Source organism: Oncorhynchus tshawytscha, linkage group LG21, assembly GCF_018296145.1.
Source record: "Oncorhynchus tshawytscha isolate Ot180627B linkage group LG21, Otsh_v2.0, whole genome shotgun sequence".
Lineage (NCBI taxonomy): Eukaryota > Metazoa > Chordata > Actinopteri > Salmoniformes > Salmonidae > Oncorhynchus > Oncorhynchus tshawytscha.
This window is the reverse complement of record NC_056449.1, coordinates 37,418,388-37,555,800: the sequence shown is the minus strand read 5'-3', so window position 1 is coordinate 37,555,800 and position 137,413 is coordinate 37,418,388. Positions and strand designations below refer to the sequence as shown.

Sequence of the window (137,413 nt, the reverse complement as noted above, 5' to 3'; positions counted from 1 at the left end):
AGTCCCAAATGCAATGCCATCCCTCAAATTAGTCCCAAATGCAATGCCATCCCTCAAATTAGTCCCAAATGCAATGCCATCCCTCATCTGAGACATGAAGACCAGCATCAGCTCCTCAAGCTAATGCCTGGGTCAGGCATTAGATACATGGATATTTCACCTTCTGAGGACATCCACTGTAGAGTATCATCACCAGGACATCTAGCTTTCTGAGGACATCCACTGTAGAGTATCACCACCAGGACATCTAGCCTTCTGGGGACATCCACTGTAGAGAGTATCATCACCAGGACATCTAGCCTTCTGAGGACATCCACTGTAGAGAGTATCACCACCAGGACATCTAGCCTTCTGGGGACATCCACTGTAGAGAGTATCATCACCAGGACATCTAGCCTTCTGAGGACATCCACTGTAGAGAGTATCATCACCAGGACATCTAGCCTTCTGAGGATATCCACTGTAGAGAGTATCATCACCAGGACATCTAGCTTTCTGAGGACATCCACTGTAGAGAGAATCATCACCAGGACATCTAGCCTTCTGAGGACATCCACTGTAGAGAGTATCATCACCAGGACATCTAGCTTTCTGAGGACATCCACTGTAGAGAGAATCATCACCAGGACATCTAGCTTTCTGAGGACATCCACTGTAGAGAGAATCATTACCAGGACATCTAGCTTTCTGAGGACATCCAGTGTAGAAAGTATCATCGCCACGTCATCTAGCCTTCTGAGGATATCCACTGTAGAAAGTATCAAAGCCAGGACATCTATTTTACCACAGAAATTCTCAGTTTGACCTGAACAAAGTTTCTCAGCCAATAGTTTCAGTCATTGGCTTGGACTGGGAACCCTGGACTGGGAACTCTGACAAAACTGCTTTTTGTTAATACATCTGTCTCACCCACACCCAGAGTGTTTCAGCAGGGATGAGTTCATTGCTAACTTGTATTGTCTTCCTCTGACCCTATTGCGTGGGCTGAGTCACTGGCTTACTGGTGCTCTTCCACGCCGTCCCTAGGAGGGGGGGCGTCACGTCGTGCCAGGCTTTTTTCACTATTCACGACTTTGAGTGGGTTGAGTCACTGACGTGATCTTCCTGTCCGGTTTTGCGCTCCCCCCAGGGCTCGTGCGGTGGGGGAGATCTTCGTGGTCTATACTCAGCCTTGTCTCGGGGTAGTACGTTGGTGGTCTGTTGATATCCCTCTAGTGGTGTGGGGGCTGTGCTTTGGCAAAGTGGGTGGGGTTATATCCTGCCTGGTTGGCCCGGTCCAGGGGTGTCGTCAGACAGGGCCACAGTGTTCCCCGACCCCTCCCGTCTCAGGCTCCAGTATCTAGGCTGCAGTAGTCTATGTGCCGGGGGGATAGGGTCAGTCTGTTATATATGGTGAAATTCTACACTTGAAGGCAATAAAATCACAGATTAATGATTTCTAGTAATATTATGCACATTTATGAAAAATGCATCAAACTATTCAAGAGTGAATCCAAATATGTTTTAGTAAAAGGATAATGATGACACAAGCTAACAGTGATAGGGAACATACTAGATTACACTGCCAGGGTTAGTTACACTGCCAGGGTTAGTTACACTGCCAGGGTTAGTTACACTGCCAGGGTTAGTTAGACTGCCAGGGTTAGTTAGACTGCCAGGGTTAGTTAGACTGCCAGGGTTAGTTAGACTGCCAGGGTTAGTTACACTGCCAGGGTTAGTTAGACTGCCAGGGTTAGTTACACTGCCAGGGTTAGAGTTAGTTACACTGCCAGGGTTAGTTAGACTGCCAGGGTTAGTTAGACTGCCAGGGTTAGTTACACTGCCAGGGTTAGAGTTAGTTACACTGCCAGGTTAGTTAGACTGCCAGGGTTATTTAGACTGCCAGGGTTAGTTACACTGCCAGGGTTAGAGTTAGTTACACTGCCAGGGTTAGTTAGACTGCCAGGGTTAGTTAGACTGCCAGGGTTAGTTACACTGCCAGGGTTAGTTACACTGACAGGGTTAGTTACACTGCCAGGGTTAGTTAGACTGCCAGGGTTAGAGTTAGTTACACTGCCAGGGTTAGTTACACTGCCAGGGTTAGTTAGACTGCCAGGGTTAGTTACACTGCCAGGGTTAGTTACACTGACAGGGTTAGTTACACTGCCAGGGTTAGTTAGACTGCCAGGGTTAGTTACACTGCCTGGGTTAGTTACACTGCCAGAGTTAGTTAGACTGCCAGGGTTAGAGTTAGTTACACTGCCAGGGTTAGTTACACTGCAAGGGTTAGTTAGACTGCCAGGGTTAGAGTTAGTTACACTGCCAGGGTTAGTTACACTGACAGGGTTAGTTAGACTGCCAGAGTTAGTTAGACTGACAGGGTTAGTTAGACTGCCAGGGTTAGTTAGACTGCCAGGGTTAGTTACACTGCCAGGGTTAGTTACACTGACAGGGTTAGTTAGACTGCCAGGGTTAGTTAGACTGCCAGGGTTAGTTAGACTGCCGGGGTTAGTTACACTGCCAGGGTTAGTTACACTGCCAGGGTTAGTTACACTGCAAGGGTTAGTTACACTGCCAGGGTTAGTTAGACTGCCAGGGTTAGTTAGACTGCCAGGGTTAGTTACACTGCCAGGGTTAGTTAGACTGCCAGGGTTAGTTACACTGCCAGGGTTAGTTACACTGCCAGGGTTAGTTACACTGCCAGGGTTAGAGTTAGTTACACTGCCAGGGTTAGTTAGACTGCACGGGTTAGTTACACTGCCTGGGTTAGTTAGACTGCCAGGGTTAGTTAGACTGCCAGGGTTAGTTACACTGCCAGGGTTAGTTAGACTGCCAGGGTTAGTTAGACTGCCAGGGTTAGTTACACTGCCAGGGTTAGTTAGACTGCCAGGGTTAGAGTTAGTTACACTGCCAGGGTTAGTTAGACTGCCAGGGTTAGTTACACTGCCTGGGTTAGTTACACTGCCAGAGTTAGTTAGACTGCCAGGGTTAGAGTTAGTTACACTGCCAGGGTTAGTTACACTGCGAGGGTTAGTTAGACTGCCAGGGTTAGAGTTAGTTACACTGCCAGGGATAGTTACACTGACAGGGTTAGTTAGACTGCCAGAGTTAGTTAGACTGACAGGGTTAGTTAGACTGCCAGGGTTAGAGTTAGTTACACTGCCAGGGTTAGTTACACTGACAGGGTTAGTTAGACTGCCAGGGTTAGTTAGACTGCCAGGGTTAGTTAGACTGCCAGGGTGAGTTAGACTGCCGGGGTTAGTTACACTGCAAGGGTTAGTTACACTGCCAGGGTTAGTTAGACTGCCAGGGTTAGTTAGACTGCCAGGGTTAGAGTTAGTTACACTGTCAGGGTTAGTTAGACTGCCAGGGTTAGTTACACTGCCAGGGTTAGTTAGACTGACAGGGTTAGTTACACTGCCAGGGTTAGTTAGACTGCCAGGGTTAGAGTTAGTTACACTGCCAGGGTTAGGTAAACTGACAGGGTTAGTTACACTGCCAGGGTTAGTTAGACTGCCAGGGTTAGTTAGACTGCCGGGGTTAGTTACACTGCAAGGGTTAGTTACACTGCCAGGGTTAGTTACACTGCAAGGGTTAGTTACACTGCCAGGGTTAGTTAGACTGCCAGGGTTAGTTAGACTGCCAGGGTTAGTTACACTGCCAGGGTTAGTTAGACTGCCAGGGTTAGTTACACTGCCAGGGTTAGTTACACTGCCAGGGTTAGTTACACTGCCAGGGTTAGTTAGACTGCCAGGGTTAGTTAGACTGCCAGGGTTAGAGTTAGTTACACTGCCAGGGTTAGTTAGACTGCAAGGGTTAGTTACACTGCCTGGGTTAGTTAGACTGCCAGGGTTAGTTAGACTGCCAGGGTTAGTTACACTGCCAGGGTTAGTTAGACTGGCAGGGTTAGTTAGACTGCCAGGGTTAGTTACACTGCCAGGGTTAGTTAGACTGCCAGGGTTAGAGTTAGTTACACTGCCAGGGTTAGTTAGACTGCCAGGGTTAGTTACACTGCCTGGGTTAGTTACACTGCCAGAGTTAGTTAGACTGCCAGGGTTAGAGTTAGTTACACTGCCAGGGTTAGTTACACTGCGAGGGTTAGTTAGACTGCCAGGGTTAGAGTTAGTTACACTGCCAGGGATAGTTACACTGACAGGGTTAGTTAGACTGCCAGAGTTAGTTAGACTGACAGGGTTAGTTAGACTGCCAGGGTTAGTTAGACTGCCAGGGTTAGAGTTAGTTACACTGCCAGGGTTAGTTAGACTGCCAGGGTTAGTTAGACTGCCAGGGTTAGTTAGACTGCCAGGGTTAGTTAGACTGCCAGGGTTAGAGTTAGTTACACTGTCAGGGTTAGTTAGACTGCCAGGGTTAGTTACACTGCCAGGGTTAGTTAGACTGACAGGGTTAGTTACACTGCCAGGGTTAGTTAGACTGCCAGGGTTAGAGTTAGTTACACTGCCAGGGTTAGGTAGACTGACAGGGTTAGTTAGACTGACAGGGTTAGTTACACTGCCAGGGTTAGTTAGACTGACAGGGTTAGTTACACTGCCAGGGTTAGTTACACTGCCAGAGTTAGTTAGACTGCCAGGGTTAGAGTTAGTTACACTGCCAGGGTTAGGTACACTGCCAGAGTTAGTCACACTGCCAGGGTTAGTTAGACTGCCAGGGTTAGTTACACTGCCAGGGTTAGTTACACTGCCAGAGTTAGTTAGACTGCCAGGGTTAGAGTTAGTTACACTGCCAGGGTTAGGTAGACTGCCAGGGTTAGTTACACTGCCAGGGTTAGTTACACTGCCAGGGTTAGTTAGACTGTCAGGGTTAGTTAGACTGACAGGGTTAGTTAGACTGACAGGGTTAGTTACACTGTCAGGGTTAGTTAGACTGACAGGGTTAGTTATACTGCCAGAGTTAGTTAGACTGACAGGGTTAGGGTTAGTTACACTGCCAGGGTTAGAGTTAGTTACACTGCCAGGGTTAGTTAGACTGCCAGGGTTAGTTAGACTGCCAGGGTTAGTTAGACTGCCAGGGTTAGTTAGACTGACAGGGTTAGTTATACTGCCAGAGTTAGTTAGACTGACAGGGTTAGGGTTAGTTACACTGCCAGGGTGCCAGCTACAGGATCTAGACCACATTTCAACTAACTGCACAGAGCTCTGCTGTCTGCCCTGTCTGTCCGGTCTGCCCTTGATGGGTAGAATTTGGGCAAATGGAACAAGACACATTCCAAGGTGTTTCCCTCAGACACGGCTTCAGCTTTTATGCCAAACAGAAAACTTTTAAAGCCCTCAAGATCCAGCGAGGGAGACTGGGAGTGGCTGCAGCTTTGATGTCAACCCTGAAGTTGACTTAGGTTGCTGTAAAGTAATACCTCTCTACCGCTACAGCCTTGGTTCTTCCTCACACTGGAGCTAATAATTAAATTAATGTTGATTTAGGTCTACCACACAAATATTTGACTGAACACACAGGAGGTCTTGCCAAATCGACCAAGGTGACCATGAAGCATTTGGTTTCTAGAGGGTCCAGCAAACAAGGTAGACTAAAGCTTAAAGTCCAGTCAGTCAGAGAAACTTTAGGAATCATTTCTACCCAGCTGTAGGATCCTGTAGATTCCAGTGTGTGTCAGGTATGAAGGACGCAATAAATCCACAACACCAGTCTCTAAAAGACCTCTCTTGTTCCCCTCCATACCATTATAATGCTTCATTGACCAAAAGGTATTTTATACTAGCTCACTTTCACACAGAGAGAGGGGGAGCAGGGAGGTTGGAGGGTCAGAGGTCAGGGGTTAGTTCCTCAGAGAGAGAGAGAGGGGGAGCAGGGAGGTTGGGGGTTCAGGGGTTAGTTCCTTGGAGATAGAGGGAGGTTGGAGGGTCAAGAGTTAGTTCGGGGAGGTTAGAGGTTTGGGGGTTAGATCAGGATGGTTGGAGGGTCAGAGGTTAGTTCAGGGAGGTTTGAGGGTCAGGGGTTAGGGGTTCTGATCAATATTAGTAGACTACAGTGCATTCGGAAAGTATTCAGACCTCTTGACTTTTTCCACATTTTGTTACATTTCAGCCTTATTCTAAAATTGATTAAACAGTTTTTTTTCCATCATCAATCTACACACAATACCCCATAATGGCAAACCAAAAACAGGTTTATAATTTTTTTCTCACACATTTATACAAATTTAAAAATGGAAATATCAGATTTACATAAGTATTCAGACCCTTTACTCAGTACTTTATTGAAGCACCTTTGGCAGCGATTACAGCCTCGAGTCTTCTTGGGTATGACGCTACAAGCTTGGCACACCTGTATTTGGGGAGTTTCTCCCATTCTTCTCTGCAGATCCTCTCAATCTCTGTCAGGTTGGATGGGGAGCAACTCTGCACAGTTATTTTCAGGTCTCTCCAGAGATGTTCGATCGAGTTCAAGTCCGGGCTCTGGCTGGGCCACTCAAGGGCATTCAGAGTCTTAGCGTGCATTGTCTTGGCTGTATGCTTAGCGTAATTGCCCTGTTGGAAGGTGAACCGTCGCCCCCAGTCTGAGGTGCTGTGTGCTTTCGATCAGATTTTCATCTCTTGGTACTTTTCTCTGTTCATCTTCCCTCGATCCTGACTAGTCTCCCAGTCCCCGCCACTGAAAAACATCCCCACAGCATGATGCTGCCACCACCATGCTTCACAGTAGAGATGGTGCCAGGTTTCCTCCAGGCGTGACGCTTGGAATTCAGGACAAATAGCTCAATCTTGGTTTCATAAGACCAGAGAATCTTGTTTCTCATGGTCTGAGAGTCCTTTAGGTGCCTTTTGGCAAACTCCAAGCGGGCTGTCATGTGCCTTTTACTGAGGAGTGGCTTCCGTCTGGCCACTTGACCATATTTGCCTGATTGGTGGAATGCTGCAGAGATGCTTGTCCTTCTGAAAGTTTCTCCCATCTCCACAGAGGAACACTGGAGCTCTGTTAGAGTGACCATTGGGTTCTTGGTCACCTCCAAGGCCCTCCAAGGCCTTTCTCCTACGATTGCTCAGTTTGGCCAGGCGGCCAACTCTAGGAAGAGTCTTGGTGGTTCCAAACTTCTTCCATTTAAGAATTATGGAGGCCACTGCATTCTTGGGGACCTTCAATGCTGCAAAAATGTTTTGGTCTCATAGCAAAGGAACTGAAGACTTATGTAAATAAGGCATTTCTGTTTTTCATTTTCAATACCTTTTGCAAACATTTAAAAAAAACTGTTTTTGCTTTGTCATTATGGGGTATTGTGTGTAGATTAATGAGGGGAAAAATGCATTTAATACATTCTAGAATAAGTCTGTAAGACCTCTTCCTTCCTATGTGTTCTAGAGTGACCTTTACACATAGGAGTCATTAGACAAAGGGGTCTTCTGTACTGGTAAGTTTAGTTAACTCCTTAAGGAACCCTCAAGGAGCCTACCATTAGTCCTTAAGGAGCCTACCATTAGTCCTTAAGGAGCCTACCATTAGTCCTTAAGGAGCCTACCATTAGTCCTTAAGGAGCCTACCATTGTCACGCCCTGGTCTTAGTATTTTGTGTTTATATAATTATTTGGTCAGGTCAGGGTGTGACATGGGGTTATTTTGTGTTGTGTTGTGGTATTGGGGGTTTTAGTAGGTATTGGGATTGTGGCTGAGTAGGGGTGTCTAGCATAGTCTATGGCTGCCTGAGGTTCTCAATCAGAGTCAGGTGATTCTCGTTGTCTCTGATTGGGAACCATATTTAGGTAGCCTGGGTTTCATTGTGTGTTTGTGGGTGATTGTTCCTGTCTCAGTGTGTTTGTATTCACCAGACAGGCTGTATTAGGTTTTCACATTTCCGTTTGTTGTTTTTGTATTTGTTCGTATTTTCATTCATTAAACATGTATCGAACTAACCACGCTGCATTTTGGTCCGACTCTCCTTCGACGGAAGAAAGCCGTAACAACCATTAGTCCTTAAGGTCCATGGATCTTCTGTGATATCTCAGAGGTACACCGGCTCTGGCAGCCAAAGCAGTCAAATACTCCATCTAAACGTGAATCAATTCTCAATTGCGGTACGGTTATAGAAACATAAATCCCTCTACCTTCATATTACATAAAAATTATTTCACAAATGCAAAATCTACACTTACTGTTTTAACCGGATTTAACCGGATATATCACAGTTGCAGATGACAGTATTTTTTCAGTGCCAACATATTTCTGGAGGTCCTTCTTCCACTACACACAGGAGCATGCTAGATAGCTAAGTAGCACAAGTGGCCCCTCTGTCTTCTGCCTGTCTTCCACAAACAAGCCCTGTAACATGGAGATATGGCCGTGAGGGAACACTAACCCCTTAATTAAAAAGGTGTGTATCAATTTAACCTTTTGGTTTTTTGAAAATGATTTCTTACCGATATGAAGGGTAAGATCCTTATGCTCTCAAAAAAGTTCAGACCGAGCGTCCTTAAGGGCTCCTTATTAAGAAGTAATGGTAAGATCCTTAAGGAGTAATGGTAGGCTCCTTAAGGAGTAATGGTAGGCTCCTTAAGGAGTAATGGTAGGATCCTCAAGGAGTCATGGTAGGATGCTTAAGGGCTCCTTAACGAGTAATGGTGGAATCTTTAAGGAGTAACGGTAGGATCCTTAAGGAGTAACGGTTGGATCCTTAAGGAGTAACGGTAGGATCCTTAAGGAGTAACGGTAGGATCCTTAAGGAGTAATGGTAGTATCCTTAAGGAGTAATGGTAGTATCCTTAAGGAGTAATGGTAGGCTCCTTAAGGAGTAATGGTAGGATCCTTAAGGAGTAATGGTAGGATCCTTAAGGAGTAATGGTAGGGTCCTTATGGAGTAAGGGTAGGATCCTTAAGGAGTAATGGTAGGGTCCTTATGGAGTAATGGTAGGATCCTTATGGAGTAATGGTAGGGTCCTTATGGAGTAATGGTAGGATCCTTAAGGAGTAATGGTAGGATTCTTAACAGTACATCTTGGGTTAGTGTGCTATATGTTTGTGGGTCTCTTTACTGGCTGGAACAGTCTAATTCTTTTATGGGCATTTCTCAGGGAGGGGTGGGTTAGCATAGAGCTGGACAGAGGAAGACCCCTCTACATCATCAGGGAAGGTTGTGATGCCCCTGAGACCTGTTTAGGTACTCTGTTACCCTCCTCAAACAAACAGAGAAACACTACATGTGCGCGTGTCATAGTATTTGCTGTGCGTACAGTTATTTACTTAATCATGTTTTAAATAATGGTCAGGAAGGGAGGAACGTATTTGAGATGTAATTTGTCACATTTTCAAAGTAACACATACCAATGGATAGATATACCATTTTATCTGAGAGAGTGGTTGTTGGGGCTGAATCTCTTCTATTGTTATTGAAAGAAGACAGAGATGAAATATGACAGGTTAACTTGTGGACAGTCATCTGTTTCTTCTATCAGGGTTTTATGGCCATGTCCAACTGGAGTGAGTTACCATGGGGCCTAGAGCTGAACAGTTAACTATACTGCTGCCATGGTAACTATACTGCTGCCATGGGGCCTAGAGCTGAACAGTTAACTATACTGCTGCCATGGTAACTATACTGCTGCCATGGGACCTAGAGCTGAACGGTTAACTATACTGCTGCCATGGGGCCTAGAGCTGAACAGTTAACTATACTGCTGCCATGGTAACTATACTGCTGCCATGGGGCCTAGAGCTGAACAGTTAACTATACTGCTGCCATGGGGCCTAGAGCTGAACGGTTAACTATACTGCTGCCATGGGGCCTAGAGCTGAACGGTTAACTATACTGCTGTCATGGGGCCTAGAGCTGAACAGTTAACTATACTGCTGCCATGGGGCCTAGAGCTGAACGGTTAACTATACTGCTGCCATGGGGCCTAGAGCTGAACGGTTAACTATACTGCTGTCATGGGGCCTAGAGCTGAACGGTTAACTATACTGCTGCCATGGGGCCTAGAGCTGAACAGTTAACTATACTGCTGCCATGGTAACTATACTGCTGCCATGGGGCCTAGAGCTGAACAGTTAACTATACTGCTGCCATGGGGCCTAGAGCTGAACAGTTAACTGTTCTTTACACTTTCCTTATTTTGCACACAGAGAGAACCAAAAAGAGCAATGGAATGATAACGCACAGATTTATTTTAATTTATTTATATTGTTTGTTTGCGTAGGGAGTATACAATTCAAAGATTTTAGAAAGGTAGATTGGATGATATCATCACATTTTATCTGGGTTTTCTACTGAACACCTGGGTGAAAACACTATTTGAAATCTTTCAAATAATTTAAGAATTTTCTTTAGCCTGCCTGCAGTTTCAGATGCCTGCCTGGGGGTTCGCAGTTTTGGGACTACTCTGTTGGTTCCATTAAGCCAGACAAAGTCGATCAAGCACAGATTAAGTATTTGGAACGATGTTTCATAGTGTTTGAACCCATGAGGCTGTTTTCCTCCCTAAACCAGAATGCTATTTGAACCCATGCAGCTGTGTTTCCCTCCCTAAACCAGAATACTATTTGAACCCATGCAGCTCTGTTTCCCTCCCTAAACCAGAATACTATTTGAACCCATGCAGCTCTGTTTTCCTCCCTAAACCAGAATACTATTTGAACCCATGCAGCTCTGTTTTCCTCCCTAAACCAGAATACTATTTGAACCCATGCAGCTCTGTTTCCCTCCCTAAACCAGAATACTATTTGAACCCATGCAGCTCTGTTTTCCTCCCTAAACCAGAATACTATTTGAACCCATGCAGCTCTGTTTCCCACTCTAAACCAGCAGCTGTAGAAAGAATAGTATTTTTTTCTATTTCCTCTACTCAGGGGTAGGACGGATCTACTTCCTGTCTGCCTCCATACCATACATGCTAAGGGTCAATTCAACTACAAAATGTCATGGGTACGGCATTATCTGTAGACAAAATCAAACCGGGACACCAGCACCCCTCACTTCACTGTAGCACGTCCACTACGCATTCTGCAACTACACCGACATGCAATGTACCCCCAAAGCTAATAACCAAACAAGGAGAAAGAAGATCATGTGTCTTATAGGCAAAATATGAAGAAGAGTTGGTCAATGGAAACAACTCCACAATGTAGGTATTTCATCCAGTAAATTCTCAAAAGGTTACAAAAGGAGAGTTACTGTAAGAGTGCATGTGTTGTGGTATAGTGAAGGTCGTGAGTGGAAGCAATAGCTAGCGACTCAGCAAAGAGACCATTCAGAACAAAAAAACTAGGGTTACCTTAAAAGCATAGAGAGATCCTCAGTTCAGACAAACAGGTGTCTTTGTGTATAAAGACAAAGCTGATGTAATGGTTGAGTAAGTTCTCCAGAATCTCTCCTGTAAACATTCTGAGAGCATAAATCTGAGTCATAAGAGCCTTTTCAACACTTATCCTCTCCAAACCTTTCGAAACAAAGTAGCCGGGACCAAATATTTGTCAAATGGTCACTCCAACATCTCTAGGAATGGAATAAATAGTATACATTTTTATTTTTAAGCATTTCACTTTTTTTGTCTAGTGTTTATTAGTTGCCCACTGTATCTCACTGACAAATGTAGTAGACCTTCCGTCAATCAAAGTCTCAAATGATGCAGCAGGGCTTTATCAAATCTAATTTTATTGGTCAGTTATACATACTTAGTACATGTTATTGGTCAGTTATACATACTTAGTACATGTTATTGGTCAGTTATACATACTTAGTACATGTTATTGGTCAGTTATACATACTTAGTACATGTTATTGGTCAGTTATACATACTTAGTACATGTTATTGGTCAGTTATACATACTTAGTACATGTTATTGGTCAGTTATACATACTTAGCACATGTTATTGTGGGTGTAGCAAAATGCTTGTGTTCCTAGCTCCAACAGTGCAGAAGTATCAAACAATTAACAACAATACACACAAATCTAAAAGTAAAAGAATGGAATTAAGAAATATATAAATATTAGGACGAGCAATGTTGGAGTGGCATTGACTAAAATACAGTAGAATAGAATACAGTATATACATATGAGATGAGTAAAGCAGTATGTAAAGAACATTAAAGTGGCTAGTGTTCCATTATTAAAGTGACTAGTGTTCCATTATTAAAGTGACTAGTGTTCCATTATTAAAGTGGCTAGTGTTCCATTATTAAAGTGACTAGTGTTCCATTATTAAAGTAACTAGTGTTCCATTATTAAAGTGACTAGTGTTCCATTATTAAAGTGACGAGTGTTCCATTATTAAAGTGACTAGTGTTCAATTAATAAAGTGACTAGTGTTCCATTATTAAAGTGGCTAGTGTTCCATTATTAAAGTGACTAGTGTTCCATTATTAAAGTAACTAGTGTTCCATTATTAAAGTGACTAGTCTTCCATTATTAAAGTGACTAGTGTTCCATTATTAAAGTGACTAGTGTTCCATTATTAAAGTGACCAGTGATTCCATTATTAAAGTGACTAGTGTTCCATTATTAAAGTGACTAGTGTTCCATTATTAAAGTGGCTAGTGTTCCATTATTAAAGTGACTAGTGTTCCATTATTAAAGTAACTAGTGTTCCATTATTAAAGTGACTAGTGTTCCATTATTAAAGTGACTAGTGTTCCATTATTAAAGTGACGAGTGTTCCATTATTAAAGTGACTAGTGTTCAATTAATAAAGTGACTAGTGTTCCATTATTAAAGTGGCTAGTGTTCCATTATTAAAGTGACTAGTGTTCCATTATTAAAGTGACTAGTGTTCCATTATTAAAGTGACTAGTGATTCCATGTCTATGTATATAGAGCAGCAGCCTCTAAGGTGCAGGGTTGTGTAACCAGCTAGCGATGGCTTTTTAAGAGTCTGATGGCCTTGTGATAAAAGCTGTTTTTCAGTCTCTCTGTCCCAGCTTTGATGCACTTGTACTGACCTCACCTTCTGGATGATAGCGGGGTGATCAGGCCGTGGCTTGGGTGTGTGATGTCCTTGATGATCTTTTTTGGCCTCCCTATAACATCGGGTGCTGTAGGTGTCCTGGAGAGCAGGTCGTTTGTCCCCGGTGATACGTTGGGCAAACGTACAACCCTCTGGTGGTTGTAAAAGTTTGTGAGGGTTTTAGGTGCCAAGCTACATTTCTTCAGCCTCCTGAGGTTGGAGAGGTGCCTTCTTCGCCACATTGTCTGTGTGGGTGGACCATTTCTGATCATCAGTGATGTGTATGCCGAGGAACTTGAAGCTTCCCACCTTCTCCACTGCGGTCCCGTCGATGTGGATAGGGGCGTGCTCCCTCTGCTGTTTCCTGAAGTCCACGTTCAGCTCCTTCATTTTGTTGACGTTGAGGGAGAGGTTATTTTCCTGGCACCACTCTCCCAGGGCCCTCACCTCCTCCCTGTAGGCTGTATCGTCATTGTTGGTTATCAGGCCTACTACTGTTGTGTGGTCTGCAAACTTGAAGATTGAGTTGGTGGCATGCTTGGCCACGCAGCCATGGGTGAACAGGGAGTACAGAAGGGGGCTGAGCATGCACCCTTGTGGGGCCCCTGTGTTCAGGATCAGCGAAGTGGAGGAGTTGTTTCCTACCTTCATCACATACTGGTGTAGCTTTGTGCTTGTAGTTGGGTCAGGTTACCAGGGCAGATGTCTTGAAGTGACAAGGGTCAGTGGCTCACAAAAGTGCTCTGAGCCATGTTTACTGCAAGCTCCCACTGAACTCCAATGAATTGTGTTGGTGGGATCAACTCCCTGCCTACCTGTAGACACACAAAGCCTGTGGCCTCACGTAAACTGTGTTAAAGTTGAACAGCCTTCCCTTGAAAGGGAAACCCATCTGTATAGTTTCATTGATAACGTCTGTCCCCTGGATCCAATATCATCAACCATTGAGGTAGTCAATTGTGGTCAGGTTTCATTGTTAGAAAGGCAATGAATCGGGTCCTATTATCATGGATGAATAGCAAGCTAAGATAAATGTCACACACATCATCATGACTGCTTTTCAGGTGGATGAGTGGTAGAATGTATTCTCAAAACCACTGTTTATATTTTTTAACATTTATTTCAGGTGGCAACTAGAGTGGTTGTGGCAATGCGAAACTGAAAAAAAACAACTTAAAACACATCTAAAATAATATGCCTAATCTGTAGGAGCCCACATCGTTGTCCTTATATACAGTGACTCATTAGTGGACAGAGTGACGTTTTCAAATATGCAGAATTAATACAAATGTGATTATAAAGTGATTATCCAAATCAAATCAAATTTTATTTGTCACATACACATGGTTAGCAGATGTTAATGCGAGTGTAGCGAAATGCTTGTGCTTCTAGTTCCGACAATGCAGTAATAACCAACAAGTAATCTAACTAACAATTCCAAAACTACTGTCTTATACACAGTGTAAGGGGATAAAGAATATGTACATAAAGATATATGAATGAGTGATGGTACAGAGCGGCATAGGCAAGATACAGTAGATGGTATTGAGTGCAGTATATACATATGAGATGAGCATGTAAACAAAGTGGCATAGTTAAAGTGGCTAGTGATACATGTATTACATAAAGATGCAGTAGATGATAGAGTACAGTATATACGTATACATATGAGATGAATAATGTAGGGTATGTAAACATTATATTAGGTAGCATTGTTTAAAGTGGCTAGTGATATATTTTACATCATTTCCCATCAATTCCCATTATTAAAGTGGCTGGAGTTGAGTCATTGTCAGTGTCAGTGTGTTGGCAGCAGCCACTCAATGTTAGTGGTGGCTGTTTAACAGTCTGATGGCCTTGAGATAGAAGCTGTTTTTCAGTCTCTCAGTCCCAGCTTTGATGCACCTGTACTGACCTCGCCTTCTGGATGATAGCGGGGTGAACAGGCAGTGGCTCGGGTGGTTGTTGTCCTTGATGATCTTTATGGCCTTCCTGTAACATCGGGTGGTGTAGGTGTCCTGGAGGGCAGGTAGTTTGCCCCCGGTGATGCGTTGTGCAGACCTCACTACCCTCTGGAGAGCCTTACGGTTGTGGGCGGAGCAGTTGCCGTACCAGGCGGTGATTGCAGCCCGCCAGGATGCTCTCGATTGTGCATCTGTAGAAGTTTGTGAGTGCTTTTGGTGACAAGCCAAATTTCTTCAGCCTCCTGAGGTTGAAGAGGCGCTGCTGCACCTTCTTCACGATGCTGTCTGTGTGGGTGGACCAATTTAGTTTGTCTGTGATGTGTATGCCAAGGAACTTAAAACTTGCTACCCTATCCACTACTGTTCCATCGATGTGGATAGCGGGGTGTTCCCTCTGCTGTTTCCTGAAGTCCACAATCATCTCCTTAGTTTTGTTGACGTTGAGTGTGAGGTTATTTTTCTGACACCACACTCCGAGGGCCCTCCCCTCCTCCCTGTAGGCTGTCTCGTCGTTGTTGGTAATCAAGCCTACCACTGTTGTGTCATCCGCAAACTTGATGATTGAGTTGGAGGCGTGCGTGGCCACGCAGTCGTGGGTGAACAGGGAGTACAGGAGAGGGCTCAGAACGCACCCTTGTGGGGCCCCAGTGTTGAGGATCAGCGGGGTGGAGATGTTGTTGCCTACCCTCACCACCTGGGGGTGGCCCGTCAGGAAGTCCAGTACCCAGTTGCACAGGGCGGGGTCGAGACCCAGGGTCTCGAGCTTGATGACGAGCTTGGAGGGTACTATGGTGTTGAATGCCGAGCTGTAGTCGATGAACAGAATTCTCACATAGGTATTCCTCTTGTCCAGATGGGTTAGGGCAGTGTGCAGTGTGGTTGAGATTGCATCGTCTGTGGACCTATTTGGGCGGTAAGCAAATTGGAGTGGGTCTAGGGTGTCAGGTAGGGTGGAGGTGATATGGTCCTTGACTAGTCTCTCAAAGCACTTCATGATGACGGAAGTGATTGCTACGGGGCGGTAGTCGTTTAGCTCAGTTACCTTAGCTTTCTTGGGAACAGGAACAATGGTAGCCCTCTTGAAGCATGTGGGAACAGCAGACTGGTATAGGGATTGATTGAATATGTCCGTAAACACACCGGCCAGCTGGTCTGCGCATGCTCTGAGGGCGCGGCTGGGGATGCCGTCTGGGCCTGCAGCCTTGCGAGGGTTAACACGTTTAAATGTCTTACTCACCTCGGCTGCAGTGAAGGAGAGTCCGCATGTTTTCGTTGCAGGCCGTGTCAGTGGCACTGTATTGTCCTCAAAGCGGGCAAAAAGTTATTTAGTCTGCCTGGGAGCAAGACATCCTGGTCCGTGACTGGGCTGGTTTTCTTCTTGTAGTCCGTGATTGACTGTAGACCCTGCCACATGCCTCTTGTGTCTGAGCCGTTGAATTGAGATTCTACTTTGTCTCTGTACTGACGCTTAGCTTGTTTGATAGCCTTGCGGAGGGAATAGCTGCACTGTTTGTATTCGGTCATGTTACCAGTCACCTTGCCCTGATTAAAAGCAGTGGTTCGCGCTTTCAGTTTCACGCGAATGCTGCCATCAATCCACGGTTTCTGGTTAGGGAATATTTTAATCGTTGCTATGGGAACGACATCTTCAACGCAGGTTCTAATGAACTCGCACACCGAATCAGCGTATTCGTCAATGTTGTTATCTGACGCAATACGAAACATATCCCAGTCCACGTGATGGAAGCAGTCTTGGAGTGTGGAATCAGATTGGTCGGACCAGCGTTGAACAGACCTCAGCGTGGGAGCTTCTTTTTTTAGTTTCTGTCTGTAGGCAGGGATCAACAAAATGGAGTCGTGGTCAGCTTTTCCGAAAGGAGGGCGGGGCAGGGCCTTATATGCGTGCGGAAGTTAGAGTAACAATGATCCAAGGTTTTTCCACCCCTGGTTGCGCAATCGATATGCTGATAAAATTTAGGGAGTCTTGTTTTCAGATTAGCCTTGTTAAAATCCCCAGCTACAATGAATGCAGCCTCCGGATAAATGGATTCCAGTTTGCAGAGAGTCAAATAAACGTTCACAGCCATAGATGTGTATAAACGTTATTACATGTTTCTGGATAAAAAGCTACGCTTTTTCACCTACCCTCACCAGCAGACAATTAGACAAACCAAACACATCATAAACATGACACCTGATCATGTTGTTCCTCTGTCAGTCTGACTAACTCGGCCATGTTGTCTAGGACTGCCGCACCGCACCTGAAAGTAGGATATTGGTAACCTGACGCCTCTACCTGTTTACCGCCTCCACCACAGTGACTAGTGATGGACTGTGAGAGCTTCAGAGGCAGGGGACATTAGTACGACGTAGGTGGCAGTATCAATAGGACTCCGGACAAAAGTCCACGTAAATAGTCTTACCTCTACCTTCACATGAGTTTCTACTTGTTATTGGGACTTTAATTGTTACAGAATTTCCCCCGGAAAGCACTTTGTGCTGACATCTATCATAACCATCGAACTCAGCATTGCAGTGGGAGCTAACAAAGCCAAATGAAGATCTAATGCAAAAGGAGAACCACTTTCTGTCTGTCGTTAGTCTCCAACTGTTACATGTGTACCACATCACAAGGAGGGAACAAGAAGATGCCCGTTCAGATACCAGACGATACAGACTTTACCTCTTTCAAGGAACAATGTGAAAACCAGGAAGGATGGACAGCGCGCTACAACAAGGGAAACGTGACGGTGTGGTGCAGGGATGAAGAGTGTAAAACGATCCAGAAACTAAAGGCAAGTGTGTCGCTACGACAGATTCATTCCGGTACGTCTGGTGCTGTGCTTTAAGCACCGCGGAGAGGAGAGAAGACTGGACGTGTAGAACTTGAGGTTTCCAAGAGAAACCGAACTACTGTAGCGCTTCTCAAGATTAGTATACTTTTTTTTTCTACAGAACAGGTTTGAATCTAACGTGTGGAATCATAATGATACTTTTCCTAATGTTAAAATGAATACGATCATCAATACATCCTGTATAAAGCCGTGTTCATGATACTGTGTCTGGAGTAGACTTGAGCAGTTAGACTTGAGATGTAGGTTTATCTTTGTGAATAACATGGCATAACATGGCATTGAGTAATTCCCCAGTTCATACAAAGTTTATATTTTCTGATTAGATAGGTGATTAAGTACACCAGGGTTTAGGCTTCATAATACACGGGTGACTGTTAACATAGTAATGATGCATAATGATGCATGCTTGTCTCTTAACCATATTAGTGGCACATAATGACAAATACTGTCAGTGGCTCTCCATCACTTGGGATGCATCTCAATAGTCTACAGTTGACTTAGAGACCCCTGGAAAATTATATTACCCATACTGCTGTGGCTCTCTTCTGTCCCCCCCTTAGAGACCCCTGGAGCATTCTATTACCCATACTGCTGTGCTTCTCCTCTGTCCTCCCCCCTTAGAGACCCCTGGAGCATTCTATTACCCATACTGCTGTGTTTCTCTTCTGTCCTCCCCCTTAGAGACCCCTGGAGCATTCTATTACCCATACTGCTGTGTTTCTCTTCTGTCCCCCCTTAGAGACCCCTGGAGCATTACATTACCCATACTGCTGTGTTTCTCCTCTGTCCCCCCTCCTTAGAGATCCCTGGAGCATTACATTACCCATACTGCTGTGTTTCTCCTCTGTCCCCCCCTCCTTAGAGACTCCTGGAGCATTACATTACCCATACTGCTGTGTCTGCTCTAATACACTCTCTCCTATACTGTAACACTCACTAGATAAATAACTGCTGAGGTTTCTCATCTTCTCATCTTGCAGCAAATGCTTGTTGATACAGCAGTAGTTTATTCAGTCTCAGAGCATCATGTCTTGTGAATAAGACTGGCATAATGATAAGCTAGGGAGGAGGAGGAGGAGGAGAGAAAGAGATAGAGAGAGGAGAAGGGGCTTATCAAGGATGATGAAGAATGATGAAAGTCCTAAATGATTAAAAGGAGAGCTTCCTCTCATTTATGATAATTTAGGACAGCAACGTTAAGCAGTACAATGTACCAAGAATTTTGCGGTTTCCAAAAACATTGCCTACAAAATGGTTCCAAAAGAGTTCTTCGGTTGTCCCCAAATGAGAACCCTTTTTGGTTCCTTGTATAATCGTTTTTCAGTTCCAGGTAGAACCCTGTTGGTTCCATATAGAACCCTCTGTGGAAAGGGCCTTACATGGAACCCAAAAGGGTTCTACCTGGAACCAAACAGGGTTCTACCCTTCTTCAAAGGGTTCTCTATGTGGACAGCAAAATAACCCTTGTAGGTTCTAGATAGCTCCTTTTTGTCTAATTCTGTACTCATGTCCTAAAATACTCATCAGTTCCAGAGGATTCATTCATTTTTCATGGAAGGTTTGTTATTGCACCATTGGATAGGAATTCAGGTGGATCTCAATTCTGCACTACAGTATAGCAGTATAGCAGTAAAGTAGAATAGCAGGATAGCAGTATAGCAGTAAAGTAGAATAGCAGGATAGCAGTATAGCAGTAAAGTAGAATAGCAGGATAGCAGTATAGCAGTAAAGTAGAATAGCAGGATAGCAGTATAGCAGTAAAGTAGAATAGCAGGATAGCAGTATAGCAGTAAAGTAGAATAGCAGTATAGCAGTACAGCAGTAAAGTAGAATAGCAGTATAGCAGTACAGCAGTAAAGTAGAATAGCAGGATAGCAGTATAGCAGTATAGTATATCAGTATAGTAGTATAGCAGGACAGTAGTATAGCAGTATAGTTGTATATTAGTATAGTTGTATAGTAGTATAGCAGGATAATAGTATAGCAGTATACCGGTATAGTAGTATAGCAATATATTAATATAGCAGAATAGTAGCATCGTAGTATAGCGGTATAGTAGTATACTGGTATAGTATTACTGTAGTATAACAGTGCAGTAGTATAGCACTATACTAATATAGCAATATAGTAGTATAGTGGTATAGCAGAATATTAATATAGCAGTATAGTAATATAGCAGTATACCAGCATAGTAGTATACTAGAATAGCAGTATATTAGTATGGCAGTACATTAACATTGTGGTATAGCAGTATAGCAGTACAGGACTATAGTAGTATAGTTGTATAGTATTATAGTAGTGTAGCAGTATATCAATATAGCAGAATAGTAGTATGGTAGTATAGTAGCATAGTAGGATAGTTGTATAGCAGCATAGTAGTATAGTAGTATTGTAGTGTAGTAGTATAGTGGTATAGTAGTGTAGTAGTATATTAGTATAGAGGCATAGTAGTATATTAGTATAGTGGTATAGTAGTGTAGTAGTATATTAGTATAGCGGTATAGTAGTGTAGTGGTATAGTAGTGTAGTCGTATATTAGTATAGTGGCATAGTAGTGTAGTAGTATATTAGTATAGTGGTATAGCAGTATATTAATTTAGCAGCATATTAATATAGCAGTATATTAGTATAGTAGTATCGTTGTATAGCAGCAATGGAGTATATTAGTATAGCGGTATAGTAGTGTAGTAGTATATTAGTATAGTGGTGTAGTAGTATATGAGTATAGTGGTATAGTAGTATATTAGTATAGTGGTATAGTAGTATAGCAGTATAGTAGTATATCGGTATAGAAGCATAGTAACATAGTAGCATGGGAGTATAGTATCATGGTAGAATATTAGTATAGTAGTATGGTTGTATAGCAGTATATCGGTATATAAGTATAGTAGTCTAGTAGCATAGTAGCGAATTAGTATATTGGTATAGTAGTATAGCAGAATAGCCTATGTATACCTAATGTTGACGCATACTGTAACAAAGCAGGGCCCAAACAATTCATTCAGAAACAGAACCCTCAACACACTAGACGACATTACACAATATGTATTCTATACTTCTATATTATATAGAAGTCCTACAGTAGGTAAGACTCGATCATCTGACCATACGTCTGTAGCAGCCAGCTATACTGTAGTCCTAGGTAAGACTAGGTCATCTGACCATACGTCTGTAGCAGCCAGCTATACTGTAGTCCTAGGTAAGACTAGGTCATCTGACCATACGTCTGTAGCAGCCAGCTATACTGTAGTCCTAGGTAAGACTAGGTCATCTGACCATACGTCTGTAGCAGCCAGCTATACTGTAGTCCTAGGTAAGACTAGGTCATCTGACCATACGTCTGTAGCAGCCAGCTATACTGTAGTCCTAGGTAAGACTAGGTCATCTGACCATACGTCTGTAGCAGCCAGCTATACTGTAGTCCTAGGTAAGACTAGGTCATCTGACCATACGTCTGTAGCAGCCAGCTATACTGTAGTCCTAGGTAAGACTAGGTCATCTGACCATACGTCTGTAGCAGCCAGCTATACTGTAGTCCTAGGTAAGACTAGGTCATCTGACCATACGTCTGTAGCAGCCAGCTATACTGTAGTCCTAGGTAAGACTAGGTCATCTGACCATACGTCTGTAGCAGCCAGCTATACTGTAGTCCTAGGTAAGACTAGGTCATCTGACCATACGTCTGTAGCAGCCAGCTATACTGTAGTCCTAGGTAAGACTAGGTCATCTGACCATACGTCTGTAGCAGCCAGCTATACTGTAGTCCTAGGTAAGACTAGGTCATCTGACCATACGTCTGTAGCAGCCAGCTATACTGTAGTCCTAGGTAAGACTAGGTCATCTGACCATACGTCTGTAGCAGCCAGCTATACTGTAGTCCTAGGTAAGACTAGGTCATCTGACCATACGTCTGTAGCAGCCAGCTATACTGTAGTCCTAGGTAAGACTAGGTCATCTGACCATACGTCTGTAGCAGCCAGCTATACTGTAGTCCTAGGTAAGACTAGGTCATCTGACCATACGTCTGTAGCAGCCAGCTATACTGTAGTCCTAGGTAAGACTAGGTCATCTGACCATAGCACGTCTGTAGCAGCCAGCTATACTGTAGCAGCCAGTCCTAGGTAAGACTAGGTCATCTGACCATACGTCTGTAGCAGCCAGCTATACTGTAGTCCTAGGTAAGACTAGGTCATCTGACCATACGTCTGTAGCAGCCAGCTATACTGTAGTACCTAGGTAAGACTAGGTCATCTGACCATACGTCTGTAGCAGCCAGCTATACTGTAGTCCTAGGTAAGACTAGGTCATCTGACCATACGTCTGTAGCAGCCAGCTATACTGTAGTCCTAGGTAAGACTAGGTCATCTGACCATACGTCTGTAGCAGCCAGCTATACTGTAGTCCTAGGTAAGACTAGGTCATCTGACCATACGTCTGTAGCAGCCAGCTATACTGTAGTCCTAGGTAAGACTAGGTCATCTGACCATACGTCTGTAGCAGCCAGCTATACTGTAGTCCTAGGTAAGACTAGGTCATCTGACCATACGTCTGTAGCAGCCAGCTATACTGTAGTCCTAGGTAAGACTAGGTCATCTGACCATACGTCTGTAGCAGCCAGCTATACTGTAGTCCTAGGTAAGACTAGGTCATCTGACCATACGTCTGTAGCAGCCAGCTATACTGTAGTCCTAGGTAAGACTAGGTCATCTGACCATACGTCTGTAGCAGCCAGCTATACTGTAGTCCTAGGTAAGACTAGGTCATCTGACCATACGTCTGTAGCAGCCAGCTATACTGTAGTCCTAGGTAAGACTAGGTCATCTGACCATACGTCTGTAGCAGCCAGCTATACTGTAGTCCTAGGTAAGACTAGGTCATCAGACAATTTCTGTCTGTCAGAAAGGAAAGGCAGGCTGGGTCTCTGATGTGACGTCCACCCAGGAGAGGTCCTGAAAAATGAAGAGTGGAAAACTGTGGTAATGGCTAGAAGCTAGTAACGAGGAAACCGGATTCCCCCCTGCTGCCAGGCCAAGAGGGTAACGGCCCTTACTGAAGAACCTCCAGCTGACCCCGTCTGGAACCCAGATGGGGTAAATAAAGAGGAAACACAGGAAACAGGGTATGAATGATGGATTGTTTAGAAGGATGAATGAGAAAACAAATGTTGACACCCGGAACAAACGTCAACAAAACAGGAGATGATGGCTAGATAGACCTCTCTTTATACTGCATGAATCTTTCCGGGGCAGTGATGCAATTCTTTGCTGATGAATAACAGAACGTAAAGGTAGGTATTGACGACATTCCATTCAGAGGGACCTAACCTAAGGATGTAACCCAGTCAGAGGAGCGACTAAGCCTTCTGTTAGAAGCCAGGCCTGGACGGGGGTTGGACAGGAGGGGGATGTGATGGTGAATTATTAACTCAACCTAAGCGATCAACTGATTGAGTTACATGGAACCGTTTGCTACGTTGACCCGACACATAATATGTGATTGTGTCACACCAGGCATGATAAACAGCACTGTAGTCCCTGCCCACTGATTAACTAAAGTTATCCTGTAACATTTAGAATGGAAGGAAGTGGAATGCTTATTCCGGGCTAGGCCTAATGGAAGGAAGTGGAATGCTTATTCCGGGCTAGACCTAATGGAAGGAAATGGAATGCTTATTCCGGGCTAGACCTAATGGAAAGAAGTGGAATGCTTATTCCGGGCTAGGCCTAATGGAAGGAAGTGGAATGCTTATTCCGGGCTAGACCTAATGGAAGGAAGTGGAATGCTTATTCCGGGCTAGACCTAATGGAAGGAAGTGGAATGCTTATTCCGGGCTAGACCTAATGGAAGGAAGTGGAATGCTTATTCCGGGCTAGACCTAATGGAAGGAAGTGGAATGCTTATTCCGGGCTAGACCTAATGGAAGGAAGTGGAATCCTTATTCCGGAATAGAGCTAATGGAAGGAAGTTGAATGCTTATTCCGGGCTAGACCTAATGGAAGGAAGTGGAATCTTTATTCCGGAATAGACCTAATGGAAGGAAGTGGAATCCTTATTCTGGGCTAGACCTAATGGAAGGAAGTGGAATGCTTATTCCGGGCTAGACCTAATGGAAGGAAGTGGAATGCATATTCCGGGCTAGACCTAATGGAAGGAAGTGGAATGCATATTCCGGGCTAGACCTAATGGAAGGAAGTGGAATGCTTATTCCGGGCTAGACCTAATGGAAGGAAGTGGAATGCATATTCCGGGCTAGACCTAATGGAAGGAAGTGGAATGCATATTCCGGGCTAGACCTAATGGAAGGAAGTGGAATGCTTATTCCGGGCTAGACCTAATGGAAGGAAGTGGAATGCATATTCCGGGCTAGACCTAATGGAAGGAAGTGGAATGCATATTCCGGGCTAGACCTAATGGAAGGAAGTGGAATGCTTATTCCGGGCTAGACCTAATGGAAGGAAGTGGAATGCTTATTCCGGGCTAGACCTAATGGAAGGAAGTGGAATGCATATTCCGGGCTAGACCTAATGGAAGGAAGTGGAATGCATATTCCGGGCTAGACCTACCTAACCCTTCTTTATAATATTCCTATCCTGTACTTTACAGACAATGACAATGGGTCAAATTGAATTGAATGAATCAACTCTTTGTCCTGTAGTTTCCCCTTGAATCTTGAATCTTGTCTCTTCTTGTAACAGTATTTTCATTGGAATTTCACAATTTTCACCCATATTAAGAGATACAACAACAGAGACAAAGCACACAGAACAAAAACAAGAAAAACAGCACCCACTTACACATATCTACGTGCATATATATACACATACATACATACATACACACACATACATATACCCATGCATATACACACACATACGCATACATACACGCACGCACACACACACACATATACACACCCATACATACGTACACCATTTTCCTCTTCCCGCTCTGTGCTTCTCTCACCCCATCACCATCATTGCGTCTCTCAATACATACATTTTAAACAAACTTACAAACAGAAATTAAACAAAAAAGCTCAGTTTAAACCAAGAGGTTAGGTTCCACACATGGAACGTACAGTGTAGTTCTGAAATACATAGATCCCCGCCATTCTAAGAGAATCCTTGCAGCATAATAGCTGATACCTCAGGTTCTAGGTAATTTAGATAAGGTTCCCATACTTTGTAGAACTGGTCTGTTTTAGAATGCAATGTACATGTCAGATATTCCAGAGGCACCCATTCAAAGAGTATCTTATGCCAATCTTTAATAGAAGGAACCTTATCACTAATCCACTGTAAAAGGATGTTTTTCCTCGCTGCGAAGGTAAGGATGTTGTAAAGCCTCCTTTTACCGACAGAAGTAACATGCCTACTAGGGAGACCTAACAGTAAAGAAACTGGGTCCAATTCTAGATCAACCCCTAGGATCTTTTCAATTTCTTGCAGAACACCAGACCAGTATCTTTGTATTTTGGTACATGACCATAAACAATGTGTTAGGGTGCCTGTATCAGTTTTGCATTTAAGACACTGAGGGGAAGAGGAAGTGGGGCTAAAAGCATGTCTGCGATTTGGGGATATATGCAATCTGTGTATAATTCTTAATTGGATTGCTCTAGTACGGTTACATATAGATATTGTTTTTGCATATCTCCAAATGTCCTCCCACATCTCTTCGTCAATAGTAACAGACAATTCTTTCTCCCACACTTGTTTCACCCTCCGTGTGTTGACAGCAGAAAAGGACCTTAAAGTATCATAAAACAGACTTACAGACATTTTCATTTGTGGGAAAAAAAGCATTCTTTCAATGACAGACACATCAGGGTTACCAATTAAGGTGGTGCTCTTCAGAATATAATGTCTTACTTGTAGGAAGCGGAAAAAGTCCTGCTTTGGGAGTCGATATTTCTCAACCATCTGCTCAAATGACAACAAAATCTTATCAGCAAATAAGTCATTTAGCCTGCGTATGCCCTTATTAAGCCATAAGTTAAAGCCAGCATCCAGCAATCCTGGACTGAAATCTGGGTTGTTAAGAATTGGGGTAAGAGCAGAGGTTAGTTTGGACCTTCCCAGGAAGCGTTGAACTGACCTCCATACTTTGAGTGTGTTAAGTGTAACGGGATTATTGCAGTGGTCTTCTACAGACTTGAAACTTCTGAAAAATAAAAGATCCTGTAAGGGGTATTTTGAAAGAGAAGTCTCAATGTCTAACCAAATAGAGGAGTCATCATTTGTGATCCAGTCAGAAATATAACAAAGGTGGGCACACCATTGATAGAACCTGATATTGGGCAGGTCCAAGCCGCCCATAGAACTTGGCAGCTGCAATATTGCCATCTTAAGTCTTGGCTTGCGTTTACTCCATATAAAGGAACTTAGCCATCCATTTACATCCTTTATTACCTTATTGGAGAGTAATACTGGGATCATTTGGATTGGGTAAAGTAGTCTAGGTAAAATGTTCATTTTCAAGAGGGATATTCTACCCAACCAAGAAATCGGGAGAGAGTTCCAGCGATCCAGATCCTGTCTTATTGTATCAAACAAGGGAACAAAATTGGCTTTGTACATTAGCTGGAATTTAGGAGTTACAAATATACCCAGATACATGAAACCTGAGGGAGACCATTTAAAAGGGAAGGGGGAGAAGTATTAGGTACAGAGTGTAGGCTACCAAGTGGCATAGCCTCTGACTTAGTAAGGTTAATCTTGTAGCCTGAGAATTCGCTGAATAATTCAATAATATTAATAAGAGATGTAATTGAAGTCTCGGGACTAGAGATGAATATCAGGACATCATCAGCATACAAGCTTATTTTATGGTGAACCATGAGCAGCCCCTGTATAGCAGGCGTTACCCTGATGGCCTCGGCTAGTGGTTCCATAACGAGTGCAAAGAGGAGGGGGATAAAGGACAGCCCTGTCTGGTACCTCTGTGTATAGAGAAGCTATTTGACCGTAGCCCATTTGTAAGGACAGCAGCCTGAGGATCATCATATAAAACTTTCACCCATTTTATAAAGTTGTCCCCCAGACCAAATTTATTTAGAGCAAATAATAGGTAAGACCACTCCACACGATCAAATGCTTTCTCAGCATCTAGGGAGAGCACAAGACCATCCACAGCACTTTGTTGGTAGGCTTGAATTACATTAAGAAGCCGCCTGACGTTGTTGCATGACTTACGGCCCCTAATGACGCCAGTTTGGTCTCCTTTCACAATTAGTGGCAGTGAGTCCTCTAATCTTGTGGCTAGAATTTTAGAAAGCAATTTTCTATCCACATTCAGAAGGGAAATTGGTCTGTATGAGGAACAAGACTCTGGACATTTTCCCTTTTTGAGAATAAGTGAAATGTTGGCTTCTCTCGGCGTTTGAGGGAGTTGGTCATTTGAAAATGAGTGGTTAAACATATCACGCAATGGCTCAAGGATCAGGCCATGGAACTCTTTATAGAACTCACTACAAAACCCGTCTGGTCCTGGGGCCTTACCATTTTGCAGATTCTTAATTGCGAACATTATCTCTTCCTTGGTAATAGGGGCATTAAGGAGGGACCTCTGCTCTTCTGAGATAGTAGGGAGCTCAATCTTACAAAAGAAGTTCTCCATTAATTTGGGTGCATCCTTTGGCAGTTCTGAGGCATAAAGGTTTGTATAAAATTTCTTAAATGAGTCACTTATCAATTTATTTTCATATAAATGATTACCATCAGAATCAGTAATAGTAGCAATTGACTGAGAGTCAGCCCTCTTTTTAGATAGGTATGCCAAGTACTTTCCTGGCTTATCGCCATGTTCATATAGCTTTTGCCTGACAAATCTCATTTTCTTTTCAGCGTCCTGTGTTAGGAGAGAGTCTAACGTTGATCTAATGACTGATATTTCCTTTAATAGGGCAGGAGTGGGCGTTTTAATGTAGTCCTTCTCTTTAGTTCCTAATTCACCCTCTAACATTTTTGCTTTTCCCGCTTTTTCCGTCTCTTAGTAGCTGTGTATGACATAATCAGACCCCTGGCATACGCTTTACAGGTCTCCCAAAGGAGCGAGGGGTTATCTGTTGATTGAGAGTTAATAGAGAAAAATGCTTTAAACTCTGTTATAAAATATGATGTGAATGTATGGTCTTTAAGAATGGTTGTGTTCAACCTCCAATGTCTTGACCGATTGAATGCCCCGTTGAGTTTTATGTCCAGGATCACCTCAGCATGATCAGATATGACTATGCTTCCTATCCTAGCGGATAAAATAGACTGCAAAGACATCTTGGGCATAAAAATAATCTATTCTAGTCTGACATCCATGAGGTGCAGAGAAAAAAGTGAACTCTCTGTTGGAGGGATGGAAAGCTCTCCAGACATCCGCATACCCCAGATCATCACAAATAACTTTAAGTGACTTAGCTTGAGGAGAGAGTGAAGCTGTACCACTGGGAAACCCATCAATAAGGGGGTTCAACAAGCAGTTAAAATCTCCTCCAACCACTGCAGTGTCTGAGTTTAATTCTGAAAAGTCTAGAAATGCCTTAGTGAGGAAATCAGGGGGTGAGCAGGGGGAAGTAAATATTCATTATGGAAATGTTCTGCCCTTGTAAAGTACCATTAATTATAATAAAGCAACCAAATTTATCTTTCACACAATTCAAGACCTTAAGTGGTAAGTTATTTTTCACCAGAATTGCTACACCTCTACTTCTGGATGTAAATGATGAGAAAAACACTTGACCAAACCCTCCTTGCTGTAATTTCAGGTGCTCCTTATCATCCAAATGAGTTTCTTGCAACAGGGCAATATCAATATTTTCTTTTTCAAAAAAGACAGTATTTTCTTCCTTTTAATGGGGTTATGGCTCCCTCTAATGTTCCACGTACATACACGCAGTCTGTTATCTGCCATTGTATCTTGACCATTCAATATCCAGACTGGATCCTACTGTAAAAGTGGGGTGGTACCTTTTTCCATGTGTTGAACTCTCCTCTATCTCACTGAGCATAAACAAAAAATATGAACCCTGAACTCGAACTATACTAAACCCAAAAATTAAACATGTAAAAATCCAAAAGGGGGTTTTCCCACTAGCTAACATGCAGGGGATTTCAACTCTCCAATGTAGACTCTTAAGTCCGCATTGCCGCTCAATAGCCTCATCCTTTATATATATGGAAAAGAAAATCAATAGAAGAAGATTGAGGCTCTTCCACCTAAAACCAAGCCTGGGCACCAATATGGATTCACACATATCTCAGCCTGAGCTATAGCGGCTATTACTTTAGCAAGAAAAATAATAAAGATACGAATATTACTGAGCCGGAGTACGTGAGGACTCACACCACTGTTTCATGATCAGATTCAACCAAAAATAAACAAAGTTATTCAATGCTGTTGAGGTGCAGCTTAAAGTTATTTACCTGAGAGAGTCAATAAACGCAGCAGCCTCTTCAGGTGTGTAGAGCTTTTAGGTGATCCGTTGACCATAATCTTCAATGTGGCCGAGTACAACAGTGCGTAGTCCAGCTTCATTCTCCTGAGTCGAGCCTTCGCCTCATCAAACGCTTTGCGTCTTCGTACAACCGCTGTGGAATAATCATTGAAGAATGAGACCTTTGGACCTTTATGTTGACTACCATCAGAGCCGATGTTTCTAGCCGCATCCATGACGCGCTGCTTGTCGGTGAAGTTGTGGAACTTTATAACCACCGGCCGTGGGCGCTGATTGGGACCGGGTATCGGTGCTTGAGAGCGATGGGCTCTGTCCAGCTTCACACGACCAGCCTTAAGTGTCCATTTGTAGGTAGCCAGGGATCCATTCCTCAAAGAATTTTACTGAACGTGTCCCTTCAGAATTTTCCGGGAGTCCCACAACACGAATATTGCATCTGCGTCCTCGATTATCCAAGTCGTCAATGTGCTCCGCCATTTCGCGCACCTGTTTCTCAAGTGCTTTTATCTTAGCGTCCATAGATGTAGTTGAAGTTTCCACTGCAGCAATTCTTCCTTCCGCCTCAACAACACGTTTCACAACGCTCTGTATTTCAGCTGAATGGCCTGCTATTGCTTCCAAGACCGTTCTTATCTTAGCATCGATCACTTTAGTAATGTTATCAGTCATCTTTTGAATCATCAGGTCCATTGTGCCTGGATCCGCAATGGTGTTAGCTTCGCTAACGTTAGCTAGCTCCTCATGCACATCCACAGGGGTGGTGGTTTTGGTCGACTTCTTAGTAGTTCTATTGGGCATGTTGTCGGAGATTTTTGCGAAATAGTCGTCAAGACTCATTATATGGTAACTTATTTAGCCAATTCTACCACTTTTTCAAGCTAGGAGATTAATGTAAGAATATAAATTTACGAATGCCACGAGAGCTCGCTGAAACACCGTGTTCTCTCTACGGTGCCATTTTGTCCCCCATCTTGTCTCTTCTTAATTCTTTACTCACAAAGAGTTCAACATTTGATGAGCCATTTGATCAGCCAAATAACCAGTGGTCCCCACTGAAGATGACTTTCATAGAATTAAGCTCATTGATCACAGAAGAGACAAAATAAACATATTTACTTCAGCTATGAAGAGCACCAGGAAAATAAACTAAGTTCTGCATTATAATGCATGTTGTGTGTTAGAAATGCGCCTATAATGCTTAATGAAGAGGGTATCCATACGAAGTGTTATGGAAAATCCTGTTGCAGCCTCATGGTTAAATGCAAACACTAAACTTCTGACCACTGGCTCCTCTCTCTCTGTCCTTCCTTCCTCTCCCCAACACGAGGAAAGGCCTGGGGCCACCATCACTGGCTCCTCTCTCTCAGTCCTTCCTGCCTCTCCCCAACATGGGGACTACAGACCCGGGTTCGATCCCAGGCTGTGTCGCAACCGGCCACGACTGGGAGAACCATGAGGCGGTGCACAATTGGTCCAGCATCGTCCGGGTTAGGGGAGGGTTTGGCCCAGCGTCGTCCGGGTAAGGGGAGGGTTTGGACCAGCGTCGTCCGGGTAAGGGGAGGGTTTGGACCAGCGTCGTCCGGGTAAGGGGAGGGTTTGGACCAGCGTCGTCCGGGTAAGGGGAGGGTTTGGACCAGCGTCGTCCGGGTAAGGGGAGGGTTTGGACCAGCGTCGTCCGGGTTAGGGGAGGGTTTGGCCCAGCGTCGTCTGGGTTACAGGAGGGTTTGGCCCAGCGTCGTTTTGGAATGCTTAGCAGGACAGAAAAATGGTCTAATTCACACAGTTATCAAGAGAACATCCCTGGTCATCCTTACTGTCTCTGATCTGGCGGACTCATTAAACACATGCTCTGTTTGTAAATAATGTCTGAGGGTTGTTGGAGTGTGCCCCTGGCTATCCGTAAATTAATCAAACAATCAATTATGCCGTCTGGTTTGCTTTATATATAGATTTTGAAATTATTTATACTTTTACTTTTGATATTTAAGTATATTTTAGCAATTACTTTTACTTTTGAAAGTAAATATATTTAAAAACTACTTAAATATATTTAAAAACTAATACTTTTAGACTTTTACTCAAGTAGTATTTTACTGGGTGTCACGCCCTGACCTTAGTTATCTCTGTTTTCTTCATGATGTTGGTTAGGTCAGGGTGTGGCAAGGGTGGTTTGTTTACTTTTTGTATGTCTAGGGGTTTTTCTAGTCTTGGGGTTTATATGTCTATGGTTGCCTAGAGTGGTTCTCAATCAGAGGCAGCTGTTTATCGTTGTCTCTGATTGGGGACCATATTTAGGCAGCCATATTCCTTGGGTATTTTGTGGGTTGTTATTCTATGTTTAGTTGCCTGTCTGCACTAGCCATATTAGCTTTATGGTTCGTTTTGTTGTTTTGTATAGTTTGTTCAGTGTTTATTCTTCATTAAAAGAAGTATGTATTCATATCACGCTGCGCCTTGGTCTCCTCGTTATGACGAACGTGACACTGGGTGACTTAAACTTTACACTGTATATATATATATATATATATATACTGTATATACATTTGTTTTGGACATAAAAACACTCAAACTCAAACACAAGGAAAGGCTTGAAGACCCCCAGCTATCCCACACCCCCATCCCACTCTGCTGCTGTGGCCCCCAGCTATCCCACACCCCCATCCCACTCTGCTGCTGTGGCCCCCAGCTATCCCACACCCCCATCCCACTCTGCTGCTGTGGCCCCCAGCTATCCCACACCCCATCCCACTCTGCTGCTGTGGCCCCCAGCTATCCCACACCCTCATCCCACTCTGCTGCTGTGGCCCCCAGCTATCCCACACCCCCATCCCACTCTGCTGCTGTGGCCCCCAGCTATCCCACACCCTCATCCCACTGCTGCTGCTGTGGCCCCCAGCTATCCCACACCCCCATCCCACTCTGCTGCTGTGGCCCCCAGCTATCCCACACCCCCATCCCACTCTGCTGCTGTGGCCCCCAGCCATCCCACACCCCCATCCCACTCTGCTGCTGTGGCCCCCAGCTATCCCACACCCTCATCCCACTCTGCTGCTGTGGCCCCCAGCTATCCCACACCCTCATCCCACTCTGCTGCTGTGGCCCCCAGCTATCCCACACCCCCATCCCACTCTGCTGCTGTGGCCCCCAGCTATCCCACACCCCCATCCCACTCTGCTGCTGTGGCCCCCAGCTATCCCACACCCTCATCCCACTCTGCTGCTGTGGCCCCCAGCTATCCCACACCCCCATCCCACTCTGCTGCTGTGGCCCCCAGCTATCCCACACCCCCATCCCACTCTGCTGCTGTGGCCCCCAGCTATCCCACACCCCCATCCCACTCTGCTGCTGTGGCCCCCAGCTATCCCACACCCCCATCCCACTCTGCTGCTGTGGCCCCCAGCTATCCCACACCCCAATCCCACTCTGCTGCTGTGGCCCCCAGCTATCCCACACCCCCATTCCACTCTGCTGCTGTGGCCCCCAGCTATCCCACACCCCCATCCCACTCTGCTGCTGTGGCCCCCAGCTATCCCACACCCCCATCCCACTCTGCTGCTGTGGCCCCCAGCTATCCCACACCCCCATCCCACTCTGCTGCTGTGGCCCCCAGCTATCCCACACCCCCATCCCACTCTGCTGCTGTGGCCCCCAGCTATCCCACACCCCCATCCCACTCTGCTGCTGTGGCCCCCAGCTATCCCACACCCCCATCCCACTCTGCTGCTGTGGCCCCCAGCTATCCCACACCCCCATCCCACTCTGCTGCTGTGGCCCCCAGCTATCCCACACCCCCATCCCACTCTGCTGCTGTGGCCCCCAGCTATCCCACACCCCCATCCCACTCTGCTGCTGTGGCCCCCAGCTATCCCACATCCCCATCCCACTCTGCTGCTGTGGCCCCCAGCTATCCCACACCCCCATCCCACTCTGCTGCTGTGGCCCCCAGCTATCCACACACCCCCATCCCACTCTGCTGCTGTGGCCCCCAGCTATCCCACTCTGCTGCTGTGGCCCCCAGCTATCCCACACCCTCATCCCACTCTGCTGCTGTGGCCCCCAGCTATCCCACACCCCCATCCCACTCTGCTGCTGTGGCCCCCAGCTATCCCATACCCCCATCCCACTCTGCTGCTGTGGCCCCCAGCTATCCCACACCCCCATCCCACTCTGCTGCTGTGGCCCCCAGCTATCCCACACCCCCATCCCACTCTGCTGCTGTGGCCCCCAGCTATCCCACACCCTCATCCCACTCTGCTGCTGTGGCCCCCAGCTATCCCACACCCCCATCCCACTCTGCTGCTGTGGCCCCCAGCTATCCCACTCTGCTGCTGTGGCGCAGGCAGAACTGTATATTTATCAGTCACTCACTGATGCGTCAGAGATATGGGGGAAATCCACTTATTTGCTTGTTTACGTTGTAATATGATACACTGTGCTTGGCTTTTAGCTAGGTCTACCGTATCAAATCAAATGTATTTATAAAGCCCTTCGTACATCAGCTGATGTCTCAAAGTGCTGTACAGAAACCCAGCCTAAAACCCCAAACAGCAAGCAATGCAGGTGTAGAAGCACGGTGGCTAGGAAAAACTCCCTAGAAATGCCGGAACCTAGGAAGAAACCTAGAGAGGAACCAGGCTATGAGGGGTGGCCAGTCCTCTTCTGGCTGTGCCAAGTGGAGATTATAACAGAACATGGCCATGGTATCCAGTTTAATATGATGTACACTATACTGTATAGGGTTTAATATGATGTACACTATACTGTATAGAGTTTAATATAATGTACACTATACTGTATAGAGTTTAATATAATGTACACTATACTGTATAGGGTTTAATATGATGTACACTATACTGTATAGGGTTTAATATGATGTACACTATACTGTATAGGGTTTAATATGATGTACACTATACTGTATAGGGTTTAATATGATGTACACTATACTGTATAGAGTTTAATATAATGTACACTATACTGTATAGGGTTTAATATGATGTACACTGTACTCTATAGGGTTTAATATGATGTACACTATACTGTATAGGGATTAATATGATGTACACTATACTGTATAGGGTTTAATATGATGTACACTATACTGTATAGGGTTTAATATGATGTACACTATATTGTATAGGGATTAATATGATGTACACTATACTGTATAGGGATTAATATGATGTACACTATACTGTATAGGGTTTAATATGATGTACACTATACTGTATAGGGTTTAATATGATGTACACTATACTGTATAGGGTTTAATATGATGTACACTATACTGTATAACGAGCATTAAGATGGATGTAATGTAAACAGAGAGCATTAAGATGGATGTAATCTTATGTAATATCTCCAAGGCAACACTTCCTATAGTGTATTATTAATTCAACTATAATTCAACTAATATATATAACCTATGGTAAATTAATGTAGTTAGGTCCTGGTATATTCCGTTGGTTCCATGTGGTCACGCAGGTGTATAATATAACAGTACAACAATAACAGTAATATAATATATTCAACTTCAAATGTTGCTGTTATGGTGGTGTACTGTACTGTGTTCCCACCTGGAGATCTTTTGAAATCCATTTGATGAATGTTTTCTGCACAGTGTAATCTTTACTATAAAACACAGACGTATCTATTGGGAACACTCCAAATAACAATGTGTTAATAACTGTAACATAAATCCTTCTGGAAGAGAGTCTGTAGCAGATTTTTGTGTCGGATCTGTTTTTATGGCACGCACTACCACTACATCATTCTGAACTTCATTGATACTAAAGACAGTTCCAGCTTCAGAGGCCCCAGTTCAGGGAAGTTGACTCAGTCACTGTTCTACCTTGTTATTCATAGCTAACCTAGTCCTATGTAATTACACAGTAAATAGCAGTAGCAGAAAAGTAGTGACATCGTCATTTCTAGGTAATAACACGGTGACAGGGTTTAAGGTTATTACACAGATATATTTCTCAATACGTTTAAAAAAAATATAATGTGTTGTTTTACTTATTGTTTCAGATGAGGATAGTGTGTAAGGACGTGACTGCCGAGACCCTTTACGACGTCCTTCATGACACCAGCTACCGGAAGAACTGGGACAGCAACATGATCGACACCCACGACATCGGCAGGCTCACTGTCAACGCAGATGTTGGATATTACTCCTGTGAGTTAGTGTCAGAAATAGGATATTACTCCTGTGAGTTTGTGTCAGAAATAGGATATTACTCCTGAGAGTCAGTGTCAGAAATAGGATATGACTCCTGTGAGTTAGTGTCAGATGTAGGATATTACTCCTGTGAGTTAGTGTCAGAAATAGGATATTACTCCTGTGAGTTAGTGTCAGATGGGGGATATTACTCCTGTGAGTTAGTGTCAGAAATAGGATGTTATTTCTGAAAGTTAGTGTCAGAAATAGGATATTACTCCTGTGAGTTAGTGTCAGTTGTAGGATATTACTCCTGTGAGTTAGTGTCAGATGTAGGATATTACTCCTGTGAGTTAGTGTCAGAAATAGGATATTACTCCTGTGAGTTAGTGTCAGATGGGGGATATTACTCCTGTGAGTTAGTGTCAGAAATAGGATATTACTCCTGTGAGTTAGTGTCAGATGGGGGATATTACTCCTGTGAGTTAGTGTCAGATGGGGGATATTACTCCTGTGAGTTAGTGTCAGAAATAGGATGTTACTCCTGTGAGTTAGTGTCAGAAATAGGATGTTACTCCTGTGAGTTAGTGTCAGAAATAGGATGTTACTCCTGTGAGTTAGTGTCAGATGGGGGATATTACTCCTGTGAGTTAGTGTCAGATGGGGATATTACTCCTGTGAGTTAGTGTCTGAAATAGGATGTTACTCCTGTGAGTTAGTGTCAGATGGGGGATGTTACTCCTGTGAGTTAGTGTCAGATGGGGGATATTACTCCTGTGAGTTAGTGTCAGATGGGGGATGTTACTCCTGTGAGTTAGTGTCAGATGGGGGATGTTACTCCTGTGAGTTAGTGTCAGATGGGGGATGTTACTCCTGTGTGTTAGTGTCAGATGGGGGATATTACTCCTGTGAGTTAGTGTCAGATGGGGGATATTACTCCTGTGAGTTAGTGACAGAAATAGTATATTACTCCTGTGAGTTAGTGTCAGAAATAGGATGTTACTCCTGTGAGTTAGTGTCAGATGGGGGATATTACTCCTGTGAGTTAGTGTCAGATGGGGGATGTTACTCCTGTGTGTTAGTGTCAGATGGGGGATATTACTCCTGTGAGTTAGTGTCAGATGGGGGATATTACTCCTGTGAGTTAGTGACAGAAATAGTATATTACTCCTGTGAGTTAGTGTCAGAAATAGGATGTTACTCCTGTGAGTTAGTGTCAGATGGGGGATATTACTCCTGTGAGTTAGTGTCAGATGGGGGATGTTACTCCTGTGAGTTAGTGTCAGATGGGGGATGTTACTCCTGTGAGTTAGTGTCAGATGGGGGATGTTACTCCTGTGAGTTAGTGTCAGATGGGGGATGTTACTCCTGTGAGTTAGTGACAGAAATAGGATATTACTCCTGTGAGTTAGTGTCAGATGGGGGATGTTACTCCTGTGAGTTAGTGTCAGATGGGGGATATTACTCCTGTGAGTTAGTGTCAGATGGGGGATGTTACTCCTGTGAGTTAGTGTCAGATGGGGGATGTTACTCCTGTGAGTTAGTGTCAGATGGGGATGTTACTCCTGTGAGTTAGTGTCAGATGGGGGATGTTACTCCTGTGAGTTAGTGTCAGATGGGGGATATTACTCCTGTGAGTTAGTGTCAGATGGGGGATGTTACTCCTGTGAGTTAGTGTCAGATGGGGGATATTACTCCTGTGAGTTAGTGTCAGATGGGGGATATTACTCCTGTGAGTTAGTGTCAGAAATAGGATATTACTCCTGTGAGTTAGTGTCAGATGGGGGATGTTACTCCTGTGAGTTAGTGACAGAAATAGGATATTACTCCTGTGAGTTAGTGTCAGAAATAGGATATTACTCCTGTGAGTTAGTGTCAGAAACAGGATGTTACTCCTGTGAGTTAGTGTCAGAAATAGGATATTACTCCTGTGAGTTAGTGTCAGATGGGGGATATTACTCCTGTGAGTTAGTGTCAGAAATAGGATATTACTCCTGTGAGTTAGTGTCAGAAATAGGATGTTACTCCTGTGAGTTAGTGTCAGATGGGGGATGTTACTCCTGTGAGTTAGTGTCAGAAATAGGATGTTACTCCTGTGAGTTAGTGTCAGATGGGGGATGTTACTCCTGTGAGTTAGTGTCAGATGGGGGATATTACTCCTGTGAGTTAGTGTCAGATGGGGGATATTACTCCTGTGAGTTAGTGTCAGAAATAGGATGTTACTCCTGTGAGTTAGTGTCAGAAATAGGATGTTACTCCTGTGAGTTAGTGTCAGAAATAGGATGTTACTCCTGTGAGTTAGTGTCAGATGGGGGATATTACTCCTGTGAGTTAGTGTCAGAAATAGGATGTTACACCTGTGAGTTAGTGTCAGAAATAGGATGTTACACCTGTGAGTTAGTGTCAGAAATAGGATATTAGGAGGAGGAAGAGGAAGAAGAGGGGGAGGAGAAGGAGGAGGAGGATGAAGATGAGGAGGGGGAATAGGAGGAGAAAGAGGGGGGAAGAGGGGGAGGAGGAGGAAGAGGGGGAGTAGGAGGAGCAGGGGAAGAGGAAGAGGGGGAGGAAGAGGAGGAAGATGAGGAGGGGGAATAGGAGGAGAAAGAGGGGGAGGAGGAGGAGGAGGAGGAAGGGGGAGTAGGAGGAGCAGGGGAAGAGGATGAGGGGGAGGAAGAGAGGAAAGAAGAGGAGGAGGGGGAGTAGGAGGAGGAAGATGGGGAGGGGGAGTGGGAGGAGGAGAAAGAATGAGGGGGAGAAGGAGGTGGAAGAGGATTCTAAACTGCGGTACGTAAACACCAGTCAGTATGAGTCAATATGCAACAGATGTAGTAGACTAAACCAGAACTTTACAGAATTAGACAATAGAATACTACAGTATGTGGACATTTGGACTCAATGGAACATCTTCCACGAAAGTCATGTTGTCATTGTGTTTTGTAGGGAAGTGTCCGAGTCCCCTGAAGAACAGGGACTTTATCACTATGAGATCGTGGCTTCCTCTGGGCAACGACTACCTGATCATCAACTATTCTGTCAAACACCCGGTATGTACCTTTATCTACACACGGTGTTGGTTTGCTCTGAATATTATCAACCATGGGGCTCCCAAGCGGCGCAGTGGTCTAAAGCACTGCATCTCAGTGCAAGAGGTGTCACTACAGACAGTTCAAATCCAGGCTGCATCACATCTGGACGTGAATGGGAGTCTCATAGGGGTAGGCCTTCATCGTAAATAAGAATGTGTTCTTAACTGACTTGCCTAGTTAAATAAACAAAAACGGCACAATGGACGAGTGGCTGGATCTCTTTTTCATACGAGTAGGATTACAAAGATAATTTGACTTATCTAAAGTTGTACATGTCGTCTAGTGAATTTTGTACAATAGATAGATTCCATTAGTGCTGTTTGGCAGACTCAGTAAGAAAGCTCTGCCAGAGGCCCATTCTACTGCAGGAGTCCAGTCAACATCTCCACATGTCTCGGTTTGTTAAACAGAAGAAGTCTAAACATAATGTGAACAGTAATCCATGTATGAATAATACTTTCATTTGATTGGTCCAGCAATATCCACCCAGAAAGGACTGCGTGAGAGCAGTGTCTCTGCTGACAGGATACCTGATTCAGTCCAACAAAGAAAACTCCTCCACTCTCTATTACCTGACGCAGGTCGATCCCAAAGGTAAACCTTCTGGTTATTTACAGGACCTCTACATCTAAATGATTTACATAACATGTTTTTGGTGTTGACAGTACAGCTCTATGCTGGTCCACAGCAGTTCTGGATACAGTGCATCACTGTCATAGGGTGCTATGAGAAGACTGCTCTGTCTGTTTGTGTACGTAACACCAGTTAGCTGAAAGACCCCTAGCTTCACTCCACACTGAGAGAGTCCTGTTGAAACACCACTGTGTACACAGACACAGGTCTTATGGAGGAATCAGGCAAAGATCAAACGCAGCAAGATTATGTTTCATCAGTAACTTTTTGAAACCTATTAGGTGGATGATACGACCTGTGGCATATCCTTCCTATCCAAGATATTTAAGGTGCTTTTAACGGCCGTGTTTTAAAGAAGGCCATTACTGACAGAGAGTTTAACCATTTAAATGCTGACATTGCATCTGATTAAAGTGTGGAGAGACCGTTTCAGTATAGTATACAGTATGACTGTCACACCCTGGCCATAGAGAGGAGCGTTTTATTCTCTATTTTGGTTAGGCCAGGGTGTGACTAGGGTGGGCGTTCTATGTTCCTTTTTTCTATGTTTTTGTATTTCTATGTTTTTGGCCTGGTATGGTTCCCAATCAGAGGCAGCTGTCTGTCGCTGTCTCTGATTGAGAACCATACTTAGGTAGCTTTTCCCAAATGGGTTTTGTGGGTAGTTGTTTTCTGTTTTGTGTGAGTACCTGACAGAACTGTTGCGTTTTGTTCCACTTTTGTTTCAGTGTTCAGGTTACAATAAACATCATGAACACGTACCACGCTCGCTAGCCACTTTAAACAATGCTACCTTATATAATCTACATTATTCTTCCTCAGACCAACATCCTTACAATGTCTTCTCTGCACCTTTGTAAACATGTATCACTAGATATCAGGGTGCAGCAGATCACTTATCTGTCTGAAAGGACCCTGTGTGCTCCATTGTAATTTAACATCAGCTTTCATCATCGTACATATTCTTTATCCCAGCTTACACTGATGACTAGATTACTTGCTCGTTATTTGCATTGAGTTAGAAGCACAGCATTTTACACTGCATTAACATCTTAACCATGTGTATGTGACAAATAAAATTTGATTTGATTTGTTTGAGTGTTACAATAAACATCATGGTGTGTGCTTTGTGTGTCCTCTTCCTCAGACCAACATCCTTACAATGTCTTCTCTTGCACCTTTTGTAAACCCGATATCAGGGTGCAGCAGATCACTACGCTGTCTGAAAGGACCCTGTGTGCTCCATTGTAATTTAACAACAGCTTTCATCATCGGACCTAGTTTACATTACAGCTTAACTCCAGCCTAATGTCTGTCCTTGAGGGAGAAGAGACTCGGTGTGTGCGTGTGTGTCCTTGAGTTTGAAGAGACTCGGTGTGTGTGTTTCCTTGAGTGTGAAGAGACTCGGTGTGTGTGTGTGTGTCCTTGAGTGTGAAGAGACTCGGTGTGTGTGTGTGTGTGTCCTTGAGTGTGAAGAGACTCGGTGTGTGTGTGTGTCCTTGAGTGTGAAGTGTGTGTGTGTGTGTGTGTGTGTGTGTGTGTGTGTGTGTGTGTGTGTGTCCTTGAGTGTGAAGCATCAGGAAGCCTTTGATGCTCCTTGCACCAGTGTAATACCACTGCTACTGAAGACATGTTTTCTGAATCTGCTGATTTCATCTGTTTTCTGTGCTGCTCCAAGCTACCCCGTTGATAATAAATGCCTTCTATTCCATTGGTGTGTGTGTGTGTGCGCGTTGCTGTTAAAGCTCATATTCATGGCATGGAATCCCCAGAAGCTATGAACAGCTGGAACAGTATCGTCACACTTCTGTACTGTCTACTGTCCTTACTGTAAACCAGGGGTCCTGTAAGAACTATATCTACTGTCCTTACTGTACATCAGTGGTCCTATAGGAACTATATCTACTGTCTACTGTCCTTACTGTAAACCAGGGGTCCTGTAGGAACTATATCTACTGTCTACTGTCCTTACTGTAAACCAGGGGTCCTGTAAGAACTATATCTACTGTCCTTACTGTACATCAGTGGTCCTATAGGAACTATATCTACTGTCTACTGTCCTTACTGTAAACCAGGGGTCCTGTAGGAACTATATCTACTGTCTACTGTCCTTACTGTAAACCAGGGGTCCTGTAAGAACTATATCTACTGTCCTTACTGTAAATCAGTGGTCCTATAGGAACTATATCTACTGTCTACTGTCCTTACTGTAAACCAGGGGTCCTGTAGGAACTATATCTACTGTCCTTACTGTAAACCAGGGGTCCTGTAGGAACTATATCTACTGTCCTTATTGTAAACCATAGGTCCTGTAGGAAATATATCTACTGTCCTTACTGTAAACCATAGGTCCTGTAGGAAATATATCTACTGTCTACTGTCCTTACTGTAAACCAGGGGTCCTGTAGGAACTATATCTACTGTCCTTATGGTAAACCATGCGTCCTGTAGGAACTATATCTACTGTCGAATGTCCTTACTGTAAACCAGGGGTCCCGTAGGAACTATATCTACTGTCTAATGTCCTTACTGTAAACCAGGGGTCCTGTAGGAACTATATCTACTGTCTAATGTCCTTACTGTAAACCAGGGGCCCTATAGGAGCTATATCTACAGTCTACTGTCCTTACTGTAAACCATGGGTCCTGTAGGAACTATATCTACTGTCTACTGCCTTACTGTAAACCAGGGGTCCTATAGGAACTATATCTACTGTCTACTGTCTTTACTGTAAACCAGGGGTCCTGTAGGAACTATATCTACTGTCTTTACTGTAAACCATGGGTCCTGCAGAAACTAAACCTACTGTATACTGTCCTTACTGTAAACCAGGGGTCCTGTAGGAACTATTTCTACTGTCCTTACTGTAAACCAGGGGTCTTGTAGGAACTATATCTACTGTCTACTGTCCTTACTGTAAACCAGGGGCCCTATAAGAGCTATATCTACTGTATATTGTCCTTACTGTAAACCAGGGTCCTGTAGGAACTATTTCTACTGTCAATTGTCCTTACTGTAAACCAGAGGTCTTATTGGAACTATATCTACTGTCCTTACTGTAAACCAGGGGTCCTATAGGAACTATATCTACTGTCTTTACTGTAAACCATGGGTCCTGCAGAAACTAAACCTACTGTATACTGTCCTTACTTTAAACCAGGGGTCCTGTAGGAACTATTTCTACTGTCCTTACTGTAAACCAGGGGTCTTGTAGGAACTATATCTACTGTCTTTACTGTAAACCATGGGTCCTGCAGAAACTAAACCTACTGTCTACTGCCTTACTGTAAACCAGGGGTCCTATAGGAACTATATCTACTGTCTACTGTCTTTACTGTAAACCAGGGGTCCTGTAGGAACTATATCTACTGTCTTTACTGTAAACCATGGGTCCTGCAGAAACTAAACCTACTGTATACTGTCCTTACTGTAAACCAGGGGTCCTGTAGGAACTATTTCTACTGTCCTTACTGTAAACCAGGGGTCTTGTAGGAACTATATCTACTGTCTACTGTCCTTACTGTAAACCAGGGGCCCTATAAGAGCTATATCTACTGTATACTGTCCTTACTGTAAACCAGGGGTCCTGTAGGAACTATTTCTACTGTCAATTGTCCTTACTGTAAACCAGAGGTCTTATTGGAACTATATCTACTGTCCTTACTGTAAACCAGGGGTCCTATAGGAACTATATCTACTGTCTTTACTGTAAACCATGGGTCCTGCAGAAACTAAACCTACTGTATACTGTCCTTACTTTAAACCAGGGGTCCTGTAGGAACTATTTCTACTGTCCTTACTGTAAACCAGGGTCCTATAGGAACTATATCTACTGTCTACTGTCCTTACTGTAAACCAGGGGTCCTATAGGAACTATATCTACTGTCAATTGTCCTTACTGTAAACCAGAGGTCTTATTGGAACTATATATACTGTCCTTACTGTAAACCAGGGGTCCCGCAGGAACTATATCAACAGGAAGCAGTGTGTTTTTTTAAGGAGGGAAAAACACATTTTTGCTAGTATTGTATTTGCTATCATAGGCCTGCCTACTAGAAATACTTGAGCAGTATTGTATTTGTGTTGTACCTTCATGTTTTTGGTTTGGACTGCAGGTTCCCTTCCCAAGTGGGTGGTGAATAGAGCGTCTCAGTTCGTAGCACCGAAGGTAATATTGTCATATGAATATGATAATCAATCTGATCCATCTGTCAGTGTATTATGGCTGTTTGTAACAGTGTGTTATATGTGAAAATGTGATCATATTATTTAAATGTTTCAGGAAAATGAGTTCAAATGAGGACGAAAAGAGATCCTAATAAAATCAAATCAAATCGGTCTTATAAATGTAGTATCTCGAAAGCGAGAACTAGAGAGACTGTTCCTAACATATCACAGAGGTAGCCTATATTATCCCATCTCTGATTAGGGAAAGAAATGATTGTATACCTCTTCCTCCATCTATTGGTTTCAGGAAGTACATGCATTTCCCAAAGATGTTTTGATTCCAAAATCACTAATCATGGACACCATTAAAAGTAATACTGTGGAGTTATAACTCATTATTACACATTTAACAACTATTTATAAAACACATCATTTTTCAAAACATGTCTATATGACTTATCTAAGAGGCTCTTAATTAACCCATTCATTTAGAATCTGAATATTTGTGCTCCTTCCCCCTAGGCCATGAAGAAGATCTACAAGGCCTGTCAGAAGTATCCAGAGTGGAAGAGGAAGCACAACCCTAACCTGAAGCCCTGGATTTATCCCGAGCAGAACACCTTACCGTGTATTAACGTGTCTGACCTTGTACTACAGAGAGCCGACTCACTGGAGAACATTGATGAGAGCCGCCTGACGGAGGAGAAACAAGCACGTCACAGCGATGACGAAGAGACCTAGTCTGAGTGAAGAAACTGTTTGTATGTAATTGTGTGGCTGTGTTTAAAATGGCACCCTATTCCCTATATAGTGTATTACTTTTGTGCAGGGCCCATTAGACTACTACCTATAGGGCTCTGGTCAAAAGTAGTGCACTACTACCTATTGGGCTCTGGTCAAAAGTAGTGCACTACTACCTATTGGGCTCTGGTCAAAAGTAGTGCACTACTACCTATTGGGCTCTGGTGAAAAGTAGTGCACTATATAGGAAATATGATGCCATTTAGGATACACACTCTTGAGTTTGGTGTGTGTGTGTGTGTGTGAGAGAGAGAGAGAGAGAGAGAGAGAGAGAGAGAGAGAGAGAGAGTGTACAGTACTTATAATGTACATGTATGATTGACTATAATTTTGATCTGCAAATTTGTCTTGTTGTGTTTAGCTGGTAAACTTATTCAATCAGAGGGGTTTAACAGGGTATTTTTATATAGCATGACAAATTAGAGAATATATATTCCTCCAAAAATGGACGACGTATTTACGGTGCTATCGCTCAATTAAATAGTATAATATCTCATTGACAGCAATAATAGACTAAACCTTTGAGTAAAACTTTGTGTCTCTTTCACAAAAAAAATTAATTTGAAGACAATATTTCAAGGCCCTATTCACATTTGATTTGACTAAGCTTTAATTTGGCTCTTGGGGCGGTGCAGCGGTCCAAGGCACTGCATCTCAGTGCAAGAGTCTTCACTGCACAAATCCAGGCTTCATCACATTCAGCTGTGATTGGGAGTCCCAGAGGGCGGCGCCCAACATCGCACGGGGTACGTTGCCATTGTAAATAATTATTTGTTTTTAACTGACTTGCCTGGTTAAATAAAAACAAAACAAAAAACACAGTAGACTTTACCAATACAGGCAGTCTACTAAAGTATATTTCCAGTTCTCTAGTGCCTCCCAGTGTCAGTAATATGTCATAACATTTCCTCATCCCCCAGTGTTCCGGAAGCCATGAGCTGTTAGAACAATGGAATGTCAAGTTTGTTAGGAAGTGAATTAGCATAATGCACCAAGACATGTGTTCTTTTGTACAGTGAATGGCCCACTGAGGCTCCTAATGACAGTCACAGGGGAGGAGAGATGGCAGCATAACCTGTTTGGAATCTGTTATAGTTTTTTATAAGCTTAGGGGGTCATGAAGCATGTTTAGCTGTTATTAAAAGGTCATTACATCACTTATACTTTGGTGTTGCCTGTTCTGACTGAATATCAAAGATGATGTCTTTATGAATGAATAAAGTTGTCATTAGGCATGTGTTTTCATTTAATTCAAACGGTCTTTTTGTAGGATATTCTGACGTGTTTCCAGAATGGAGCGCCATCATGTTCATACTGACTGATGTTAAATAAAGAGAAGTTGTCTCCTGATTTTAAGACCTTCGCGGCTGATGTTCTTGATTCTTAAATTCTAAGTACAAGTTCCCATTTTGACCGCAATGTTTGTTTTTTCTCCGTCGATAAGGAACGTTTATTAGTGACTGTATCCTTTTTCAGACTTAAAAATGTAGCTGGGGGCCAATCCTCAGAATCTGTATTGTCTCAGGCACTTCCTGTTTCCCCAAGGCTACTTCCTGTCACACTTCCTGTCCGCATCAGTCAGGTTTTTTTTTGAGAGAAAGGAAACGCCACTAGTGTCTAGATTTCTCACATGGCACAAAAGCTTCTCGTTGCTTTTAGAACTCCCAATTCATTGCTTTGTCTAGCATAAAACCTCTTCCATTTTGAGTGATCTTTGAGAAGTAAAGTGTGTGGTGTTATTGTATTGTGTGCAACCATTTATTTTCCATAATCTGAGCTGCCGTTAATTTTTGAATAACAATGTGTGTGATTCATGATGTCCCTGGAACTTGAACAACATTTTTAATATAACCTTTATATAACTATTTAACGTAATGTGTGTGTGTGTGTGTGTCAGGAAGGGTGAGGGGGCTCAGGAAATATCCAGGACCACATTTTAGTTACACCTTAACATCCACATTTTTGTAGATATTCAAAATTCTGATCTCTCATCAGGTTGTCTATTGTATCAGCAGGCCAATTGAAGCCCACATCACATTACTTTTCCCAACATGCAGCTAACCTAAACTAACCCTAAACTGCAGGCTACATATTGCACATACTGTGTAGTCTTTTTTGTTATTTTGCAGGCAATAGGGAATGTTTTTAAAATAAGAGCATGGGGCCCCAACACACTATAATTAAATTACCTGATGGCAAGCTGTCGGTTCTTTGGCATCATGACTATTATGAAAGTGAAACAAAAAAAAAAGAAATATATATATCTTTTTTCTTGCAAAAGCAAAGTAATGGAGTCAAAAGATTGAATTTCTGTTTATGAATTACCATTATGTCTTTAAAGTTGTGGGATAATGAGTTTGTTGAACAGGAAAAATGTCGGCAAAACTCCTTCGCCGCCCTCCCCTTTAAGTGCGATATCCTTGATACTTTGCAGAGTAAACTGACCATTTGCAACAAAGTTGCCGACAGGGATAGTTCTTCCTCCACTGCTCAACCAAAAACCGAGCGATTCAAGAATGTAGACGTTCCATTGGGATAACAACCACGCACATCGAAACACAGCTAAAGGTAATGCATGATTATCATATTATTAGACTCAAAGCGTTTCAGAGTTCGCACTGTGTGTGGGCGACATGCGGCAGCATGAGATTGTGCTCTTTTTCAATACATTATTTTTTTGTTGCTATAGGACTAATAATGATTTAAATTATCAGTATTATTTATCAATATTGTCGTCATATGTTACTTGTGGAGTTGTGTAGGCCTACCGCAGAATAATTAAATAGATTCTGTGTAATGATTTATTTGACAATTTAAAAAATATATATTTGTATTACTATGTTTAAGAGTAGCCTATCTTATGACACAACATTGGCTTGGCATGTGAGCCTATTGTAAAATTTCACCCATTATACTATCACCTGTCTGTTTTGCTGTAGGCTATGGGTTTACAGACCCACGCCATTGTAGATTTGCCAGGCGCACATCAGACCCTTTTCATCTTGAGTGGGTTTTGGGGTCTTGGACTCTGTTGTATAGTTACACAGCTGAAACCTGATTGAATCAGTAAGTTATTTGTTAGACAGTGCACCAGCAGAGGACGGAGAGACATAACAACTTTAAAATACTCACTGGAATTTCTCATTTAAAATACTTCCCAGTTTTAGCTATGTTTTTTTTGGGATTGTGGTGAGTGAGATTATTAATTTAAATTCAAATGTCATGAATGGCTGAATGTTATGTTGTTCAGTGTCAGTGCCACTTGTAGCAAGGCCCAGATGATAGTTCCTCTATATTCCTCCTGTATGAGTGTCTCAGAGCTGCTTGGGTCATTAGATGTTCAGTGTGATGGACAACGTTTCACTGATCAGAATCATTGACCTCCAGAGGCCTCTCTCTCTGTCAATAGATGGACACTACAGCCGTCATTATCTGTGATCCTGTTTTAGGTTTTATATGTGGCGTAGTGTAGCATAGGTTTGTAACAGCGTTTCACATGTAATTTTGCTTTGTGTGATGTTTTGTTTTCTCTACCTTCTTGCCCTTTGTGCTATTGTCCATGCCCAATAATGTTTGTACCATGTTTTGTGCTGCTACCATGTTGTTATGTTGTGTTGCTACCATGCTGTGTTGTCATGTGTTGCTGCCTTGCTATGTTGTCTTAGGTCTCTCGTTATGTAGTGCTGTGTTGTCTCTCTTTATGGAGTGCTGTGTTGTCTCTCTTTATGGAGTGCTGTGTTGTCTCTCTTTATGTAGTGCTGTGTTGTCTCTCTTTATGTAGTGCTGTGTCGTCTCTCTTTATGTAGTGCTGTGTTGTCTCTCTTTATGTAGTGCTGTGTTGTCTTAGGTCTCTCTTTATGTAGTGCTGTGTTGTCTCTCTTTATGTAGTGCTGTGTTGTCTCTATGTAGTGCTGTGTGTTTTGTCTTTTTTTAATTTTTATCCCAGACCCCACAAGGCTTTTTGCCTTTTGGTAGGCTGTCATTGTAGATAAGAATTTGTCCTTAACTGGCTTCCTAGTTAAATAAAGTAAAAGTAATTCACGCTACGGATCAATACAGAACTATTTCCAATTACATTTACTAATCAACAAAGACGACTTCAAACCTCCAGAGTTAACATTACATTCACTTTGATTTTCTGTTCTGCTTTCCTTAATTGAAATGCATTCCTGGTGACTACCTCATTGAAGCTGTTTGAGAGAATGCCAAGAGTGTGCAAATCTGTCATTAAGTCAAAACGGGACTACTTTGAAGAATTTCAAAAATGAAATATATTTTTGAATTGTTTGACACTTTTTTCCCGTTACTACATGAATCCATATGTGTTATTTCATAGTTTTGATTTCACTATTATTTTACAATGTAGAAAATGGTAAATATAAAGAGAAACCCTGTAATGAGTAGGTGTGTCCAAACCTTTGACTGGTACTGTACATAAAGAACCCTGCCAACTAATATAAACACTTGTATTTTAGTTTTGGGTCAATTCTTTGTCTTCTGTAAGTTTTTAAGAATCATTGCATTGTAATTCCGTTACCAACATTTTAAAGATATTTTCTCATTTTCAACACCGATACCGATTTATAGGAGGACCAGAAAAGCAGATACCGATTTATAGGAGGACCAGAAAAGCAGATACCGATTTATAGGACCAAAAAAGCTGATACCGATTTATAGGAGGACCACAAAAGCAGATACCGATTTTATAGGAGGACCACAAAAGCAGATACCGATTTATAGGAGGACCAGAAAAGCAGATACCGATTTATAGGAGGACCAGAAAAGCAGATACCGATTTATAGGAGGACCAGAAAAGCAGATACCGATTTATAGGACCAAAAAAGCTGATACCGATTTATAGGAGGACCACAAAAGCAGATACCGATTTATAGGGGGGCCAAAAAAGCCGATACCGATTTATATGAGGACCAAAAAAGCAGATACCGATTCATTGGCCGATTAAAAAACAAAACCCATTTTTTCTAAATATTTTTTAACATTTATTTATTTGTAATAATGACAATTACAACAATACTGAATGAACACTTATTTTAACTTAATATAATACATCAATAAAATCTATTTAGCCTCAAGTAAATAATGAAACATGTTCAATTTGTTTTAAATAATGCAAAAACAAAGTGTTGGAGAAGAAAGTAAAAGTGTAATATGTTAGCACATTTTGCACTTTTACTTTCTTCTCCAACGTTTCAGTTCCTTGCTCAGAATATGAGAACATATGAAACCTGGTGGTTCCTTTTAACATGAGTCTTCAATATTCCCAGGTAAGATGTTTTAGGTTGTAGTTATTATAGGACTATTTCCCTCTATACCATTTGTATTTCATTAACCTTTGACTATTGGATGTTCTTATAGGCACTTTAGTATTGCCAGTGTAACAGTATAGCTTCCGTCCCTCTCCTCACTCCTCCCTGGGCTCGAACCAGCAACACAACAACAACAGCCACCACATCGAAGCAGCGTTACCCATGCAGAGCAAGGGAAACAACTACTAGAAGGCTCAGAGTGAGTGACGTTTGACACGCTATTAGCGCGCGCTAACTAGCTAGCCCTTTCACTTCGGTTACACGAGCCTCATCTCAGGAGTTGATAGGCTTGAAGTCATAAACAGCGCAATGCTTGACGCACAACGAAGAGCTGCTGGCAAAACGCACGAAAGTGCTGTTTGAATGAATGTTTTACGCGCCTGCTTCTGCCTACCACCGCTCAGTCAGATTTTATTTATTTATTTATTTTACCTTTATTTAACCAGGTAGGCAAGTTTAGAACAAGTTCTCATTTACAATTGCGACCTGGCCAAGATAAAACAAAGCAGTTCGACAGATACAACGACACAGAGTTACACATGGAGTAAAACAAACATACAGTCAATAACACAGGATAAACAAGTCTATATACAATGTGAGCAAATGAGGTGAGAAGGGAGGTAAAGGCAAAAAAGGCCATGGTGGCAAAGTAAATACAATATAGTAAGTAAAACACTGGAGTGGTAGTTTTGCAATGGAAGAATGTGCAAAGTAGAAATAAAAATAATGGGGTGCAAAGGAGCAAAATAAATAAATTAATTAAAATTAAATACAGTTGGGAAAGAGGTAGTTGTTTGGGCTAAATTATAGGTGGGCTATGTACAGGTGCAGTAATCTGTGAGCTGCTCTGACAGTTGGTGCTTAAAGCTAGTGAGGGAGATAAGTGTTTCCAGTTTCAGAGATTTTTGTAGTTCGTTCCAGTCATTGGCAGCAGAGAACTGAAAGGAGAGGCGGCCAAAGAAAGAATTGGTTTTGGGGGTGACTAGAGAGATATACCTGCTGGAGCGTGTGCTACAGGTGGGAGATGCTATGGTGACCAGCGAGCTGAGATAAGGGGGGACTTTACCTAGCAGGGTCTTGTAGATGACATGGAGCCAGTGGGTTTGGCGACGAGTATGAAGCGAGGGCCAGCCAACGAGAGCGTACAGGTCGCAATGGTGGGTAGTATATGGGGCTTTGGTGACAAAACGGATTGCACTGTGATAGACTGCATCCAATTTGTTGAGTAGGGTATTGGAGGCTATTTTGTAAATGACATCGCCAAAGTCGAGGATTGGTAGGATGGTCAGTTTTACAAGGGTATGTTTGGCAGCATGAGTGAAGGATGCTTTGTTGCGAAATAGGAAGCCAATTCTAGATTTAACTTTGGATCGGAGATGTTTGATATGGGTCTGGAAGGAGAGTTTACAGTCTAACCAGACACCTAAGTATTTGTAGTTGTCCACGTATTCTAAGTCAGAGCCGTCCAGAGTAGTGATGTTGGACAGGCGGGTAGGTGCAGGTAGCGATCGGTTGAAGAGCATGCATTTAGTTTTACTTGTATTTAAGAGCAATTGGAGGCCACGGAAGGAGAGTTGTATGGCATTGAAGCTTGCCTGGAGGGTTGTTAACACAGTGTCCAAAGAAGGGCCAGTGGAAGTATACAGAATGGTGTCGTCTGCGTAGAGGTGGATCAGAGACTCACCAGCAGCAAGAGCGACCTCATTGATGTATACAGAGAAGAGAGTCGGTCCAAGAATTGAACCCTGTGGCACCCCCATAGAGACTGCCAGAGGTCCGGACAGCAGACCCTCCGATTTGACACACTGAACTCTATCAGAGAAGTAGTTGGTGAACCAGGCGAGGCAATCATTTGAGAAACCAAGGCTGTCGAGTCTGCCGATGAGGATGTGGTGATTGACAGAGTCGAAAGCCTTGGCCAGATCAATGAATACGGCTGCACAGTAATGTTTCTTATCGATGGCGCTTAAAGATATCGTTTAGGACCTTGAGCGTGGCTGAGGTGCACCCATGACCAGCTCTTAAACCAGATTGCATAGCAGAGAAGGTATGGTGAGATTCGAAATGGTCGGTAATCTGTTTGTTGACTTGGCTTTCGAAGACCTTAGAAAGGCATGGTAGGATAGATATAGGTCTGCAGCAGTTTGGGTCAAGAATGTCCCCCCCTTTGAAGAGGGGGATGACCGCAGCTGCTTTCCAATCTTTGGGAATCTCAGACGACACGTAAGAGAGGTTGAACAGGCTAGTAATAGGGGTGGCAACAATTTCGGCAGATAATTTTAGAAAGAAAGGGCCCAGATGGTCTAGCCCGGCTGATTTGTAGGGGTCCAGATTTTGCAGCTCTTTCAGAACATCAGCTGAATGGATTTGGGAGAAGGAGAAATGGGGAAGGCTTGGATACTTAGATACTTGTATGCTCAGATTATATGCAACGCAGGACACGCTAGATAATATCTAGTAATATCATCAACCATGTGTAGTTAACTAGTGATTATGATTGATTGTTTTTTATAAGAAACATTTTTAATGCTAGCTAGCAACTGACCTTGGCTTACTGCGTTCGCATAACAGGCAGTCTCCTTGTGGAGTGCAACGAGAGAGGCAGGTCGTTATTGCATTGGTCTAGTTAACTGTAAGGTAGCAAGATTAGATTCCCAGAGCTGACAAGGTGAAAATCTGTTGTTCTGCCCTTGAACGAGGTAGTTAACCCACCGTTATTGAAAATAAGAATGTGTTCTTAACTGACTTGCCTAGTTAAATAAAGGTGAAATAAAATAAATAAAGAATTGCATATTTCTAGTTTTGTGTACTTATTCAGGATATATCACCATGAAATTATTCCATGGAAAACAGTAAAAAATGAAGAAAAACCCTTGAATGAAAAACCCTTGACTGGTACTGTATATTTTCAGCATTTTGGAAATTCTCTTGCATCCTCATATCATAGCCCTAGTTTGGGAACAGCTGCTCTAAATTAATCTGGAAATAACCCATGCAAGCATGACCTTCCAGATACGTAATGTCTCCCAACTCCAACTCTCCACTCGTAAATCAAGTCAAACAATTAGCGGAAGTGGACAAGAGGTAAAGTCAAAATGTATTTTCCAAGCGGAGGAGGACGGAGGGAGGATCCAAACAGGCCTCTGGGTTACATACAGGATGCTGGCTGGCTGGTTGGGGGTAGGCTGTAGATAAATAACAGTGAAGCACTATTGTGAGACACAATATGTCATTGTTCAGCGCTAGGCTAGCTATGGCCTCCACACTGCCTGGATGACAGTACAGGCCTGTGTACTAACTAGCTAACAAGCTCAGTCACATTTTAGTCTCTCTCTCGCTCTCTCGGGAAGACATCTGACTGAGACAGTGTTTTAGTCCAGCACATGCTGTCCCTCTTTCTTGGGAAAAAAACAACATTAAGACACAGAGTGGAAGGAGCTTCTTCTGAACCCACATGGTTAGATCAACCACTTAGATCAGTAAAACAAAACACTGACAAAACTCCCAGAAAGTCATAAATCAGGAGTTAATCTGTGTCCCTGTCGCTCTACGAAGGAGGAGAGATGGCAGTACGAGACATAGGCCTGTCATCTAGGTGTACAGATCTAAGTATCCCTTTCTGACCCATACAGCAACCTACATTACTTACTGTACACCCTAGTTATTTTACTGCTACTCTTCATTATTTGTCAGTTTTATCTCTTACTTTTTTTGCTGGGGGGGGGGGTATTTTCTTAAAACTGCATTGTTGTTTAAGGGCTTGTAAGGAAGCATTTCCTGTTGTAATTCGGTGCATGTGACAAATAATAACTGTAGTCAAATCAAATTGTATCAGTCACATGACAATCAGTCCAATGCTGTCGAATCCACCTCTTCTCTCCCTCAAAATCACATGTTATTGGTCCCATACACATGGTTAGCAGATGTTATTGTTGGGTGTAGCGAAATGCTTGTGAGTGTAGCGAAATGCTTGTGCGTGTAGCGAAATGCTTGTTAAAAGGATTTTCTGGGCTAACAATGTAAGAGATAATGCATTAAAAAAAGCAAAATACTGCAAAGTTTCCTGAAATCATTAGAATGTGCCCCTTTAATTTATCATGTATATTTGCATGGCGGCTCTGGAGGACAATTCCAAGGCAAAGGAATTATGCTTTGGCTCAGATTCTTCACTTTAATTTTTTTTCTCTCCAAACAAACGTTTAAATATCTGCTCCGAATTCAGATTCAAAAGATAGCCGACACCCCATTCTTTATGCAGACACGACACCTCGAGTTTGAAAATATATATATGGGTTGTTGAACTAGAAAATGCGTAATTATGAAAACAGGTTTTTAGACGTTTTTGCAAATGTATCTAAAAAAATAAACTGAAATATCACATTTGCATAAGTATTCAGACCCTTTACCCGGTACTTTGTTGAAGCACATTCGGCAGCGATTACAGCCTTGAGTCTTCTTGGGTATGACGCTACAAGCTTGGCACACCTGTATTTTGGCAGTGGTGGAAAAAGTACCCAATTGTCATACTTGAGTTAAAGTACAGATGCCTAAACAGAAAATGACTCAAGTAAAAGTCACCCAAATACGACATGAGTAAAAGTAAAAAAGTATTTGGTTCTAAATATACTTAAGTATCAAAAGTAAATGGAATTGGTCAAATATAGTTAACCTCTTGAAACTAGGGGGCACTATTTTCATTTTTGGAAAAATAACATTCCCAAAGTAAACAGGCTATTTTTCAGGACCAGAAGATAGAATATGCATATAATTGACAGCTTAGGATAGAAAACACTCTAAAGTTTCCAAAACTGTAAAAATATTGTCTGAGTATAACAGAACTGATATTGCAGGCGAAAGCCTGAGAAAAATCCAATCAGGAAGTGACTCTTATTTGAAACCTCTGCGTTCCTATGCATCCCTATTGAGCAGTGAAAGGGATATCAACCAGATTCCTTTTTCTATGGCTTCCCTAATGTGTCTAGTGTCACAAGACATACAGTGGGGCAAAAAAGTATTTAGTCAGCCACCAATTGTGCAAGTTCTCCCCCTTAAAAATATGAGAGAGGCCTGTAATTTTCATCATAGGTACACTTCAACTATGACAGACAAAATGAGAAAACAAATCCAGAAAATCACATTGTAGGATTTTTAATGAATTTATTTGCAAATTATGGTGGAAAATAAGTATTTGGTCACCTACAAACAAGCAAGATTTCTGGCTCTCACAGACCTGTAACTTCTTCTTTAAGAGGCTCCTCTGTCCTCCACTCGTTACCTGTGTTAATGGCACCTGTTTTAACTTGTTATCAGTATAAAAGACACCTGTCCACAACCTCAAACAGTCACACTCCAAACTACACTATGGCCAAGACCAAAGAGCTGTCAAAGGACACCAGAAACAAAATTGTAGACCTGCACCAGGCTGGGAAGACTGCATCTGCAATAGGTAAGCAGCTTGGTTTGAAGAAATCGACTGTGGGAGCAATTATTAGGAAATGGAAGACATACAAGACCACTGATAATCTCCCTCGATCTGGGGCTCCACGCAAGATCTCACCCCTAGGGGCGGCAGGGTAGCCTAGCGGTTAGAGCGTTGGACTAGTAACCGAAAGGTTGCAAATTCGAATCCCCAAGCTGACAAGGTACAAATCTGTCGTTCTGCCCCGAACAGGCAGTTAACCCACTGTTCCTAGGCCGTCATTGAAAATAAGAATTTGTTCTTAACTGACTTGCCTAGTAAAATAAAGGTAAAATAAAAAATAAAAAATAAACCCCGTGGGGTCAAAATGATCTCAAGAACGGTGAGCAAAAATCCCAGAACCACACGGGGGGACCTAGTGAATGACCTGCAGAGAGCTGGGACCAAAGTAACAAAGCCTACCATCAGTAACACACTACGCCGCCAGGGACTCAAATCCTGCAGTGCCAGACGTGTCCCCTTGCTTAAGCCAGTACATGTCCAGGCCCGTCTGAAGTTTGCTAGAGAGCATTTGGATGATCCAGAAGAAGATTGGGAGAATGCCATATGATCAGATCAAACCAAAATATAACTTTTTGGTAAAAACTCAACTCGTCGTGTTTGGAGGATGCTGAGTTGCATCCAAAGAACACCATACCTACTGTGAAGCATGGGGGTGGACACATCATGCTTTGGGGCTGTTTTTCTGCAAAGGGACCAGGACGACTGATCCGTGTAAAGGACAGAATGAATGGGGCCATGTATCGTGAGATTTTGAGTGAAAACCTCCTTCCATCAGCAAGGGCATTGAAGATGAAACGTGGCTGGGTCTTTCAGCATGACAATGATCCCAAACACACCGCCCGGGCAACGATGGAGTGGCTTCGTAAGAAGCATTTCAAGGTCCTGAAGTGGCCTAGCCAGTCTCCAGATCTCAACCCCATAGAAAATCTTTGGAGGGAGTTGAAAGTCTGTGTTGTCCAGCAACAGCCCCAAAACATCACTGCTCTAGAGGAGATCTGCATGGAGGAATGGGCCAAAATACCAGCAACAGTGTGTGAAAACCTTATGAAGACTGAAAACGGTTGACCTCTGTCATTGCCAACAAAGGGAATATAACAAAGTATTGAGATAAACTTTTGTTATTGACCAAATACTTATTTTCCACCATAATTTGCAAATCAATTCATTAAAAATCCTACAATGTGATTTTCTGGATTTTTTTTCTTCTCATTTTGTCTGTCATAGTTGAAGTGTACCTATGATGGAAATTACAGACCTCTCTCATCTTTTTAAGTGGGAGACCTTGCACAATTGGTGGCTGACTAAATACTTTTTTGCCCCACTGTAGTTTCAGGCTTTTATTTTGAAAAATGAGCGTGAGCGACAACATTGCATCAGTGGTCAGCTGGTGGCTCTGAGTGATTTGTGCGTAATAGACAAATGCGGCCATTGTTTCTCTCGCTCATACTAAGAAGCCAACTGACCCGGTTGATATATTATCGAATAGATATTTGAAAAACACCTTGAGGATTGATTATAAAAAAACGTTTGCCATGTTTCTGTCGATATTATGGATCTAATTTGTAATATTTTTCGGCGTTGTCGTGACCGCAGTTTCCAGTGGATTTCTCAACCAAACGTGAAGAACAGAGGTATTTCGGCTATAAAAAAATCTTTATGGAACAAAATGAACATTGGCTGTCTAACAGGGAGTCTCGTGGGTGAAAACATCCGAAGATCATCAAAGGTAAACGGTTAATTTGATTGCTTTTCTGATTTTCGTGACCAAGCTTCCTGCTGCTAGCTGGACATAATGCTATGCTAGGCTATCGATAAACTTACACAAATGCTTGTCTTGCTTTGGTTGTAAAGCATAATTTCAAATTCTGAGATGACAGGGTGATTAACAAAAGGCTAAGCTGTGTTTCACTATATTTCACTTGTGATTTCATGAATATAAATATTTTCTAGTAATATTTTTTTGTCCGTTGCGTTATGCTAATTAGTGTCAGTTGATGACAATTCTCCCGGATCCGGGATGGGTAGTTCCAAGATTAAGTACCAAAAATAAAAGTATAAATCATTTCAAATTCCTTATATTAAGCAAAGCAGGAAGCACCGTTTTCTTGCTTTTTAAAATGTACAGACAGCCAGAGGTACACGCCAGCACTCAAACATCATTTACAAATGATACATTCTGTGTTTAGTGAGTCTGCCAGATCAGAGGCAGTAGGGATGACCATGTGTTCTGTTGATAAGTGTGTGACTAGGACCATTTTCCTGTCCTGCTAAACACTCAACATGTAACTTTTGGGTGTCAGGGAAAATGTACGGAGTAAAAAGTATATATATATTTTTTGGAATGTAGTAAAGTAAAAGTTGTCAAAAAATATAAATAGTACAGACCCCCAAAAATGACTTAAGTAGTAGTTTAAAGTATTTTTTACTTTACACCACTGTATTTTGAGAGTTTCTCCCATTATTCTCTGTAGATCCTGTCAAGCTCTTACAGGTTGGATGGGGAGCTAGTAATCAAGAGGAAACTGACTGAACGACTCAACTCCCCAGCTCATGCTCTCCAAATGGACGTTCGCTGTGAGGGCCAAGATGCCCATGCATTGACTTCTGTTCGCTATACATGTCTAGGGGTTCTATTCACGGGGATATACTGCTCTGTCTCACGATTCACAAGCATGAAACAGCACAGGGGATGTTCAGTGTGCTGCGTGGCCATATTGATGAAAACAGATTCCATATTGGCTGTCTAGTGTGCTGCGTGGCCATACTGATGAAAAACAGATTCCATATTGGCTGTCTAGTGTGCTGCGTGGCCATATTGATGAAAAACAGATTCCATATTGGCTGTCTAGTGTGCTGCGTGGCCATATTGATGAAAAACAGATTCCATATGGGATCGAATGGTGGGCTTTTGCACAGATGGGGCTCCATCTTGGGCGGGTTGGAGGGCAGGAGTCTGCACTCTAGTTATGAATATGTCTCCATATGCCATATACACCCACTGTAATGTATACACCCACTGTAATGGATACACCCACTGTAGGGGATACACCCACTGTAATGGATACACCCACTGTAATGGATACACCCACTGTAATGGATACACCCACTGTAATGGATACACCCACTGTAATGGATACACCCACTGTAGGGGATACACCCACTGTAATGGATACACCCACTGTAATGGATACACCCACTGTAATGGATACACCCACTGTAATGGATACACCCACTGTAGGGGATACACCCACTGTAATGGATACACTGTAATGAATACACCCACTGTAATGGATACACCCACTGTAATGAATACACCCACTGTAGGGGATACACCCACTGGATACACCCACTGAATAATGTGAATACACCCACTGTAGGGGGTAATGATACACCCACTGTAATGGATACACCCACTGTAATGAATACACCCACTAGGGGATACATGAATACACCCACTGTAATGGGGATACACCCACTGTAATGAATACACCCACTGTAATGAATACACCCACTGTAATGAATACACCCACTGTAGGGGATACACCCACTGTAATGAATACACCCACTGTAATGGATACACCCACTGTAATGAATACACCCACTGTAATGAATACACCCACTGTAATGGATACACCCACTGTAGGGGATACACCCACTGTAATGGATACACCCACTGAATACACCCAGGGGATACACCCACTGTAGGGGTAATGAACACCCACTGTAATGGATACACCCACTGTAGGGGATACACCCACTGTAATGGATACACCCACTGTAATGAATACACCCACTGTAATGGATACACCCACTGTAGGGGATACACCCACTGTAGGGGATACACCCACTGTAATGATACAATGTAAATACACCCACTGTAATGGATACACCCACTGTAGGGGGGGATACACCCACTGAATACACCCACTGGGGATACACCCACTGTAATGGATACACCCACTGTAATGGATACACCCACTGTAATGGATACACCCACTGTAATGGATACACCCACTGTAATGAATACACCCACTGTAATGGATACACCCACTGTAGGGGATACACCCACTGTAATGAATACACCCACTGTAATGGATACACCCACTGTAATGAATACACCCACTGTAATGGATACACCCACTGTAATGGATACACCCACTGTAATGGATACACCCACTGTAGGGGATACACCCATTTTTTTTTTTATGCAGCAGACGTCATGCTGGGTTGACAGCATGGCCAAAGTATTCAAACGTTTCTGTCCCATGTTGTTGAATGTTTATCCTTTTTAAGCTTGGAAAAGAGACCTTTAAACCTAGACTTGGACCACACACCCACCATCACTGAATAGCAGGCTAGTGATGGCTTTGTAACGCTTAGTAGCAAACACAGTTGTTGACATGATCAGTCCAATCAAAGCTACGGTAGATGTAACGTGATTTGACGTCATTTTATCTGTGTCCAATGACCTTGAGCCTTCTAGGAAGGGCACTTCTAATGTATCTCTATGGCAGCCACCACTGGTGGGAAAAGTACCCAATTGTCATACTTGGTAAAGATACCTTAACAGAAAATGACTTAAGTAAAAGTCACCCAGTAAAATATTGCTTGAGTAAAAGTATTTGGTTTTAAATATACTTAAGTATCAAAAGTAAATATAATTTCTAAAATGTACTTAAATATCAAAAGTAAATATAATTTCTAAAATGTACTTAAATATCAAAAGTAAATATAATTTCTAAAATGTACTTAAGTATCAAAAGTAAATATAATTTCTAAAATATACTTAAGTATCAAAAGTAAAACCTAAGTATAAATAGTTTAAATTTCCTTATATTGAGCAAACCAGACGACACAATTTTCTGGTTTATTAAATTTAGTTACGCATAGCCAGGGGCACACTCCAACACTCAGACATAATTTACAAACGAAGCATTTGTGTTTAGTGAGTCCGCCGATGAGAAGCAGTAGGGATAACCAAGTATGTTCTCCTGATAAATGTGTGAATTTGGACCATTTTCCTGTCAAAATGTAACAAGTACTTTTGGGTGTCAGGGAAAATGTATGGAGTAAAAAGTACATTTTCTTTAGGAATGAAGTGAATTAAAAGTAAAAATTGTCAAAAATATAAATAGTGTAGTACAGATATATATAAAAAAACTACTTAAGTACTTTACACCACTAGCAGCACCCAAGGGGCTTGAATTTTCGAGCTCTACCCTTAGACTTGGCGGTGACCTAGTGTCCCCATGAGTGACAGAACACTGAGCCAATCACGGTGCAACCTAGAGAACATTACCAAACCCTCCGTGTTTTTTCTGGCTGCCCCACCACCACCACAGAAAGCACTGAGCTAGGCTGAAACACCTACATTTTGGAGCTGCCTTACACAAGAAAGCAAAAAAGAGACCATGTTTTTAGCTTTATCAACTTAATAAAAAAAATGTAAATAAATTTGACTTCGTTTGCAAACTGATATGTGACCCCTATAAATGCCAAAATAACATGCAAAACAGGCAACAAGCATGGTCTCTTTAAAAAAAAATTTTTTTTTAGCTAAACACGTGGGGCTCAAAACCCTGCCCTGAATGACGGACCGCCACTGTTTTATTTTTTATTTCACCTTTATTTAACCAGGTAGGCTAGTTGAGAACAAGTTCTCATTTGCAACTGCGACCTGGCCAAGATAAAGCATAGCAGTGTGAACAGACAACACAGAGTTACACATGGAGTAAACAATTAACAAGTCAATAACACAGTAGAAAAAAAGAGAGTCTATATACATTGTGTGCAAAAGGCATGAGGAGGTAGGCAAATAATTACAATTTTGGAGATTAACACTGGAGTGATAAATGATCAGATGGTCATGTACAGGTAGAGATATTGGTGTGCAAAAGAGCAGAAAAGTAAATAAATAAAAACAGTATGGGGATGAGGTAGGTAAAAATGGGTGGGCTATTTACCAATAGACTATGTACAGCTGCAGCGATCGGTTAGCTGCTCAGATAGCAGATGTTTGAAGTTGGTGAGGGAGATACAAGTCTCCAACTTCAGCGATTTTTGCAATTCCCGTATTCACCTCATTTGGCCGACCTTTTGTTCCAGTTCTCTGCTGCCTGTGACTGGAACGAAAGGTCGGCCAAATGAGGTGTTGGCTTTAGGGATGATCAGTGAGATACACCTGCTGGAGCGCGTGCTACGGGTGGGTGTTGCCATCGTGACCAGTGAACTGAGATAAGGCGGAGCTTTACCTAGCATGGACTTGTAGATGACCTGGAACCAGTGGGTCTGGTGACGAATATGTAGCGAGGGCCAGCCAACTAGAGCATACAGGTCGCAATGGTGGGTGGTATAAGGTGCTTTAGTAACAAAACGGATGGCACTGTGATAAACTGCATCCAGTTTGTTGAGTAGAGTATTGGAAGCCATTTTGTAGATGACATCGCCGAAGTCGAAGATCGGTAGGATAGTCAGTTTTACTAGGGTAAGTTTGGCGGCGTGAAGGAGGCTTTGTTGCGGAATAGAAAGCAGACTCTAGATTTGATTTCCGATTGGAGATGTTTGATATGAGTCTGGAAGGAGAGTTTACAGTCTAGCCAGACACCTAGGTACTTGTAGATATCCACATATTCAAGGTCGGAACCATCCAGGGTGGTGATGCTAGTCAGGCGTGCGGGTGCAGGCAGCGAGCGGTTGAAAAGCATGCATTTGGTTTTACTAGCGTTTAAGAGCAGTTGGAGGCCACGGAAGGAGTGTTGTATGGCATTGAAGCTCATTTGGAGGTTAGATAGCACAGTGTCCAAGGACGGGCCGGAAGTATATAGAAGGGTGTCGTCTGTGTAGAGGTGGATCAGGGAATCGCCCGCAGCAAGAGCAACATCATTGATATATACAGAGAAAAGAGTCAGCCCGAGAATTGAACCCTGTGGCACCCCCATAGAGACTGCCAGAGGACCGGACAGCATGCCCTCCGATTTGACACACTGAACTCTGTCTGCAAAGTAGTTGGTGAACCAGGCATGGCAGTCATCAGAAAAACCGAGTCTACCGATAAGAATATGGTGATTGACAGTCGAATGCCTTGGCAAGGTCGATGAAGACGGCTGCACAGTACTGTCTTTTGTGTGGAGATATGGGATCAGAGCATGACCATGTTCTTTCACACCACGGCTTGGTGGTTATCGAGGGGGAACAATGGATGTAAAAAAATAAAAATACAGACTTGGTTGACTTTCTGTGTAATAAAAAAGAAAATGTCTGCTTGCCTATGTAACTGAACAAACTGAATGCAAGCATTCAGGGAAAATACAGAAACATTCTACAGACGAGTGACCAAATCAGTGTACCCAGAGGGAATCATTCTCATTGGAGAGTCTTTCAAAAGGTAACCACGCCCCCTTCCCTTGGCATGTTTCTAACAGACAACAACACCAGTGATGACTGCTCACTTCCAATGCTTGGAAGAGCACCTTGGAACCTACTTCCCGATCTGTTTGACTGTGATCCCGGCTCAGTTGACATGCCCGTATGTGAAAGTGGACAGCTGATCGAGCTGTCGTATGACCGAATGCAGTCACTGGTCACTACTGAGGAGTTTTGGTTCCTGACTGAAAGGGAATACCCTGCTGTCTTTCTCTGGGCATTAATGCTGCATTCAAGACAACTGGGAACTCTGGGTGGGGGGAAAAACAAGCTCCGACTGGGAATAATCGTTTTGAACGGTTATCCAACTCGGAAACGTAGCGATGCTCATCGGCCTTTGGAGATAAACATGACAAAACAAGTTGGAAATTGCAAATTCAACAATAAGGGGTTTGGAAGGAAATTAGTGTCTAACTACCAAGCGTTGCAAAGCAATCACTATTTTGCGTCCCCTGCCATTCGGTGGAGAGGGTGTGTGGTCCAACTCTGGGTTTAAGGGTCTCTTTTCCAAGCTTAAAAGAACAAACATTCACATGCAACACTATGGGCCTGAAAAGGTTTAATACAATGGCCCTGCTGTCAATCCAGCATGACTTCCGCTTGTTCAAGACAACTTGTAACTCTGGAAAAGAATTAGCTCTGACGGGAAACATATTTTTGAACGGTCATCCAACTGAGAATTCCAACTCCGGAACACTGGCCTCTTTTTAGAGCTCTAACTTTCCGACGTCATGATTTGATCTCTTATTTCTTACGAGTTCCCAGTTGTCTTGAAAGCACCATAAAACTCATTGTTACCCTTCATAGCTGTGTGAAGCTGGACTCAGTTCTCTCGCCTGCATTAAAAACCCAAATATCAATCCAGGTAGGATGTGACAGCAGAGATGAGGTGCTCACTGTCGACCACGCCCCCCTGACTTTGAGAAGCTCCGACCCGACATCAAGCCACGCCCATCTCATTAGTGGTGGTGAGAGAAGATGCATTGCCAGACTAATATGCAATTGACTGTCACAGACCCACATTAAAAGTATGTGATGGTGAGTTGAGAAGACAACCAGAAGTACTGTTAGAAGATTTTTCAGTTGACTGTCACAGCCCCAAATATAAAAGTACATACTATTATTCACACGGTTGGGGTCGGGAGAATTTTCAGATATCAAAATAGGGTTGTGGGCCAAAAAAGGTTTGAACCCCATGAGGTTTGAACCTCTGAGGCATATTGTATATTTTCTTTCACAATGTTGTTGAGACCCCTTTCCATGTAACTTCCTGTTTACCTAGGGTGACGTCATCATGTAGACTAACGTCAGACCGTTAAGGGTGAGAGTAACGGTTGTTGTTGTTTCTTTACATTCAGACCACTAGAACATACCAGTGAATCACTTACAGCCTTCTCAGTCACTGTTATTTTGCCTATAAACCCACACTGCACTGAGACATGCTTGATTTTGCAAAGCATTACTTCGTGGTAACATAATGAATTAAAGTCCATAAGAAAAAGACAGCAGCCAATCTCTCTGTAATGTAAAGTGTTGCCAGGGACTGGATTTGTGGTCAGAACTCATGGTGCCTAGCTGTTAACATGGCTTAGTTGCAATTAAGAACAAATGAACCCAGTAAGTCTGTCAAGATATTCATTTCTTCAGATGCTTTTATGTAAAGCAATTTACATTTGTACGAGCTAATGTCAGAGAGAGAGACACCGACAAGCTCTGAGAAACGATTGACTCTGTACTGTAAACAGAGTCCTGAATAGGACAACTTGAAATATAATTTTAGTTGGCTAAATGTAACCACATGACCACTACTGTAAACAGGGAAGGGGTTACTGTCATGACCTCTTCATGCAGACAAAAGTTGTTACTGTCATGACCTCTTCATGCAGACAAAAGTTTCCACTAAGACTGGGTTCGTAGCTGCATGTTGCATTGTGTGAGACGTTATGAGGTCTGTAACAATGAAAAAGGGAAGGACATTTTAGATGTGTGAATGATGCAAACTGTCTGTCTCTGAGTGTAAAAATGAAAAGCTGATTCATTGCATAATGCGCTGAGAGTTTGAAATATATTTTAAAGTCACACTCTGTGAGATGGTTACCCCCCCCCAAAAAAATGATCATGTTAGTTTTGAATGACATCATTTTTTTATTAAGATCATTTGAAATCAGGGGGAGGCCATTTTGTTCCTCCCTTCCCAACCCTCCTTTCAGTACAGTAGCCTGACATACTGATGTTATGGGAACTGAAAATAATTCAGCTAATATCACAGATGACCACCATCCTACCACCTCTGCTAGCCTACAACACTTCAGTCTCCTGTCATCCTACCACTAGAGGAGGGTGGGGCGTCTCTGTTTTCCTCCAGTGTGTGAGTGACAGCTGTATCCTGTGTTTTCTGTAGCTCTGACAGAGCCCAGATCTCTAGCCCAGATAAGTACTATGGACAGGGGAGAAGAGGAGAGAGATGAAGCAAAGGCCTGATTTTGTTTGTTTGTTGCAGGCGAAACAGGAACTACATTCAGGTTATTTAAAACGGACTAGTCACTGTAAAAAAAAAAAAAAAAAAAAAAAACTCCCCATGTTTTGTCAGGAGTAGACTATTAAAGATAACTGTATCTAGTGATTGAACAAAACTCCCGTTCCTCTTCATAATCTCAGTGTCCCCTTCAGATCTCTCCTCCTCTGTTAATCTCAGTGTCCCCTTCAGATCTCTCCTCCTCTGTTAATCTCAGTGTCTCCTTCAGATCTCTCCTCCTCTGTTAATCTCAGTGTCCCCTTCAGATCTCTCCTCCTCTGTTAATCTCAGTGTCCCCTTCAAATCTCTCCTCCTCTGTTAATCTCAGTGTCCCCTTCAGATCTCTCCTCCTCTGTTAATCTCAGTGATCAGCAGCTCTCACTTTCTCTCCTGCTGAAGGAGGCCAGTATGAGAATGTCCATTTACTACTGAGTTGCTTCATCTACAACCCTCCCCCAGTCATCACTCCTTTGGCCTTGCATGGAGGGGACTTGGAAGCAGTGTTGGGGAGTCGTGAACCACATGCAGTTCAACTAGTAGGTTATCTATATTTAGGAGTAGCTTGGTGGACGTTTAACTATATTTAGCAGTAGCTTGTGTCACCGGTGCTATACTGCACCGCTGTAACACTGAGTTGTGTGTGGTTGATGAGACTATAGACGTGGACTTTGGAGATCAGGTAGTTTTAATTCAGCAGAATTCACGCTCTGCATCCAAAAGGAAAGAAAACATTTGTAGAGCCACATACGTTCTGGAGAATCGTCGCCTCTTTCTACAACAGATGCACAATAGGAGGGACTGGGATCATTCGAGGAGCTAGCCAACGTTCACACATACAACAGCCTGCTAATACCTTAGCTAGCTATTAACCACATGTTGAATTCAGAATGTTGATATCATCCTAAAAAGTACAATCGCAAGTGCATCTTAACAATACCATCCACTTATGAGTAACCTCTAAATATACATCATTATTCATGAACAAAACACTGTGTGTATGACTTTGTACTTAAAATAATCCAACTTTTCTGAAGACAGTAAAAGCGTGCCTACCTCTCATAGTGCATCAAAATGATGTGAGCACGAGCTCCGCAGGACAAACGTAAGTACCCACTCTCCTTCTCCCAGGATGCAGGCATGCATAATAACAGATCAACACGACATATTAATATATGAACCTGGTGAAATTCACATAGTACTTTAACAACTGTTACACTTGGTGGAAGTTGAACTAAATTCGAACATAGGTAGTGTTTTCAGTAGTTCATTACTGTTTTACCATGTAGCGGTGCAGCTAACTACTGGAACTACACACTACTGTTTTACCATGTAGCTAACTACTGGAACTACACTTCTGTTTTACCATGTAGAGGTGTAGCTAACTACTGGAACTACACACTACTGTTTTACCATGTAGCGGTGTAGCTAACTACTGGAACTACACTTCTGTTTTACCATGTAGAGGTGTAGCTAACTACTGGAACTACACTTCTGTTTTACCATGTAGCTAACTACTGGAACTACACTTCTGTTTTACCATGTAGAGGTGTAGCTAACTACTGGAACTACACTTCTGTTTTACCATGTAGCTAACTACTGGAACTACACTTCTGTTTTACCATGTAGAGGTGTAGCTAACTACTGGAACTACACTTCTGTTTTACCATGTAGCTAACTACTGGAACTACACTTCTGTTTTACCATGTAGAGGTGTAGCTAACTACTGGAACTACACTTCTGTTTTACCATGTAGCTAACTACTGGAACTACACACTTCTGTTGTACCATGTAGAGTACAGTCCGATGGCAGCCATACTCGTATCATTTACACATTACTGAGGCATGCCGTGCTGAGCCGAACTGTACTGGGCTGGCCTTGTTATGCATCCAGTCAGGTTTGGGTTGAGTCGGGTCGGCACAATGTCTCTCACCATTTGAACAATAAGGAAGGAGAACTAGTCCTCAGCCTGTAGTAAGGCAGCAGGGAGCAGGGGAATGGGAGCAGGCAGCAGGGGAATGGAAGCAGGGAGCAGGGGAATGGGAGCAGGGAGCAGGGGAATGGGAGCAGGCAGCAGGGGAATGGGAGCAGGGGAATGGAAGCAGGGAGCAGGGGAATGGGAGCAGTGAGCAGGGGAATGGGAGCAGGCAGCATGGGAATGGGAGCAGGCAGCATGGGAATGGGAGCAGTGAGCAGGGGAATGGGAGCAGGGGAATGGAAGCAGGGAGCAGGCAGCATGGGAATGGGAGCAGGCAGCATGGGAATGGGAGCAGGCAGCATGGGAATAGAGTGAGCAGGGGAATGGGAGCAGTGAGCAGGGGAATGGGAGCAGGCAGCATGGGAATGGGAGCAGGCAGCAGGGGAATGGGAGCAGGCAGCATGGGAATGGAAGCAGGGGGAATGGGAGCAGGCAGCATGGGAATGGGAGCAGGGGAATGGGAGCAGGGCAGCAGGGGAATGGGGAGGGGAATGGGAGCAGGGAATGGGAATGGGAGCAGGCAGCATGGGAATGGAAGCAGAGGAATGGGAGCAGGCAGCATGGGAATGGAAGCAGGGGAATGGGAGCAGGCAGCAGGGGAATGGGAGCAGGCAGCAGGGGAATGGGAGCAGGCAGCATGTGAATGGGAATGGAAGCAGGGGAATGGGAGCAGGCAGCATGGGAATGGGAGCAGGCAGCAGGGGAATGGGAGGCAAGATCCTGAAAGAGGTCTATGAGTCACATCCTTTGCTTCCTCTGTCTCCACTCTGTAGGTTAACCTTTGCTTCCAGCCCACTGATACACACAGAGAAAACACAGGGCTCCGGTTCTGTGCTGAGAACAGACAATTAAATAAATACTTAGAGAAAATGCTCAAACTTGCTTCGAGAACCAGCTGGACAGAGTTTACAGTTTTGGGGACTGTTCTATTTGTCCATTTAGCTAGGCAATCTCAATCAAGCACATATTAATTAAGTATTTGAAAGATTGTAAATAGTATTTGAACCCAGGTCTGGTGCTGAGAGCAGGAGGGAGAGAGCGGAGGGATGGAAATGGGAGAGAGGATATTGTCCCTCCCATCCCACTTCCCACTGCAAAAGGTATTGTGATGATTACCTGGCTGCCTTGTAACCGCAACATGGCGGCTGTTATGGAACTGAATTAGCAACCTCACAGCATTATTAACCTAGATGTATCTAACGATTTGACCAGATTACAAGGATTCAGATGAACCCCTTTCCCACATTAAACTAACAGGAAACAGGAAGTGTGACATACCAACGTAACAGCCAGGCCACAACTTCTGCTTAGGTTGCTGTATGCAAGTCATAACAGGGGAAGAGATGTGGCAAGATGAGCAATGAAGTGGGAAAATGATTGTGTACGTGTACAGTATGTTCAATGGCGTCCTCCTCCCTCTACACAAACCACACTTTAGTTCAAAGATAGTTCCTACAGACATCTGTAGCTCTGTTGGAAGTCTTCACATTCTGTTCTGGTGCCCATAACTAATTTAATAAGAATCTGTCTTAATCTGTCCAAGGCCTCATAAATTACTATTTTCTATCCTAAACTCTGTTCGAATGTGTTGTGCTGTGCTGTGTACCTCCCCCTCACAAGGCTGGCAAACTGCCCCAGTCAGCCTTGAGATACTCTTTAGTTCTGACTAGGTTCCCAAGCTGAGTCACCCACAGGGACACACACTCCAAACCTGGGTCCAAATACTATTTTAAATCATTTGAAATACTTTATCTGTGCTTGATTGAGCATGTTTGGCTTAATAAACCAATAGAATAGTCCCATAACTGCAAACCCTACCCATTATGGGACTCCAGGCAGGCTAGAGCAAATGGTCAAGGCATTTGAACGATTTCAAATAGTATTTGAACCCAGGTCTAACACACACACACACACACACACACCAGCCAGGGAAAAGTAGCCATTAAAACTTAACACATTCCAAGCTTTTTCAGGAAGTGTTTCTACCAAGGCTTTCAAAGAGCTGTGCATCCAAACCTGACACGCAGTACAACCGCCTGCAGCTAGGGAGGGGTATCCCTGGACACCGTTTGTTGTTTCTCCATTACTTTTATCATTTACATTATTGCATACATGATGACTAAGAATACACTTTAAAATGGTGCCTTGTCGTCAACTAAATGGTACACACCTTCAATGAATTTTCATAATTCATTAAATAATTGCAGTTTTCACATGTTACCTTATTAGATTTTTCTCATGCTGTCTATTCATGCCATAACCCCCTACTTCCTTCTCCCTGGTCAGCTGGTGCCATAACCCCCTACTTCCTTCTCCCTGGTCAGCTGGTGCCATAACCCCCTACTTCCTTCTCCCTGGTCAGCTGGTGCCATAACCCCTACTTCCTTCTCCCTGGTCAGCTGGTGCCATAACCCCCTACTTCCTTCTTCCTGGTCAGCTGGTGCCATAACCCCCTACATCCTTCTCCCTGGTCTGCTGGTGCCATAACCCCCTTCTTCCTGCTCAGCTGGTGCCATAACCCCCTACATCCTTCTTTCTGGTCAGCTGGTACCATAACCCCCTACATCCTTCTTCCTGGTCAGCTGGTACCATAACCCCCTACATCCTTCTTCCTGGTCAGCTGGTACCATAACCCCCTACATCCTTCTTCCTGGTCATCTGGTGCCATAACCCCTACTTCCTTCTCCCTGGTCTGCTGGTGCCATAACCCCCTATTTCCTTCTTCCTGGTCAGCTGGTGCCATAACCCCCTATTTCCTTCTTCCTGGTCAGCTGGTACCATAACCCCCTACTTCCTTCCCTGCCTGCTTTCTCTCCTCAGCCATGCTAACTTTACAGGCCCATCCTAAAACTGAACAATCACGTGTCTGTGTGTTCAATGACATCAGTCTTTGTTCCACATCTGTGATTTTAAGTGGCTGGCTGGAAGATGGCTGGTCACCTGCTGTGGAAAGGTCATGGTAATGCCATTTCAGTCCATTTCAGTGGTCTTCCATTTCAGTGGTGATGACATTTCAGTGGTCTTCCATTTCAGTGGTGATGCCATTTCAGTCCATTTCAGTCCATTTCAGTGGTGATGCCATTTCAGTGGTGATGCCATTTCAGTGGTCTTCCATTTCAGTGGTGATGCCATTTCAGTCCATTTCAGTCCATTTCAGTGGTGATGCCATTTCAGTGGTCTTCCATTTCAGTGGTGATGCCATTTCAGTCCATTTCAGTCCATTTCAGTGGTGATGCCATTTCAGTCCATTTCAGTGGTGATGCCACTGGAAGTTAACATGCTATCAATAGTAGTTCAGTTGAAATAATTACATAGTGTTTTGTGATGTAATAAACATGTTTACAGTGTTACTCTGTGAGAATTTCACTGTGCCCATTTACACACACTGTATCCTGTGCATATGACGAATGAACTTTGATTTGAATTATAGTAAGGGAATGTAGTGAATTAGTTATTTTGTCAGAACAATTGACCAGTTGGAACACTAACTCAACATGAACCAATTATATTGTTGTTCATTTCAGATGGAGAGGAGTCTCCCTGTGTAGGTCCATGATGGACATCGTCTTGACCACAGCAGCTGAAGGCCCCCTCCAAGCTCATGTATGTATTTTGTTATGGCAACAATGGATAGAAACACGGACGTTGAGACCCTGTTGGCTGCGATCCACCTGGAGCGATACCTGAAGACCTTCCGCCAGTCTGGCTTCCTCTTGGCCAGGGACCTCAGCCACCTAGACAATGGAGCTCTCATCCAGCTGGGTGTAACTGCCACCGGACACAGGAAGAGAATACTGAGGCTGGTCCAGCACATTCAGAGGGCTACCAATCAGAATCAGTCGATTCCGGAGCCATTAGAGCCCTTATTGGACCGTTGTCAGTCTGAGTCTGACATTAATTCCACACCCATCCAATCAGGAGGGCCGAGGTCTGACCAAGGGGGCGAAACAGGGGATATTCCGTTTGAAGCTTTCTGGAATAGTTCTGTTCCTAACATTCCATCCATGTTGATGAACTCCGGGTCAGAACAGCAGCAGTACAATGGGAATGTTGTCATAAAACCGGTTCCAAAACCTAGAACGGTATTCTACATACACAAAACAGAACCCGCCCGGTTTCTCTCCTGTCCCGCATCACTGACACCACCAGATCCCCTGGTTCTAACCCTAACCAGGAAACCTTCTCAGGAATCTCTCTGCTTCACCATATTGGAAGGTTTGGCTTCAGGAGAATTTAACACTGACACAGTGGTGGTGGGGCCTGCCCCTAACCCTACACCTACCCCTGCCCTGAGACACAGCCTAAGCCTGAGAGAGAGGAGGCTGAGTAACTCCTCAGACTCTGGAGGTCCCCTGCCCCCTGTTCCCCCTCGGCTGAACCGAGGTACCCCTCCAGCCATGTTTAGTGGACCTACATCCACACCACCGTCATCTGGTGGAAGGACTGAACAAAACCAGGACCAGTGCATGACAACCACACCTCCCTCATCCCCTTGTAACTATGATGACACTGGATTCCCCTCTTTGACCACTTCCCCTCCCGGCTCCCCGATGGAGATGGTCTCCAATGAGATCTACTGTGGCACTTCACCTGGCACGGCAGCTAGTAGTGGACGGATTCCCTGCAACGCTCCTCAAACACCCCCACGGCCAGAGATCCACACCTCTCCTGAAAGAAATAGGTAGGTCAACGTCTGACTTTAACATCATATACCTAATAAAGTAGGAATATAGGCCACCGTCGAGAGAGAGTATTGTTTTGTGTATCTAATGTTTTGTGTTGTGTGTCTGCAGCACTTTAAGGAACAACTCATGTGAATCGTCCCACGGAGGTAAGTCTACACATCACTTTCTGAAAGTAACCGTACAGATGGTTTAGTAAGACCTTATATCGACGTGTCATTCAGGCCTATAAATGACTCTTGACCTGTTTTTTAAAAATCAAGATAATTAGAGTTTTGCATTGCTAAAACGTTACTTTTTCGCTTACACTTGAACATACAGTTTAAATGCTTTTATAACTGGTTATAATCATATATAAACCTTTTTTTAATAATAATATATTATATCAAGGCTTATAATCTTCCTCCACCACAGTCCCCATGGAGGACCCAGAGGAGGAGATCAGTCCCTACTGTGAAACAGTCTTCCAGACCAGACGACCACTGCAGCACTCTGAGGTGAGACGGGGACTCTGAGGATGTGTCACAAACGGCACACTATTCTCTATACAGTGCTCTACGTTTGACCAGAGCCCCATAGGCTTTCCAGGAAAACATCAAATGGTGTCTGAAAAGGGCCCAAGTAGTGCACTATATAGAGAATAGGGGGCCATATAGAGAATAGGGGACCATTTGGAAAAGGACCTGAGTCTGTTATCTGGTTACGAGAACCCATCAGGACCTGAGTCTGTTATCAGGTTACGAGAACCCATCAGGACCTGAGTCTGGTATCAGGTTACGAGAACCCATCAGGACCTGAGTCTGTTATCAGGTTACGAGAACCCATCAGGACCTGAGTCTGTTATCAGGTTACGAGAACCCATCAGGACCTGAGTCTGTTATCAGGTTACGAGAACCCATCAGGACCTGAGTCTGTTATCAGGTTACGAGAACCCATCAGGACCTGAGTCTGTTATCAGGTTACGAGAACCCATCAGGACCTGAGTCTGTTATCAGGTTACTACAATAACCCATCAGGACCTGAGTCTGTTATCAGGTTACTACAATAACCCATCAGGACCTGAGTCTTATCAGGTTACTACAATAACCCATCAGGACCTGAGTCTGTTATCAGGTTACTACAATAACCCATCAGGACCTGAGTCTGTTATCAGGTTACTACAATAACCCATCAGGACCTGAGTCTGTTATCAGGTTACTACAATAACCCATCAGGACCTGAGTCTGTTATCAGGTTACTACAATAACCCATCAGGACCTGAGTCTGTTATCAGGTTACTACAATAACCCATCAGGACCTGAGTCTGTTATCAGGTTACTACAATAACCCATCAGGACCTGAGTCTGTTATCAGGTTACTACAATAACCCATCAGGACCTGAGTCTGTTATCAGGTTACTACAATAACCCATCAGGACCTGAGTCTGTTATCAGGTTACTACAATAACCCATCAGGACCTGAGTCTGTTATCAGGTTACTACAATAACCCATCAGGACCTGAGTCTGTTATCAGGTTACTACAATAACCCATCAGGACCTGAGTCTGTTATCAGGTTACTACAATAACCCATCAGGACCTGAGTCTGTTATCAGGTTACTACAATAACCCATCAGGACCTGAGTCTGTTATCAGGTTACTACAATAACCCATCAGGACCTGAGTCTGTTATCAGGTTACTACAATAACCCATCAGGACCTGAGTCTGTTATCAGGTTACTACAATAACCCATCAGGACCTGAGTCTGTTATCAGGTTACTACAATAACCCATCAGGACCTGAGTCTGTTATCAGGTTACTACAATAACCCATCAGGACCTGAGTCTGTTATCAGGTTACTACAATAACCCATCAGGACCTGAGTCTGTTATCAGGTTACTACAATAACCCATCAGGACCTGAGTCTGTTATCAGGTTACTACAATAACCCATCAGGACCTGAGTCTGTTATCAGGTTACTACAATAACCCATCAGGACCTGAGTCTGTTATCAGGTTACAAGAATAACCCATCAGGACCTGAGTCTGTTATCAGGTTACAAGAATAACCCATCAGGACCTGAGTCTGTTATCAGGTTACTACAATAACCCATCAGGACCTGAGTCTGTTATCAGGTTACAAGAATAACCCATCAGGACCTGAGTCTGTTATCAGGTTACAAGAATAACCCATCAGGACCTGAGTCTGTTATCAGGTTACAAGAATAACCCATCAGGACCTGAGTCTGTTATCAGGTTACAAGAATAACCCATCAGGACCTGAGTCTGTTATCAGGTTACAAGAATAACCCATCAGGACCTGAGTCTGTTATCAGGTTACAAGAATAACCCATCAGGACCTGAGTCTGTTATCAGGTTACAAGAATAACCCATCAGGACCTGAGTCTGTTATCAGGTTACAAGAATAACCCATCAGGACCTGAGTCTGTTATCAGGTTACAATAACCCATCAGGACCTGAGTCTGTTATCTGGTTACGAGAACCCATCAGGACCTGAGTATGTTATCAGGTTACAATAACCCATCAGGACCTGAGTCTGTTATCTGGTTACGAGAACCCATCAGGACCTGAGTCTGTTATCTGGTTACGAGAACCCATCAGAGTTATATAGTGTTTAGTGTTTGTGGTCACTTTGGCTCTCCTGACATTGATGAATGTGTTATCCATGTTGTGTTCTCAAAGGCGGAAAGGACCAACAGTGAAGGAAAGACCGGAATGACAAGAAAGGAGGAAGAGAAGCACAGAGAGGATCATGGGTAAGATTATTGTTTCTAGAGGAGTGGGTAATACTTCAGGCTTTCCAATTGAACATCTTCTCACACAACTCTGACTACAGCCATAGAGAGAAAATGGTCTACTGTAGATTTAACATGTTCCAGGTTCTTCATCTTTTCAATCCAATGTTGGTACCTGCTATCAGACACCGTATTCTCAACACTAGAGGAACTTAAAGCGGCTGGAGTCAAGGTTATTACAAATGCATCAATCAATTATGGAGACTGTCTTTACACTGCAGGACACCCAAACTCTCCTGGGCCCAACGTCTGTCCCACGCCCTCCACAGTGAGTCCCAGGGCTACAGCACAGTAGGAGAGGCAGCATCACCCCCTCGCTGCCTCTCCTTACCCTCCAACCTGTACCCGTCGGAGCCAGATGAGGACCAGACGATATCCCCCTACGCCAGCTATACATCTCTCTCTGAGCAGACTGAACCCATCATCTGTGGCTGGCTGGATAAGCTATCACCACAAGGGTATGCCGGGTCCTGGTCCGGGTCCTGGTGTGGGCTGATGGTCCTATCCTCCTTTCCTCCCTCCGTCTTCTCCTCCCTTCTGAGGAACTGTCTGGTGTCTGTCCTCTCAAACCGGTGTGTCTCTCTTCTTTCGTTCATTCGTTCTTGCTTTCTTCTCATTGTGTTTCTCCAGTCTGTGTTTGTGTTTCTCCAGTCTGTGTTTGTGTTTCTCCAGTCTGTGTTTGTGTTTCTCCAGTCTGTGTTTGTGTTTCTCCAGTCTGTGTTTGTGTTTCTCCAGTCTGTGTTTGTGTTTCAGTCTGTGTTTGTGTTTCTCCAGTCTGTGTTTGTGTTTTTCTGTGTTTGTGTTTCCAGTCTGTGTTTGTGTTTCTCCAGTCTGTGTTTGTGTTTCTCCAGTCTGTTTGTCCAGTTGTGTTTCTCCAGTCTGTTTCTCCAGTCTGTGTTTCTCCAGTCTGTGTTTGTGTTTCTCCAGTCTTGTGTTTCTCCAGTCTGTGTTTGTGTTTCTCCAGTCTGTGTTTGTGTTTCTCCAGTCTGTGTTTGTGTTTCTCCAGTTTGTGTTTCTCCAGTTTCTCCAGTCTGTTTGTGTTTCTCCAGTCTCCAGTCTGTGTTTGTGTTTCTCCAGTCTGTGTTTGTGTTTCTCCAGTCTGTGTTTGTGTTTCTCCAGTCTGTGTTTGTGTTTCTCCAGTCTGTGTTTGTGTTTCTCCAGTCTGTGTTTGTGTTTCTTGCTAAATGCTAAACAGTTGATATTTACAGAGCCTTCAGAAATTATTCACACCTCTTGACTTTTTCCACATTTTGTTGTGTTACAGCCTAAATTTAAAATTGATTAAATTGAGATTTTGCATCACTGACCTACACACAATACCTCATAATGTCAAAGTGGGATTATGTTTTTATAAATTTTTACTAGTTAATTAAAAATGAAAATCTGAACCGAGTCAATAAGTATTCAAACCCTTTTGTTATGGCAAGCCTAAATAAGTTCAGGAGTAAAATTTTGCTTAACAAGTCCCATAATAAATTGCATGGACTTTACCATAACAGCGTTTAACATGGTTGTTGAATGACTACCTCATCTCTGTACCTCACACAAGTATCTGTAAGGTCCCTCAGTCGAGCAGTGAGTTTCAAACACAGATTCAACCACAACCAGGGAGGTTTTTCAATGCCTCGCAAAGAAGGACTCCTATTCGTAGATGGGTAAACATTTAAAAGCAAATTTTGAATATCCCTTTGAGCATGGTGAAGTTATTAATTACACTTTGGATGGAGTGTCAATACACCTAGCCACTACAAATATACAGGTTTCCTTCTTAATTCAGTTGCCGGAGAGGAAGGAAACTGCTCTGGGATTTCACAATGAGGCCAATGGTGACTTTAAAACAGTTACAGAGTTTAATGGCTGTGATAGGAAAAAACTGAGGATGGATCAACAACATTGTAGTTACTCCACAATACTAACCTAAATGACTGAGTGAAAAGAAGGAATCCTGTACTGCACTGGTTCTCAATCCTGGTCCTGTTTTTGCCCTAGCACTACACAGCTGATTCAAATGGTCAACTCGTCATTTTTTATTTTTTATTTAACCAGGCAAGTCCGTTAAGAACAAATTCTTATTTTCAATGATGGTCTAGGAACAGTGGGTTAACTGCCTGTTCAGGGGCAGAACGACAGAGTTGTACCTTGTCAGCTCGGGGATTTGAACTTGCTAGTCCAACGCTCTAACCACTTGGCTACCCTGCCGCCCCAATTATATCAATCATGATCCTTTCATTTGAATCATGTTTGTAGTTCTAGAGCCAAAATTAAAATGTGCATCCCTTTGGGTACCCAGGACCAGGATTGAGAACCACTGCTGTACAGAATAAAACTATTCCAAATGCATCCTGTTTTGCGATAAGCCACTAAAGTAAAAAATGTGGCAAAGAAATTAACTTTTTGTCCTGAATACAAAGTTATGTTTGGGGAAAATCCAACAAAACACATCACTGAGTACCACGCTTCAGATTTTCAAGCATGGTGGTGGCTGCATCATGTTATGGGTATAATTGTCATCGGCAAGGACTAGGGAGTTTTCTTTTAGGATTACAAATAAACGTAACTGAGCTAAGCACAGGCAAAATCCTGAATGTTCCTGAGTGGCCTAGTTACAGTTTTGAATTAAATCGGCTTAAATCTATGTCGACTTGAACATGGCTGTCTAGCAATAATCAACAAACAACTTGACAGAGATTGAAGATTTTTAAAAAACTGTACAATCCAGGTGAGCAAAGCTCTAAGAGACTTACTCAGAAAGACTCACAGCAGTAGTCACTGCTAAAGGTGCTTCTGCAAAGTATTGAATCAGGGGTGTGAATACTTATGGAAATGACCTGTATTTCTTAAAACATGTTTTCACTTTGTCATTATGGGGTATTGTGTGTAGATGGGTGATACGTGTTTTTATATTTAATCCATTTGAAATGCTGGCTGTAAACACAACAAAATGTGGAATAAGTTAAGAGGTATGAATACTATCTGAAGGCTCTGCCTCATGTCTGTCCTCTCAATCCTGTCTCTTCCTACATCCCACTGGTTCTCCAGTCTGTTTTGGTGTTTCTTGTTAAATGCTAATCAGTTCCTATAGGTCAACAGCTCTGCTTTGCTCTTGAAATGTTAGATTTCTTTTCTCCTTTTTTTTTAAATCAGTGGTATGAGAATCTGATCATTTTTATATTTGGCATTCTAGGAACTATGTATTCCAGAAACGCTATGTAAAGTTTGATGGCAAAAATCTGCTGTACTTCGGCAGTGAAAAGGTAGGCTCCTTTTTTCCTGAATGACGGACTGTACAGCATATTGACTGAGAGAACCAGGATTGTTCATCATGTGCCTCTTTACTATTGTCTCCAAGGACCCGTACCCCAAAGGAGTGATCCCTCTGGCTGCGATCCAGATGGCCCGCATGGCCAAAGACAATAAATTTGAGATAGTGACAAGTCACAGGACATTTGTCTTCCGGGCTGATAACGAAGGTAAACAAAAAGTACCTTAACGACAGCAATTCAAATCTGACACACAAGCAACTACAGACGTCAGTGTTCCCACTTCTCTACACTTCTCCCAAAGTGCGTTCTTGCAAATTCCCTGTCATTATTTTCAAAGCATTGGCTATGTGTTGTTAAATCCAAGTGTGCAAGTGGATATTTTTAGGAGAATGGTGTAGGATCGGGACACAGCTATAGAGGAGTCCTCAGGGCATACAAGCAGAAACCAACCATGTGACAACATCTATGTTGGACAAAGGTTGACCTCAGTGAGACAAGATTGTTTCAGTTACTGTCATAAACATCTTGTTTAGGACTTTATTTTAGGCTACTGATTCCTCTGGTATTTACCTATTAGGAAATCTGTTGGTATCAATAGATAGTTTCTGATACAATTGGTAACTGACTGGTACAGAAGGGTAGAAGTTGGTTTGAATCCATACGACGTAAACAATAAATTCACATATTGTTCTTGTGTTATTACCATTTTATCATATACTTTCATAGTAAAGACCTGGTATTTTTGGTACTATAAAATAGTTAGTGGTAATACTATCTTTCTACCTGTCCCCTCTCAGTGCAGAGACATCAGTGGTGCAGTACCCTACAGGGGAGGGTGAAGGAACAGCTTGTGTTCGGGCGCCCTCGCTTCGGTCCTGGCAGCCACTGTCAGAGGAGTGGTCCTCTGGAGCTCAAAGGGACCAAGTCAAAAGTCTACGTGGCCATCAACACAGAGCAGGTCTGGCTGTACAAGACTGAGCAGTGTTTTAGGAATGGGATTGGAATCACGCTGATCGAGGCCAGAGGAGCTACGATCAGAGACGCCAAAGGAAAGAGCTTTGACCTCATCACACCTTACAAAACATTCAGGTTCGTATTTACCGATGTGGCAATAACACACATTTCTCTAGTTTTAGCAACAATAAAGTCTGTTCATCATGGACTTCCTACACTGCTGTTTCTGAAAGAAAATGAAAAAAAAATTGTGATTGATTGATTGTCCCTGTAGTTTCACAGCTGAGTCTGAGCGGGATAAGAGGGACTGGATGGAGGCTGTACAGGAGTCCATAGCAGAGACCCTGTCTGACTACGAGGTGGCTGAGAAGATCTGGTCCAACAGGTTCAATAAGCTCTGTGCTGACTGCCAAGCAGTCAACCCTGACTGGGCCTCCATTAACCTCTGTGTTGTTATCTGTAAGAACTGTGCAGGTGAGACAGTGTTTCCCCTACTATTGTATAGGTGGGGCGGGCTCCCCCTCCCTAGCTCTGTTGCCCCCCCCCTGCCTAAAAGAGTGGGGTTGCAGTTTGATGCCTGAGGGCCTAGTTGGGTGTTGCTTTGGGGGACTTAGCGTCCCGCCTGGTGAGTGTGACTGATGAGATGGCATTGGCAGCTGTTGGCCAGGTGTCTTAGTTATCAGCCCATTGTCATGAGCCACAACAGTTTAATTCTCACCTGTGTTGTTGTAGCACACCTGTGTTGTTGTAGCACACCTGTGTTGTTGTAGCACACCTGTGTTGTTGTAGCACACCTGTGGTGTTGTAGCACACCTGTGGTGTTGTAGCACACCTGTGTTGTTGTAGCACACCTGTGTTGTTGTAGCACACCTGTGGTGTTGTAGCACACCTGTGGTGTTGTAGCACACCTGTGTTGTTGTAGCACACCTGTGTTGTTGTAGCACACCTGTGTTGTTGTAGCACACCTGTGCCAGGTGACGTGCTATGTTGCTCTAGAAGTGTTTCCAAATACAAACATCATGTCCCTCTCTCGTGGTTCTCTCTAGCGAGGCAGCGCCTTGAGTGTCCTGTTACCAACACAATACCACTGTCTCATACCAGGAGAGTGATTATGGAGGTCTTTTGTCCCCTTTTCCCATGCAGGTCAACACAGAGGTCTGGGGACTATGGTGTCTAAAGTACAGAGCCTGAAACTGGACACCAGCGTGTGGAGCAACGAGATCGTCCAGGTGAGAGGAAAGGGAGCGGTTCTTCAGGGAAGGGGGTGGGAAAGAATCAGGGGGGGTGCTCGTGTTTATTTTAGTCAAGCTGCAAAATATTTTCCAGGATACTGAAATTAGTTTGTTTTGTTGTGTATCAGGTATTTCTCGAATCATGCTTATTTTAGTCAAGCGGCAAAATATTTCAGGTAAAATATCAGGTACTTCTCGGCTCTTTTACCTCCCCCCCAAAAAAATCTATTATATTGGAACAGATGAAATATATTTTGTACGTTTTTAAGTTGAAAGTCAGATGATAGACTGTGAATATACTAAAACCCTCATGACTTCCCTTTTTTGTTCTGTGTTTGTGTTCGTCAGCTCTTCATAATGTTGGGGAACGACCGAGCCAATGAGTTCTGGGCGGCCAGGTTATCTCCAGCCGACGGGTTAGACTGTGACGCCACACCGGACCAGCGGAAGGAGTTTATCATCCATAAGTACCGTGAGGGGCGCTACCGACACCCCCACCCCAACTTCAACACACAGGAGGAGCTGCTCAAGGTACAAGGAACACCATTGTTTAGCTGTCAGATGTATAGCTGCTATAAGAGGATTCAAAGGACGTGTGTTTGCGGGCTCCCGAGTGGCACGGCGGTCTAAGGCACTGCATCTCAATGCAAGAGGCGTCACTACGGTCCCTGGTTTGAATCCAGGCTGTATCGCAACTGGCCGTGATTGGGAGTCCCGTAGGGTAGCGCAGAATTGGCCCAGTGTCGTCCGGGATTAACCCTGGGTAGGCCGTCATTGTAAATAATAATTTGTTCTTTATAACTGACTTGCAGAGTTAAATAAAGGTTAGATATAATAAAAAGTATAGGCTGTAGTCGTATCATTAAACCCTTAATACTAGTGTACAAGGTGCACGAATGGAGAACATTTTCTAGTTAGTAATTGAATTGTTCCTTCATAACAATCTGTCTTGACAGCCTTGGCTGACTGCTGTGTCTCACAGTAAAAACACATGGAGGGACCCTACCCTTACAGTAAAAACACATGGAGGGACCCTACCCTTACAGTAAAAACACATGGAGGGACCCTACCCTTACAGTAAAAACACATGTTGGGACCCTACCCTTACAGTAAAAACACATGGAGGGACCCTACCCTTACAGTAAAAACACATGGAGGGACCCTACCCTCACAGTAAAAACACATGGAGGGACCCTACCCTTACAGTAAAAACACATGGAGGGACCCTACCCTTACAGTAAAAACACATGTTGGGACCCTACCCTTACAGTAAAAACACATGTTGGGACCCTACCCTTACAGTAAAAACACATGTTGGGACCCTACCCTTACAGTAAAAACACATGGAGGGACCCTACCCTTACAGTAAAAACACATGGAGGGACCCTACCCTTACAGTAAAAACACATGGAGGGACCCTACCCTTACAGTAAAAACACATGGAGGGACCCTACCCTTACAGTAAAAACACATGTTGGGACCCTACCCTTACAGTAAAAACACATGGAGGGACCCTACCCTTACAGTAAAAACACATGTTGGGACCCTACCCTTACAGTAAAAACACATGTTGGGACCCTACCCTTACAGTAAAAACACATGTTGGGACCCTACCCTCACAGTAAAAACCCATGGAGGGACCCTACCCTTACAGTAAAAACACAGGGAGGGACCCTACCCTTACAGTAAAAACACATGGAGGGACCCTACCCTTACAGTAAAAACACATGGAGGGACCCTACCCTTACAGTAAAAACACATGGAGGGACCCTACCCTTACAGTAAAAACACATGGAGGGACCCTACCCTCACAGTAAAAACACATGGAGGGACCCTACCCTCACAGTAAAAACACATGGAGGGACCCTACCCTTACAGTAAAAACACATGGAGGGACCCTACCCTTACAGTAAAAACACATGGAGGGACCCTACCCTCACAGTAAAAACACATGGAGGGACCCTACCCTTACAGTAAAAACACATGGAGGGACCCTACCCTTACAGTAAAAACACAGGGAGGGACCCTACCCTTACAGTAAAAACACATGGAGGGACCCTACCCTTACAGTAAAAACACATGGAGGGACCCTACCCTTACAGTAAAAACACATGGAGGGACCCTACCCTTACAGTAAAAACACATGGAGGGACCCTACCCTTACAGTAAAAACACATGGAGGGACCCTACCCTTACAGTAAAAACACATGGAGGGACCCTACCCTTACAGTAAGAACACATGGAGGGACCCTACCCTTACAGTAAAAACACATGTTGGGACCCTACCCTTACAGTAAAAACACATGAATTTAATGTGAATTTAATGTGATTAAATGAAATGTGATCACATGTGAAGCCTTCCAAAAAACACTTCTAGTCGAAATGTGTATCCTTACAACAACAAAAAATCACGATTTCACATGTGGAAAATCATGTGAAATTCATCATGTGATTTTTTTTCTGTAAGGATACACATTTCGACTAGATGGTATTGGTGGTAGTTTTAGTATCTGTAACCTATCATGCAGCTAGACATTTACCCCAACAATAATGACATGGAATGTGCTTTTGAAACTAAAACAATTAGAGTAGATAAAAGGGGGGTACACATTTAGGGGGCAGTTGAATGGAGAGGGGACTTTTTGGAATTTGGGCTGAATGTCTGTCCCCGTGGCTGTGGATGCTTTTAGTGGTGTATGTGGTGCGTCAGCCTAATGCTTTCCTCTCTCTCTCTCTGTCTCTCTCTCTGTCTCTCTCTCTTTCTCTCTCTCTTTCTCCCTCTACCATGCAGGTTCTGTGTACTGCTGTGACCCAGCAGAACCTGCTGAAGACAGTCACCCAGATCTTCACCGAGGCAGAGGCGGTCCGATCCCGCCTCGCTGCCTCTAATGGATATGACAAGCATCTGTCTCAGGAATACTCCCGCTCACAGGACACCTCGGGTAAGGCAGGGGACAGGCTTTATCTGCCTCCTGGACATTATTTTTTACTGCGTTATGTCACTATTATGCGACCGTGCAGTATAAGGTCGTGTAACTCAGCAACCGGCAATGGTTTGATAAAGAAACCCAGATAACCTTTTGGATGGTTTTCATCAGAACATTTGTCTGTCCAGTTTGTACATTTTTATATTTTTATATTTCTGTGATTTAAAAAATAATAATAATTTAAGAATTCTGTGAAATTATTTCATCGTAGAGGTATTTGGGGTGGCAGGGTAGCCTAGTGGTTAGAGCGTTGGATTAGTAACCAGAAGGTTGCAAGTTCAAATCCCAGAGCTGACAAGGTGCAAATCTGTCATTCTGCCCCTGAACAAGGCAGTTAACCCACTGTTCTTAGGCCGTCATTGAAAATAAGAAATTGTTCTTAACTGACTTGCCTAGTTAAATAAAAGGTAAAAATAAAAAAAATTCACCAAGAGCTGCTTTTCTGGAAGTTTTGAGTGTTTTGTTGTTTGTGTATCCTGGAACCGTTTTGCTAGCCGAGCCTTTGTGATGTAACAGTCTTCCTCTGTATGTTCGCCTGTAGAGCTGCTGGAGTAAAAGATTAACCGAGTTCAAGCTTTCTCTGTTCAAACAGCACAACTAGAATAATGGACGTATTTTAAAAACAGAAACATTTCCAAACAACCCATCCGCATTTCAATTAATAAGTTAAATGAAATGAAGCATCGCGTTTCTTATCATTTCTAAAGTTTGTATCGTCTTGTAAATGTGTTTTTATTATGCCTTATTCATGAAAGGTGTTATAAAGTTTGACTTAATGTTTTGCCCTGTTTGCCTTAGAGCACAACGTGATGGCTAGACTCAAAACTTGTCCATATCTTCTTCATGTTGTTCTCTGCTGTTTTCCTCAGACCACAGTGTCTATGATGAGATTATGCAGGCCGTGCTGCACTCCGGCTACCTCTACAAGTCAGCCTCAATGAACAAAGGGACATTATCCAGGAAAACCAGAGGAGGTAGGCGTGTGTGTGTGTGTGTGTGTGTGTGTGTGTGTGTGTGTGCGCGCGCGCGCACGCACGTTGATGGGTGATAACAACACACCACTTGGCACAGATTGAATAGAGGAATACTGCCTCCTCAGTAACATCAGTATAAAGGCCTGTAGAGAACAAAGTACTTTATAGGACCAAATACTGACTGGGCCAATACTGTTCTGTTAGGAAATACACTACTCACTGTTAGTGGCTGGAGTCTCTACAGTAAAACAGAGTTTTGTGATTTAGAAAGTTACTCATAGTTATTTGCAGTTTATTTCTATTTAAAAACACAGCCCGTCATAAAATTCAAAAAGTTAATTTATTTAGAAAGGTACCTCGATTTCCCGTCTTCATTGTATTTGTTCGCTCTAATACCCGAAAGATGGAGATTCTGAAGTATGGCAACGCATGACTATCAAGAAAGTAACAGGCTATATTTTTGCTGTTATTTGCCCCCCCCCCAGATTTCCAGAAGTACTGGTGCACGGTAGAGAGGTCTCTTCTGTTCTATGAGTCTGACCGATGTCCTGATCCTAGCATGAAGATCAACGTCAAAGACATTGTCTGTCTGGGGGTCAGCAGGCCGGACTCCTGCAACAACAACGGCTTCATTGACAGGTTAGAGGACCAATCACGGCCCAGTAACTAACGTAGGCGGCCAATCACACGGTCTATCTCAAACACGCACGCGGAAAGGATACCTTTAGCATGAAATGGTAATACCACTGCCACTCAGTGTACAGGCATCTACGATCTAATGCCCTTCGCGTATGTTCCTGTGTGTTGTTGTACAGGTATCTACCAACTAGCGTTTATCTAATCTAACGTATGTTCCTGTGTGTTGTTGTACAGGTATCTACCAACTAGTGTTTATCTAATCTAACGTATGTTCCTGTGTGTTGTTGTACAGGTATCTACCAACTAGTGTTTATCTAATCTAACGTATGTTCCTGTGTGTTGTTGTACAGGTATCTACCAACTAGTGTTTATCTAATCTAACGTATGTTCCTGTGTGTTGTTGTACAGGTATCTACCAACTAGTGTTTATCTAATCTAACGTATGTTCCTGTGTTGTAGGTTCCTCTATACGTTTCAACTGTACCTGTCCTCAGAGAAGCTCTATCAGTTTGGATTGGAAACTCCTGATGCACTGCAATGCTGGGTCAAGGCCATCGGAAAGGTATGAGATGACTTTCTATCCCCAAAGAGTGCGATGCCTGCACACTGATACGGACAATTCTCAGCTTTACTGGTGTAGTTAGAGCTCTTCCAGTTCACAACGTTGTAATGTCCCTCTGCATAAAGCCCCCCTACAGTGAAGTGTGCCCTCCTTTCTAACCAACACCGTCTATGTACTGTACTAGCCTGGGATGTGTCTGTTCAGTGTGCCCTCCTTTCTAACCAACACCGTCTATGTACTGTACTAGCCTGGGATGTGTCTGTTCAGTGTGCCCTCCTTTCTAACCAACACCGTCTATGTACTGTACTAGCCTGGGATGTGTCTGTTCAGTGTTCCCTCCTTTCTAACCAACACTGTCTATGTACTGTACTAGCCTGGGATGTGTCTGTTCAGTGTGCCCTCCTTTTTAACCAACACCATCTATGTACTGTACTAGCCTGGGATGTCTGTTCAGTGTGCCCTCCTTTCTAACCAACACCATCTATGTACTGTACTAGCCTGGGATGTCTGTTCAGTGTGCCCTCCTTTTTAACCAACACCATCTATGTACTGTACTAGCCTGGGATGTGTCTGTTCAGTGTTCCCCCTTGTATTTGAACCACTTCCTGTGTTGTCTTCCTCAGGCCGCCACACCTTTAAGCTGCCACTGCCTGCTAGCGAGGGAGTTTGAGCGGGTGGGAGTGCTGCGTTACAAGGCCATGCGAGACCCTTCTCAGTGGAAAGAGGGATATTTTGTCCTTCAGAAGTCTAACCTCTTCATCTGCCCAGGGAACGACGGAGCAGCTGAGGACATTATCAACCTTAAACGTCTGCAAGAGCTCAGTGAGTCTCCTGTCCTGACCAAAGCTTTACGGGCACTGTGTGGTAATGCAGTTGCTCAAATACTGTTTGGCAACTCCTTACTGAAACATTGACCATGTTATGCCCCAACTAGGGATTGCAATAATGCTGCCAACAAAGGAAGTACTATAGTCATTCAAAACCCGTCCGACTATAAAGAGAAAGCCTACTGCCAGCTTGAGATATTTCTCTGCCTTAACTACACCAAGCACTGTTTTCTTTGAGCAACTGTTTGCTGATGAATGATTTGGTCCGTCTTCCATTTGTTCTGTGTTTGTCTCCTAGGTATAGTAACTGAGAACCAAAACCATGAGAAGAAGGAAATTCTGGTTTTGGTTGAAAAAGGAAGGTTGGTTTTCAGTCTCTTCCTGTTTTCATTCAATACATATGTAATTACACAAGTATGTCAACATATCAAGGCTAGTTTGACACCTAAAGTATACCCATCCAGGGGGGAATGGAAATTCCAGGATGAGAATAATTTGACCATGAAAATCATTTTTGGGGGGGAGCTGGATTGAGTGATTTTACAGTAGTGATTTTCTCTGAAACTTCACCTCTTGAGTATCGACATGTCCCACCCCAGAACACTTCACCTCCAGGGGATGGGTCGGTTAGACTTCTCCCTGTGGTACGCAGACATCCAGAGAGCTGCTGGAGGGAAGGGCAACACCCTGAGAGAACAGCAGCTCAGCAGGAATGATATCCCCATCATCGTAGACAGCTGCATCGCCTTCATCACACAGTATGGTAAGGGAAGAGTCTGGGTATTCTACTCCATTACACAGTATAGTCTGGGTATTCTACTCCATCACACAGTATAGTAAGGGTCTGGGTAAAAGAGTCTGGGTATTCTACTCCATTACACAGTATAGTAAGGGAAGAGTTTGGGTATTCTACTCCATTACACAGTATAGTAAGGGAAGAGTCTGGGTATTCTACTCCATTACACAGTATAGTAAGGGAAGAGTCTGGGTATTCTACTCCATCACACAGTATAGTAAGGGAAGAGTCTGGGTATTCTACTCCATCGCACAGTATAGTAAGGGAAGAGTCTGGGTATTCTACTCCATTACACAGTATAGTCTGGGTATTCTACTCCATCACACAGTATAGTAAGGGTCTGGGTAAAAGAGTCTGGGTATTCTACTCCATTACACAGTATAGTAAGGGAAGAGTCTGGGTATTCTACTCCATTACACAGTATAGTAAGGGAAGAGTCTGGGTATTCTACTCCATCACACAGTATAGTAAGGGTCTGGGTAAAAGAGTCTGGGTATTCTACTCCATTACACAGTATAGTAAGGGAAGAGTTTGGGTATTCTACTCCATTACACAGTATAGTCTGGGTATTCTACTCCATTACACAGTATAGTAAGGGAAGAGTTTGGGTATTCTACTCCATTACACAGTATAGTAAGGGAAGAGTCTGGGTATTCTACTCCATTACACAGTATAGTAAGGGAAGAGTCTGGGTATTCTACTCCATTACACAGTATAGTAAGGGAAGAGTCTGGGTATTCTACTCCATTACACAGTATAGTCTGGGTATTCTACTCCATCACACAGTATAGTAAGGGTCTGGGTAAAAGAGTCTGGGTATTCTACTCCATTATACAGTATAGTAAGGGAAGAGTCTGGGTATTCTACTCCATTATACAGTATAGTAAGGGTCTGGGTGAAAGAGTCTGGGTATTCTACTCCATTACACAGTATAGTAAGGATCCACAAGATCACTGGAAAATGCAGAATCGTCTATCCCTTACTATACTGTGTAATGAGTCTGGGTATTCTACTCCATCACACAGTATAGTAAGGGAAGAGTCTGGGTATTCTACTCCATTACACAGTATGGTAAGGGAAGAGTCTGGGTATTCTACTCCATTACACAGTATAGTAAGGGAAGAGTCTGGGTATTCTACTCCATTACACAGTATAGTAAGGGAAGAGTCTGGGTATTCTACTCCATTACACAGTATAGTAAGGGAAGAGTTTGGGTATTCTACTCCATTACACAGTATAGTAAGGGAAGAGTCTGGGTATTCTACTCCATTACACAGTATAGTAAGGGAAGAGTCTGGGTATTCTACTCCATTACACAGTATAGTAAGGGAAGAGTCTGGGTATTCTACTCCATTACACAGTATAGTCTGGGTATTCTACTCCATCACACAGTATAGTAAGGGAAGAGTCTGGGTATTCTACTCCATTACACAGTATAGTAAGGGAAGAGTCTGGGTATTCTACTCCATTACACAGTATGGTAAGGGAAGAGTCTGGGTATTCTACTCCATTACACAGTATAGTAAGGGAAGAGTCTGGGTATTCTACTCCATTACACAGTATAGTAAGGGAAGAGTCTGGGTATTCTACTCCATTACACAGTATAGTAAGGGAAGAGTCTGGGTATTCTACTCCATTACACAGTATAGTAAGGGAAGAGTCTGGGTATTCTACTCCATTACACAGTATAGTAAGGGAAGAGTCTGGGTATTCTACTCCATTACACAGTATAGTAAGGGAAGAGTCTGGTTATTCTACTCCATTACACAGGAGGGCAACACCCTCCAAGGTATTCTACTCCATTACACAGGGATAGAGGATTCTGCATTTTCCAGTGATCTTGTGGATCCGTGACAGGATCCACAGCATTTAATACATTATGGAGGTAATCCCCCCTGTTAAAGTATACAGGACTCTCATAAATAGTTCATCATAACTCTGCAGTGGTCTGTGTACTGAAGGGTTTCTTATCCCAGTTTAACTGTACTTTACGCCAGCCAGAGACAGGAGATACTAGCTGATTTTATTTTATTTTACCTTTATTTAACTAGGCAAGTCAGTTAAGAACAAATTTTTATTTTCAATGACGGCCTAGGAACAGTGGGTTAACTGCCTCGTTCAGGGGCAGAACAACAGATTTGTACCTTGTCAGCTTGGCGTTTTGAACTTGCAACCTTCCGGTTACTAGTCCAACGCCCCGATGACTGATGTACTGGATCTGATGTGTGATCTGCTCGTCAGGTCTGGGTCACGAGGGGATCTACAGGAAGAACGGAGCCGCGTCCAGGATCAAACTACTGATGGAGGAGTTCAGGAACGATGCTCGTAACGTCAAGCTCAGGATCGGGGATAACTTCATAGAGGATGTGACTGACGTGCTGAAGAGGTTCTTCAGGGAGATAGACGACCCCGTCTTCATGGCTGACCTGCATCAGCTATGGAAGGAGGCTGTCAGTAAGTACAGGTGTCTCTGGTGGCAAAAGAGATTTAATCTCGGTGAGACTAACATCTATTAATAAAGGTTGTAGTAATCTCAGACGGCGCACATGAAGCTATTATTTTGTTTCTGTCACTGACTTAATCAAATCAAAGTTTATTTGTCACGTGCGCCGAATACAACAGGTGTAGTAGACCTTACAGTGAAATGCTGAATACAACAGGTGTAGGTAGACCTTACAGTGAAATGCTGAATACAACAGGTTAGACCTCACAGTGAAATGCTGAATACAACAGGTGTTGTAGACCTTACAGTGAAATGCTGAATACAACAGGTGTAGGTAGACATTACAGTGAAATGCTGAATACAACAGGTGTAGTAGACCTTACAGTGAAATGCTGAATACAACAGGTGTAGTAGACCTTACAGTGAAATGCTGAATACAACAGGTTAGACCTCACAGTGAAATGCTGAATACAACAGGTGTAGTAGACCTTACAGTGAAATGCTGAATACAACAGGTGTAGTAGACCTTACAGTGAAATGCTGAATACAACAGGTGTAGGTAGACCTTACAGTGAAATGCTGAATACAACAGGTGTAGTAGACCTTACAGTGAAATGCTGAATACAACAGGTGTAGTAGACCTTACAGTGAAATGCTGAATACAACAGGTGTAGTAGACCTTACAGTGAAATGCTGAATACAACAGGTGTAGTAGACCTTACAGTGAAATGCTGAATACAACAGGTGTAGTAGACCTTACAGTGAAATGCTGAATACAACAGGTGTAGTAGACCTCACAGTGAAATGCTGAATACAACAGGTGTAGTAGACCTTACAGTGAAATGCTGAATACAACAGGTGTAGTAGACCTTACAGTGAAATGCTGAATACAACAGGTGTAGGTAGACCTTACAGTGAAATGCTGAATACAACAGGTGTAGGTAGACCTTACAGTGAAATGCTGAATACAACAGGTGTAGTAGACCTTACAGTGAAATGCTGAATACAACAGGTGTAGTAGACCTTACAGTGAAATGCTGAATACAACAGGTGTAGTAGACCTCACAGTGAAATGCTGAATACAACAGGTGTAGTAGACCTTACAGTGAAATGCTGAATACAACAGGTGTAGGTAGACCTTACAGTGAAATGCTGAATACAACAGGTGTAGGTAGACCTTACAGTGAAATGCCGAATACAACAGGTGTAGTAGACCTCACAGTGAAATGCCGAATACAACAGGTGTAGGTAGACCTTACAGTGAAATGCCGAATACAACAGGTGTAGGTAGACCTTACAGTGAAATGCTGAATACAACAGGTGTAGGTAGACCTTACAGTGAAATGCTGAATACAACAGGTGTAGTAGACCTCACAGTGAAATGCTGAATACAACAGGTGTAGTAGACCTTACAGTGAAATGATGAATACAACAGGTGTAGGTAGACCTTACAGTGAAATGCTGAATACAACAGGTGTAGTAGACCTCACAGTGAAATGCTGAATACAACAGGTGTAGTAGACCTCACAGTGAAATGCTGAATACAACAGGTGTAGTAGACCTTACAGTGAAATGCTGAATACAACAGGTGTAGGTAGACCTTACAGTGAAATGCTGAATACAACAGGTGTAGTAGACCTTACAGTGAAATGCTGAATACAACAGGTGTAGTAGACCTTACAGTGAAATGCTGAATACAACAGGTGTAGTAGACCTTACAGTGAAATGCTGAATACAACAGGTGTAGGTAGACCTTACAGTGAAATGCTGAATACAACAGGTGTAGTAGACCTTACAGTGAAATGCTGAATACAACAGGTGTAGTAGACCTTACAGTGAAATGCTGAATACAACAGGTGTAGGTAGACCTTACAGTGAAATGCTGAATACAACAGGTGTAGGTAGACCTTACAGTGAAATGCTGAATACAACAGGTGTAGTAGACCTTACAGTGAAATGCTGAATACAACAGGTGTAGTAGACCTTACAGTGAAATGCTGAATACAACAGGTGTAGTAGACCTCACAGTGAAATGCTGAATACAACAGGTGTAGTAGACCTTACAGTGAAATGCTGAATACAACAGGTGTAGGTAGACCTTACAGTGAAATGCTGAATACAACAGGTGTAGGTAGACCATACAGTGAAATGCTGAATACAACAGGTGTAGTAGACCTCACAGTGAAATGCCGAATACAACAGGTGTAGGTAGACCTTACAGTGAAATGCTGAATACAACAGGTGTAGGTAGACCTTACAGTGAAATGCTGAATACAACAGGTGTAGGTAGACCTTACAGTGAAATGCTGAATACAACAGGTGTAGTAGACCTTACAGTGAAATGCTGAATACAACAGGTGTAGTAGTACAGTGAAATGCTGAATACAACAGGTGTAGGTAGACCTTACAGTGAAATGCTGAATACAACAGGTGTAGTAGACCTCACAGTGAAATGCTGAATACAACAGGTGTAGTAGACCTCACAGTGAAATGCTGAATACAACAGGTGTAGTAGACCTTACAGTGAAATGCTGAATACAACAGGTGTAGGTAGACCTTACAGTGAAATGCTGAATACAACAGGTGTAGTAGACCTTACAGTGAAATGCTGAATACAACAGGTGTAGTAGACCTTACAGTGAAATGCTGAATACAACAGGTGTAGGTAGACCTTACAGTGAAATGCTGAATACAACAGGTGTAGGTAGACCTTACAGTGAAATGCTGAATACAACAGGTGTACGTAGACCTTACAGTGAAATGCTGAATACAACAGGTGTAGTAGACCTTACAGTGAAATGATGAATACAACAGGTGTCGTAGACCTTACAGTGAAATGCTGAATACAACAGGTGTAGGTAGACCTTACAGTGAAATGCTTACTTACGAGCCCCTAACCAACAGTGCCACATTTAAGTTTTTAAAAAATGTATTAGTTGAACAATAGGTAAGTAAATAAATAAAAATAACAGTAAAAGACAGTGAAAAATAACAGTAGAGAGGCTATATACAGTAGAGGCTATATACAGTAGAGAGGCTATATACAGTAGAGAGGCTATATACAGTAGAGAGGCTATATACAGTAGAGAGGCTATATACAGTAGAGAGGCTATATACAGTAGAGAGGCTATATACAGTAGAGAGGCTATATACAGTAGAGAGGCTATATACAGTAGAGAGGCTCTATACAGTAGAGAGGCTATATACAGTAGAGAGGCTATATACACGGTTAGTCGGGCTGATTGACCTAGTCGTCTTGGTCCCCTTATAGGGCTTCCACCAAGCTGTGTCACTGGTGCTCATCAGGATGTACCACAACGTATCCTTTTGAAATCTAACTGGTTCCCGTTTGTCCCTTTTTGTATAGGAACAGCCAAGGATAAGAACCAGCGTCTGGACAGATACAAGGAGATCATCCGTAGTTTACCTAGAGTCAACAGGACTACCCTGGCTGCTCTCATCAGCCACCTCTACAGGTCTGTATACCCTCAGTGTTAACAGGCCTCTCATCAGCCACCTCTACAGGTCTGTATACCCTCAGTGTTAACAGGTCTCTCATCAGCCACCTCTACAGGTCTGTATACCCTCAGTGTTAACAGGTCTCTCATCAGCCACCTCTACAGGTCATTATACCCTCAGTGTTAACAGGTCTCTCATCAGCCACCTCTACAGGTCTGTATACCCTCAGTGTTAACAGGTCTCTCATCAGCCACCTCTACAGGTCTGTATACCCTCAGTGTTAACAGGTCTCTCATCAGCCACCTCTACAGGTCTGTATACCCTCAGTGTTAACAGGTCTCTCATCAGCCACCTCTACAGGTCATTATACCCTCAGTGTTAACAGGTCTCTCATCAGCCACCTCTACAGGTCATTATACCCTCAGTGTTAACAGGTCTCTCATCAGCCACCTCTACAGGTCATTATACCCTCAGTGTTAACAGGTCTCTCATCAGCCACCTCTACAGGTCTGTATACCCTCAGTGTTAACAGGTCTCATCAGCCACCTCTACAGGTCTGTATACCCTCAGTGTTAACAGGTCTCTCATCAGCCACCTCTACAGGTCTGTATACCCTCAGTGTTAACAGGTCTCTCATCAGCCACCTCTACAGGTCATTATACCCTCAGTGTTAACAGGTCTCTCATCAGCCACCTCTACAGGTCTGTATACCCTCAGTGTTAACAGGTCTCTCATCAGCCACAGGTCTGTATACCCTCAGTGTTAACAGGTCTCTCATCAGCCACCTCTACAGGTCATTATACCCTCAGTGTTAACAGGTCTCTCATCAGCCACCTCTACAGGTCATTATACCCTCAGTGTTAACAGGTCTCTCATCAGCCACCTCTACAGGTCATTATACCCTCAGTGTTAACAGGTCTCTCATCAGCCACCTCTACAGGTCTGTATACCCTCAGTGTTAACAGGTCTCTCATCAGCCACCTCTACAGGTCTGTATACCCTCAGTGTTAACAGGTCTCTCATCAGCCACCTCTACAGGTCTGTATACCCTCAGTGTTAACAGGTCTCTCATCAGCCACCTCTACAGGTCATTATACCCTCAGTGTTAACAGGTCTCTCATCAGCCACCTCTACAGGTCATTATACCCTCAGTGTTAACAGGTCTCTCATCAGCCACCTCTACAGGTCTGTATACCCTCAGTGTTAACAGGTCTCTCATCAGCCACCTCTACAGGTCATTATACCCTCAGTGTTAACAGGTCTCTCATCAGCCACCTCTACAGGTCTGTATACCCTCAGTGTTAACAGGTCTCTCATCAGCCACTTCTACAGAGCCTCAAACGGGACCTGTTGTAATGTTTAGACAATATCACTGGAAACTAAGCAGAGTTGGGGTCAATTCAATTTCAATTCAGTCAACTGAAATTCACATTTTAATAACTTTTCAGTCTACTTCCTGAATTAAATGAATTGACCCAAACCCTGAACAGTACCATTTATCATACTTCGACAACCTCACTGCCAAGTTGTCAACTTTTTGCCATTATTTGTTCTCTCTCTGTCTCTGTCTCTCTCTCTGTCTCTGTCTCTCTCTGTCTGTCGGTCCAGGGTTCAGAAGTGTGCAGACCTGAACCAGATGTGTACCAAGAACCTGTCCCTGCTGTTCGCCCCCAGCCTCTTTCAGACAGACGGGAAAGGAGAACACGAGGTGAAGATCGTTGAAGACCTCATAGACAACTACCTATATGTCTTTGATGTGAGTAGTGTCTCATAGACAACTACCTGTATATCTTTGATGTGAGTAGTGTCTCATAGACAACTACCTGTATGTCTTTGATGTGAGTAGTGTCTCATAGACAACTACCTGTATGTCTTTGATGTGAGTAGTGTCTCATAGACAACTACCTGTATGTCTTTGATGTGAGTAGTGTCTCATAGACAACTACCTGTATGTCTTTGATGTGAGTAGTGTCTCATAGACAACTACCTGTATGTCTTTGATGTGAGTAGTGTCTCATAGACAACTACCTGTATGTCTTTGATGTGAGTAGTGTCTCATAGACAACTACCTGTATGTCTTTGATGTGAGTAGTGTCTCATAGACAACTACCTGTATGTCTTTGATGTGAGTAGTGTCTCATAGACAACTACCTGTATGTCTTTGATGTGAGTAGTGTCTCATAGACAACTACCTGTATGTCTTTGATGTGAGTAGTGTCTCATAGACAACTACCTATATGTCTTTGATGTGAGTAGTGTCTCATAGACAACTACCTGTATGTCTTTGATGTGAGTAGTGTCTCATAGACAACTACCTGTATGTCTTTGATGTGAGTAGTGTCTCATAGACAACTACCTGTATGTCTTTGATGTGAGTAGTGTCTCATAGACAACTACCTATATGTCTTTGATGTGAGTAGTGTCTCATAGACAACTACCTGTATGTCTTTGATGTGAGTAGTGTCTCATAGACAACTACCTGTATGTCTTTGATGTGAGTAGTGTCTCATAGACAACTACCTGTATGTCTTTGATGTGAGTAGTGTCTCATAGACAACTACCTATATGTCTTTGATGTGAGTAGTGTCTCATAGACAACTACCTATATGTCTTTGATGTGAGTAGTGTCTCATAGACAACTACCTGTATGTCTTTGATGTGAGTAGTGTCTCATAGACAACTACCTATATGTCTTTGATGTGAGTATAGTCGAACCAGAGAAGGTCTAAGCTCAAATGCTTCACATAGAAATCAGGGTTGTGTTCCATAGGTAGAAAGCATTTTTGAATGGATTGAAACGGGTACTACCTACCAGAATTTGTCCAATCAGAGCACAGATGTTCACATTCCACTGCAAACTGTTTTGCTACAGTGTGCCCTGCTGAACATGGCCCAGGTCAATCTGTTCTGTAATCTAATGAATCATTAGTAAATGTTTAATTGTGTTTGTTCAGATTGATGAGGAGCAACAGACCCAGATAGAACTGGAGCTCAGCCTCATCACCACCTGGAAGGACACACAGGTACACTGTACGAAGGATTTCTGAACAGTTTATAAAGATTTATGAAGGGTTGTAAAGGGTTATAACAGATTGGTTTGACAAACGGTTGTCTGTAATGAGTATCCTGTCTGTGCAGCTGTCCCAAGCAGGTGATCTGATCATTGAAGTGTACCTGGAGAAGAAGATGGCAGACAGCTGCATCACTCTCAAGGTAAGTGGAGACAGGTTATCTTCTCATTTTATTTAATGAAAGGTGCTGTTGTTATTTAGCCACATGGTGATGTAGTCTCTATATCTAGTCTCTATATCACCTATGAGTAGCTCACCAATCAATTATACATGTCATTTACATAAAGCTACTGGGGAATCCATCCAAAGCCATATGGACATTATCCCACCCCTGCTTAGCCACTGTTGACTTAAAAAACTTAACACAATATTTTCCTATTCATGTCCAACGACATTGCACCGTCTGTTTGTTTGGTGCGCACGTTTGTCTAGCACTCTGTATGTAGCCAGCTAGCGATGCTTATGATAACCTTCTTATGGATAGACAAAAACCTTTACCCCCCCCCAAAAAAAACTTCTCAATTAAATGCAAAGTAGTTTTACCCAACATAACTAAAGGGAAAGGGGGATACCTAGTCAATTGTACAACTGAATGCCTTCAACTGAAATGTGTCTTCAACTATATCGTGATTATTTGTATCAATTGGGTTGAGATTGTTCTGCCTTGCCATGTGCTGCAGCAGTAGACCTAACGGCAGAAACATCACGAGACTGACACATTCCTCTCTTGCTAGATGCACAGTTGAAGGGGAATTTAAACATTCTGTTTAGTTTTTTATTCCAGACCTTTACGGTATCTGGTTCTGTGTAGCTATCTCTTTACGGTGTCTGGTTCTGTGTAGCTATCTCTTTACGGTGTCTGGTTCTGTGGAGCTATCTCTTTACGGTGTCTGGTTCTGTGGAGCTATCTCTTTACGGTGTCTGGTTCTGTGTAGCTATCTCTTTACGGTGTCTGGTTCTGTGTAGCTATCTCTTTACGGTATCTGGTTCTGTGTAGCTATCTCTTTACGGTGTCTGGTTCTGTGTAGCTATCTCTTTACGGTGTCTGGTTCTGTGTAGCTATCTCTTTACGGTGTCTGGTTCTGTGGAGCTATCTCTTTACGGTGTCTGGTTCTCTGGAGCTATCCTTTGCCGTCTGGTTCTCTGTAGGTATCTCCAACCATGGGTGCTGAGGAGTTGACTAACCAGGTCCTGTACATGAGGAATGTCCCAGCAGGGGAGAAGGATGTGTGGCTGACGTTCGAGGCCATCTATGAAGGACAACTGGGTGAGTAGCATTATATTACCATCTCTCTCTGACTGGGTGAGGAGCATTATATTACCATCTCTCTCTGACTGGGTGAGGAGCATTATATTACCATCTCTCTCTCTCTGACTGGGTGAGGAGCATTATATTACCATCTCTCTCTCTCTGACTGGGTGAGGAGCATTATATTACCATCTCTCTCTGACTGGGTGAGGCATTATATTACCATCTCTCTCTGACTGGATGAGGAGCATTATATTACCATCTCTCTCTGACTGGGTGAGGAGCATTATATTACCATCTCTCTCTGACTGGATGAGGAGCATTATATTACCATCTCTCTCTGACTGGATGAGGAGCATTATATTACCATCTCTCTCTTTCTGACTGGGTGAGGAGCATTATATAACTATCTCTCTGACTGGGTGAGGAGCATTATATTACCATCTCTCTCTGACTGGGTGAGGAGCATTATATTACCATCTCTCTCTGACTGGATGAGGAGCATTATATTACCATCTCTCTCTTTCTGACTGGGTGAGGAGCATTATATAACTATCTCTCTGACTGGGTGAGGAGCATTATATTACCATCTCTCTCTGACTGGGTGAGGAGCATTATATTACCATCTCTCTGACTGGGTGAGGAGCATTATATTACCATCTCTCTGACTGGATGAGGAGCATTATATTACCATCTCTCTCTCTGACTGGGTGAGGAGCATTATATTACCATCTCTCTCTGACTGGGTGAGGAGCATTATATTACCATCTCTCTGACTGGGTGAGGAGCATTATATTACCATCTCTCTCTGACTGGGTGAGGAGCATTATATTACCATCTCTCTGACTGGATGAGGAGCATTATATTACCATCTCTCTCTGACTGGGTGAGGAGCATTATATTACCATCTCTCTGACTGGGTGAGGAGCATTATATTACCATCTCTCTCTGACTGGGTGAGGAGCATTATATTACCATCTCTCTCTCTGACTGGGTGAGGAGCATTATATTACCATCTCTCTGACTGGGTGAGGAGCATTATATTACCATATCTCTCTGACTGGATGAGGAGCATTATATTACTATCTCTCTGACTGGGTGAGGAGCATTATATTACCATCTCTCTGACTGGATGAGGAGCATTATATTACCATCTCTCTCTCTGACTGGATGAGGAACATTATATTACCATCTCTCTCTGACTGGGTGAGGAGCATTATATTACCATCTCTCTCTCTGACTGGGTGAGGAGCATTATATTACCATCTCTCTCTCTCTGACTGGATGAGGAGCATTATATTACCATCTCTCTCTCTGACTGGGTGAGGAGCATTATATTACCTTATCTCTCTCTGACTGGGTGAGGAGCATTATATTACCATCTCTCTCTCTGACTGGGTGAGGAGCATTATATTACCATCTCTCTCTCTGACTGGATGAGGAGCATTATATTACCATCTCTCTCTGACTGGATGAGGAGCATTATATTACCATCTCTCTGACTGGGTGAGGAGCATTATATTACCATCTCTCTCTGACTGGGTGAGGAGCATTATATTACCATCTCTCTCTGACTGGGTGAGGAGCATTATATTACCATCTCTCTGACTGGGTGAGGAGCATTATATTACCATCTCTCTCTCTGACTGGGTGAGGAGCATTATATTACCATCTCTCTCTGACTGGATGAGGAGCATTATATTACCATCTCTCTCTGACTGGATGAGGAGCATTATATTACCATCTCTCTGACTGGGTGAGGAGCATTATATTACCATCTCTCTGACTGGGTGAGGAGCATTATATTACCATCTCTCTGACTGGGTGAGGAGCATTATATTACCATCTCTCTGACTGGATGAGGAGCATTATATTACCATCTCTCTGACTGGATGAGGAGCATTATATTACCATCTCTCTGACTGGGTGAGGAGCATTATATTACCATCTCTCTCTCTGACTGGATGAGGAGCATTATATTACCATCTCTCTCTCTGACTGGGTGAGGAGCATTATATTACCATCTCTCTCTCTGACTGGGTGAGGAGCATTATATTACCATCTCTCTCTCTGACTGGGTGAGGAGCATTATATTACCATCTCTCTCTGACTGGGTGAGGAGCATTATATTACCATCTCTCTCTGACTGGGTGAGGAGCATTATATTACCATCTCTCTGACTGGGTGAGGAGCATTATATTACCATCTCTCTCTCTCTGACTGGGTGAGGAGCATTATATTACCATCTCTCTCTCTGACTGGGTGAGGAGCATTATATTACCATCTCTCTCTGACTGGATGAGGAGCATTATATTACCATATCTCTCTCTGACTGGATGAGGAGCATTATATTACCATCTCTCTGACTGGGTGAGGAGCATTATATTACCATCTCTCTCTGACTGGATGAGGAGCATTATATTACCATCTCTCTGACTGGATGAGGAGCATTATATTACCATCTCTCTCTCTGACTGGATGAGGAGCATTATATTACCATCTCTCTCTGACTGGGTGAGGAGCATTATATTACCATCTCTCTCTGACTGGGTGAGGAGCATTATATTACCATCTCTCTCTGACTGGGTGAGGAGCATTATATTACCATCTCTCTCTCTGACTGGATGAGGAGCATTATATTACCATCTCTCTCTGACTGGGTGAGGAGCATTATATTACCATCTCTCTCTGACTGGGTGAGGAGCATTATATTACCATCTCTCTGACTGGGTGAGGAGCATTATATTACCATCTCTCTCTCTGACTGGGTGAGGAGCATTATATTACCATCTCTCTGACTGGGTGAGGAGCATTATATTACCATCTCTCTCTGACTGGGTGAGGAGCATTATATTACCATCTCTCTCTGACTGGATGAGGAGCATTATATTACCATCTCTCTCTGACTGGATGAGGAGCATTATATTACCATCTCTCTCTCTGACTGGGTGAGGAGCATTATATTACCATCTCTCTCTGACTGGATGAGGAGCATTATATTACCATCTCTCTCTCTGGGTGAGGAGCATTATATTACCATCTCTCTCTGACTGGATGAGGAGCATTATATTACCATCTCTCTGACTGGGTGAGGAGCATTATATTACCATCTCTCTCTGACTGGATGAGGAGCATTATATTACTATATCTGACTGGGTGAGGAGCATTATATTACCATCTCTCTCTGACTGGGTGAGGAGCATTATATTACCATCTCTCTCTGACTGGATGAGGAGCATTATATTACCATCTCTCTGACTGGATGAGGAGCATTATATTACCATATCTCTGACTGGGTGAGGAGCATTATATTACCATCTCTCTGACTGGGTGAGGAGCATTATATTACCATCTCTCTCTGACTGGGTGAGGAGCATTATATTACCATCTCTCTGACTGGGTGAGGAGCATTATATTACCATCTCTCTGACTGGATGAGGAGCATTATATTACCATCTCTCTGACTGGATGAGGAGCATTATATTACCATCTCTCTGACTGGGTGAGGAGCATTATATTACCATCTCTCTCTCTGACTGGGTGAGGAGCATTATATTACCATCTCTCTCTGACTGGATGAGGAGCATTATATTACCATCTCTCTGACTGGATGAGGAGCATTATATTACCATCTCTCTGACTGGGTGAGGAGCATTATATTACCATCTCTCTCTGACTGGGTGAGGAGCATTATATTACCATCTCTCTCTGACTGGGTGAGGAGCATTATATTACCATCTCTCTCTCTCTCTCTGACTGGGTGAGGAGCATTATATTACCATCTCTCTCTCTGACTGGGTGAGGAGCATTATATTACCATCTCTCTGACTGGGTGAGGAGCATTATATTACCATATCTCTGACTGGGTGAGGAGCATTATATTACCATATCTCTGACTGGGTGAGGAGCATTATATTACCATATCTCTGACTGGGTGAGGAGCATTATATTACCATCTCTCTCTGACTGGGTGAGGAGCATTATATTACCATCTCTCTCTCTGACTGGGTGAGGAGCATTATATTACCATCTCTCTCTGACTGGGTGAGGAGCATTATATTACCATCTCTCTCTCTCTGACTGGGTGAGGAGCATTATATTACCATCTCTCTCTCTGACTGGGTGAGGAGCATTATATTACCATATCTCTCTCTGACTGGATGAGGAGCATTATATTACCATCTCTCTGACTGGGTGAGGAGCATTATATTACCATCTCTCTCTGACTGGATGAGGAGCATTATATTACCATCTCTCTGACTGGATGAGGAGCATTATATTACCATCTCTCTCTCTGACTGGATGAGGAGCATTATATTACCATCTCTCTGACTGGGTGAGGAGCATTATATTACCATCTCTCTCTGACTGGGTGAGGAGCATTATATTACCATCTCTCTCTGACTGGGTGAGGAGCATTATATTACCATCTCTCTGACTGGATGAGGAGCATTATATTACCATCTCTCTCTGACTGGGTGAGGAGCATTATATTACCATCTCTCTGACTGGGTGAGGAGCATTATATTACCATCTCTCTCTGACTGGGTGAGGAGCATTATATTACCATCTCTCTCTGACTGGGTGAGGAGCATTATATTACCATCTCTCTGACTGGGTGAGGAGCATTATATTACCATCTCTCTCTGACTGGGTGAGGAGCATTATATTACCATCTCTCTCTCTGACTGGATGAGGAGCATTATATTACCATCTCTCTCTGACTGGGTGAGGAGCATTATATTACCATCTCTCTCTGACTGGATGAGGAGCATTATATTACTATATCTGACTGGGTGAGGAGCATTATATTACCATCTCTCTCTGACTGGGTCTGACTGGGTGAGGAGCATTATATTACCATCTCTCTGACTGGATGAGGAGCATTATATTACCATCTCTCTGACTGGGTGAGGAGCATTATATTACCATATCTCTGACTGGGTGAGGAGCATTATATTACCATCTCTCTCTGACTGGGTGAGGAGCATTATATTACCATCTCTCTCTGACTGGGTGAGGAGCATTATATTACCATCTCTCTGACTGGGTGAGGAGCATTATATTACCATCTCTCTGACTGGATGAGGAGCATTATATTACCATCTCTCTGACTGGATGAGGAGCATTATATTACCATCTCTCTGACTGGGTGAGGAGCATTATATTACCATCTCTCTCTGACTGGGTGAGGAGCATTATATTACCATCTCTCTCTGACTGGATGAGGAGCATTATATTACCATCTCTCTGACTGGATGAGGAGCATTATATTACCATCTCTCTCTGACTGGGTGAGGAGCATTATATTACCATCTCTCTCTGACTGGGTGAGGAGCATTATATTACCATCTCTCTCTGACTGGGTGAGGAGCATTATATTACCATCTCTCTCTGACTGGGTGAGGAGCATTATATTACCATCTCTCTCTCTGACTGGGTGAGGAGCATTATATTACCATCTCTCTCTGACTGGGTGAGGAGCATTATATTACCATATCTCTGACTGGGTGAGGAGCATTATATTACCATATCTCTGACTGGGTGAGGAGCATTATATTACCATCTCTCTCTGACTGGGTGAGGAGCATTATATTACCATCTCTCTCTGACTGGGTGAGGAGCATTATATTACCATCTCTCTCTGACTGGGTGAGGAGCATTATATTACCATCTCTCTCTCTGACTGGATGAGGAGCATTATATTACCATCTCTCTCTGACTGGGTGAGGAGCATTATATTACCATCTCTCTCTGACTGGGTGAGGAGCATTATATTACCATCTCTCTCTGACTGGGTGAGGAGCATTATATTACCATCTCTCTCTGACTGGGTGAGGAGCATTATATTACCATCTCTCTGACTGGGTGAGGAGCATTATATTACCATCTCTCTCTGACTGGGTGAGGAGCATTATATTACCATCTCTCTCTGACTGGATGAGGAGCATTATATTACCATCTCTCTCTGACTGGGTGAGGAGCATTATATTACCATCTCTCTCTCTGACTGGATGAGGAGCATTATATTACTATATCTGACTCGGTGAGGAGCATTATATTACCATCTCTCTCTCTCTGACTGGATGAGGAGCATTATATTACCATCTCTCTCTCTGACTGGATGAGGAGCATTATATTACCATCTCTCTGACTGGATGAGGAGCATTATATTACCATATCTCTGACTGGGTGAGGAGCATTATATTACCATCTCTCTCTGACTGGGTGAGGAGCATTATATTACCATCTCTCTCTGACTGGGTGAGGAGCATTATATTACCATCTCTCTGACTGGGTGAGGAGCATTATATTACCATCTCTCTGACTGGATGAGGAGCATTATATTACCATCTCTCTGACTGGATGAGGAGCATTATATTACCATCTCTCTGACTGGGTGAGGAGCATTATATTACCATCTCTCTCTGACTGGGTGAGGAGCATTATATTACCATCTCTCTCTGACTGGATGAGGAGCATTATATTACCATCTCTCTGACTGGATGAGGAGCATTATATTACCATCTCTCTCTGACTGGGTGAGGAGCATTATATTACCATCTCTCTCTGACTGGGTGAGGAGCATTATATTACCATCTCTCTCTGACTGGGTGAGGAGCATTATATTACCATCTCTCTGACTGGGTGAGGAGCATTATATTACCATCTCTCTCTCTCTGACTGGGTGAGGAGCATTATATTACCATCTCTCTCTGACTGGGTGAGGAGCATTATATTACCATATCTCTGACTGGGTGAGGAGCATTATATTACCATATCTCTGACTGGGTGAGGAGCATTATATTACCATCTCTCTCTGACTGGGTGAGGAGCATTATATTACCATCTCTCTCTGACTGGGTGAGGAGCATTATATTACCATCTCTCTCTCTCTCTGACTGGGTGAGGAGCATTATATTACCATCTCTCTCTGACTGGGTGAGGAGCATTATATTACCATCTCTCTCTCTGACTGGATGAGGAGCATTATATTACCATCTCTCTCTGACTGGGTGAGGAGCATTATATTACCATATCTCTGACTGGATGAGGAGCATTATATTACCATCTCTCTGACTGGGTGAGGAGCATTATATTACCATCTCTCTGACTGGGTGAGGAGCATTATATTACCATCTCTCTCTGACTGGGTGAGGAGCATTATATTACCATCTCTCTCTGACTGGGTGAGGAGCATTATATTACCATCTCTCTGACTGGGTGAGGAGCATTATATTACCATCTCTCTGACTGGGTGAGGAGCATTATATTACCATCTCTCTGACTGGGTGAGGAGCATTATATTACCATCTCTCTCTCTGACTGGGTGAGGAGCATTATATTACCATCTCTCTCTCTGACTGGGTGAGGAGCATTATATTACCATCTCTCTCTCTGACTGGGTGAGGAGCATTATATTACCATCTCTCTGACTGGGTGAGGAGCATTATATTACCATCTCTCTCTGACTGGGATGAGGAGCATTATATTACCATCTCTCTCTCTGACTGGGTGAGGAGCATTATATTACCATCTCTCTGACTGGGTGAGGAGCATTATATTACCATCTCTCTGACTGGGTGAGGAGCATTATATTACCATCTCTCTGACTGGATGAGGAGCATTATATTACCATCTCTCTCTCTGACTGGGTGAGGAGCATTATATTACCATCTCTCTCTGACTGGGTGAGGAGCATTATATTACTATATCTGACTGGGAAATACTGTAGAAAGTCTAAAAACATATTGAAATAGCATTTAGTTCCAATAACTAAACTACTGGACTGTGAGAAAGTCTTCATGTTTCAAAGAGAAGCTATCCCAGAATGGTTGTACAGAGCGCCCCCTACACCCCAAAAAGAAGCTATCCCAGAATGGTTGTACAGAGCGCCCCCTACACCCCAAAGAGAAGCTATGCCAGAATGGTTGTACAGAGCGCCCCTACACCCCAAAGAGAAGCTATGCCAGAATGGTTGAGAGCGCCCCTACACCCCAAAGAGAAGCTATCCCAGAATGGTTGTACAGAGCGCCCCCTACACCCCAAAGAGAAGCTATCCCAGAATGGTTGTTTATATAACAGAGCGCCCCTACACCCCAAAGAGAAGCTATCCCAGAATGGTTGTTTATATAATGTTTCTTCTGCAGAGCGCCCCCTACACCCCAAAGAGAAGCTATCCCAGAATGGTTGTTTATATAATGTTTCTTCTGCAGAGCGCCCCCTACACCCCAAAGAGAAGGTGCTGGAGCAGGCTCTACAGTGGTGTAAAATGGCTGATCCTAGTTCAGCTTACCTGGTGGTGAAGAGAGTTCCCAGAGGAGAGGGCATCAACATCCTCACTGGTAAATACTGCACAGCAGAGAGAAAGAACAAGCTATTGAGCTTTATCTATAGAAACGATCACAATCCCAAAAAAATAATAATTTGATTGTCGATTTTGATTTTGCTCAATTTCTTGTTGCTCTTACGTTCATACGTTACATTTTATTTGTGATTTGTCATTGTTATACACAGTGTGATTTTCTATTCACAGCTTACAAGAGTGAGATCATGAAGATGGGAGTTCTGAAGTGTCGTGAAGATCCTCCCAAACTCCTCCACGGAAAAGTCTTTCAGGAACACACCTTTCAGATCAAAGACCACAAGCTGCTACTGCTGAGGGACAAAAAGGTATTTCTGCTCTCACGTCACGGTCACATCTTGGTCATCGGCACTAATTAGGACCCGATGTCGTTATCGCAGGTGGAGCTGTGATCTGTCAGTTTATTGTCTGTCCTATACATCTTTTCTTACTGTATAATATGTCTGTAATTTCAGAGCATCAAGCCGGAAAAGGAATGGCCTCTGAAGTCGATGAAGATCTACATGGGAATTCGAAAGAAGCTGAAACCCCCAACTAGATGGGGCTTTACTCTCATGATGGAAAAGCAGCAACTGTTAGTGTTTACTCGCTACACATTATTCTGGTCATTGCAAAGGATGTCTAGAAAATCTTTAATACAACTTTTATTGGATAAGATTGAAACATTATATGTTTATTGGACATACAATGTTTTCTCAAGTATTTGAAATGGGTCGTTGAGTTCCTCATTGTTTACTGCAGTGACTGGTTTTGTATGATATCAGATGTTCTGATATGATGTAAGTGAACTACATTGTTGTTGGAGGGAGACTGGAATGTCTTGTTTAAGATCTGCCTCTCCCCTCCCCTTTAAATGACATCTCCTTCCCCTCCCCTTTAAATGACATCTCCACTTTAAATGACATCTCCTTCCCCTTTTAAATGACATCTCCTTCCCCTCCACTTTAAATGACATCTCCTTCCCCTTCCCTTTAAATGACATCTCCTTCCCCTCCACTTTAAATGACATCTCCTTCCCCTCCCTTTAAATGACATCTCCTTCCCCTTCCCTTTAAATGACATCTCCTTCCCCTCCCCTTTAAATGACATCTCCTTCCCCTCCCCTTTAAATGACATCTCCTTCCCCTTCCCTTTAAACGACATCTCCTTCCCCTCCTCTTTTTTAAGAGTCAATCACTGCTTTTGTGTTTTTGTGTCTCCCAGGTACCTTTGTTGCTTTTGTGAGTCCGACCTATGGGACTGGGTCACCAATTTCCTCAAAGCACAGGTATGTTGTGGAGCCTAGTTCCCCTCCCCAATTGTCTGGCTTGTGTTGCATCACTTTTACATGATTTAGAGTTTGCTTTCCTCCATATTCTTTGGGGTGTAACACCTACGATTTAGATTTGTACTTTTGTCTGTTTAATTTTATCCATTTGATTCCGTTTTTGAGTCATTTCTATTCACTTGATTGCTTCTAACAGAATGATGACCCCCGACCTCCGGTGTTGAGGCGTCACTCTTCCTCAGACATCTCCAAACAGAAGTTTGGGACCATGCCTCTAATACCAATCAGAGGGGACGGACATGAGAGCAACTCTACCATGCTGTCAGCCAATCAGACTCTGGTACGTTCCAACTGTTCCATGCTGTCAGCCAATCAGACTCGGTTATGGTTCTGCAGGAGACAACCACTCACACCCACTACCTACCCTATACTTTTAAGCCTGTCACACGCTTCCCAGTTGAAATAATTTGCACATATATTATGATGACATTTTTGGTGGTTTTGGGTAAAAAATATTTGATATTTTTGTTAGTTTTGGTATGGCAGTTTTTTTGGCTGTTCATGCGCACTACATTTTTTTTTTTGAGATGAGTTGAACTTCGGTAGCCGAAAAGTCTACGCCCCTTTGTCTGTGATTGGTCAACAGTACTACGCCTAGTAGGAGCGGGAACTATGGATGGGATTCTTTAATGACGTGTTTGTCGTCATCCAATGAGAGACAACTAGTTTTCATGCATATTTCTTCACATGAGAAATACTGCACCATCTTAGTCAGCTGTTAAATTGGTAAAACGTCGAGTAAGTGTATAATGGCTATGTTTTTGCTATGGCATCTCAAGAGGGACAAACAGTATTATTGCCGCTTTTTTTCTTGTTTTTCAAACAAAGTTTTTTTAAAGGGAGTTTTCAAGGTACAGACGTTCACTTCGCTTAGCCGAGTTCTGCTAGGAGCAAACCGAACCTAGTCTGGGGAGACTTTAGCTAACCGAACCTAGTCTGGGGAGACTTTAGCTAACCGAACCTAGTCTGGGGAGACTTTAGCTAACCGAACCTGTCTGTCTGGGGAGACTTTAGCTAACTAGTCTGGGGAACCTAGTCTGGGGAGACTTTAGCTAACCGAAACCTGGTCTGGGGAGACTTTAGCTAACCGAACCTAGTCTGGGGAGACTTTAGCTAACCGAACCTAGTCTGGGGAGACTTTAGCTAACCGAACCTAGTCTGGGGAGACTTTAGCTAACCGAACCTAGTCTGGGGAGACTTTAGCTAACCGAACCTAGTCTGGGGAGACTTTAGCTAACCGAACCTAGTCTGGGGAGACTTTAGCTAACCGAACCTAGTCTGGGAGACTTTTGAGCTAACCGAACCTAGTCTGGGGAGACTTTAGCTAACCGAACCTAGTCTGGGGGGAGACTTTAGCTAACTAGTCTGGGGAGACCTAGTCTGGGGAGACTTTAGCTAACCGAACCTAGTCTGGGGAGACTTTAGCTAACCGAACCTAGTCTGGGGAGACTTTAGCTAACCGAACCTAGTCTGGGGAGACTTTAGCTAACCGAACCTAGTCTTGGGAGCCTTTTGACACATCAGTACCACTAATTATAATTGATGTTTTTAACTTTGAGAAGATTCCATTAACCCAAGTTGTGCACTTCACACACAAAGCTTGTTTTTATTTTTGTATCACGATCATTCCTTTCTGTAACCCTTTGGTGTCCAGTATGTTTATTATCCCCCAAATACTATCCCTTTACTGTATAGTATTCACTATGGACCAGTTTCCCTGACACAGATTAAGACTAGTTCTGGACTGAACAGCAAGTCAAAGCGTCATTTTGGAGTCCAGTAATGGGCTTAATCTGGGTCAGGGAAACTGTCTCTGTGTGTCTGTATCTCACGGGGTTGTACTGGTGTCCTTCTGTCTATTCTCTGCAGCGAAAGCTTCACGCCAGAAGGACTCTCTCCATGTTTTTTGTAAGTATACACACCCTGGTGCTCTGTCATTTCAATGTTGCATGTTTATGTTACATGCTGTTTTGAATGTTCATGCTTACCTTTATTCTGTGTGGCTCAGTTGGTAGACCATGGCGCTTCAAACATCGGGGTTGTGTGTTTGCTTCTCACAGGGGACCGGTATGAAAATATATGCACTGACTACTATAAGTCGCTCTAGATAAGACCGTCTGCTAAATGAACAAAATGTCAAATATATAAAGTATAAATGTGGCCTTCTCCGCTCATCTAACAAGAAGGATGAGAGTGGGATGTTTATTTTGAAGGTTGCTATTGGACTTATTGAACGTTCTCCTAACTTCCCTAACTAACAGTTCTCCAAAGCACCTCTATCTGTGTAAAGAAATTCCCTTGGTTTATACAGGGACTATATCTGACTCGGCCACACCTCCACTTCCTGACAGAAGCCCTGACTTCCTGGTTTTACAGCATCAGGATGTTGATGTAGATGTTTGAAGTGTAGACAACAGGATGGACTGGGAAGGATATATTGTTCTCCAGTATTGTTCTGGTTCTGTGGCCCTTTGCCTTGAGTGGGAGGACTGAGAGGCTTAGTGAAGTACCTTCTTGTGTTTTACAGAACACAGTCTGCTGTGTCTATTAGTCTACTGGTGTACCTACTGGAACTAGCCCAGACCCAGCCCCAAATGCATTTACAAGGGAATTGTTTTGCTTGAATTTTTCTTTTGTCCCTCTGCGTTTTGACTAATTGTCTTGAGGTTGTTGCTGAGGCGCTAGAACAATGGCCAGACCTTAATAAGAGGAAGTCTGTTGTTTTCTAAAGTAGTTGTCAAAGAAGGGCAACTCCCTTCCATGTTTGTCTCATTTAAATGAACCACACGTGTTTCTTTGTCACTGTAATGGCAGATCATCTCCTTAATACCTACCTAAAGTTCCTAACAGATAGCTTCTACTCAACCCCCTTACTATTATAATAGCTCTACTTCTGCTTTTGCCTCAGGCCTCCCAGTTCTTTACATAGTGTATAATCAAACATACAAATAACTCTGGGATGGGTTCAAATTCTAATTCCCTCCGTTCTCCCTTCCCCCCAACCTCCACCCAGCCCATGAAGGTGCAGCAGGACTCGTTCGTGGAGCGTCCAGAGAGTACAGAGCCAGAACCCCCAGAGCCTCTGTATGAGGAAGTAGGAGACTTCGGCCTGCAGGTCCTCAAGTCCCTGGAGACCAGCTTCCTCTCCAATAACACCTCAGAGACCCAGGTCCCTCTGGGCCCACGGAAGACCTGCTCCCTGGACCGCATGATCGGCCTCAACCCGGTGCACTCTCTGGGGCCGGGAGGAGAGGGTCTGCTGCCCCCTGCTGGTTCTCTGGATACCCTGGTCCTGGGTGGAGGAGGGGACCTCCAGGAGTCTCCCCAGCCAGCGCCAAGGAGGAGGCAGCAGCACAGGCCCTGTACCCCCTCTCAGGAGCTGCTCCTCCAGGAACTGTCCTCCGTCTTCACCAAGAAGACAGAGAAGGAGGAGAAACTGCCAGGAGAGAAGAACGTAATCTGAGGAGAAGAAGAGATGTGTGCACATGTATTGTGGATTCAGCCCAGACAGACAGAATACTGTAATAGCATGGGCGTATGGACACAACCCATTTGTTTGGGTGGTGTGTCAAAAATACATGATCAGATATGAATAAGCATTTCCTTATGTCTTATCCTACAAACTACTTACTGTTCTGCTATCACTGGTATGTACAGATCCGTTTTATATTGAAAGATGCCTTTTTGGATTATAACGACCTTGCTAATTGCTTTAGCTATGAACTACGTTTTTGTACTTGTTTTTGAATCGTTTACTAAACGACTGAGGGAGAGGAGAAATGGATGCTTCTCTCATCAGGCATGTCTGGTGGTGATGCATTAGGCATTAAACCATTGTTTTTGTTAGTATTAAACGACTGGATTTTAAATATAAATGTGTTACAGTCTCTGTATGTAATAATTTATTTTGAAAGAATATTTTATCAACTTTTTTTTGTAAAAGCTGTGAAAGTAAGAAAAGGAGAGCTTTGCTTCTAGAAGCTACACTATCTAGCCAGTAGGTGGCAGTATGCACTATCTCCTAGACAGCCACAGATAACCCAGTGTGTTGCTACACTATCTAGCCAGTAGGTGGCAGTATGCACTATCTCCTAGACAGCCACAGATAACCCAGTGTGTTGCTACACTATCTGGCCAGTAGGTGGCAGTATGCACCATCTCCTAGACAGCCACAGATAACCCAGTGTGTTGCTACACTATCTGGCCAGTAGGTGGCAGTATGCACCATCTCCTAGACAGCCACAGATAACCCAGTGTGTTGCTACACTATCTGGCCAGTAGGTGGCAGTATGCACTCACTATCCTTTATATAGTACAAATGGATCCTTCGATTTATTCACCGTTGCACAACCACTGTATGATGTGAATACAGCCAAATATAACGATTGTTAGTGGCACTACATCTGAATATTCTGAATTCATGTATACACTTCCAAGTCTAATGCCTTTTTCATCAATATGCCATGTTCAAGATATCCTCCTTTTTCATCAGTCTAAATAGACAATAATATATTCCAATTGGACTGCCTTTGCCTTTGCCAAGTGTGTTATAATGCATTTGCCTGCATTGTCGTCCATTAGTCATTATTCACAACTTACTGTAAATAGTGTACATTCTTCTGTATGCTTATACCACTTCAATATTCATTATGCAGTATTTTACGTTGCTACATGAAGGACTATATTAAATGTGATATTTTTGTTTTATGATGCGTCCAATTTCTTAATTTTCAACTGTTTTTAAGGATTGAGAATTTGACTCTCATTTTACATTATTTGTAATAGATGAGAAAAAATAAGAAACCCGCGCACTGCTCTTTAATATATCATGGTCCAAACACACCAAGAAAGTCGTGAAGAGGGCACAACAAAACCTTTTCCCCCTCAGGAGACTGAAAAGATTTGGCACGGGTTCTCAGATCCTCAAAAGGTTCTACAGCTGCACCATCGAGAGCATCCTGACCGGTTGTATCACCGCCTGGTATGGCAACTGCTCGGCATCTGACCGTAAGGCGCTACAGAAGGTAGTGCGTACGACCCAGTACATCACTGGGACCAAGCTTCCTGCCATCCAGGACCTCTACACCTCTACACTTATTTTCCACCATAATTTGCAAATAAATTCATTAAAAATCCTACAATGTGATTTTCCGGATTTTTTTTCTCATTTTGTCTGTCATAGTTGAAGTGTACCTATGATGAAAATTACAGGCCTCTCTCATCTTTTTAAGTGGGAGAACTTGCACAATTGGTGGCTGACTAAATACTTTTTTGCCCCACTGTAGCTCAGATGTACAAGTGCCTTTTTAAAAATGTTACATTTATTTGTATATGCAATTAGAGTGTGAAGTAGCACAGAGCTAGTGTCTGAGTAAGTGACGTTTAAATGTTTTGTCATGGTTCTTTCGTTACCTGGTGGTCTTCTGTCTTCTTACTGCCTTGATGGTGACACCTCATGCTAAAGAATCACCATTCTCTGTTTATCCTCTTTGTCTAATCAGATTCCTTTTTTTTAAAGTCAGACTTTGTTTTTAGTGGTTTGTTTTAATCTAGCATGGGGTCTAGATTAAAGAGCAACGAATGACAAAGGACGCCAGGAATAGGAGATGAGTTTAACAAGTGCCTGTTGTCATCTGTACATTGTCAGTTTGCTTCTTCTTCTACTCTTCTACTCTGACCTGAGAAGCCTTTTCAAACCTGAGACAGATCTATATTTAGAAAAATGTTCAACAAATAACCAGGTAGTGCAGAAGGCTTCCCTCATCAGTTCTCCTCCTCCTCACAGTCAATGATTGTGGGTTTTAAAAAATAACTAATGAACATTACACTTTATTACTTGTTGCCAAACGGTAATTTTCTGCTGTTTTAAAATCTTTAATTCCAACTTCCATCTCTGACACCAGTTTGTTCCAGTTGGAATAGATGCAGTCAAAAAGACTATCCCTCCCTGATGTCGAAGCTTCTACCACTCTCCCCTTCTATCTACCACTCTCCCCTTCTATCTACCACTCTCCCTTCTATCTACCACTCTCCCCCACTCTCCCCTTCTATCTGCCACTCTCCCCTTCCATCTGCCACTCTCCCCTTCTATCTGCCACTCTCCCCTTCTATCTGCCACTCTCCCCCACTCTCCCCTTCTATCTGCCACTCTCCCCCACTCTCCCCTTCTATCTCCCCACTCTCCCCTTCCTATCTGCCACTCTCCCCTTCCATCTGCCACTCTCCCCTTCTATCTGCCATCTCCCCACTCTCCCCTTCTATCTGCCACTCTCCCCCACTCTCCCCTTCTATCTGCCACTCTCCCCCACTCTCCCCTTCTATCTGCCACTCTCCCCCACTCTCCCCTTCTATCTGCCACTCTCCCCCACTATCTGCCACTCTCCCCTTCTCTCTGCCACTCTCCCCTTCTATCTGCCACTCTCCCCCATTATCTTCCTCTCCCCACTATCTGCCACTCTCCCCCACTATCTGCCACTCTCCCCTTCTCTCTGCCACTCTCCCCTTCTCTCTGCCACTCTCCCCTTCTATCTGCCACTCTCCCCCACTCTCCCCTTCTATCTGCCACTCTCCCCTTCTATCTGCCACTCTCCCCCCACTCCCTTCTATCTGCCACTCTCCCCTTCTCTCTGCCACTCTCCCCTTCTATCTGCCACTCTCCCCACTATCTGCCACTCTCCCCACTACTCTCCCCACTATCTGCCACTCTCCCCACTATCTGCCACTCTCCCTTCTATCTGCCACTCTCCCCCTTATCTTCCTCTCCCCACTATCTGCCACTCTCCCCCACTATCTGCCACTCTCCCCTTCTATCTGCCACTCTCCCCCACCCTTCTATCTGCCACTCTCCCTTCTATCTTCCACTGTCCCCCACTCTCCCCTTCTATCTGCCACTCTCCCCCACTCTCCCCTTCTATCTGCCACTCTCCCCTTCTATCTGCCACTCTCCCCCACTCTCCCCTTCTATCTGCCACTCTCCCCCACTATCTGCCACTCTCCCCTTCTCTCTGCCACTCTCCCCTTCTATCTGCCACTCTCCCCACTATCTGCCACTCTCCCCCACTATCTGCCACTCTCCCCTTCTATCTGCCACTCTCCCCACTCTCCCCTTCTATCTGCCACTCTCCCCTTCTATCTGCCACTCTCCCCTTCTATCTGGCACTGTCCCCCACTCTCCCCTTCTATCTGCCACTCTCCCCCACTCTCCCCTTCTATCTGCCACTCTCCCCTTCTATCTGCCACTCTCCCCTTCTATCTGCCACTCTCCCCCACTATCTGCCACTCTCCCCTTCTATCTGCCACTCTCCCCCACTATCTGCCACTCTCCCCACTATCTGCCACTCTCCCCCCTTCTTCTATCTTCTCCCCAGTGGAGAATATGGGGGGGCCTTCTATCTGACCTGAGGCAGTTGCCTCTCCTTCTATCTGGTACTGTCCCCCACTCTCCCCTTCTCTCCCTTCCTTTCCTCTCCTCCTCTTCTTCTCTCCCTTCCTCTCTGCCTCTTCTACCAAGCTTCCCACTCTCCCCTTCTATCTACCACTCTCCTTTCTATCTACCACTCTCCCCCACTCTCCCCTTCTATCTGCCACTCTCCCCCACTCTCCCCTTCTATCTGCCACTCTCCCCTTCCATCTGCCACTCTCCCCTTCTATCTGCCCCTCCCCCACTCTCCCCTTCTATCTGCCACTCTCCCCCACTCTCCCCTTCTATCTGCCACTCTCCCCCACTCTCCCCTTCTATCTGCCACTCTCCCCCACTCTCCCCTTCTATCTGCCACTCTCCCCACTATCTGCCACTCTCCCCTTCTCTCCCACTCTCCCCTTCTATCTGCCACTGTCCCCCATTATCTTCCCCTCCCCACTATCTGCCACTCTCCCCACTATCTGCCACTCTCCCCTTCTCTCTGCCACTCTCCCCTTCTCTCTGCCACTCTCCCCTTCTATCTGCCACTCTCCCCCACTCTCCCCTTCTATCTGCCACTCTCCCCCACTCTCCCCTTCTATCTGCCACTCTCTGCCACTCTCCCCTTCTATCTGCCACTCTCCCCCACTATCTGCCCTTCTATCTGCCACTCTCCCCTTCTCCAGGGGCGGACTCCCCACTGATTTGGACTCCCTTCTCTCTGCCAGGCCAGTCTATCTGCCACTCTCCCCTCATCTGCCCTCTCCTATGTGTGTGCCCCACATTTTGTTGCCATCTCTCCCCTTCTATCTACTGTCCCCCACTCTCCCCTTCTATCTGTACAAATGTGTTCCCCTTCTATCTGCCACTCTCCCCTTCTATCTGCCAGTCACTCTCCCCTTCTATCTGCCATAGTCCCCCACTATCTGCCACTCTCCCTTCTCTCTGCCACTGTCCCCTCTATCTGCCACTTCCCCAAAGTACTCTCCCCTGTCATCTGAACAGTCCTTCTATCTGCAACCCCCCCACTCTGCCTTCTATCTGCCACTCTGCCTTCTATCTGCCACTCTCCCCTTCTATCTGGCACTGTGAAACAGTGCCCCTTCTATCTTACTATCATCTCTCCCCTTGTATCTGCCACTGACACGCCCTTCTATTGCCACTCTCCCCCACTATCTGGACAGACCTTCTATCTGCCACTCTCCCCCACTATCTGCCACTCTCCCCCACTATCTGCCACTCTCCCCACTCTCCCCTTCTATCTTCTAAGTGGAGAATATGCTTTAATTTAAGTTTTTTCTGTTCAAATTAAGTCCCCTTTCTCCCTTCTTTCCTCTCCTCTTCTCTTCTTTCTCCCTTCCTCTCCTCTCCTCTTCTCTCCTCTCCTCTTCTCTCTATCTGACCTTCTCTCCTTCCTCTCCTTTCCTCTCCTCTCCTCTTCTCTCCCCTTCTCTCCCTTCCTTCCTTTCCTCTCCTCTTTCTCTTCTTCTCTCCCTTCCTCTCCTCTCCTTTCCTTTCCTTTCCTCTCCTCTCTCTCCCCCTTCTCTCCCTTCCTCTCCTTTCCTCTTCTCTCCTTTCCTCTCCCTTCTCTCCCCTCTCTCCCTTCCTTTCCTCTCTTTTCTCTCCTCCTCTTCTCTCCCCCTTCCTCTCCCTTCCTCTCCTTTCCTCTCTCTCTTCTCTCCTTTCCTCTCCTCTTCTCTCTCCCCTCCTCTCCCTTCCTCCCCTCCTCTCCCTCTCTCTCCCCTCTCTCCCTTCCTTTCCTCTCTTTTCCTCTCCTCTCTCTTCTCTCCCCCTTCCTCTCCCTTCTCTCCTTCCTCCTCTCCCCTTCTCTCCTTTCCTCTCTTCTCCCCTCCTCTCCCTTCTCTCCTCTTCTCTCCCCTTCTCTCCTTTCCTCTCCTCTTCTCTCCTTTCCTCTCCTCTTCTCTCCCCTCCTCTCCCCTTCTCTCCCCTTCTCTCTTAACCAGTAGCTTTCAGATGCAAAATAAGCAGACATATGGAGAGGAGGGCTTTCTCCGGCCCTCCTAAAGTTTCAGATTGTATGACAAATCACGTCCCCCCCAACCCCACACAGACTCGGCAGACAACAGCTTCATTAGAGTGAAAGAGGGAGTTTTTGCAGCTTTGTCGAGTCAAGCTCAGACCCTTTCCCCTTCTCAATTACTCCATTGTTGGCACCGGCTTCAAGTTATTGCACTCCAAACCATATGGCTCAGTCGAGGCGCCACAAGTGATGCCATCTCTGCATCAGAACCTTACCAGAGAAGTCCAGTTCAGGGTACTAGACAGGCTAGCACCAAGAGTTGTGGTATAGAAACATATAGGAATATAGTCAACCATTGTCAACATACAGGGAACGGTCAAATGTAACATAACGGTTGAAACTCCAAAAATGTATTTTAATAGTGTTATTATAACCATGATCAGCATTATTACTCAGATGAATCATATGAAGTCATGTAAAAGGTGATAACACACCATTCAACTAGAATCCTACCATAATAAACTGCTGTTAAATAACAGAAAGCCATCTCCCGGGTGTACAGCACATAGACGTGGTGTTGCCAACAGCTCTAGGGACCCACATCCCTTCCAGGGGCCTATGGCCATACGGTGGTGTTTACTCTGCTGATGAGGTCAGGTTCTACATCACAGTAAAGTATTGTTGTGTATTTGTTCATCTTGTAACACAGTTTAAACCTGCAGCAAACCGTTTCCTCAATCTGCTCAATCGTTGCCATGGATCTTTAGAATTGGAACGCGTTTAGAGACACCATGCTCACTGTGGACCCTAATTCAGGGTAAACTAGAGGTAAATTATGCATTTGTGTAAATACATGAAGACAAGTGAATAGGATTTGTATTTAGACCAGAACATGTGATTGATAGCAGCAGGTTCACGAACTGCGGCAGTCTAGAAACCGCTTCACAGTGAGGCCACGCCATTAGCATTCAGACTACCCTAAATGAGATTCCATTACATTATAATAATAGCGCCTGTTTGGAAATCTAATTGAGCTAAGATGTTACCAAATCAAAACAGACGGGTATCACAGATAGAAGCATAATTGAGGGATGGCTGACTCTCTCGCAAAACACAAACAAGCAGGTTTACGGTTAAATAGAGGACGGTGGGTGCATATACATAGGCTATAGGTGGGTGCCTATACATAGGCCTACCCGTCCGTAGGCAAACAATAACGTCCATCCACAGACCGCATGCCCCGTTTACGTGTTTAGCATACTTGCTTTGGAAGTAGCTATATATGCTTTCATATAGACTAATACAAAATAAATATTTATTGAAACAAAAACATTTCATTTGCATAAATTGTTTTTCACTCTAATTATGGAAAATGTACACACAAAAAACAACTATTAAATGTAACGTTTGAATGATTGTGTTGGCGAAGCAGCATAACCTACAACAGAATAGATTATGTGGGACAAGGAGAATCACCAAAAACAGAATTAAACACCTATTTATTTATAACAGAGTAGTGATGAAGGACACACTACCTTGTTGTATCATAAAATAAGGCAATCTGACTAATTGGCCAATCAAAGTCAACTAATGATGTGTTAATTTGTGATGTGCACCAATCAACACTTGACCTGGAAAAAAAAAACATGATCTAGAGTTTATTCTAACATAATTGTTCTCCAGACATGTTGCATGGAAGATGTCATTCATTTTAAGGTTAGGGGCATTATCCTGCCTGATTTTTTGGAAGGGTATGGAAGCTGTGGTTTTTCCCAGGAGAATATTAAACGTATTTAGTTTCTTTAGAAATGAACACAGTGGGAATAAAACGGAACCGAACTGTCCAAGAAACCGTGAATCCGTAGTTACAACAAATACATTTGTTTCCATCACGGTTGTAAAAGCAAAGGGAACGTTATTTTATTTTTCCCTCTTTCTGGCTAATGCCTTTAAAAAGATGAAGGGGATCTTTGAGATGTGGAGAGTAGTGTCTGGGTACAATTGAAGCACTGGAGTAAGGAATGAATTACCATTGAAAAAAGTAATGGCCCTATTCTGCCCTGCGTGAGTTTTTAACAAGGAGAAAAAAACCTCTGCTGGCCTGGGCTGCTGCCTGAACGCCAAGGGAAGGGATTAAACAACGGATTAACATCTGAAAACTCCGTTCAGACTTTCTGACTCAAAGATCTTTTGCAGACAGTAATCGCGTTAATACCCGGGGATTAATGCTTTTGCAAAAATACTAAATTTAATTTTAATTCAGGTTGTATAAATAGATATAAAATAAATGGAGGAATATTCCGCTAGAGAATAGAGAGAGTCTATCCCCCCACACTTCATTTGCTCTAGTGTCAATAGAGGTATTATGACCTCACCAGCATAACACCTTGCACAAGGCATGTATTTATTCCTAACAACGAGTTCAGCACCTGCCGTGCAAACGTGATATTACAGCCTACTCTTTAAATAAATCCACATTGATTCAACATAATTAATGCTATAATATTTCAAATCAAATCGAATAATACATCAAATTGATCACAGCGGTGGTCTAATAATACAATTGAATTGATTTTATTTTCTCAATTGAATAACTTTTTCGTTGTCATTTGTTTCGGCTTGAGACCCTATTTTGGTTAATTCGGTTGTTTTATTTTCTCACGTGTTTCTGCTATTGAAATGTAATCACATCTCGTGCACTTGTGGCTAATCCTGTCACAGCATCACCCAGGCAACCTCTCTCAAGTGTGGGCAGAAAACTCTGCTTTCTCTACACCCCCGGCCGATTTGTCCTAACCGCAATTACAAGCCTGGTCTCCATGCAGGCTCACGCTTCTAGTGCAAACCAACTAAGTCATATTGTAAAAATGTTATCTTTTATCACTTTATAAGAGCAATAACGTATGACCACCTACTAATGTCCTAACTAAAACCAGAGTACTCCTTCAAGCTGCTCCTCCTCTTTGACGTTATTACTGACAGTTTGGTGTTGTAATAATAAAATCGATCCCAATCCCTGTCGTTTGGCACTTCCGAGCAACAGGATTGGTCTGTAAGGGTTTAACATTTTATTTACCTCATAAACCAACCTCCGGCGTGTGGCAACATCATCAATAGTCAGTGTGTCACAACTTCAGCCTTCTACTAAATCGAAATAATTATCATATAGTCTGGCCTATCGAAATAAGACAAATATATGACGTTGACGTGCACCAATTTAGTCCAGCAGATATTAAGCAGATGGGCAGGTAAATACAACGAAATGATGAGATATGGAACCGAGGAACATGCCTCAGAGACGGGCTGTTTTTTGCTCCTGCTGAGACTATTTGAATAAGAATAACGCCAATAGAGTGGCTCAGGCTGAAAAAAAGGGTGACAAAAGCCCAGAGGAGCCCGAATTTGGACGAGGGACAACGCGTATAAGGAGTGAAAAGAAGTGAGGCGAGACGCGTACAATGGAACAATTCACCTTATAATCGCTTTGATATATTATACATGGCCGAAGACTCTAAACATTGTGTAATTATTTATAAATGACTGTCCCTCTACCCTCATTATACCGCCAGCAGAAAGGCACTGCAGGTCCCTGGCCAAACTATTTCTAAATAGTGCCCCCATCCACTTTTTCAAAGGAGAGGCGAGATCCTGGACATGGAATAAATAGAATAATTAATGGATATTGGTATGCCTGTCTCATAAAGATGTCTTTAAAAACCCTTTAAAAAATTGCCCTTTGCATGCGCTAGACGTTTTTACTGCTGTGCCCTTCATGTTTTGAATGTTAATTAGCCAGGGTTTGACTGTGGATTTGTGGAGAAAGTTGTGAAGATGAAGTAACCTGTCCTGCTTTAGATGCTAGATAGGCTAGATAGCATATAGCTCTAAAATGCGAATGCTTATGCATGCGTGCAACATTGTGCGCAATTACGCATTACGCATTACGCATTACGCACACTAGTTCAAATATGTTGGGGTGGTGGATTTCCTCATCTTTAATCAGAGTTTTCTGTGTATAAACTTTTTGAATACACTGTCTAAATGTTTGGTATCCTTGTTATGTCTATCTATTTTCTACAGCAACTTTTGTGTTTTGTTCGATAACTTGGAAAACAGTCCCATTTTCCAACATTTACTAAATCTAATTTTTCATTTAATTTCGATGTATAAGAAATTGTCAATTTTTGACAAATATGGTAGTGGATATGCCTATTGTTTTTACATGTTCGATTTTAGCTGATACTCATGCAGGTTTATAGGTATATAGACCGAATCTTGGACAGAAGATAGGCTCATGTATTTTTGGAGCGTGACCTTGCCTCCGGGGCTAAGCGTTCTGTCATTTGCTCCTTTTCTTCTTTCATTTAACTTTAAAGGTTTAACTTAAAGTGGGCTTGGTCTTTGGTCCAGGGATGGATAGCAACAGTAGTGCTCGCGTGGCTGGGCAGCGGTCCCCTGCTCTCATTGGACGGTCGTGATTACAGGCACGCTTCGGAGCGCGAACAAACAACAGGCATACATTATGCTAATGAGATGGCAGTGCGGCACGGGGCAGACCTGATGCACCCCATTCATCCATCCTTCACACAAATGCCAGCGCGAGAGGGGTACGACCATTGTCTGACCAGGGTATATAAGGTATCTGAGGCCAGTCGTGTGCCAGGCTCATTCGCTCACACGAGCTGATTCAAGCGCAAGAGAAAGACGCGTGCCTTGTACTCATCACACAAACTACTTTTCGGACTTTGGCTCCTTGAAAGACAACTGATACTGTACCTTCTTCAACCAGATTACTAAGGTGGGTTTCTTTCTGCTCTCAGAGTCCTTCGCCATTGCCTTGACTAGGCCTGCTTTCCAAACTTGACCATGCGCTCTTGCATTTTCAGTGTTTAACCCATTCCCTCTCCTCTTATTTCTGCAGGAAAAACATAATGTGCACCGCAATGGAGACCGTTTACTCTGACATGGACAGTTCGAGCTGCGACTACTTTACGCAGGATGACGAAGACTCGTGCAGCAGCATGCACGCTTCCTCCCCGTCATCCTCGATCGGCAAGCCCGCCTCCCCTGCTAGCGACAGCCAGGGCCCGTGCGCTACCGATATGGGACAGAAGAAGAGACGCAGAGGTAGAGCGAGGAATGAAGCCACCGTGCACGTGGTCAAGAAGAACCGGCGCGTAAAGGCAAACGACCGCGAGAGAAACAGAATGCACAGCCTGAATGACGCTTTGGAGACCCTCCGGACCGTTCTACCGGCGTTCCCCGATGACAGCAAACTCACCAAGATCGAGACTCTGCGCTTCGCTCACAACTACATCTGGGCGCTCTCCGAGACCATACGCATCGCGGACATTGAACAGCGCCAAAACAAATCACGGGCTGATGCGTCTCTCTTGCTTCCCAGCCCGTGCGTGATTGACGCCCCGAGTCCGGGCAGTGATGCATGCTCCTGGAGCTCCAGCGCGTCCTCCTCTTCCTCCTCTCCGTCTTATTGCACTTCAAGCCCCAGCAGCCCAGCCACCCATGATGACTATGGATGTTTCCAGACTGATGTTCTACAGTACAGCTATCACAACTTTGTACCAGGCATGTCCTACTAACTGAACTAAAGCCTTACCACAAACTTTTGTAGACTGCGAGATTGTTACAATAGAGCGATAGCAGAATAATGACTGAATGCATTCTTCAGTTAGTCTGTTGAAAGGGGAAAAAAAGGAATGATATTATTCACTGTTTGCCTTAACCCATGTCTCTTTGGGTGTGTTTTATACAGTTTGTTTGTTTTCCTATTTTTACATGCTCTATTTTACATTCGGATTGAACAATAATTTAATTTGGCCGACTTTTCCAAGTTGAGTATGATTGTTTTGCTACACGTTTTGTATTCCTCCAAAACATTTGCACTTTTTCCAGCGCAGACGACGCCTACTAGAAGTCCACTTCACAGATCTTAACCTCAACCTCTATTACAAGAGTATTATCATTAAAAAGAAGACCGATTTGCTTTTGTAGACTGAGGTGAAAAGTCAATTTTACAATTAGTAGAGCGATAATGCAGAAAAACGAGCGTGGAAATTCAGTTTCGCCGCTCTGACAATAGAGTGAAAGGCCGTCAGAAGACAAGGAGCTGGCTTCATACATTATGGAGATTGACCCCCTGAAAACTGCAATCCTGTTCAATAGAATGACTCAATCCCAAGAAGAGGCTAGAGAGGACCCTTCTACGACGTTTTTTTATTTTATTTATTCAAGTTTCGCCTGTCATAATGTATTTTGTATATAAATAGATTTCTATTCTATTTACATGAAAAGTGTGTGAATCATTTTTCTACAAATAAAAATATAACTTTAAAAAATATATATTTCTCAGTTTTTGGACTCTTCGAATGTTTTAGTTGCTGAGAGTTGAGCACTCAAAGCGTGCTGATTATCACACTGATGAAGCTCATTGCAAGTCCCATGAACACAACAATCATTGTTTTAATAATACAAATAATAACAGGGGCAGTTAGTGTCCTCGCGTGGCCTGTTCATGAAACAAAAGGGTGTGATTAATAAGATAACGGTTTTAGAGAGAGAGAGCACAGCAGGTGCATCCATCAGTTGAGGTTTTATTGCAGCTCATCACCCATGACCATCGACACTGTTGAATACATCATCTTTGGGGACTTTCTACAGACAAAATAGGAAAATATGAGATAGTTTAATGTGACCAAAAAAATCTGATAAATATTTCTGATTTTTTTTTGGCCACATTAACAATCTCAGAATTCCATATTTTGTCTGTATATATATTGTAGAAAGCAGATTAAAATAAATATTCAACTTGTTACACTATTTACACTGATAAATTACATTTCATCCCGTTAGGAAAATGTATTGAGGCCTTTGTATGAGTGGGACCAGTTTATAACCTTTTCTTTTGAAAGTTTCTATAGAACTGTCTTCTCTCAACCCAGATATGCATTTAAAGAGATTTTCCTTGTAGTTTGTTGTTGTTGTGATCATCCATCCCGCCCGGGATGATTTTATTTCTAAAGGGATTCAGGTTGAATTCTCCAGTTGGGGGTTCGGCGGCGTGAGGTCCTGCCAAGGCTCTTGTATCTGCACGTGTCGGGGATAGACGAGGATAATAGGAGAGCTGCGATCCCCAGGGGGACAAGCACATGCCAACTTACATGAAGAAAAATAGAATGGGGAAAATAGAAAGAAACCTGCCAAGGACCAAATACAAACATCTAGCTATTCAGGTCTTCTCATGGAGTAGTTATCCAATTGACTTATTTCACCCAGACACTGTAGGCGTCACCTTTCTACCACTAACTTGAATTTAATTCAACCGTTTAAAAACATTGTTTTTAAATAAACATCTTGTGGCCAAGTTATTTTCTGTAGATTCGTGTCTAGTTAGTTGGACTACTGTATGTAACGCAATGCCACCTGTTTCTCGGTTGTGTTCTATAATAATGGGTTCATGCGTTGCATCAGTGGTGACGTGTTATTGTGTACACTCTATATGAATATGGCGCTTTGTTCATATGCACGAGGCCATAAGCAATAGGACGACCGGGATTAACCGATGCAGAGCTCGTGCACCTGCCAGCTAATTGCCACCAGTCAGCCCCATGCAGTTCAAAAGACATTTGAATTGGATTGGTAGGCTATTGTAATTATCATTATCAAACCAAAAAACAACTTAGTATGCACTGGTATTACTATTTATCCTTTTACAATATTAGTTGTTTACCTGAATATGGTGTTACATAATGTGAAAGATAGAGAAGGGGGATTCATGTCTGAATTATTTCCATTCTGGTTTTCAGCTCATCCCAGATTGAGTAGAAAATGGTCACCTTTGAACATTCTTCTTCTTCTTATTATTCCCTCCCTCCCTGCCTGTTTGGCTGGCTTCATGAACACCACGATTCTTCTTTCAGATGCACAAAAGGCCACATTTCACCAGGGTCAGGCAGGGAGACCCCTAACCAGACCCACAACCTAACCTCCCAACGAGACAGAACTCTCTAGTCTACAAGCTCCATTAAACATCTTAACATTCTAGATTTTCAGCCATCACACATCTTAACATTCTAGACCTTCAGCCATCACACATCTTAACATTCTAGATCTTCAGCCGTCACACATCTTAACATTCTAGATCTTCAGCCATCACACATCTTAACATTCTAGATCTTCAGCCATCACACATCTTAACATTCTAGACCTTCAGCCATCACACATCTTAACATTCTAGACCTTCAGCCATCACACATCTTAACATTCTAGATCTTCAGCCATCACACATCTTAACATTCTAGATCTTCAGCCATCACATCTTAACATTCTAGATCTTCAGCCATCACACATCTTAACATTCTAGATCTTCAGCCATTACACATCTTAACATTCTAGATCTTCAGCCATCACACATCTTAACATTCTAGATCTTCAGCCATCACACATCTTAACATTCTAGATCTTCAGCCATCACACATCTTAACATTCTAGATCTTCAGCCATCACACATCTTAACATTCTAGACCTTCAGCCATCACACATCTTAACATTCTAGATCTTCAGCCATCACACATCTTAACATTCTAGATCTTCAGCCATCACACATCTTAACATTCTAGATCTTCAGCCATCACACATCTTAACATTCTAGATCTTCAGCCATCACACATCTTAACATTCTAGATCTTCAGCCATCACACATCTTAACATTCTAGATCTTCAGCCATCACACATCTTAACATTCTAGCTCTTCAGCCATCACACATCTTAACATTCTAGATCTCCAGCCATCACACATCTTAACATTCTAGATCTTCAGCCATCACACATCTTAACATTCTAGATCTTCAGCCATCACACATCTTAACATTCTAGACCTTCAGCCATCACACATCTTAACATTCTAGATCTTCAGCCATCACACATCTTAACATTCTAGATCTTCAGCCATCACACATCTTAACATTCTAGACCTTCAGCCATCACACATCTTAACATTCTAGATCTTCAGCCATCACACATCTTAACATTCTAGCTCTTCAGCCATCACACATCTTAACATTCTAGATCTCCAGCCATCACACATCTTAACATTCTAGATCTCCAGCCATACTGGTTGTCTTAGTAGAACAGAAAAGAAGAGATATGTGCTGCAGCACCAAACCTTTTCACAGTATGTATGCTTTTTTTTGTCTGCTACGTTGGTCTCGCTTACTCAACTTCTAAGACACAACTGCAATCTTATTTTCTGAAATGATTTGATATTTCAACCGTGTTATAGATGGTTTGTCTTGAACTATTGTACGGACCATGTTGTAAAGGAAGCTTTTATACATGTTTAGAGACAACAGAGGGACATTTCTGGATGGTTTTAGGTCTACTTAGTGGTACCTCTATTTCATACATCATTTAACAACAGCCATTACATATTGATTGTGTCAAGATGGTAGTAGCAGCAGGTTGCCAACCCCCAAGGCTCGTATTTGCCCAGGAAAGGGCCTCTGGCTCAGAGCATTAAGGACTGTCACCCCAGGGAGGAGTGGAGAAATGGGCTCACTTGGGGCAGACAGGGAGAGATGAATGAGCGTCAACTGGAACATTTAAACTGGACACCTAGTGAGTCATAATGTAGCTGTGAACAATAACATCCAGGTCATGATAAACAGATGAGAAGGATAGCATGATATTTACATTCACAATTATGCAATTAAATCCAATATAAGAGGAATAAAAAGTGATTCTTGTGTACTCAGGACTACAATGGAGTACTCACATCTTTTTTTGTATACAATATATCCAGGGAGCATAGAAGCAGTTAAAAAGGTCTGATCAAATACATACATTCACTCTAATCATGTTTAATTAAAATATACCTTTGGATACACATATCCAGATAATATGCCCAACCCTCCTCCCCTGATTGGTTGTTTTGGGTTGTCACCTCTCTTTGAAGATCATGTGAGTTTAAGTCTATCAGTAGTCTCATCCCAAACACAGGGATTAGCTAAAGCTTGCTAACAACAACACCCTCCACCTGCCCTCTACTACTCATGCAGATACCCCTGTCTGTCTCAACCCACACCACCTCAAGGTCAGGGAGGGGAATGATCCCCAGGTTGCAAGCCTCCCCTAAGGACTCATCAGGACCCATCAGACAGACTCTAACCCCTCACACCTTGTCAGTCTGTCATCACCAGAATGGTTCCTGAAGACCTGAGGTTAGCTGGCAGCTTGGCTGGATGATTAGGAGGGTTAATGACTTGTTGGTAAAATAGAGGCTTATTTTCTGTCTAATTGGTGTTGTCACCAGGTCTAAGTATCACAAACTCCTTCTTAGCACCTAGTTGTCTTGACAGCATGCGATACTTAGCCAACACGTTGACAGTATAAATAAATAAATCATTATGGAGTCGTTAAGATAAGAACTAATACATACAGTATTTCCCAATCAAATGATAAATAACAGTACTAGTACTTGCACATGAAACTATTCCAGATTTACAGTATACTATGCTCTTATTAGGGAGTCGAGAGGTACTAATGAAGACCACAGTCAGAAGAACGGCTTCTATCAAGACATTAGTCTGATTAAAAAGTGCTGGTATTCAACAGAGTAGCATTTTACGTGTTTTAATTTTTTTATTTACCTTTATTTAACTAGGCAAGTCAGTTAAGAACAAATTATTATTTACAATGACGGCCTAGGAACAGTCTTATCAAGACATTAGTCTGATTTAAAAAGTGCCGGTCTTCATCAGAATAGTATTGATCTAAATTGTAAATTCCTTAACATTGTTCTCAACTTAAAGCCCATTTTATGTGCTTTTTGTCTTCCCACTGTATCAGTTCTTCAACCACACAGTGTGAGGGAGAGAGAGAGAGAGGAATTTATCAACAGAAGCCTAAAGTTAGTTCCCTCTGGCCTCTGAGTGAAAAGGTAAGATAACTAGCTTTCTATCACATGAGCATTATGCCACAGACTCTGCTCTGAGCTACTGTTATTGACTGTGTTCCTCCAAGCACTCTGACTAGCTGTTCTTAGACCTCTCACTGTTTACGGCAGGGGATATAGGTCAATGACTGTTTAATACCAGTTGAGGTGGAGATAAAGACTCACAGTGAGTGAAGTTGATGGAGGGCACTGTTACACGGAGTTATAATGGCATAATATTGGTTATAACATGAACTCTTCATAAGGATGTTATAATGCCATAACATTGGTTATAACATGAACTCTTCATAAGGATGTTATAATGCCATAACATTGGTTATAACATGAACTCTTCATAAGGATGTTATAATGCCATAACATTGGTTATAACATGAACTCTTCATAAGGATGTTATAATGCCATAACATTGGTTATAACATGAACTCTTCATAAGGCCGCTTTGTGAAATGAGCAGACAGGATAACTGAGCTCACTGACTAGATATCAATAGGCTTTTATTTGACAGGTTTGTGAAGTGTAATATTGATCAGTTGTATCTTCATAATGCAGAAACTGTATGGTCTAATAAAATAACTCTATTCCTCAGAAAAATAACTCTATTCCTCTATTCCTCTTTTAAGAAGACAGCTACTCTATTTCGTCTTTTTGTGGGATGCCATAAACACCTTCATTGCTTGTCCCTGTAGTTACACTGATGTCCTGGTCATTTGAGATGGAACACATACAGCTGTAGTGAAAGACACACTGTGAGTGCAGATGTTCACCATGCTAGATTAGGCAGATGCCACCCATGACCTGAGGTAGAGAAAGGCCAACCTCCTTTAGGGGGAGAATGTTCACTTTAGAACGAGGAGGAAACAACGACAAAGAGGGTCCTAGCCCCAGGCCCTGACTGTTCCAACTGACTGCTCTCAGTATGGGAACATGTCTTGTCTTCATTTGAAACATGAGCTCCCAAACACACACCTACAGCCATATGCCCCTCCCACTAAACACACACCTACAGCCATATGCCCCTCCCACTAAACACACAATCACAGCACTCACACACGTGTATGCATACAGACGAATACACATATAGCTGCGTTTTTAATACGCTTTTTTTTAAAGTCTTTTTACTTTTCGTTTAAAATAGCTGAGAAAATTAATTGCCTTTTCAGTCACAGAAATGTAGTACTGTAGTAATGTAGTACTGTCATGTAATGTAGTACTGTCATGTAATGTAGTACTGTAATATAATTGTTACAAAATACGCTTCAAAGTCATTGAAATCAAATCAATGAAGATCTTGTTAATTTGTTATTATGCTCAGGAATAATACAGAATTCAAATGGTTAGGGAACGGATGTCACACACACTTGAAGGTAAGTGGTTAGCATTGAAGGTAAGTGTGTGTCAGGCCAGGTAACAAGTGCTCTTGACCATGATAAGTGCTGCCTAATTAGTCTGGAGTGGCTGGAGAGAGACAGAGAGAGATAGTGTGTGAGAGAGAGAGAGAGAGAGAGAGAGAGAGAGAGAGAGAGAGAGAGAGAGACAGAGAGAGAGAGACAGAGACAGAGACAGAGATAGTGTGTGAGAGAGAGAGAGAGAGAGAGAGAGAGAGAGAGAGAGAGAGAGACAGAGACAGAGACAGAGACAGAGACAGAGACAGAGATAGTGTGAGAGAGAGAGAGAGAGAGAGAGAGAGACAGAGACAGAGACAGAGACAGAGATAGTGTGTGAGAGAGAGAGAGAGAGAGAGAGAGACAGAGACAGAGATAGAGTGAGAGAGAGAGACAGACAGAGACAGAGACAGAGACAGAGACAGAGACAGAGATAGTGTGTGAGAGAGAGAGAGAGAGAGAGAGAGAGACAGACAGAGAGAGACAGAGATAGTGTGTGAGAGAGAGAGAGAGAGAGAGAGAGAGAGAGAGAGAGAGAGAGAGAGAGAGAGAGAGACAGAGACAGAGACAGAGACAGAGATAGTGTGTGAGAGAGAGAGAGAGAGAGAGAGAGACAGAGAGAGAGACAGAGAGAGACAGAGATAGTGTGTGAGAGAGAGAGAGAAAGAGAGAGAGAGAGAGATTCACTATGGTGAATCACTAAAACAATACAGAAATACACTACGGAAAAAGAAGGAACAGCATGTCAGAAATCAGCTCAATGTAATTGAAGAATCCATAGACTCTAACCACTTCTGGGAAAATTGGAAAACACTAAACAAACAACAACACGAAGAATTATCTATCCAAAATGGAGATGTATGGGTAAACCACTTCTCCAATCTTTTTGGCTCGATAACAAAGAATAAAGAGCAAAAACATATACATGATCAAATACAGATCTTAGAATCAACTATTAAAGACTACCAGAACCCACTGGATTCTCCAATTACATTGAATGAGTTACAGGACAAAATAAAAACCCTCTAACCCAAAATGGCCTGTGGTGTTGATGGTATCCTCAATGAAATGATCAAATATACAGACAACAAATTCCAATTGGCTATACTAAAACTCTTTAACATCATCCTTAGCTCTGGCATCTTCCCCAGTATTTGGAACCAAGGACTGATCACCCCAATCCACAAAAGTGGAGACAAATTTGACCCCAATAACTACCGTGGAATATGCGTCAACAGTAACCTTGGGAAAATCCTCTGCATTATCATTAACAGCAGACTCGTACATTTCCTCAATGAAAACAATGTACTGAGCAAATGTCAAATTGGCTTTTTACCAAATTACCGTACAACAGACCATGTATTCACCCTGCACACCCTAATTGACAACCAAACAAACCAAAACAAAGGCAAAGTCTTCTCATGCTTTGTTGATTTCAAAAAAGCCTTCGACTCAATTTGGCATGAGGGTCTGCTATACAAACTGATGGAAAGTGGTGTTGGGGGTAAAACATACGACATCATAAAATCCATGTACACAAACAACAAGTGTGCGGTTAAAATTGGCAAAAACACACAAATTTCTTCACACAGGGTCGTGGGGTTAGACAGGGATGCAGCTTAAGCCCCACCCTCTTCAACATATATATCAACGAACTGGCGCGGGCACTAGAGAAGTCTGCAGCACCCGGCCTCACCCTACTAGAATCCGAAGTCAAATGTCTGCTGTTTGCTGATGATCTGGTACTTCTGTCACCAACCAAGGAGGGCCTACAGCAGCACCTAGATCTTATGCACAGATTCTGCCAGACCTGGGCCCTGACAGTAAATCTCAGTAAGACCAAAATAATGGTGTTCCAAAAAAGGTCCAGTCACCAGGACCACAAATACAAATTCCATCTAGACACTGTTGCCCTAGAGCACACAAAAAACTATACATACCTTGGCCTAAACATCAGCGCCACAGGTAACTTCCACAAAGCTGTGAACGATCTGAGAGACAAGGCAAGAAGGGCATTCTATGCCATCAAAAGGAACACAAATTTCAACATACCAATTAGGATCTGGCTAAAAATACTTGAATCAGTCATACAGCCCATTGCCCTTTATGGTTGTGAGGTCTGGGGTCCGCTCACCAACCAAGACTTCACAAAATGGGACAAACACCAAATTGAGACTCTGCACGCAGAATTCTGCAAAAATATCCTCCGTGTACAACGTAGAACACCAAATAATGCATGCAGAGCAGAATTAGGCCGATACCCACTAATTATCAAAATCCAGAAAAGAGCTGTTAAATTCTATAACCACCTAAAAGGAAGTGATTCCCAAACCTTCCACAACAAAGCCATCACCTACAGAGAGATGAACCTGGAGAAGAGTCCCCTAAGCAAGCTGGTCCTGGGGCTCTGTTCACAAACACACCCTACAGAGTCCCAGGACAGCAGCACAATTAGACCCAACCAAATCATGAGAAAACAAAAAGATAACTACTTGACACATTGGAAAGAATTAACAAAAAAACAGAGCAAACTAGAATGCTATTTGGCCCTACACAGAGAGTACACAGCGGCAGAATACCTGACCACTGTGACTGACCCAAAATTAAGGAAAGCTTTGACTATGTACAGACTCAGCGAGCATAGCCTTGCTATCGAGAAAGGCCGCCGTAGGCAGACATGGCTCTCAAGAGAAGACAGGCTATGTGCTCACTGCCCACAAAATGAGGTGGAAACTGAGCTGCACTTCCTAACCTCCTGCCCAATGTATGACCATATTAGAGAGACATATTTCCCTCAGATTACACAGATCCATAAAGAATTCGAAAACAAATCCAATTTTGAAAAACTCCCATATCTACTGGGTGAAATTCCACAGTGTGCCATCAAAGCAGCAAGATTTGTGACCTGTTGCCACGAGAAAAGGGCAACCAGTGAAGAACACGCACCATTGTAAATACAACCCATATCTATGCTTATTTATTTTATCTTGTGTCCTTTACCATTTGTTCATTGTTAAAACACTGTATATATATATATAATATGACATTTGTAATGTCTTTATTGTTTTGAAACTTCTGTATGTGTGATGTCTACTGTTAATTTTTATTGTTTATTTCACTTTATATATTATCTACCTCACTTGCTTTGGCAATGTTAACACATGTTTCCCATGCCAATAAAGCCCTTGAATTGAATTGAATTGAATTGAGAGAGAGACAGAGACAGAGATAGTGAGAGAGAGAGAGAGAGAGACAGAGACAGAGACAGAGACAGAGATAGTGTGTGTGAGAGAGAGAGAGAGAGAGAGAGAGAGAGAGAGAGAGAGAGAGAGAGACAGAGAGAGACAGAGAGAGACAGAGATAGTGTGAGAGAGAGAGAGACAGAGACAGAGACAGAGAGGGAGAGAGAGAGAGACAGGGAGATAGAGCAAGAGAGAGACAGAGAGAAGGAGAAGGAGTGGCAAGACGATAGAGGGGTGGAGGTACACCTACCTGGATGGATACGCACTGTCACCTATGCCTGCAGAGCGAGCGACCCCACCCCACCCTGCCTCCACCTCCCTTAAACACGGCTTTTCTCTGCAGGCAAACGGGGGGGCGGCCAGGTGTCCACAGAGGCAGAACAGAGCCACAGGAAAGTGTCAATCAAGAGGTTAGCCATCCAGCTAGCTGCCCATATTCAGTTTTATTCCTCTCCAAAATAGAGGTCTGTCTAACCTAACCCCCTGCCCTTCCCTTCCCCACCCTGAGAAGAGAGGAGGTCCTCAGAGACCAGAGAGATAAACATCAGAGAAACCAGATCTCCATCCCAGTACTCAGGATAAACAGATGGGATGTTTCTTCTCAAATCACGAGAAGATAACCTCTTCCCCTCTCCTCCCATCTTTTACTGCCGGCGCTTGCACCTGTACCCACGCCTCAAGCGCCAGATTGTAGAAGATCATTATAGTTGCACTACGCTGATTCAATCTCTATATTTGTTTAATCATTTATTAATACCACTGTGGATGCTAGAATTGATTATACACCAGGAAAAGAGGTGTTCTGAATATACAAACCTCATTCTTTGCTAGTGAACATACTGTATTTTATAATGCATACCTATACAATTCATTTGTAGAAATGTATTTACAATTGAAAAATGTATTGGCTTTCTTTCAAGTCAAAGTGAGAATAGGAGGGAAAAATAACACTGGTGGCCTGTGACTTGAGGTGGACTGTGGTCTGAGGTGGCGAGTGACCTGAGGTGGACTGTGACCTGAGGTGGCCAGTGACGTGAGGTGGCCTGAGATCCGAGGTGGCCAGTGACCTGAGGCGGCCTGTGACCTGAGGTGGACTGTGGTCTGAGGTGGTGAGTGACCTAAGGTTTGCAGTGAGCTGGGGTGACCTGAGGTGGACTGTGGTCTGAGGTGGACTGTGGTCTGAGGTGGTGAGTGACCTAGGGTGGCATGTTGCCTGAGGTGGCCATTGACCTGAGGTGGCCTGTGGTCTGAGGTGACCTGTGACCTGAGGTGAACTGTGACCTGAGGTGGACTGTGACCTGAGGTGGCGGTATATAGTTCCTGAAGCCCTAGGAAGATCCATCTATTTCTATTGTGTGTTTTACTGTCTGGGCTGGGGCCATTACTAAGGTCAGGCTGTGAGGTTTTTATGAGAACTTAATCAGGACTGAGGAAGGCAGAACCCCCTCCTTGTCTTCAACAATTACCATGAAATTCTAAATGTCCACACGGCCCACAGAAACCCCACGTTTCACAAGTGTCAAGCAAAGGGCGAGGACTCTGGCTGTGTGTGCCCCCACCCCTCTCCTTCCCCCTTACATTTCTCTCCTACCAACCCTCCTGAGCTGAGCTGAACTAGGACACCACTACAGCGTAGGGATATTTAGGGTGCTGCATTCAGTGGAGCTGAGCTGATCTAGGACACCACTACAGCGTAGGGATATTTAGGGTGCTGCGTTCAGTGGGGCTGCAGCTGAACTAGGACACCACTACAGCGTAGGGATATTTAGGGTGCTGCGTTCAGTGGGGCTGAGCTGAACTAGGACACCACTACAGCGTAGGGATATTTAGGGTGCTGCGTTCAGTGGAGCTGAGCTGAACTAGGACACCACTACAGCGTAGGGATATTTAAGGTGCTGCGTTCAGTGGGGCTGCAGCTGAACTAGGACACCACTACAGCGTAGGGATATTTAGGTGCTGCGTTCAGTGGGGCTGCAGCTGAACTAGGACACCACTACAGCGTAGGGATATTTAGGGTGCTGCGTTCAGTGGGGCTGCAGCTGAACTAGGACACCACTACAGCGTAGGGATATTTAGGGTGCTGCGTTCAGTGGGGCTGAGCTGAACTAGGACACCACTACAGCGTAGGGATATTTAGGGTGCTGCGTTCAGTGGAGCTGAGCTGAACTAGGACACCACTACAGCGTAGGGATATTTAGGGTGCTGCGTTCAGTGGGGCTGCAGCTGAACTAGGACACCACTACAGCGTAGGGATATTTAGGGTGCTGCGTTCAGTGGGGCTGTAGCTGAACTAGGACACCACTACAGCGTAGGGATATTTAGGGTGCTGCGTTCAGTGGGGCTGCAGCTGAACCCCTGACCTCTGTAGTTTGAAGAGAAGAGGCAATTTCCAGGGCAATAAACAGTACCATGGCAACAGCTACTGCAATAGCCACCCTTCTAGAATGCTACTTTATGTCTCCTGTGTTGTGCGTTGACGTTGACTATCCATCCATAATCAGTGGGATATTTAAATGTATTTAGTCTTTAGATGTAGCGTTTGTCAGTATCCTGTTCGTAAAAGAACAAGTTAAGTGAAGAAGAGAGGTCATCTACAGCTCATGTTGACTTTCTGGAATTATTTGAGAGAAAAATTAAATTAAAAAACGAAGTAAAAAAAAGTATATCATATTTTCGTACGCTTCGAAGAGTACAATTTTTAAAGGTGCAATGTTGCATAAAAATAATTTCAGCAGCATTGCAGTACAATAAACGTTTCCTATTTTTTGTAACAGTTGTCTCTTTCTACAGTCGCTGGCTCCCTGTTGCTGGTTGAATGAGGAGGCCCGTTTTCCAGCTCATACAATACAGCTGAATTCCTCCATTCATTTGGATCTCTCTTTTAGTTTAAAAAAAAAAAAAAGTTTAAATTCACCATGAAGACAAGTATAAATCAGACATGTAAGTTGGGTCTACTGCACGATGGGGCCAAACAATGCTGCTGGAAGAAGAGGAAAAGAAGGCTAACGCCATAATGTAAAATAGTTAAAAGCTTATTAGAGCCATTGAAGGGCGGCCTGATTTCCACTTTGTTTCGGAACACCCTGAGCTCGGCCTTTCAAGTGATTGTGAAGGGAGCAATTCAAATCTCTTTGGACCCATATGAATGAAGGCCTCTTAAAGCTCTTTTATAAGCCAGCAAATTCCCCACAGGCGTATGCCCTTTAGGTCCATTACTGATTTACCCAGAGCATTCATCTCAGGCCTTCTGCTTCTCACAGACCCATTGTTCTCCCCTCACCACCCCAGCACCTGACAACTCTAGAACCAGGCTTCTCAACTGATACTTAAAACGTATAGGCCCAAAATAAGTATACAATTTTGCTATATATATTTTTTCACCTTCTCTCTTCTCTTTTATTTATTTTTTTTGCATGAAAAAACTGAATATAAAAAAAGAAATGGATCAATTTTCTTTCTCCTCACCAATGGGGTAGACAGAGCTAACATAGTGGTTGGTAATGTTAACACTGAGGTCTGAATGAGACGGAGGCGGATCCGGCCCTCTTCTCTCTCTCTCTCTCTCTCTCTCTCTCTCTCTGGGCAGAAAAGAAGTCTTGATCCTTTTTCTTTCTTGTCCTTTGGATAAAGGAGTGAAAAAGTTCCAAGTGGGCCCATTGGGTCTGTACTTAGATTAATTAGGGTTTCTTCTAGAGTCTATTCAGACCATCTCTCAAACACGGCTCCAAGTTACATTATGGAAAGTTTTTCACAGTCATTTGCATTTGTTTGTGTGTCCCGGGTGAATGTTGAGGAGCACTTGGAGAGAGACAGAAAGAAATTATAATAAAGAGAGAGGGAAAATATTCTGTTAATAGCTTTTTCACTGTTTCTATACTGTTGTCGTTGCCCATTCATGTTAAACAACACTCCAAAAAAATAAGTGCTTTTAAGAAAATAAAGAAATTATGTAAAAGGAGAAGTATAAACTAGATCTGTGAATGGTTGGTTGAAATATCTAACACTCAAAGAAATGTGAGAATACATTTCTGAATGTGTGTGTGTGTGTGTGTGTGTGTGTGTGTGTGTGTGTGTGTGTGTGTGTGTGTGTGTGTGTGTGTGTGTGTGTGTGTGTGTGTGTGTGTGTGTGTGTGTGTGTGTGTGTGTGTGTCTGTGTGTGTGTCTGTGTGTGTGTGTGTGTGTGTGTGTGTGAACTCATGCATTATAATCACATTGAACAACTAATGTTGCTAATAACGCACCTATACCGCATCCAAAAAAACTTCTGAAAAATAATTTACACAAAACACGTTTTGGAGATTTGTCATTCAATGGTATTCTATTGTCAATACAATAGTATTTATTTAGCCTCATTTTGATCTGCTAGAGGGGGGGGGGGATGCTCAACTATTTCACTGTGGTGTAATTCATTCAAACACCTGTTACGAAGCAGTGGAGGTATATCTTTTTTTTTGTTGCTTAATCTTGAAATACAGCTACTAAAGATATTGTCATATTGCTAATCTTTGATCATACATGTATATGGATGCTGATAGATAGAACTCATTTTGGGATTTGGAGCGAGGAAGTCACCGAAACAAAACAAATCGTTGAACTATTTAATGATATTGTGATGACCCCCCCACTGACAACAAACAAACTATCGACCCACATGTTGGTCTTGGAGGCAGCGCAATTAATGAACTTGAATCATCGTGGAGCCCCATTCTCCATCTGAGTACATCTCGTGTCAATAGCTGAGACCGTCACCGGGCACGTGAGACAACAACGGATCAGTCACTCGTCCGGGACGAGTGGGGGTCCCGTGCAACGTTGCAGGCCGAGACGAGTGAGGGGTCCCGTGCAGCGCTGCAGGCGAGTGAGCGCTGCAGGCTGAGACGAGTGGGGGTCCCGTGCAGCGTTGCAGGCCGAGACGAGTGGGGGTCCCGTGCAGCGCTGCAGGCCGAGCAGTGTTGCAGGCAGGCTGAGACGAGTGGGGGTCCCAGCGCTGCAGGCCGAGCAGTGTTGCAGGCTGCAGGCCGAGAGTGGGGGGCAGCCCATGCAGTGTTGCAGGCAGGCGAGACGAGTGGGGTCCCGTGCAGCGCTGCAGGCTGCAGGGGTCCCGTGCAGCGCTGCAGGCTGAGACGAGTGGGGGTCCCGTGCAGTGTTGCAGGCCGAGGCAGTGGGGGTCCGTGCAGCGCTGCAGGCCGAGACGAGTGTGGGGTCCCATGCAGTGTTGCAGGCCGAGACGAGTGAGGGGTCCCATGCAGTGTTGCAGGCCGAGACGAGTGAGGGATCCCGTGCAGTGTTGCAGGCCGAGACAAGTGACAACAGTGGTGTTGAGGTGAGACCCACACTTCCACTGTCTCTATATTAAACGATACAGTCAGCACTATGCACATTTGGTGACATTTTGATTGAGTCCTAATCTTCAAAGATATTTCGGAATCTATAGCCATCAGTCTTGGCTGTAATACTCCTCACACCTGCCAAAGATGTTGTAAACTGACCAATTCTTCCAACTTTATTTGTCATTATCTCTTTACTGAACATAGTGGATTGAGCTTGGTGAATTTGTGGATTTGTACAGTTATTTGCATTGGCACATCTTGGATAATGTGTAGCACCTGCTTCTCCCTGGCTGGGAGACTCACTCAACTGGAGCTGCATCAATCACATTGTTAGCAGAAGGCAGACAGACAGACAGACAGACAGACAGACAGACAGACAGACAGACATGATCCACAGGCCATCTCATTAACCTCTATAGTATGCAATAGGATTTCAACAATGAGAGAGAGGGAGAGAGAGTAGAGAGTAGAGAGAGAGAGAAGAGAGTAGAGAGAGAGAGAGAGAGAGAGAGAGAGAGAGAGAGAGAGAGAGAGAGAGTAGAGAGAGAGAGAGAGAGAGAGAGAGAGAGAGAGAGAGAGAGAGAGAGAGAGAGAGAGAGAGAGAGAGAGAGAGAGAGAGAGAGAGAGAGAGAAAGAGAGAGAGAGAGAGAGAGAGAGAGAGAGAGAGGGATTTTCTGATCTTTTGGTGAGAAACAGTGTTTTTTAATAAGAAGTTTTCATTGAAATGGCTTGAAGTGTTTGTTGTGGAGTACAAAGCTTGATCGGTATAAAATTAT

General features: G+C 43.4%; 3 protein-coding genes across 7 annotated transcripts; all 3 read left to right on the top strand.

The window, feature by feature from the left end:
* Positions 1-17,082: 17,082 nt before the first annotated feature.
* stard15 (StAR-related lipid transfer (START) domain containing 15) lies at positions 17,083-45,345 on the top strand. Its single transcript, XM_042303450.1, has 6 exons — positions 17,083-17,636; positions 35,173-35,320; positions 38,243-38,346; positions 38,865-38,982; positions 43,137-43,189; positions 43,711-45,345. The coding sequence occupies exons 1-6, from the start codon at positions 17,457-17,459 to the stop codon at positions 43,927-43,929; spliced, it is 822 nt and encodes a 273-aa protein (XP_042159384.1). The 5' UTR covers positions 17,083-17,456; the 3' UTR covers positions 43,930-45,345.
* Positions 45,346-46,429: 1,084 nt separating this feature from the next.
* arap3 (ArfGAP with RhoGAP domain, ankyrin repeat and PH domain 3) lies at positions 46,430-111,041 on the top strand. Of its 5 annotated transcripts, XR_006079601.1 has the most exons (33): positions 46,430-46,557; positions 70,236-71,392; positions 71,505-71,542; positions 71,808-71,890; positions 74,074-74,147; positions 74,408-74,644; positions 77,371-77,440; positions 77,536-77,656; positions 78,247-78,538; positions 78,678-78,877; positions 79,547-79,632; positions 79,984-80,166; positions 82,427-82,577; positions 83,492-83,596; positions 84,082-84,235; positions 84,695-84,797; positions 85,421-85,619; positions 85,923-85,986; positions 86,224-86,387; positions 88,662-88,874; positions 92,231-92,339; positions 93,931-94,078; positions 95,277-95,345; positions 95,461-95,535; positions 96,543-96,660; positions 104,859-104,987; positions 105,179-105,315; positions 105,463-105,581; positions 106,211-106,274; positions 106,471-106,614; positions 108,204-108,242; positions 109,348-110,545; positions 110,616-111,041. XR_006079601.1 is itself a non-coding variant. In XM_042303446.1 (32 exons), the coding sequence occupies exons 2-32, from the start codon at positions 70,317-70,319 to the stop codon at positions 109,795-109,797; spliced, it is 5,214 nt and encodes a 1,737-aa protein (XP_042159380.1). In that variant the 5' UTR covers positions 46,430-46,557; positions 70,236-70,316; the 3' UTR covers positions 109,798-111,041. The 5 variants fall into 5 exon arrangements, 4 of the variants coding, with proteins under 4 accessions (XP_042159380.1, XP_042159382.1, XP_042159381.1 ...); XM_042303446.1 differs by having other exon boundaries at positions 109,348-111,041; XM_042303447.1 differs by lacking the exon at positions 46,430-46,557 and adding an exon at positions 65,818-65,837 and having other exon boundaries at positions 109,348-111,041.
* Positions 111,042-120,648: 9,607 nt separating this feature from the next.
* neurog1 (neurogenin 1) lies at positions 120,649-121,967 on the top strand. The gene has a single exon (XM_024382514.1). The coding sequence runs from the start codon at positions 120,658-120,660 to the stop codon at positions 121,312-121,314; it is 657 nt and encodes a 218-aa protein (XP_024238282.1). The 5' UTR covers positions 120,649-120,657; the 3' UTR covers positions 121,315-121,967.
* Positions 121,968-137,413: the final 15,446 nt, after the last annotated feature.

What these genes read in the sequence shown, in the direction of transcription:
- stard15 (XM_042303450.1), top strand. Translation starts at nt 17,457, where the DNA reads ATGTGTACCACATCACAAGGAGGGAACAAGAAGATGCCCGTTCAGATA. An exon ending in AGATGTTGGATATTACTCCT is followed by an intron (nt 35,321 to 38,242) that starts GTGAGTTAGTGT and finishes TGTGTTTTGTAG; the next exon opens with GGAAGTGTCCGAGTCCCCTG. An exon ending in CTCAGTTCGTAGCACCGAAG is followed by an intron (nt 43,190 to 43,710) that starts GTAATATTGTCA and finishes CCTTCCCCCTAG; the next exon opens with GCCATGAAGAAGATCTACAA.
- arap3 (XM_042303446.1), top strand. Translation starts at nt 70,317, where the DNA reads ATGTATTTTGTTATGGCAACAATGGATAGAAACACGGACGTTGAGACC. An exon ending in GATAAGCTATCACCACAAGG is followed by an intron (nt 74,645 to 77,370) that starts GTATGCCGGGTC and finishes TTGGCATTCTAG; the next exon opens with GAACTATGTATTCCAGAAAC. An exon ending in CATCTATGAAGGACAACTGG is followed by an intron (nt 96,661 to 104,858) that starts GTGAGTAGCATT and finishes TTTCTTCTGCAG; the next exon opens with AGCGCCCCCTACACCCCAAA.
- neurog1 (XM_024382514.1), top strand. Translation starts at nt 120,658, where the DNA reads ATGGAGACCGTTTACTCTGACATGGACAGTTCGAGCTGCGACTACTTT.